Here is a 112,894-nt window from a genome sequence, read left to right as displayed (position 1 = left end):
TGATTTTATAGAATTATAAAAGTTTGCATCAGGCATTAGTTTTACCGCTTGGTCTTACTCTCCATGAATCTAAACCTCTTTTAAAGCGGGGCTGGCCCACCCATGGGACGAAGTGAGGTGACCACCTCAGGTGGCAGCATCCATGGTCAGCAAAGGAATGTATTGTCCACTGCTGCAGCCAAGGTGGCATCGATGGCTGCAGCTCGCTCCTTAGAGGCGCTTCCCTGGCAGCCCCTCCCATGCCACCTCTATTGCAGCCCCTCAGTGAATAGGAGACACTGCTGGTCTCCTCCCACACTTAAGAGAGGAAATAGTGGGGGCTGCTCTGTGGGGTCTCCTGGGCTCTGCACCCACCCAGTGTTCTTCAGAGCAGGTCCCTCTCCCCCCACCTGACAGTCTGATTCCCCACTTCATTTGTCTGGTAAGGATAATAATAATAATAATAATAATAATAATAATAATAATAATATACCCCTCCCATCTGGCTGGGCTTCCCCAGCCACTCTGGGCGGCTTCCAAAAAAATATTAAAATACTGTAATGCATTAAACATTAAAAGCTTCCCTAAACAGGGCTGCCTTCAGATGTCTTCTAAAAGTCTGGTAGTTGTTGTTCTCTTTGACATCTGGTGGGAGGGCATTCCACAGGGCAGGCACCACTACCGAGAAGGCCCTCTGCCTGGTTCCCTGTAACTTGGCTTCTCACAGCAAGGGAACCGCCAGAAGGCCCTCGGCGCTGGACCTCAGCGTCCGGGCAGAATGATGGGGGTGGAGACGCTCCTTCATGTATACTGGGCCAAGGCCATTTAGGACTTTAAAGGTCAACACCAACACTTTGAATTGTGCTCGGAAACGTACTGGGAGCCAGTGTAGGTCTTTCAAGACCGGTGTTATGTGGTCTCAGCGGCTGCTCCCAGTCACCAGTCTAGCTGCCGCGTTCTGGATTAGTTGTAGTTTCCGGGTCACCTTCAAAGGTAGCCCCACGTAGAGCACATTGCAGTAGTCCAAGCGGGATGATTTTATTCCCCCTCCCTTGCTCCTGATAAAGATCTTTATCCTCCCACACACAGCTTGTTCCTGATGTAGAGCTTCACCCACTTCTTCTAGCGTAGCAGGAGGGGGTGCCATTTTGTGGTTCTCCTCAGGTGCCAAAATGTCTTGGGCCAGCCATGTTTTAAAGCCATCCAAGATGGCGGCCATCACTGGCTCCAGTGGGAGTGAGTTCCATTGTTTAACTATGTGCTGCATAGTACTTTGTTTTGTCTGCCCTGAATCTCTCAACATATGTTATTTCAAAAGAAGCTCCCCTTAGTGTTAGACAGTTGTCTTTGTAAAATGGAAGATGTATTGCCGTTCAGTTGCATATTTATGCTCAGTGTTATAATTGCACAAGTGAAATGGACATGTTGTGTATGTCCTCATACAGATACAAGTCCAAAATTGCACTACTGTAACAAGTTACAATCTTTAATAATGCAATTTTCCTCTAAGTGAGAAGCATGACTAAGTGTTTCTTCTCAGAACTGTACACTTGGGATAGACTAAACACCATTTAGTCTATCCCTCCTGCCCCAGAGCAGAGCCATCGAGCCACCAGCTTCTAGAGAACAACCTACGTAATCCAGTGTAATTCACACAGAGAGCAACCGCATTAAAGTAAGTTGCCTGCAGAGCAAATAGCTCCAGATGTCTCAAGTAAAAGATCTTTTGCAACACAATCCCTTTAAAGAACAGAAATTTAGTCTTACTGCTCACCTATAAAAACAAAACAAAACACTGAATGCGAGGAAACAGGCTGATGATTCAAAACAGCTGCACTATATTGGGATGACGAGTATTCTGGACATGGTCAGGACGACTGAAACAGTGAGGATAATACACAAATCAGCTTATATACTTTCCATGCAGATTAAGCATTTGCAGCAGGCATTGCTCTTCTACCTGGACAAAAGGGGAAACAAATGAGGCTGACCACCTGAGTCAAGAAAGATGAGAGTAGAGCAACAAAAGAACCCTGATGGGTGAGGCCAATAGGCCATTTAGTCTAGCATCCTTTCCCCCCAAAGTGACCAAGCAGATGCTTCCAGGAATTCAAGACAAGAGCATCCTCTGCCTCTCCTGGTAACTGCTATGCTGCATCTGAACCTGGAGGTTCTATTTAGCACTTCTGGCTAATTTCCATTAAATTTGCCCAATCACATTTTAAAGCCTTCTATAAGCCAGTGCCCATTGCTAACTCCAACGGCAGTGAATTCCATACACTGTATTGGACAGCTCAGTTGGGAGAGCAGGAGACTCTTACCTGCAGGGTTGTGTGTTTGAGCCCCATGCTGGACAGAAAGATTCCTGCTTTGCAGGGGGTAGGACTTAGATGGCCCTTGTGGTCCCTTCCAACATTATAGTTCTATGATTCTATGTTTTATTTTGTCTATCCTAAATATATTCCATTGCCTGTCCTAAATCTAATTTTTACTGAGATGCAGTAAGATTTCATTGATATAGCAGAGAGACGAAGAAATAAATTAACTTTCTCCATATGATGTGTAATAAATCTGTGTTAGATACTCCCTCAGATACTCCCCCATCCCTGCCAAGCCAAACAGGCCCAGACACTTAACCTTGCATCACATGAAAGAGGCTGCAACCCTTTGATCATTGGGGATTCCCTTTTCTGCACATTTCACAACCCTGTGATGTGCATTTTGAGACGGAATGATCAGAGTTGCACATAGTATTTCAGTGTGGTAACTGTGCCCCTGAAGGACCAGGTGCACAGCCTGGGAGTCATTTTGGACTCACAGCTGTCCATGGAGGTGCAGGTTAACTCTGTGCCCAGGGCAGCTGTCTACCAGCTCCACCTGGTACGCAGGCTAAGACCCTACCTCCCCGCGGACTGTCTCGCCAGAGTGGTGCATGCTCTAGTTATCTCACGCTTGGACTACTGCAACGCGCTCTACGTGGGGCTACCTTTGAAGGTGACCCGGAAACTGCAATTAATCCAGAATGCGGCAGCTAGACTGGTGACTGGGAGTGGCCGCCGGGACCACATAACACCGGTTCTGAGAGATCTGCATTGGCTCCCAGTACGTTTCCGAGCACGATTCAAAGTGTTGGTGCTGACCTTTAAAGCCCTAAACGGCCTTGGTCCTGTATACCTGAAGGAGCGTCTCCACCCCCATCGTTCAGCCCGGACACTGAGATCCAGCGCCGAGGGCCTTCTGGCGGTTCCCTCATTGCGAGAAGTGAGGCTACAGGGAACCAGACAGCGGGCCTTCTCGGTAGTGGCGCCCGCCCTGTGGAACGCCCTCCCATCAGATGTCAAAGAGATAAAGAATTACCTGACGTTCAGAAGACATCTTAAGGCAGCCCTGTTCAGGGAAGTTTTTAATATGTAATGCTGTACTGTTTTTAACACTGATTGGGAGCCGCCAAGAGTGGCTGGGGAAACTCAGCCAGATGGGCAGGGTATAAATAATAAATTATTATTATTATTATTATTATTATTATTATTATTATTATTATTATTATTACTATGATTATAAGCATGCATAGGGGTACTGTTGTGCTTGCTGTTTTGCCGTACAGTTTATCAATGTCTACTCAGAAGTAAGTCCTGTTAGATTCCCTAGGACCCACTCCCAAGTGTGTACAGTTTAGCGGCTGTATTTTCAGTCCCTTGCCTTTTTTCAAGATCAGCAAGGAGTCTGTCTTATGTGACACTGCTACCCATTGGGTCACGGGGTTTCATCTACCACAATCCCAATTTCCTGCAGCCACCCACTTGGCCCTTCCAGAGCTCTACACAGCTGACTGGTTTCCGTCATCCTCAATCATTTGATGTCATTCACAGACATCACAGGCCACCGCAATGCTTATCCCTGACCCTTATAAATTAAATAACACGGGTCTCACCACAGATCCTTGGGGTTACTGCTGCATGCCCTCATTTACATGTGCTGGGGTAATGTGTATGTATGAGAGAAACATATGCTGGGTCTTCAGCTCAAAGTCATGGGGTAAATTACACATACCAGTAACTGGACAACAGGCCAAACCTTAAAAGACAAAGATTGAATAACATGCAGGTTCTTACTGAAATAAAAGACGGACCATATAGGCACTATAATTTAGGATGGACTGGCAACTCATTGGTTAAAACTAATAAGAAATAGAGAGGCAGGAAGACCCTAGTGGCAAATATGGAGAAGAAAAAGTGGCAGGTGCCAGAAGGACATGTGGGGAACTGAACTGGCATGAAGAGGCAAGTTAGAACACAAATACATCTTGCTGCAATGCAGCTTGGGCACTTGCAAGAGAGCTGGAGAGAGGGAGGCAGGGAAAGAGAGAGAAACTGGAGGGCAAATATTATTAATTCCAAGGCGGGAGGCATAGGGAGAAGCTCTTCAGGATGTTGCAGTAAATCAGGAGGCTGTCCTCAGCACCAGGACACTGAGAATTATTTGAGGAGTTCTTTATTAATTCCGATTTCTGGGCAGGGGGTTGTAAGGCACCCTGGTTATTAGATAATAACACACCTCTTACTATTTATTAACATTCAGAGACGACAAGCCAGTGACTGGAGATGAAGGGTGAATTAAGCACTTCCCAGTTTCCTTTAGCAGTTTCCTGTATTGCACAGCACTGTTCTTGTGATGATGGGAGATGCAACACATGCCTTTCTCCAGAACCTTATCCATGTGCATTACAAAACTAATAAAGACAGAAAGAAGGTAGGGAACCAACAAGCGTGGTTTTTGATCTTTTTAATGTTTTAATTGTTAAAAATCTTAACAATACTTAATAAGCTCCCCCCTACTTTATGGGATGTGATGTATTCATTACACCCCATAAACAGATTTTAATGACAAATTTTATTTTCAAAAATCCACTATTTCAATGTGATCTCTTTTGAAACTCTTGTGTACTATCTAGACCTGGTGACTTCTTAATTTTTTAATTAATTTTCGCAACTTTCAATTGGCTTAAGACTTCCTGCACTTTTCAAGAAAAAAGCAGTACAAGATACGCAGCAAAAGGGCAATTAAGATTTTTCTTGCAACAATCGTGTTTCATAATTTGGAACAGTGGGAGTAATATAACACCACTTGAACAAAGCTGAATAGCCAACTTAAAACTGATTGCTGTGTGGCTGTTAGATACCAAAGTATATCACACACTACTTCCAAGATTTTCAATACCTGGAAACCTGCAAATTTCTGAGTAACAACTGGTTCACGGCAACATATGAGAATACTGCATCTGCACTGCAACGGCCAAGCTGATAGTTAGCGCTACTTTGTCATAGGAGCTCCTGTAATAAATAGTGATGGGGAGAACTGAGCTGGAGTTGTTGCTCAATGGAAGTACGTAGACAGCCATTGTATGAGTTGTTTAGCAGGGAAAAAATACTGTTCATAAGAACTAATGCATTTGGAATGTGACCCTGCGAAATAAAATGTTTCTTGGCCATGTTGCACTGTTGGCAATACTCAAATCATTCAATTACGTATATGCATTTGCTGGGGCAAAGATGATCTACTCTGAAATGTTGACTGTTGTCCGACAGAAAAGGTTGGAAAGAGAGGACTGGGCTAGATATCCACATATTTTATGCATTATCTTTTCAAATGGCATCCTTTCTGCACTTGAAATTAATGATTGCAAAAATGACGAGTGCTATCTAGAGAAATGAGTTATCTGGCAAAAATAACATGTTTCCTAGAAATAAGTGGAACAGCTGGGTTAAGAGTACATACCCTTTCTTCTCTAACTATCCTCGGCTAAGTCCCATGCGCTGCTGAGAGAATTTATTGAATCTTATGAAGTGATATCTTCTGTAAGCTACATGAAGGTAGCTTGCATAGGGTTTATATTTGGTGCTGTAAACGCTGACGACGCTAACTGAGTGGTTGCCTGTTTGCAGTTTTAGTGCCCCTAGTATGGGAGGAGTGGTAAGGAAAAGTTGACTTTCTGGAGATGCCATCTGCTGGATAAGATGTAAAGGAGAGATGATAATTACTTCAGTTAATTAAAGACCCCAGGCCATATTTTCTCCATGTAGGTACTTAATCCAAATGTTCTGGCAGAGTTCCAGCTCCAGTTATTACATACTGATGGCCTACATTCGCTTTCAAGAGCAATATGGAATGTGTCCTTCCTTGCCATAATGCAGATTCTGCATTAGAGAAGCTAGAAGAAACAGCACAGTTAATATTAGATCTTAAACACAATCTGCTGCTCAATGGACAGCAAGAACAGTAGATAGAGGGTTCATAACATCATAGAAGGATACAATTTTAGAGTTGGAAGGGATACAATGCCCTGCAATGCAGGAATCTCCACTAAAGCATCCATGACAGAGCATGATGTACAGGTGTACCTACTCAGAAAGAGGAAGAGGATATAACTGGCCAGTCAGCAGCACTTCTGAAAATATAAACTTTGTATTGTAAAGGTTACTGTACTTAACTTACTACTGGCAAACTGACCAGGAGGTGGGAAATAGGTATGTCTTGCCCATTTGATTGCTTCATTTGCATCCCCAGAAGAGCATGGGAACACCCGTTATTACTCATGGGGTTGCTGGATGGGCAAGTGTGGCCCACACTATTGCCAGTGTACATGAAAATCTCAAATGAGAATCATTTATGTGAGGGGAAAGCACAACATCTAAAGAAGCCAGGGCTATTGTTATCCATAAGAGTTTATTTTAAATGTTTTATTCCCGATACGGAAGTCACTCAAAAGCCTATCCTGTGACACCACAGTACATAAATGAACATTTCAAAGTTCTTTACCACATGTGCCATCCCAATCAGATGCAGCTATCTGCATGCTAGCACTGCCTTCAGAACAGGGGTGCCAACCTGAATGAAATATTGTGGGGGCCCAGGTAAGCCCTGCCCCACATAATCGATCACATGACACAATGCGCACATATAAACTCTGCGGGGGCCCAGCTAGTCTCAAATATTTTATTGTGGGAGCTGAAGACCCCACGGCCCCTAGGAGTTGGCTCCTTTGCTTCAGAGGAATATGCAGTTCCGGTAGCCAAATACTAAACATGAGAGCGGAGGTGGGGGCAAGCTGCCCAAACGTCACTTGGAGTGCCATATTTATTACATTTGGCCTAAGAAAAATTTAGTATCAGAGACAATCTGGGCAAGTCCAAGGTTGTGTACAGATAACTTTTAAGAAATGTGGAAGTGGCACTGTAGAGCTATTACTGCCTGTAGCACACATACCTGTATTTCTCTCAAGTCATGGTGTTTGTCATGTCACATCAGTACTACAGTTGTCTAAAAATATTCAAAAGGTGCCTGGAGAAAATGGAAGATGGCTCACAGCAGCCCAAGCCAGTGCGGTGTTACAAATAAGTATGAATGCTGCCGGCACTTGTTCAATAGTGTCTATGAGATTACTTGTGATGAGCAATCCCTACCCCAGGCTTATTTAGTAAAATAAAGGATGCATGTGTATCTACTATTTAGCATTTAGTCCTAGAAAGAAAAAACAATGAACCAGGTTACATTCTTCCAACTTAGAAGTGTTCCGCCATGTCAAGAATGCTTCCTTGCTTTAATTTTTAAAAAACAACACATACATTTTTAAAGGGTCCACTTGAAAGAAGATTCTGTCTAAACACCAGGAAGAACTTTCTGACAGTAAGCGCTGCTTGTTGTAGACTCTCCTTTCTTGTATATTTTCAAGCAGAGGTTGGATGGCCATCAGTCATTCATGCTATAGCTGAGATTCCTGCATTTCAGGGGTTTGAACTACAAGACCTCAATGCCCCTTCCAACTCTACAATTCTATGATTTTCATATTCAACAACATTTTCTTCAAAGGCTTCTGTGGAAGTGAACTTGACTAGGCCAGAAGCCTTTTGAGGGAGAAATTTTTCTCCTGGAGATGAAAACTGTTTGAAGGAGGGATCACTCACTGCCTGTAGAGTTTTTGTCTTGGAGAAACAACCTTTGCAGTATTTTATTTAGTTCCCCAAACCCTGAAAGTCCTGTGTGGTATACATGCAAACCGTGAGAAGCAAAACCATTCTCAAACCAGTTTCAACTCTGTTAGAAATGCCACCTTCCTTAATTTCACACCACTGCAGTTAGAAATTAAGAACAAGCGTCTCCCTCTGCAGCAAGATTCTTGCTGCCCTTGATAGTGATCAAGCTGTCAGCTCAGGGTTAGCATCACCACCACAGCTGAGAGAGATGATTCAATTAAAAAATAAATAAATTTATTATTAATTTCCCAATATTACTGTAGTTTTGCCAATTATACAGATTGGAGACATGCTTCCATTGGTTGGCTAGAATTGTTGTCTGTATATAGCCTTTGGTGATATTTGAATAGCGCTCCTCTTTTTTTATATAACCCATTCGCTGTTTATATAAATGCTTACTTCCTTTCCCCTCAAAGCAACTCTTTCTGCTTGTATTCCTGGATATGTGCTTTCTAATTGCCACTGCTTCACTTTACAGCTTTTGTTCTTTTAGATTGCAGCATTTGCACATCACATCTAATTTAGATTGCCTAGAATGACAACCAATTGTTTAAATGTATTCTGCACTTCACACTCTTGTTACAGATCTCATGTAGTATGTGCATTCTTCTGAAAGAAAAACTTCCAGAAGTACATTCCATATAATTAAGGAAGGATGGGATTTACGCACAGAGAACAAAATGATCCTTAAAAAAATTATGCTAGCTAAGATCAGGCTTGTAAATAGGCCTACGGCAAGTAAGTTTTGCCTCCGGGTACCAAAACACACAGATTTTTTATTCTTTTAAAAATAAATAAATGAAAGAATATGTTCATCCTTCTTCCAGGTTATTTATGTGCCAAAAAATGCATGGGCAGGTGTACCAATACAAAGATTAGTGGCATAATATTTTTGAAGACTGATTTGTTTACCATGTCTACACCACCAAAATGAATTCAATATGGGACATGAAAATAACTGGGCGGTGGGGGGGGGAAGGCCAGTGGAAATTTTGGCAGTAACGGTGTTATATCACAGGAAAGCAATTTGCAGTTCAAAGGCCTCATATACTCCTCAGCACCTCTTGAAATTTCCATCTTCTTTTCCATTCAAGTTCTTTCTTTCCCCATGTGTCCCCCACCCTCTGGTTTTGAAGTGTCCCCCCTCTTTCTATGTAATCTCAGAACAACTGGAAGAGGCAGTATTAAGTTAAAAAATAAATTTATTTGTTTATTTTAATTTTTCTGGGTTTCATGGTTTGGGGTAGCTTCTGTCTAGCTTCTGCCATGTGTGTGCATAGCACACTGAAGCCAGAGACATTATAGTTCACTACCCAAAGTTGGGCATCAGATGGAACTGTGGTTAAAGAAGGAAACTTTTGAGCTCTTCTTTGGCATGAAAGAAAGAAGGGGAGGGGAAGGAGGCAAGCCATAGGCTCACCATGACAATTTCTTGTAGCAAGAATTTCTTGTATCATGGTTTCTCAGCTGAATTGAACCATGGTGCTAAAGTAACATGTGCAGCCCAGTTCCACACATTCTTAGTCAAAAGTCCCGTTGAGTTTTGTGGGGAATTCTGCTTTAAAAAAAGTGTGGATAACATTGCTGCCTTAATTATGAATCCATCTTAATATTAGATAATGATCCACATTTTGAGCAATGATTTCAAGAACTGCTACTAGAATTATCACTTGTGTCAACATCCATCTAAATGGTCAGACCACAATACATTTAGCTCAACAACAGTGACATTGAAAAAGATTCATACTGGACAATAAATTAGGTAAACGAATGAAAAGGAGTATTAAAAATAGAGAACAGTTTATTTATAGAAAATGCTGATTATTCAACTGAAAGTACAGTAACAGCAAAAGGGAAAAGTTATATAGGAGAAGCAGTAAGAATGCATTAAATCAACAGCAGGAATCAGTTACGAGATCCATGCTTTCTAAAGGATATCAAAGTGTTAAAAGGAGAGTTCCTTACATTTCCATTCTAAGCATCATCAGAAAAAAGTACATTAACTGGACATTGATGTTTCAGGTCAACCAAGTTAATTCAGGAAAGATTCTGGTCCACTCATGGATATTTTATGGACTTAAAGGCTGTTGGTGACTTGGTCATAACTTCAGTGTTTTAATTTCCAGGTACTTTACAGTTCAAATTACATATTGTAAATGTGCAGCATACCATTTTGCAGAATAGTATCCTCTTTTTAACCCCTATTCTGTTAACACAATTTTTCATTAAAGATTCCTAAACAAGTTGCAGTGATAGTAGAAAAACAGAAGATGAAAACAAAAGCTTAGTATTAAAAAAATTAACATTTTCCAGTGAACATTTTTTTAATTTAAAGAAATAAAACAAAATGTAGAGCTGTTCTAAAGAAACATTATTATCCATAAGATATGTACAGTAAATAAAATATCAATTCTTCACTGTAAATGTAAACAGTGCTCAATCCAGTCCTCTGTAGGCACAGCAACTATGAATAGAGAGATTCTCATAAAGTATGTAGTCCTGGCTGAATCTCTCTGCTCCTCATTTTTCCAGTCTTAAGTCCAGTTCTCCACATCATCTAATTGGTTTTTTTAAGTCCCCATCATCATTTTAGTGTGAATATCTCCTAATATGCATATGTTTGCAAACAATTTTCCACAATGTACATATGTTTGCAAGCAATTTCCCCAATATAATATTTGCGTATACATTATTTTCATGAATATATGCATTTTTATGCACACATTACTCAAGTAAATTTCTAAAACATTTTGTGACCTTGCAAAATTCAGAGCTGTGTGTGAATTGTGAAGGATGGCTGCTTTTGGGATGTATGAAATTAGGCAGAAGAACAAAAATGGGAGGTCTGTGAAAAAGGCCATTTATATTTTCAACCAGTTCATCTGGTTAAGAACCATATGGAGGGCATCTTTGTATGGAGAATGGGGGTAGGGGCCGCTGAATGGCAGTATGGCGATACACAGGTCTTTAATTCCCTGTGATGACCTTGCATGCAGAGGGGATAGGTGCAAGCGAGTGGAGTCTCTCTTCTTCTATGCATGTCCTCTCTCATGGTGATCTGGATAGCTCAGGCATAGGCAAACTCAGTCCTCCAGATGTTTTAGGACTACAACTCCCATCATCCCTGACCACTGGTCCTGTTAGCTAGGGATGATGGGAGTTGTAGTCCTAAAACATCTGGAGGGCCGAGTTTGCCTATGCCTGGGATAGCTCATGCAGATAAATCAGTACACACTAATAAGCTTCTAACAGTAATAAATTTGTGTAGTTCTAACATATGAATGAATAAGGAATAAAATGTAAAGCAGATTTCACTTTTCATTTAGATTTTTGTCTTGTGGGCAGATCTGACCAATGAAATCTAAAAAAGTAACATTCTTGCTCTTAACATAGTATTGTGCAACTTGTTAAGATACTTTCCAACATACTTCAACATGTCAAGTTCATATTTGTAAAATCTGATCACATGGAAACAACATTGCCTTTCCATAAAAATGAGAAATGGGGCTTGTTCTTTGGCTCCCATCATGTGACAATCATAAATAGGCAAAATACAACCAATCTGGAAAGCAATCTGGACAACTCTACTGGAAAGCAAGCCAGCAAAAAAGAGGCCTTCCAACAAAATTGCCCTTTATATTATGTGAAAAAGAACACAATGTGTAAAACCTGTGGCCAGAATAATCACAATTACAGTGACACTAAGGAGGAGGATAGCATCAATTGTCCTCCATATTACTTTTCTACAAAGAAACAAGGCACCGAGTGTATCGGTGGTATGTAAGCAGTAGAAAATTATGTGAATAATATGTAATATAGTAAGTCTTTAATACGCACATTTAAAAATCTGGTGGACATGTGCTTTCTTCACATAACCTACAGCATCACAGGGCCAGGTTTATCTCTCAATACAATAAAAATTTGCAACCAAGTGAAAGGAACACATAAACACACTTTGTTTATAATGCCACAACAGCTTACGTGAATGCTCTAAGATCACTTATTAGTTTATCATCACCAATAAATATGTTTGAAATAGTTCAAGGATCATAAATCTAAGAGCTAATGTAGGAATTCAGAAAAAGCACATTATACAGATCTCCTGAATGTGCTGTTTTCCAATGAAAGCAGAGAAAATTCACATTCAGCCATCCAAGTCCCTATATATAGAAAACTTGCACATCAGAAATATGGCTAGATGAAAATCCTGTCTGATGTACAATGTTTCTATAGGCAGAAAGTTTTGGGCATTTAGATGAACCCTCTTCTGAATTCTAACGTTTCTGAATTCTAACCATGTACCACATGGTTTTTCTGAATGTATAGATATGTGCCTTCTTGGTCATATTAATACTACATTTTGAGATCCCTTTGACTTGAAGTGGAAAATGGATTTGGTCCTGAGTGGTGCAGTTCTACCACTGTTTTTGCGTGGTAGTATATATTCTGTGAATGGGTTCTCATTGAAATCAGCTGAATCACATAATGTATAGGGCGTGGTTCAGCATGAAGAAACCCTGCAGAATCAGTCTCTGAGTAAGGACAATGGGTCAGGACCATTATGATACAGTATTGCTCATGGAGCATCTAACCTTATATTATTTGATCCAAGTTATAAAAATAGTTAAGAAAGCTCTGTAGGAAAGTTCATAAATTCAGTAAGGGGGAATCTTGCCTTAATTTTTAAAAAAGGAAAGGAAATAACATTTCATTTATCACACATTGTTATTAAAATGATATTTTTAAAGCATTATTGGATGTCGCCTTCAGAAGCGTCCTTGTAGCCTGTGACTTGCATTGTTAATAAATATTTTCTTAAATGTCCAAAATTACAAGATAGTTGCTTAAAATGTTACAAAGACGTACCAAGTACATTAACCCGGGCTGCCTGAACCTGATGTCTGCATTTATCAACTGGGTGAGGCGAGACAAGGCAGGAAGAGCAAGTTGCCCATGGCACTGATGCTGGGGGCACATGCTGTGGTGCTATGTGAGTGGGACTGGAAACATAAGCTGCTTTGTAGCCATGGAGGTTGTCAGGCCATGGATATAAGTGGGGTAAGGATTGGGCTGCACAGCATACAGAAGAACAAAGGGGGGAGGCATCAGGTACTCAGTGCAAGTTTAGGGCAGTGGTTCCCAACCTGTGGCCTGTAGATCACCAGCAGTTTTTTATTGCTTCTTTTATTTCTTATGGAATTCAAATTCAAACACAATGTAATATATGTACAACATTTAAGAAATAAAACAAGCAATAAAATACAACTGAAAAAATACAGCCTCTAGCACAGTGCGTTACAATTGCTGAAACAGGCAGACAAATAATTGCATGGTCTGTCAATTTTGGGAACCACTGCATTAGGGGACTAGGACCTTGGGTAGGACGTTGGCAGCTACAGCCTAAGAACAAAGTTGTTCTGCATTGTGGTACAATCTGCCACAGTATCCAAAAGAATTCGATTGTGCCATTTCTAAATGTGGAGTTATACAAACTCTGATTTTACATCAAAGGGGAGGTTTTGATACTATTTGCTTAGAGCCCCTGCATTACAGAGAAATTGACCGGATTTGCTGATCGAAACAATGTTCATGCAAACTGAAAAGTTGCAGCTTACTTTTTCTTCACTAGTTTTTTTTTTTAAAAAAAAACTGCAGCTAAAACTGCAAACAATACATTTCATATAAAAACTTCACAAATAACAACAACTCCCAGCTCCTTTCACCCCTCTGATGAATGTTAAAACTTAAACACGAGCGTTAAAGAGATACATGCCAAATCTTGTTGCTGCTACAGGGAATTTCAGGGTTGTTGTTGTTGTTTTTTAAAAAAGAATCTTCATACAAGTAAATATGCATGGGTAATACTGAGTAATGTTTTCTTAAATATTAAGATACAACTTTAAAATATAGGGAAATTTGAAAAGGCAAATACTAGAGTTCAACCAAATTTTTGCAAGCATAAATTTTTGTGTTTAAATGTGCCTACTTGATAGGGGAGATTTTAAAATCTGTGGAACAGGTATGCAAATCATGAAAAAGAATGAAAAACTCTGCACTGCTCAGAGAAAGCTGTACAGAAAACATTGTGTTGTTTTTCTTTTCTTTTTTTAAGCTCTAGGAAGTTGTGCATTTCCTGCGCTAGTCCACAGGACTATCCAACCTACCAATTCTATTACTGTGGGGAAGCAGAGGGATGCTATTCTCATGCTGATGTGTGAGAAATGTTGTGCTCAGGAGAAGTATGTCTAGCAGTTACTGGGGTAACAAGGCTTGCAATTGACAAGATTAAATCTTTAGGCAGGACATAAAGCTCCAGGATCGACTCAGACAATAATCTGTTCACTCCATGGTGAGTGTTCACAATCACCCTGTGGTGAATCCCTTGTGCAGCACCATGGTAGATAAGGATTCTAGCATTACACTGAGTCTCCAGCCACCACGTTTTGTTTTTTTTAATCGCTATTTGATTTTAATAAGAGTCTGGTGGCCATGGAGGTGGTCTCATGCCAGAGCCTTTCATGTAGCTCATTTCCCAAGGGTTCCCATAGTAAGGGAGGCCAAATAAATACATAAATCACCACAGTATCAAATTAATCCACACCTAGAATTTCTGTCTGTGGTTGAAAATCCTCTTGCAATTAATAAGAGTTCTCTACATGGTTTAAAATAGCAGCAGGCCAAAAGATAAGAAGTGATGCCAGCGTCAAACAGAGAAATTATCTTAATGCAACAGGTCCCAGCCCAGTTCTAGTCTTAAGCAACTAGGTGTGCACAACATCCAGAGTCCTGAAGGGATGTTCCCAAACCTATCAGAAGGTGAGTTTTAAATTTGTCATTCAGAAATATGAACTCTGCTAAAGATCAGATAAAACACTTTCCCTCCCACGTGCGTTCTCTATTGCAGCAGGAAAATGAAAGGACTGCCACATGGCACATGGAAATCATAACAAGTGGGAGAACAACACACAGTCAACATAGAACCAAAAGCAAGTGCTCTCAGTGGTTTGTTCAGGAGTTAAGGCTGCCACCCTAACCTCACAATGTTGTTGGCAGGGGGAGAGGCTAGGATGGCACATACCGTATTTTTCGCTCTGTAAGACGCACCAGACCACAAGACGCACCTAGTTTTTGGAGGAAGAAAACAAGAAAAAAAATATTCTGAATCTCAGAAGCCAGAACAGCAAGAGGGATCGCTGCGCAGTGAAAGCAGCAATCCCTCTTGCTGTTCTGGCTTCTGGGATAGCTGTGCAGCCTGCATTCGCTCCATAAGACGCACACACGTTTCCCCTTACTTTTTAGGAGGGAAAAAGTGAGTCTTATAGAGCAAAAAATACGGTACTTGTGTCTGCTGGTTGGGAGGGTCTACCACGAAGATGCCTGGGCAAGAGGTTATGGGGCATTTCGGGGCACCACAGATTATGGACTGATGGAATCCAAATCCCCATGGATCCCCCCAAGGGGCCCAATCCTGTGCCAGCCCTGGAGCTGAAGCAGCAGTAAGCCGGAGGAGGAAATACTCTTTCTTTCCCTGTGTCCAGCAGCAGCAGGTAAGGCTGAGGATGCAGCAGTGAATCTGCGGCTTCCTACCTTCCCAGTCCTGGTAAGTGCCTTACAGACTTTGAACAGAGCAATTTGCCAAAAAGAGAATCTATAATTAATCTCTCTTTTCACGAGGACAGATATTCTATAACTGCTATTTGAATGAAGTGTTCCTCAAACGATTCCCTTTCTTTTTAGCTTTAAAGTAGACAAATTCCAAGCTGCTAAAGGATGAACAGGATATTAAAATGAAGACAGGGGATTTTTAATCATACTCATCCATGTTAAAAGGGGTACTATACTTTACATGTCATTCACATAGCATCCGTGGTTGCCTAATGTCACTTGCCTTTAGTGGCATCATTTATTCATTTATTTTAAAAACTAATATCCTGTCCAGGTTTTTTGTGTGTAAAACACCCAGGACGGCTGAGCATAACAAAAATGAAAAATCATCACGATTTAAAACAATGTAAGAGAATCCAAACATGAACAGTGAGTCCAAACATGAACAGCAGAAAAAGAACCAGGCACCACACTATTTCCCCCCGCCCATAGGCTGCAATTTCTGTTCTTCTAAAATCAAGAGCAAAAACAATGAGTTTGATCACATGAGGCTGATTCCCACTTCTGAGTCAAACCACTGGCCTGCCTATCCCAGTACTTCAGTGGCATTCAAGGTTTTGGACAAGAGACCCTCACCAACGTTGCTACCCGAGTTCCTTTCAACTACATATGCCACTGATTGAACCGGGGATCTTCTCCAGGCAAGATCCTGCCATAAAAGCCATAGCCCTCCCATAAAAGGCTTGCTGGCATTCAGCAATAATCCACAGATTAGCAAGAAAGCAGTTGGAACAGTTGGAAACGATACAGAGAATATGCCAAGTCAGAGTTTGAAAAGCATGACGGCCCCTTTGCCAACAGCAATTAAGCAAGAATATTTCCAAGACACCAAAAATGAGTACATTAAAATGCCTCTCTCTCAAGCGGTGCAGAGCTCTGCTAATCACTGGACGACTTGCTAGACAGGAACTTGAAGCAACACAGTCCCTTGCGAGAGTCCTCAACACCACAAGGCCCTTTCCCTAAACATACAAATCAAGATATAATTTCTGCACTCAAAGAAAAAGAGGGTTGTAGCCAATTAAGTTCTACTCAGGGTAGACCCATTACATTAATGAAAGTAAGTCAGCCATGTCTATTAACTTCAATGGGTTAGTTCTGTGTAGGACCAGACTGGGATACAACCCACAGTACTTCCACGTGAAAAATTGCATATGGTATTTTGGGTGCAGCTGCTGTCACAAAGTTGCTTGTGTCTGCCCCAGATAATATTTTGTATTTATATCCTGTTGTTAGGGCAGACTAGCCTTTGCCAAGCTGCTGCCCTCCAGAAATTTTGGACTACAGCTCTTATCATCGCTAGCCAGCACAAAACATCTGGAAAGTATCAGGCTGGTGAAGGCTGGATCAGACCATGTAGATACTTCCCACACTAAAGTTAGGTAGCATGGGAAATGCCCCTGTGATCTAGTACAACATGGGAACTAGCTTTAGAGAGGCAGTGTTATGGCAGCAACTACACCGAAACAGCTATACATCTGTTGGCCCTAGCTCACACTATATTCTGGTATCATGGTGGTGGAAAAGCTAACCACATACTGCTTTCCTAAGCATGTTACTCCACCATATAGGAAGAAACTGTTAACTCACATGTACTAGCCTCTATTTTGTTGTGTGTACAAAACTGGAAACTGCACATACACTGTCTTTTAAAACCTGTAACTGTGTTACTACATGTACATGCCATTTCCAATTTGTGTACACATTATGCAGTTATTGCACGTGACAATTCACACAGACTTTATATGATTTTTCCCGACATCAAATTGCTATGCATTTAGGACATTTCTTGCACTAAAAGGAGTCACTGAACATATTAATTATTAACCCTAGGGCACCATTTATGCAAAGTGTTCTACTATGGAGATATGACCCCACTCAGTTGAAAATGACATTAATCTGTTGCCTTGAGCTAGTTAGAGAAGGGGGGGGGGGAAATCTAGTAACTAATACAGTAATGATAATCCCAAACAACAAAATAAAAATAAGAACCACCAAAAGGAGTGTTCTATTAATAGGAGCTTATGTTAACGTGACTTGCTGAATTCCCTTTAGGCCTTTCTAAATACATACCCAAATATGTTTGTTGTTGTTTTTAAAAAGTCTTATGGTACAAAAGTTGAATTTTCAGTTAATACCTGTACAATAATCCCGTAGAAAGATGGAAGAAGATTTTAATGTTTCTTACCCATCAAATGCTTTAGGTAATTTCCAAACAAGGCAACCAATGTGAAAATTAGGGCAAAGGTGTTAATATGACAAACAACGTTCATAAAAAAATAATACTCTGCTCACGTCTATCTTGTCTTTTAGCAGAATTACTCAAAAGCTGTATCTATACTGCACTTTAAAAATCAAAGAATATGCAGAGGTACAATCCTGATTAGACAACTTTGTGAATTAGGAATCTCTTAGGTCGTAGTCACCAACCAAGTAATACATTTTTAAAATTAGGAATATTGTTATGAAGCCACAGTTTATTCGTCTGTTCCTTCTCTGTATGAATGCATAATCCAATCTTCAAGGCACTATGACAGTGCAAGTCTTACAAAGCAATCCTAAATATGCTTACTCAGAAGTTTAAATGAGTTCAACAGTACTTATTTTCTGGTACGCCTTATTGGAACTGGAGGCTTAGATCTACAAGTAGATCCCAAGTGTCTCCTTTTTAACAAAAAGGTTGTAAAGTGAGGACTTCTGAAACAAAAAATCTTGTAATAAGGCTTGTATAAGGATGCACTGCGAAATCAATAAGAAACAAAACTGGAAAGATTATACTATACTGAACAACTATTAACATTATTTATGTTTGCAAAAGTTCCTGAATGGAACTTATATTTTGTGTGCCATACTCTTCATGCAACACAGGAAGGAAAATTCATTTGGTAAATCTTTAAATCAATCAAGACTTAAATCATCCAGTTCAGCATCGCATTACAGTTACAAATTTAAGTGGTGAAACATGAAAGGCACTGAATAACAATTTCAAGACAACAGCTGGGAATTTTTAAGGAGGTTCTTAAGAATTTTGAGACTGGGAACATTGCACATATTTTATATGATGCACTTGTATCCATTCATGCAAAAACTGGATCTCAAACTTAGCGGCATTCGAAAATATTGTGAAGAAAACGGTGATAAATATGCACTTTCTCAATCAGCTCACTCTAAATAAATAAAGGAAACATGAATCTTTTTTCACAGACTCACCTCATCAAGAAATCTTAACTGAATCTGGCACTTAACTAGGAATTCATGAGCTCTGACAACACTTGCAACAGATAAAGATTCCATCCTCAGATATGCATAATAGAAGTTCTAGGTGCTTATTTAAACTGTACTAATTCTTAATCATGATGCCAACCTCATCCTCAAGGAAAGCTTCAGTATCACACAGAATCCCTGAAATTTACCAGTAGTTGAAACAGAAAGTGGTGAAACAATTTATTGCAAGAACTTTAAAACTAGCAGACTCTAGTCATACTTTCCTTTGTGCTTCAAATCTCTTAATTCATGAAGCTGCCTTTCCAAGATTTATATTATGATTAACACATTGCTGAGGTTAAATAAATTGACAGATGTCATAGAAGTTTATTTCCCTTATTTATTATCTAAGATTACCCAAGTCCTTATTCCCAGCTGTTTTAATCCTTAGATTTTATCACCTTTGAATTTTCAAAGGTTTGTAATACAAGGTTCATATAAAGACCAACTGATTTAATGACAAAGAAATTTTAGTAAAGTGATTAGCTGTAGTCCTGCAGTCTGCTACCTAAACAAAAATACCGCTGGTATCAGTGAGACTTGCCAGAAACTGCATACAGGATTTCAACCATGCTCTACTACTGGGGGAAATAGGGTGACTTTAGTTGTGTCCTGGTGCTTCTGTTCATGCAGCGAAACTTTTTTTTTTTTAAACTCGACCTCCATACTGTGAAAATTCCTCTCAGTTTCAAAGCATGGAGGGCTGCTATTTGAGAAACACACGTCTAAAGCTCCCTTAGGCGCATTGAATTGGTTGTGCAGCTCTTTAGATCCTGTGTTTCAAACTGTCTAAATAGGCCTGTGAGGGATCCGTAAAACAAAAAAATGATCGCTGCTTGACATAAAGTGGAGATTATTCCTGAGGTGGACTCAAAGACAATTTGATCAATGCCAAAAATATTGAGACCTGATTTGACAGATTCAAGGAAACGACACGCAAGAGGATCCTGCATGGTAAATTGGCACTCTCACAATAGTTCAAGAGAGCAGAAAGTTTTTTGAGAGAGGCTTCCCTTCCCATGGTGTACACACACATTTTTCTTTTCTCTCACTGCTGCCACCAGTCAAACAAGTCTGTAAGCTCCTGAAACAACACAAAAAGGTGTTTGCCAGGGATGAATTGTGATGGGTTTATGCACACCGTTAGCAGTGATTCATCATTCTAACAACTTCCGCTCTTGGTAGCGAATCTGGAGTTACAACCCCCAGCCTAAAGCAGGCACCACAGAGGAGCTGTTTGTGTATCTGATAAGCAGTCAACATGCAGGAGTGCTCTGATGGTGTTTCCTGCTTGGCAGGGGGTTGGACTCGATGGCCCTTGTGGTCTCTTCCAACTCTATGATTCTATGCTCTTGCATGTTGTTCTTCAAAATTAAACTCCGTTAAGGAAATGTTAAGTTCCTAAGGGGGTGGGAAAGCATTGGTGTGTGCCAACATTCTAATTTTTGTGTTCCACTATTTAACTACTCCCCCAGCTCTCTAAATCTGCTTCTTGACAAGTCATATATAACACAGCATAGCACCTCTAAGAAAACAAACACAATCAGAGAATTTTGCAATAGTAGATGATTTACACAAAGTACCTATTCGTTAAATGGAAAACTGAGATGTGAACCAAAACAATCCTGAAGGCGTCAAAATAAGGACTTGGGATTGCTCTTTCTTCTGCGTCCAGTGCATGTCACCTGAACTCAGTGGTGTCAACTGAAGATGCAAAAGTAAATTCTGCTCCACGGCATTTTGTGCATCTGTAAAAGTGGAATGTTGAATTGTAACTTCTGCAACACTTTCTCTTGGTTGCACCTGCGGGGCAGCCTCGTGGAATCCTGACATTATGTGGAGCCGCAACTACTCATTAAGATTCTAACAACGAGTGCCACCTACATACTTGTTGTCCTTTGGATTCCTTCATCTCAGTCCAGTGATTTAGTTCCTCTTCGCCAGAACTGTTCAAACCTAAAGAAATCCAGCCTATCATTTCCTTTCGTTTCATGCTGCGTTTATTGTACACAGACAATATGAGTGTAACGTCAGAAAGCTGAAACAGTGCCACCTGGAAAATAAAGGTCTCTTTGTAGACTGGATTCGGTTGCCCTCTTCGGATAGATGTCTTGCATTTGGACATCTCTTGGCCCATAGAATTCAGCAATGTCAGCTTAACAAACGTATCTACAAAATAAACAATGTCATGCATAAGATGCTTTAGACAAAGGATTTCTCCTACGAAAATACACCAGTCTATCTTTAAGGTTATGGCGTATACCATGTTGGATTTTGAGTAGTTGACTAAACTTAAGCCATGTTTAAAAAAGGAAGTAAACATTGACGTTCAACTTTTACTTAATTGCATTATCCTTACATAACAAGTTTACTTAAAGGTATACCTCATAATCCTTCTATCCATTCACCCCCTGCTCACTTGCATAAAGCAGACATGTGTAGCATTAACACTCAGCAAGCTACAACTGGCCACAACACTGTAAAGCATTTCAGAGTTTTCAGATAATGTAAACAGGTGGATAAAAAGAGAAATGAAATAAACAAATAATTTACAAGTAAAAATATATGTATGAGGTGGAGTGCAGTGATGACGTCATGGGTGCTCAGAATGAAATGTTTACTAGGGAAAAATTCTCTGCATGGATGTGGTTCAAGGGTTGTCAGTTTTTTCTTTCATTTGTGAATATTTAAAATGCCAAAAAACAAAATGCATTGACAAGCTGATGTTTACTCATCTGAGTAATGCTCTCTCTTCATGTCTAATTTTTAATATTCAATGTGTTGTTTTGTTAAATTATTTGGGCACAGTTGCTTTATAGTGCTTTTAAGAAGTACTATGCTATAACAATAGCTCAGATATTCAGGCCACGATCCAAAATCCTATCTGCACAGGGTGATATATTCCAATGTTGATAGAATAGAACAGGAAAGCCTCTATCTGTGCACCGGAGCTACTGAATCGTGGACATGAATTCATTAATACAACATTTGACACCAAAAACTATCAGTTTCATTATACTGTTTTCCACTTTGTCTGGGAAAATACACTCACGGCTACTGAATGCAGCATGCTGCATCCCTATCTGTATTTCACAGTATTTAGAAACAGACAGTTTTTGTGTCTTCTTTTTTGGCTTACCCGTTAGACTTCACATTTTAATTTTCAGATCTTTGAAATACCATCATCCAGTCAGAGATTTGGTCTATCTCCATTATAAGAGTGAAATAGTTAATTAAGGTAAATTGTCAGAAACCAACATGGTGGCGAGTGGTGGAGAGCTTTGCTGCTGGCAACTTTCTTTTGCATGAAAAAGACAACATCCAATTAGTCTCTACAGGAACTCACCTCGTATTATATAAACCTGTCCACCTATCAAGTGTTTTAGACAACAGAACAGTCCGTCTGACAACAGGGGGTGGAAAGCAGTAAAAGAAATAATGACCAGATGTCAATAGTTGGGTGAGAGAGGATCAAAGGTTAAAGTTTAAGAGGAAACACTATTCACTAGAGTGGAAGAAAATGAAACCTTAACAAATCCGTTTAGAGAGAGGGACCAAACAAAAGGATTGGCAGGTACAATTGAATGAAATGAATTCTGTAAGGTCACTGTGTAATCTTTAACAGGGGAAAAAATTACACCGTTTCAAGTAATGGGATATTTTAGTATTAATTTCTATTGTGTTTCTAACACAGAACATACAGATTCATGCAAAAGATTACGCTACAAAACTACAGAAATCATAGTGTCACCTTTACCGGACCATCCTCTTTTTCATGCAAACTCCAGCTTTTTGAGTAAGGGTCAGTTGAATGACCTCAAACTAGTGGAGCCTCATTTGAGGTCAATGGGATTACAAAAGGGTAAGTGGTCACTGAATTGAATCCTGTATATATTACAAACAATAAGGTGAACGCTAATTGGATTAAACATTAGTTTGATCAATACACTGGTTGTTGGGTGTTCTGTTTTTTTTAAAAAAAAAAAAACAACCACAACACTAATTTGTACATTTAATGCTACTTTACATCATCATTCATCTGAAATAAATTATTACACCAAAGTGCAAAATCATGTGATCACAGACCATCTAAAGCTTAATGGCTGCTTCAATGCACCCATAAAGCTCTCCTGTAAGCATAGGCTTTCTACTTAAACTACAGTGTCAGGGAAGCCTGAGTGAAAAACACAGTGGAGATTAGTGCCTAGATCTGTTCCCAACACTGCATGAACAGACAGAAAAATTTGGTGTGTGGATCACAACACCTGCATGTGCAAGGAGATTCTGGATCAGGGCACCAGATTCCTAAACTCATGACTGTAATATGGGTCCATTTCAAACAAAATGGAAGAAGATACAGTGGTACCTCGGGTTAAGAACTTAATTTGTTCTAGAGGTCTTTTCTTAACCTGAAACTGTTCTTAACCTGAGGTACCACTTTAGCTAATGGGGCCTCCTGCTGCTACCACACGATTTCTGTTCTCATCCTGAAGCAAAGTTCTTAACCCGAGGTACTATTTCTGGGTTAGTGGAGTCTGTAACCTGAAGCGTCTGTAACCCGAGGTACCACTGTATAGGGCAGAACACGTATAACTTTTTTCTTGTCTTGGATGTTCAAGACTGTTAAAAATGTTTTTTTTAAAAAAAAAAAATAATGCTTGCAGCAACCCAAACGGATAGATAGAAGTGTATACAATTATGAATGGCATGGAAGAAGTGGATAGAGAAAAGTTTTTCTCCCTCTCATAACACTAGAACTCAAGGACATTAAGCCAAATGCTGGAAGATTCAGGACAGATAAAAGAAAGTATTTCTTCACACAGCACATAGTTAAACTACGGAACTCACTCCCCCAGCAGCAGAGATAGCCACCAACCTAGATAGCTTTAAAAGTGGATTAGACAAATTCATGGAGGAGAGGGCAATTGATGGCTATTAGCCACAACGACTATCTCCATGGCAGTAATACTTCTGAGTACCAGTTGCTGGAAACAGCAGGAGGGGAGATTGCTGTTGCACTCAGGTCCTGCTCGCAGGCTTCCAACAGACATCTGACTGGCCACTGTGTGAACAGGATGCTGGACTAGATGGGCTTTTGGCCTGATCCAGCAAGCTCTTCTTATGTTCTTACGACTTAACATCTTGGTAGCAATGGTTGTTGAGTATCGTACCTAGTTTGTCTTTTCTCCTCCCTAGGTTCCGACTACCACTGTGGTTTTCTACCGCTTACTTTTTTCTTTACTGATTTATATATGCGTGGCTCCCAGGGGCTAAATTTGGGTGCTAGCACAATGTACATCTGATTCCTGGGCCCGCTTGCACATTCTGGTTCCGACAAGTGAACAAAAGGAACTCAATTATGCCCAGTTCAAACACATTCCTAGCTCCATCTGAGGCTACAGGGTGGAGCAGTCTAGTGGGGCAGGAAAGGAAGAATTCACAGTGGAAGAACAGAGCCTTGACAGTCTTGTGATGACTAGGGTAGTAGGTGGGTGCCAGGCCACTGCAGGGAAGATATGTGGAAGTTCCAATACATCCTTTTCATCTATTGTTGGGGGCATGCCAGGGGCATGGGAGATCATGTGGATCCAATGTCTTTCATTCTTCCCTGACATGCCCCCTTTCCCTTACCAACACAGCAGAAACACTGGATGCAGAAGAGACTTCCAGTTACAGAAGTTCCCTCTGGGGTAGATCTCCTCTGCCTGCAGATCTCCCTCTCCACCCATGGAGGTGGAGGTCTGCAATTTCGTAGGAGGTCTGCAATTTCGTAGGATTGCACCCTTATTTGCCCAGTTTATCCATAACAGCAAGCCAAACCATGGCTCAGCATGACTGTTCAAGTGCACAGGTACTCACAGCAGAAATCACAGCCACTTTGCTCCTTCCGTCTTGCTACTGCTGTCCAACCCAATGCTACCCCATGGTTTGGCTTAGCATTATGTCTGAACTCAGGTTTGTTGTTTGAGTACCGCATACAAAGAAGAAGCAGGAAGCCAAGAACAAACCGTATGACTGTCTTCCTATCTGTCTATCTCTAGAGTGTGCAACATTTCTTCATATCTGGTATCAGGAATAAATATAATATAAATCATATTATACTATGAGAATATAAAATCTAAATTATACATGTCGGTATCAGTTAAACTCTCACAGACTGATAAACTCTTACAAGAGGATCCTTAACCGCAGTAGCATCAACACATTTACATAAACATTCATTGGCACACACTTTTAAAATACATTATAACTTTTTATATTGGCTCTGTGATGTGAGGCATTAATAGTTTAGCAATTAATCATTATGATAAAGGCAATTTATTAGTCAGCCAGTCATGAAAAATTAAAAGGATCTTGTCAAATCACAACTAATATTTTGAATTTTAGATTTCTGCCATTTCCCCAATGACTGGAAATATAAAACATGAAACAGATTAACTGATGATTGCAGTATTTCAGTTTGACTGGATAAAGCTAAATGATAGGATTGAAGTCCCCACCAGTGAAATCCCCCCAAGTGCAGAAGTATTAGGATAAAAAAAATATATTCCACTCACTGGGTGGTCTGTTTGCTGCCAGGTTTTTGAAGTGGCTGCCTTTTATCACTTCTGCTGCTAGTCTTCCAGTTGTGGCATTATAAAGCAGTCCAATGAGGATTTCTGGAGCTGAGCCATGTGCCAGAGACTGACAGGAGGAGGTACTTTCACTGCAGGACATTTCTGACATGCTCATTTGGGAGTCGCAGCCCTAGAAGCAAAAGCAAAGCGTTTGCAAGCATTTTATGCAGCCAAGATACTGAAGAACCTATTCCCAGTATTTATATCTCCCTAGATTTTGACTCTAACTTGATCTTAACAGCACATGACAGCTTAATGAAAATAAAAAATGGGGTGTGTGGATCTGAAAGAACAATACATATAAGAGTGAAATATAACCTTCCTCAAAATATAAAGAAGGCCACCTTCTATGCCAACAGAACCAGTATCACAAATAGGAATAACAAGTTCTCAAGTGCTGGAAAATGCTCAGTTTTGCACTTCGAACAGAGCTACATGTGATAAACTATGGGTCAGGAGGGAAAATCCATGCACAGAAAGGTTTTCACTACCCTCTTGGTCTAAGAATGAATTCCCATGCTCAACGCCTGCAGAGAGACACACAGTGTCCCTGCACCATTCATACAACATTAATCCAAGGACCAGCCCCGATCACTTTCTACCAGAGAGATCAATGTCAGGAAGCTGTTTCCTCTATCTTTCTATAACAGCTGTAGGAGAATGCAGCAAGGCAAGATTCCAGGGGGCCCCAATGTTCAGAGCAAAGCCGAGGCAAAATATCAAGCTGTGAAATTCGATGCTCAATTCACCCACCCCAGAAAACAATTAAATCTCATCACATACATTCTAAGCCAGGATTACATTACCATCCCAGCCCAAAGAACCGGAATTACCTTGCCTTAAGTCAGAAACGCAGTATGATAAATCTGGCTGCTGGAAATCAAAGGTATGTTTCTGCAGGTTTCCCATAACTGCAGGCAAGGGTCTATCACCGACACTCAGTGTGGTGCAAAGCCAAGTGCAAACTTCTACAAATCAGTTGGGTGCAACAAAGCAGCAAGCAATTCAAATGACTCGGCAAGATACCGACAAATGTTCTCCAATAACCCCACATTGTGTAAACGAAATATTGCTGCAAGCACAAATCTAACACTCAAGGAAGCAAGCACAGACACAAATGTAAAATTATGCTTTTGAAATGTGTATGTAGGTGTATTGCATCTCAACTGAAGAGACAACTCTCTACCAGGGACCTGCCTTTTCAAAACCCTGGTTCGTGTTCTTATAAATTAGGAATCTTTTCCAGAAAGCAATTGCAAGCATGTGTTTGCTGCTAAGAAGAAGAAGAAGAAGAAGAAGAAGAAGAGGAGGAGGAGTAGTAGTTTGGATTTAATATCCCACTTTATCACTACCCGAAGGATTCTCAAAGCGGCTAACATTCTCCTTTCCCTTCCTCCCCCACAACAAACACTGTGAGGTGAGTGGGGCTGAGAGACTTCAAAGAAGTGTGACTAGCCCAAGGTCACCCAGCAGCTGCATGTGGAGGGGCCGAGACGCGAACCTGGTTCACCAGATTACGAATCTACTGCTCTTAACCACACCACCACACTGGCTACTCAAAATGGCTGCCCTGTATTTGCCTTTGTTTGGGACAGTAAATAATGTAGTGGACAGTAAACAATGTAGCCAGGATGTAAGATATCAGATGTCGGTCCATCTTTGCTATGTGGTAGACATTTGTAGGCACCTCTTCTGGCAGCAACCACATCCCATGCATGAAAACTAGGGAATCTGAGACCTCTCTTCCCACTTAGATTTCTCTCCTAACAAACACCTCTGCTTTTGAGGAAAGTTCACTAAACAACTCTTTTTCAATCAATAGTAAGGGCCCTGGAGACCTGCAACCCCTGTTAAGCTGGACCTCTGACAAGAAGGGTAAGGTAGTTATAGCCTGACCTCTATCTCCTTGTGCCTTCTCTTGGCTACCAAGAAACACACCTGTGTCCCATGTAAATATAATTTCTTATTTCTCACTTCATTCCAGATGCCACTTTTGTCTTCTACACTCTGTCACCTCTACTTCAGGTGCAACTGGGTATCAGAGGATGTGTGAAGCAGATGCTCTCTTCCAGGGTTAATACCAAGGTGAGGGTAACTACCCAAGATAGCAAGAATCTATTTGGACCAGATTGTTCAAGGATCTTTTCTACTTTTTGGAAACATCAGCATGGGGCTTCTTGGTGACTCAGGATATCCTCTTTTCAACACTGGTGCGAGGCTTTAATGGGGTGGAGAAGTGCTACAATGAGGTGTCCTCCTGCCTTCTCAGGAATCAGGTATCAAGTGAATGTGCCTCAAGCTAGGATTGTCTTATATGCAACTATCATCTCTGGCACACATTTAGAACATCTCCATTTTTTCCAGTGGAAGAAGTAGGCATGCACAATATGTTAAAGAATCTACTAGCCATTCTTTCTTGGTAGGGGTTGTATTTTCTTTCCACCTCTGACCTAACAAAGTCCGGGCGGCTGTAGTCACATACATAAATAGTCTCTTCTGGTCATTTGGAATCTTTGCACCTAGGATTCCTAAAAGAAAAGCTTCTGGCTTCTTAGAAAAGGTTATCTTGAATAGGAATGTTCCTGTTTTTGCACTGAAAGGGTAACTTACTTTATTTCTACAATTCTACATGCTTCCCAGGTTGACTCATGGTTAGAGACAGAAAAGCAAGCTGCTAAATTAAGATTAAAGGTCTCCTGTCTCATACCGGAGCAAGAGCCAGATACCAAGTCAAACTAAGAGTGAAGCCCATTCCCCCTGTCCCTGGAGGGAATTTGCAAGGGTGATTAACCCTCTGTTATCCTTGTTTTTCATTTGCTGGCGATCCCCCGCTGTCATGGGGGCTGCGTCCATTAAGGCAGATGGGACCGAAAGCCCCATTGGACCATATTTGTAATCAGAATATTTGTGATTATTATTTTAATCACAGTATAGCTTCTATTTAAGATGAGGGGGTGAGATCTAGTTTGAATAAAATTTGGAGCCAAGCTCTTTTATTGATTTATGAAAAATCTTGCCATTCTAGTGGTACAGTAAAAAGCACATGCCATTCTAGTGGTACAGTAAAAAATGATAAAAGAGACTGCTGTTTTATTAAGGGAACAATCCAAACTCCTGGAGGGTACAACTGGAAATCATGACAATCAGAGCAGAAGGTGGGTGGCATGAAAATACCATTCTGGACCAGCTCCAGGTTGACACAGCAGAGAGACCTGGATTGGGCCTGTCAATGGACTGGCTTAGGATCAGTGGTTCCTTTGCCAACCCAAAACTCTCCACTCTTCACCCCTAAAAAGCCTTGTTTGTGAGGCACACACAAGCTGCAGCTGACAATGACACTGCCAGTGTTGGTTCCACATGTCTATAGTTCAGTCACATGCAGTTGGAAGCCTCGTCTGAATTCACTCCAGTGCAGAGGATTGCTCTGCTCATCTACAATCCTATATCCATATATCTAGGAGAAAGCCACACAGAACTCATTGGTTCTTAATTCTGCATAGACCATGGATAGGTAAACTAAGGCCTCGGGGCTGGATCCGGCCCAATTGCCTTCTCAATCCGGCCTGTGGTCCAGGAATCAGCATGTTTTTACATGAGTAGAATGTGTCCTTTTATTTAAAATGCATCTCTGGGTTATTTGTGGGGCATAGGAATTTGTTCATTCCCCCCCCCCATATAGTCCGGCCCCTCACAAGGTCTGCTGAAAACGTTTGCTGACCCCTGGCATAGACTATATAGAATTGCATGAAGCACCTAATCAGAGTTTTAGAAGAATTGGTTAAAAGACAACTTCTCAAAGGCCTTTGCTTCTAATTTGTTTTTTTCAATCTCAAGAGGGCAAACTGGTAGATGCACTATTAAAAATCTCCTTCTGTCTTGGGCAAAAAACACTGATTAAAGTAAAATCAAATGAAAAACATAATTCCTTCACTGGGTATAATCAAGAGACTCAAATCTTTAAAAATTATTACATACAGCTGTAATTTATTACTACAGAGTCTATAAAGTTATATCAAATTTCCTTCTGCAAATCATAAATAACATGTGGAATATATGCATAGGCAAATTATTCTGAGAACAAAAGTATCACACTATTCACAGATCAGCTTTGTTCCCAAACTTAAGCTACTGTGAATAATATACTCTCAAAATGAAATGACAAAACAGAATTTATATGTTTTGGCAAATCAGTGTTCCAACTTCCTCAACAGACATTTGGCAAGGTAAGAATGGCACCCTTGTGCCACTTTTCTCATTTGATGCACAATGCAGTGTCTTTATAAGTTTTCTAATAAAAATTATGCAGTACATCTTAGTGGGTAAAAATGAGAAGATAGATTATTTAATTTGTTTGGAATGTGCTGTGACAGAGCATTAAAATTATTGCCTAGATACCCTTTTTATAGTCTACATTAGGGTCTAATAGTCTCATATGCAAGGCATCTTTCACTGACAAACATACTTCACAGCTATGTAAGAATGTAGCCATAAAAACTTTTCAAACATTTGATTAAAGGGTAAGCAGGCACATATCAGTCTATTTCTGGTTTATGCCTCTTTCAAGCAATGTTCTTTCATAAATCCATTTAATTGTGTTCCTGCATTAGTCTACAAGATTTTAAAAAACTCACAAAAGTCAAATTTAAATAAATACTTTTTGAACATATTTTATCTCTAAATATGCATTTATAAATGTATTTCACCTCAGATATTTTGGAGTGAAAAACTGCAGCAGAAAATTCAGAGGAGTGCTAAATCTAAAGAATAACTAGGTTCCAATCTGCATAATAGCTTGGGAGGTGTGTGGGGGTCAGCTCAGTTTCTATCAGAATTCACAGAGAGCAACTTCCTCAGGCATCCCCGATAAAGGGATCCCAAGTCAAAAATCACAACCTAGCATAGAGTTAACCACACATAAGGTCAGTAGTAGCATGACACTGGCATCACTGTTGCTTACTTGGACAGGGGTGGGAACAGGCCACAGTCCCACCAATGCAACCATGTAGCCCTAACCTCACTGTTGCCCTGCCTTGTCCAGGTAAGCCGCAGAAATGCCAGTCACAGGAGGCCACAACACACACTGCTACTGATTAAACCCACTAAAATTCATGGTCTTAAATGTTAATTCATGGCTGTGAGTACTCTGAAAGAACAGCCCATTAGCAAAATAATGGCAGCCACCTCATGATTATTTTTTTTTGCAAGCTTTATAAAAAACCCCTCAGAGAATATTGCATGTGTGGGTATGTGTCTCTGTGTGTGTAGATCCACTATTTTTTGAGGAATCCATTCTGTAAAGAATGCATATGACCTGTAAAGGTAAAGGGACCCCTGACCATTAGCTCCAGTTGTGGCCGACTCTGGGGTTGCGGCGCTCATCTCGCTTTATTGGCTGAGGGAGCCGGCATACAGCTTCCAGGTCATGTGGCCAGCATGACTAAGCCGCTTCTGGCGAACCAGAGCAGCGCATAGAAACACCGTTTACCTTCCCGCCGGAATGGTACCTATTTATCTACTTGTACTTTGACGTGCTTTCGAACTGCTAGGTTGGCAGGAGCAGGGACCGAGCAACGAGAGCTCACCCCGCCGCAGGGATTCAAACCGCGACTTTCTGATCAGTAAGTCCTAGGCTCTGTGGTTTAACCCACAGCGCCACCCGCGTCCCTATATGACCTGTAAGCGATAGATAGCTCCATTGTCCTTCAAGTCTCTTGACGGCAGACAGATGTTTCTTGAATGTAGCATATGATGTTCCCCTGTCTCACTGCAAATTCAGTTGGGAAAGATTTGGTTTAGTGCTGCCTACAACTGACGCAAGGTGATTCAAGCCATTTGGCAGAATCCTGCCATACTTCTCACAAGGTGATACAATAAACACATATCTGAGGAACCGAGAGGAAACTGTGTAGTAAATGCAGGGAAAACTAACTGGAGCTTAGGAAGCCGAATCATTCTGTTTCTTCTTTTTTCACCCCTCTGTCCTCCTACCCATGTTTATCTCTAGTACCACCAGATTTTCAAACCTAGACTTGAGCAACAGTTGTTCATTGTGGACCTGTTCAGACAGGCCACTTACATTATTTCAGAGAGCTCACACATTCCCCAACTTAGTAATACTCATCTTGTATTACACAAATGAGAGCCATGTTGTTTATGTTACATTGTAGGATAAAATGATGCGCACACATTGAGCTGGATTAATTACCTCAGATTTAACGTTTCCTGAAAACACCCCCTCAGATGATAATTATTACAGAAACAACTATCAGAGATCTCACATTTCTTTCTGTCTTGGTCTCCAATGGAGTAAACTTTCCAGTATTTCTGCTAGCATCCTGTTAGAGAGGAATCTTGGCTGACACGCAACAGCAAAAGCAATACAGTTCAAAACACAATTAATAGCATCCATCTTTTTTAAAAAAAATAATTAATTTACTATTTTCAGGTAGTTTACACACACACACACACACACACACACCTCAAAGGCCAAGATAAAGAGGTGTGTCTTTAGCATATGACAAAAACTGAATAATGGCAATGCTACATGGACCTTTGCTGGGAGGGTATTACAAAGTTTTAGGGCTACTACCAGGGCCAGTCCAAGACATTTCAGCTCCTGAGGTGAACTCCAAAATGGATGCTTTCCTTCTCCACCAGAAAAGAAGGGGTGAGTGAATTTCATTAAATAAACCAACTACTCATCGCCCCGCTGTAACGATTTTCCTGCTGTAGAGAAGTATATTTCTTTGTGGCACAAATAGCTGTTCTAATCAGAATCCTTGGTTGCATGATTTAATACTCACGGAAATAGGGTACGCTGGCTCCAATGTCACTGGTACCGACATCTTCCCTTGAAGATTTAATTTGGTTAAGTAAAATATCTTTTCTCCCAAAATCCTCTCTCTTTTTACACGGCGTATACTGTACAGTCTAAAGCGCACTGCATAATTCCCAATCATCTCAGACTCAATATGATTAAATTTAAATGTCTCAGTGAAGACCGGGCATGGACCCCGCTGGATGCTGGTCTTTGCTCTCTGCTTCTTGATAGGAAGAAGAACCAGGTGTACTTGCCATAAACTTCCACTTGTCCTGCTATAATTTGGAATGTCTGTGACAGCTGTCACTGTTATCAGAAGCCTCTGTTCCTGCGAGTCGTAGTCAAAAGTCACATCCAGGGTGCCATACTTAGCTTCTGGTTCAGGATCAAAAGATTTAGGGAGCTGTGATGATGATCCTCGAGCTGACAGATCCTAAATGAAACGGAGCAGAGGTTTTACATACATTCACGCCCATTTAGACATCTATAACTGTATCGATACACTCTGTGATACACTTTGTTAAAAGTGATTTAGCGAGTATGTGTTTTACATAAATTGTTAAAATTGAAATCCTTGTCCTCAGTGACTAAGTATGATGTTTTCGTTCATTTCACACACAAGGTATTTGAAAATTCAAGGAAGGACAGCATGCTGTCAGGCAGTCAAACAAAAAATGAGAGGGCTTCTTTTACTGCTTGTGAAAAGAGCCAATCAGAAGAAAGAAAAGCAAGAATAAAAGGTTCATAGCAAGAAGGTCAAAGTGTTTGGAAACAGCTGGGAGAACTGGCTAGGACAATGTTGAAGGGGTCGGGAGGAGCTGGAGAATTAAATGATGATTTAATTCATCAATGACATAATAAACCATTTTGAAATGTTTGCATAAAAATGAATAAAACAGAAATAAAACATAGAAATAAGTGACAATTTTTGGATTGTGCAGCCTGATACATAGAAGCAGGGGCTGTAGAAATTGTGCTTTTAAAGGTAAGACTAGGAGATGCCGTTCATGACATTATCAATTGCGGGCGTGGCATTTTAAAAGTTAAAAGCATGTGCAGGTCTGATCTGGATCAAGGTGGGTAAGCTAACTCCTTTCCCCCTACTATAGTCACTTTCAGGATTAGGACTTCTGCACCTGCTATGTCTACTGGGGGAAAGAACTTCCATTGGTGATTAATAATAATAATAATAATAATAATAATAATAGCTGTTTCAAAACACCTGGTGATTCTTCAAAGTGCCAGATTTATTTTAAGGAAGGGGCAAATAAGTAATCCCTGCATGAGGGTGCTAATATGCTGACACCACAGCCTTTTCCCACCTATTTCACCCTGTGCTTTACTAAAAAGAAAACCAAAACCCTGCAACCAGACTGGTCAAATGACCAGTCAAAGTGACATTTGGTATGTGAGAAGACTCAATTAAAAATAAAACACCATCCTAATTGCATTTTGTACATTTAAACTATCCAAGCACATTATTGATTATAAGTAAGAATGAGATTCACATGTGTAGCCAAATCTGCTAATAATTATGCTTGTGGTGGATGACGGTGGTGTTATCTGTGTACGAAACATTAAGATTCCAGTCAAAGAATTCCACTGAAAAGTTAGCAAGTCTAACTATAATAGACTTACATTTATATATTCATTTGTTGCAATTACTTCTTTCCCACCTTTCAGGATACAAATCCTTCCATGGAGGCTTATTAGTGACATTAAATTACTTTTTTAAAGTACGTAATATTTTACTGAGGATAGTAAAAAGTCATGGCTATTCTTCCCACAGGGTACTTGGTGGAAGAACGGCTCAGGGGCAGGGATGGGGAAGGAGAAGTTAACTTCAGGCCCTGAGGTAGTCTTCTCATATATCAGAATTGTTTTTCAGCCTGGGGGCCACCTTTTCTTCTGGGCAAGTTTCCAGGGGCCACAGGGAAGTGATGAGTGGGACCAGAGGGAAAGGTGGTTTTTACCTTCTTACAGTAGGCTAGTTTCCACATACTCTCTCACACACACTCCTTGATCCTCTGTCCAAGCAAACAAGAAGCATTACCACATCGTCTCAGTTTTCATGCTCAGTAAGTAAAAGGTAAAGGGACCCCTGACCGTTAGGCTCTGCCGTGGCCAACTCTGGGGTTGCAGCACTCATCTCGCTTTATTGGCCGAAGGAGCTACCGTACAGCTTCTGGGTCATGTGGCCAGCATGACTAAACCGCTTCTGGTGAACCAGAGCAGCACATGGAAACAGCGTTTACCTTCCCGCCGGAGTGGTACCTATTTATCTACTTGCACTTTGATGTGCTTTCGAACTGCTAGGTTGGCAGGAGAAGGGACCGAGCAACGGAAGCTCACCCCCGTCGTGGGGATTCAAACCTCCGACATTCTGATCGGCAAGTCCTAGGCTCTGTGGTTTAACCCACAGCGCCACCTGGAGGAGCTTAAAGAGTTCTCTGCCTGTGTCTCAGGTGGTGCATGTATGGGTCAATGGCGAAAGCCATCTTTCAAGGCCCGACTGATCTGTAATGTACCGGACCAATGCTGCTTCATTATATCCTCAATAATTTTAGTACAATTGGGAGAGCGTGTGTTTACCTCTGGGCTAAGGACTGCAGTGCTGTCACTGGGTACATCTTCTTCATATCCTTTGTTATGGAAGCTTTCTATTTCATGCCCAGTGCTCCCTTCGCTTGGGCATTTATATGAGCATCTCGGACTGTTGCTACACTGAGAGAATTCACATTTGCTGTCACCAACTTCGGAGGGCGTGCATGAGAGATGCGGGGAGCCGCTATCATCTTGGTACGGTGGGGGCTGCAATTCATCAAGAGGAGGTGTTTGTCTCATTCTCTGAATGCAGTTTGCTAGGAATAAATAACAGTTATCATAGGCTTTCATTCTGTAAGAAATGTGGCTGGAAGAGAAAAACATCATTTGTTTAGCAAGGTGGTGCTCTACGAGGAATTCAAACATGGTGGCCCAGATCCAAAGAGTTATGTGCTGAGCTTGGTGCATTTAGAAGGGACTGCATCCCTCATCTCTAGGTATGCTCCCTTACCACTCCTGCCCCACGGCAGGATCCAGATATTCTTTTGCCCTGCCCTGGTTATCCTGAACTTCCAAAACTACCCAACTTCAATATCCTCACAGTTTTTGCCTCATCTGCTATCCAACAATGTAGCACTGGGTTGCACCGGGTTGAATTCTAACTCAAATTGCCACCTGTGCCTTCTCATAAAAAGTACTTCCTAGGTGTGATCTTCTGTCCTTGATAAGATTCTGACAATTCTTGCGGCTTCTTTCCTTGCCTAACTTTCCTAGCTTGATACTTGAATCATAACCATGAGTCTGTCACTATGAGGCATGTGATTGCTTGACTGCTATAGCTGAGTTCATCTCCTGGTTCTGAGTCTAAGAGCTCACCTACAGTTCTGATTCTGTATTCAGTCCCAGTCCAGATCCTGCAAAGACCATCAAGAGTGTCAAATGCTGCGGCTACGTTTTCCAAAACATATAGCCAAATTCTTTTAAATGGATCTTTATTTTAACTTTGCAAGTGCTGTAGTATATTTTAAATATTATTAGGGGGCTGCACCATTTAGCTGATTAAACAGTTATCACTTTAAAAGCTTTTTAATTGATCAAAAGGCACCTCCAATTAATAGGGAAATACATTGTGTTAAATATTAACACATATAAAAAGGGCACAGGGTCAACAGCATCTTAGAATTTAAAAAGTGAAAGTCCAGACACAACAGTTGGCAAAGTTGTTGAGTTCTTTAAAAGAAAATTTGCCATAATCTACCCTTCTGGACGTGTGGCACCTCTTAAAAGAAGATTCCAACTTCTTTTTCTATGACACAGGATCCCCCCACATCTAAGACTGTGTGTTCTGTGGCACATACATGCCTTGTCTGAAAACTAGGAGGCACTCCCCACCCCCCCAAAAAACAAGTGTATTATTCATATGCAACTTTAAAATTGATTAATTACTTAATGAAGGCTGCAATCTTATACCCACTTACCTGGTAGTAAGTCCCATTGAAGTCAGTAGGGATTACTTCTGAACAGATACGTATAAGATTGCACTGTAAACCTCAAACAATTAATTAAATAACTTTAAGAAATGAAGAAGAATGACAGCCCTAATATATTTCAAGACAGATGGAAAGTACATACAGAAGAAATAGTCAAGTAGAACCTATGAACACACTGCGTTTGCATAAGACAAAACAGAAACAAATTAGTGTTTTCCATTAACAAGGATTTATATGAAGTAAAGTGTATGAGTATATGGGATGCTTCTAAAAGCTGGATAAGATAATGAAGAAAAGAAAGGTGCATTTTGGAGTCAGGAAAGAAGCAGAGAAGTGATTAATGCTACTAACCAATTTAAGTGGGTTGCAAATTTCCTGTAGAAGGAAACAAATTGAATCCATATTAACTGCAACCATTACTGTTTCAGCTGTAAGCTCCATCTTATTCCTTCTTTTTTCCTCTCCTTTGAAATGTTCAACTTTTTCGTTTCAGTTGCAAGTTTGGTCCCTTGCCTTACATGCTACTTACTCACAAAAATACAGCATTTGCTAGTAAAGTTCTTTTGCATTGCGTGCCTTGCAGTTTCCCACAGGTCTTCATCATCTCAACTCTTCTTGTTCTATATTTGGTTTCCCCAAACCATGCCTACACTGTCTGCCTCATTAACATCTGGAAACTGCTGCCTTATCTCTGAGGTTCAAAATCCCTAGCCAGAGAACTGCTCTACCAAAATCTGGTTTTGCACATTAGCTTTGAGCTTCTCATGAGCTCCTTTAAATATTCATAATATTCAGAAAAAGGCCTATTGTTATCAATGAGCAACCCAATTCCGGCTTCCTTGTATAGCTTGATAATTTTTGCAAGTAATGCTTTGTAATCATCATGGCTGGTTTCTTTCTCAGCAGCATACTTGCATCTCTCTCTCTCTCTCTCTCTCTCTCTCTCTCTCTCTCCCTTCCTCTCTCCTGTCATTCCTCCACATGCAAGATTATTCATGTTTATTTTTAAGCTAACCTAAGTTTCAAAAGTTTTAGTACTTCAGGGGCTTCTCGGCAAATGTTAAAACAATTTAAATAAAACATAAAATGAAATACATGTTTAAAAATTAAAGAAAACCCTTTATTTTGAATGATTAAATACCCACAGAGGTTTCTGCTATGCTACTCTGATGAGCGCAAATGGAATTTTCATGTTTTAATATTTTTGAGCTGGGAAAAGTTCATCTCGCCAAATAACCCTGCACCGCAAAGAGAGTATAGAAGATAAATAATAAATGTTTAATGAAGACCTGGGGCGCTTTCCCCCCCTTTTAAAACAGAAAGATTACACGAGCGTACGCAAACATTGTTATTTCACAATGAAGTGGGTTGTCTCAGCATCCTGCTACAGAGGAATCTCGGCTTATACCACCTGCCTACCAAAATGGAAACAACATATATTAAACATGAAGGGTAACTTGTGCAGCGAGAAAATAAATATACCTTACGAGTAGATTACTGGGTTGTTTGGAAGACAAATCATTTTGATTTCATTTCCAAATAAATTGCTACTTTGGACATTCCTAAATTCTGAAAGCAAGCTGAACTCGGGGAACACGCATTCAAACGCATTATAATGCAGTGAAAATTCACAGTTGCCATTCGCATCCTCCTCTCCCTTGGGTTTTCATCTACTGCTGAAACCCTTTGGTGCTACTAAGATGAAACCCTTTGGTGCTACTAAGGTTGAGAAAGGAGAGGTTCACCCCATCAGCTCATCTGAGAAATGAACTTCTCTTAGGCTCAGGCTTCCTCAACCTCAGCCCTCCAGATGTTTTGAGACTACAACTCCCATCATCCCTGACCACTGGTCCTGCTAGCTAGGGATCATGGGAGTTGTAGGCCAAAAATATCTGGAGGGCCGAGGTTGAGGAAGCCTGCTTTGGCTCCTCCTCTCCCTGGACTGTCTCCATTCTAGCTGGTCATCGTAAGAAAAATTAAGTAACTCCAAAAACTAGGGCCCAAGTGGGCTTGCTTCCCTCTTTTCTCCCCAATCTTATTTCCTTTTGCATCACATTGATTAGACAATACATTTGCACGCAGGAACTCTGGTTGTTGTTGTTGTTTTTAAAAAAACTTTTGAGAGTGGTTAAAAAGCTGCAGGTGCTTTATAAATTATTATTACTGTTGTCAGCAATGGCAACAATAGTAAATTTGTTAATCATGTTATGTACGTGTAGTTAGTGCTGGGTGACAAAATGGAGGAAAGGAGATAGCACTTGTGGGTTGCTCCGCTAGATGTGTAGGAAAAACATGGGGTGGTTTCATCAGACCATAAAATCACAGAATTGTAGAGTTGGAAGAAATCCCAAAGGTCATCTGGTCCAACCTACTGCAATGCAGGAATCCCAACTAAAGCATCCATGACAGATGGCCACCCAACCTCTGCATGAACACTGCAGTCATGGCACCAGGCAGCTTTGATGAGAGCAGGGAGCAGTAAAACAAGCACTAACCCTGAGCTGGCTGGGTCCAGGCGTTATGCTGAATGCAAGCATAACGCACACCCATGCTGGGCACCATTGACTATTTGGCTAGCACATACCTGCAGTGTGCCCTTTTGGCCGGCCCCTGCCTCCACTAAGTTAGTATATTTTGTCACCATACCACACAAATGCCACCATATTTTGGTGAACCATGCTGACATTGGAGCCCAAAAGCAATAAATAGCACAGCAAGTTTTGTTTCTTTTGTGCTTAACGAAATAAACTAAAGTTCAGTTTAGAAAATAACACCCCCAGAATCCCACTGAAAAGCGAGAAACTCCTATTAAAGAACCTATTAAAGAAATGTGTCATAACAAGATTTTCGATCGGTAATCAGCTCTGTACTAGAAAGGAGCAGAAGAAAAAGGCAGCCTGACAGAATGAATGAACAAGGAGGGAAGAAAAAAGGAGTGGGGAGTGGCACTTACATTCACTTGAAGACAGCTCAGCTGTCTTGCTCAAAAGCTGAAATAAGCATCAATCAGACAACCCAGTTCTCGTTTGCTACCTACACAACCTATTCCCTTTAACTGATTGCTGGGCAGAACAATCCAAAAGGAAAGGAGAATCGAGGGCGAGCAAACCACCTAATCCAAAGCCCCATTGGGCTTGTGTCAGTACGGCATAAAGCAGTGGTTTGGGTTCTTCCTCCTTTTCATTGGTTCCTTGCTACATTTTTAAAAATTAAATCCATGCCATTGCTTCCATGCAGCACACCTGGGTTATCTGTTCCCCCTGTTCTAGGATTGGAGACACAGGAGTGCCTAGACCCAATGTTTCCAAAGCCTCCTTTAACATGCCTGTCCCCCCCCCACCGAACACCCCCCCCATTGTTTTCTCTGCTGTCACTCCATGGCAAGCAACATGTTACAACCAATCCCATGATTCTTTTCTCTCTTTCTAAGAAATGTGGGGAGGCGGGAGAAGTAGTGAAATGGGGAGAAGGGAAATTTCCTAGTACCAGCTCTCTTCCCTGCGACTACCATTTTATTTCCCCAGAATCTCTCCTTGGAACAACACAATTTAATCATTATGTGAGAGGCTTCTGTCAAAACAAAAAGGCGTCAAACATCGCTGAAGCTAACTTTCAGCTGAGCACTATTTATTTTAACCCAATGTAGCCTGGGCAGGCTGTGCGTCTAAGTCAGGGTTTGGGAACGAGTGGACCTCCAGACATTGCTGGACTACAACTCCCATGATCCTGATCTTTGGCCATGCTGGTTGGGGCTGATGGGGGTTGGGAATTCCACAACAACTGGAAGGCCATAGGTTCCTCACTGCTTGTGGATGAAGGAGATGTGGGCAGAGATTTAACCTTCTCCCGATCCTGCAGGAAGACGCTTCCACTCAGAATTGCTCGACCCGAATTGCTCGACCCAAACTGCTTTATCACCAACATGGGAAAACATACAAGGTTATTATGCCAATTCAAGAACCAGAATGAGTTCCTTCCTAATGGAAAGCTAATCATCAGAAGACAATCTGACTGTGAGGAGACACAAGTACTGAACAATCTACTCTCAAGTGCTGGTTTTACCACCTTATAGTCAATAGTGTCACAATGGAAGTTGTAAAAACATATTTCAAAAGAATGCTGATGTATTTACTATTTACAGTTATTAGTTTACACACTCAACATTTTCATGGGCATAAAATGTAACATTTTAGATACCTAATTTGAAATTACTGTTTTATACAGCTTGTTAAACAACCCATTTGAAGGTAGCAGATAAGTAGCTAATTACTAACAAATCTGACAGCTACAGCTGCAAAATGTTTGTATGATAATTCCAAAACTGAAAATGGTTTATTGAAGATCCATTCAGAAGCTAAATGACTTATCTGGAAAAAAACACACGATTAAAACATTCCAATGTTTTCTTACAGGGTTACAAACAAAGACCACTTTGATTTCTTCTACGCGGGAAAAATCGTTGCATGTTGGGACGGCTTAGTCAATAAAAAGCAAGTAAGAAAATAATAATTCTAGCCCTCGATGCCAGCACAGTAGAATAGGGGAAAAAGTGTACAGCCAATCCTTTAAAACCATGTATTAACTGGGCACTGTTTTGAAGGTGTGGAAATTATTTAATAGCAAATCAGAAAAAAAAGATATTAGGGGGTTTATATATTACAACACCTATGTATCAGTGCTTTTAAGTGTAGGATTTTAAAACATATAAATAGGGAGATTTGCATTTAACTCCTTCACTTTGGTCCCGATTCAGATTTACGATTTGCACAGCAGAGGGCTGGAGGACTGTCATTTGCTTTTCTACGAGTGGGGGCATAGTGGAGACAAATGGTTAAGCCCCTTCTCCCAAGCTACACTTTATTTATTTGTTACATTTATATCTGATATTTCCTGCAAGGAGCTCAAGGTGACATACAAAGCTCTCCCGCTGCCCATCATTCATTCATTCATTCATTCATTCAGTTAACTCATATCCCACTCTTCCTCCTGAAGTAGACCAAGCTGGCAAAGATGTCAATAATAGTAGTAATAGTAGTAGTAGTAGTAAAAGCATTCTTAAAATAGTAAAAAGCATTATAGAAACTGTGAAAAGCGTTCTCTCAGCTAGTGATCTGAGAGTTATATCAGACCCTCCAACTTTCCCTATTTTCCAGGGATGTAGATGATTTAGAAAAGCCACCCTGGTTTCTATTTTCACTGGAGAAATGTTGGCAGGTATGGAATTATTCGACACACACACCCCCCCCATCTGTCTGAAGGCAATCCTGTTCAGGGAAGTTTTTTTTTTTTTTTAAAAAATGTTTTTATATATGTTGGAAGCTGCCCAGAGTGGCTAGGGCAGCAGAGTAAGATGTGTGGTGTATAAATAGTAAAATTATCATTATGGAATGGGGTGTCCCTATTTTCACTGGAGAAATGTTGAAGCGTATGCTATTTCCTCACATCAACCCTGTGCGAGAGCCAAGAGATTATGACCAGCCCAAAATTACACAGCCTCATGGCTGAACAGGGATTTGAACCCCAGTCTCCAAGATGGAAAACAAGGTACTTAAATGCAAAGATATGTAGCTAACATCTTCTTATTATTATAATAGTATATTTATTTATACCCCGCCTTTTTTCCTGACGGGACTCAAGGCAGTTTACGGTTAAGAACAAGAAATGTAGCATCTAGTCCATGGGTAGGCAAGCTAAGGCCTGGGGGCCGGATCCAGTCCAATCGCCTTCTAAATCCAGCCCGCGGATGGTCCAGGAATCAGCGTGTTTTTATGTGAGTAGAATGTGTGCTTTTATTTAAAATGCATCTCTGGGTTATTTGTGGGGCACAGGAATTCGTTCATTCCCCCCAAAAAAATATATATTCCAGCCACCCACAAGGTCTGAGGGACAGTGGACTGGCCCCCTGCTGAAAAAGTTTGCTGACCCCTGATCTAGTCTCTGAGCCGTTTCATCTCAGCAAAACTGTTTTGTTTCACACCCAACCTCCCACGTATGCCCACCTTAAGATTATGGGGAACAAATTGCTATGCATGCCTCCCATATCTCCATCCAGTGTTTTATCATGGCTGTATGCAACCTGCACATGTCTCATAGACGAAAAAACTCACACAAGGGAAGACTGAATGGGGATAAGGGAGGAAAGGCCCCCTAATATTCCCATGCACTGCCTAGAGGAGGAGAAATGGAGCTTGACTGAGCCCTGTGGGGACTGCTCCATGAACAGATGCTGCACCTGCACCAGAAAAGAATTATCATTTAGTTTCCTTTTTCATCTCTTTCCCCTACCCAATCAAAACATTAGTAATATGGATTTTGCATGAATTAAGCATGAATTGGCTAGGTACCAGTGGGAGTTTTTCCCTATTGTGAATCACAGTGCTTGGGAGGGGATTTTTTTTTACCAAGATCACAGCTGGCGAGGGAAGGTTTGAAACCTTCCCTACCCACTTGGAATGTTATGATCAACAGTTGATAACAACAATGATATGGAAGGGGGTAAAAATAGAATGGATAAATTAATGGATATGTAGCTAAATCAGATGCATCTGAACTGCCACGGAAACCTGGGTGGGGAACTCTATGAGAATTATTGAATAAGGATGAAAATATGATCTGTAAATATAAAACTTGGGGGGGGGGGACCATTAACCTTTTTTTTAAAAAAAAACAACCCTTCCCTACCCACATGCTGACCACCACCTCTCTGTGCCCGGTAGGATATGTTTAAAAAAACTCACAATATGATGGCTAGTAACATTTTAAATGCAATATGCAGTTAGCCCTTAAGCACATGCAACTGAAATAATCGCTTATTCTTTTCCTATTTGCCCATGCTTCCCTTCCTTCTCCTTCCTATCATCATAAGATAGGTTGCATCAGAAGGTAAATAACTTCTTGCAAATCTCATTAGACTTCCATGAATTCAACAGCCAACCCTGCTATAAAGTTCCCTTGCCTGGAATTATTTTTTTATTAAGGTTTCAATAACAGGAATAAAAAATTTTCATGGCTCTATGCAAAATCCACTTATCTTAAAATGCTTATCAGAGGACGTCGGTAGGGACTGCTGACTGCACCCTACCTTAAAAGCAGTGATTCCTGCAATGCAGGGGGTTGGACCAGATGAGCTTTGGTGTATCTTCCAACTCTCCAGCTCTAAGATTCTAAAAGAAAATGGTTTGAATATAATGCTCACAGTAAGATTATTTTGTTTCAAGTTTTCATAGCATGTATACCACTGTTATGGTACTTGGCCACTTCACCAAAGCAGATGTTTTAAACTGTTATCATAGAAGACTGGTTTGTTTATAGAATTATAAACCAGAAGAGAAGTCGCAGCATAATCAAATACTTTCAAATTAACTCCTATTAGAAACAATTGTGGCTGAACAATGTATGACCATGAAATGAAACAAAGATTGGGCTCGCAAAGTGTCATGTGCTTCCCCGAGCTGCCTGAATTTCAGTTAAAAACAACCATAAGTAAGCACTCTTGTTTTCTTGTACAAAGTTGCAAAAAAAAGTAGGCAGGGACAGTTTTCAGAAACATAATTGCATTATCATTTTGGCCATTCAACAATTCTTGAATGATGAAGTACATGGTTTAACCAGACACCATATTGCAATTTACTTTGAAGTAAGAAATGTGTATTGTAACATAGGGTAATGTTAGAATTTTGATAGGCGATCACAGCTGCACCAGAATTAGTTTCTATAGCAACCAAGAAGAAATAATGTGGTGAATTGCATTGTAATACACAAAGATGGGTTCCTTGCAAACAGGATTATTTTGCTAAAAGTTTAGCCTCCCCCCCTTTCGAATTAAAACATTTTCTCTAAATAATTATTCTGTTTTTCCTATCTAAAAATGTTGCGTGTTGAATCCCCCTGCACCCTCGCGCTTGGACAAATATTACATTGCAATTGCTGTTCCTATAAATAAATTCAAGACATGTCCTTAAAAAAAAAGGATTTCTAGTCTAACCTGAATTATCATTTTCAACAATGTCTGTTACATCATTCCCTTGAAAAGAAAGGCATATATTAAACATACCTTTGAGTAATTCCTTACACAATGCACCATATGGGCAATGCTTTACAGTCCAAAGTCATCGTAAGGAATTGCATGATGGACTGGGGAATTAAAACTGAAATGCACCATCTAAAACCTTTGGACATATGAGATTTATAGAAGCTTTTATCAGCATGTACTCTCTCATGGCTGGCACATGATTTCACAAATATATTAGTATTCAAGGTACCATGCACTTTTTAAGGACAACAAGGTTTTTTTTTTATTTAAAAAAATCAGTTCAAACATATCTTTAAAATCTCAAAGGTTAGTGATTTCTACCAGCAAAACAAACCATTACGTTTTGTTTTAAGCTATTTATGGCAATTAATTACAAGCATATGTCTGAGCCTTTTATGCATTTTGCCCTCATAATGCGACCCATTACTGTGGCACAGTCTATCCCCCAGAGTTCCAAAGTATCTTTGGCGTTGCCATGGATACCAACGACATGCTTTCTCTTGCAACTGCTTTGTGTGTCTTATCAAACACCAGAAAACTGACACAGTAGGAATCTGAGCCATCTATATAGGATGAATTTCTAATCTCTTGGTACTGTTCCTTGAGGTTCCCACCCCCCACCCTTAGAAACAAGCTGCACAATACTGTATACACTTGAGTTCTAAATGAAATGACTTCGTAGATTAATTTTCGGGGGGGGGAGGAGTTATTTAACCCAGCTGACTGCATTCCAAGAAAAAGAAAAAAGTGTCCAAAAAAAAGGTTAGGGTTTCAGTTTCTAACGCTGCTGCAATGAGTAGCGATGATATGAGAGTTTCAGAAATAACACAAGTTCTCAAGCAAAGAACAGCTGACATTCAGCTTTGGCCCTGAGCTCATGTGGCATTGTGAGACATTTCGAAAATTATTCAGTGGACCAAATTTAGGGACTCATTTCTTATATTTATAACTATAACCTGCCTTTCTTTTAACTTAAGGGAGCATATTCGAGGTTCCTGGGCAATCTTAGAGCCTGGGGATTGGTGGTGGGACAACAATGAGTGGTCGGAGGGAGAAGAGGGAGCCGAATGAGAGGAGGTGGTGCTGGAAGCTGAAGAGGTAACAGGATTTAGTGAGCAGGAAGAGACAGTGGCAGAGAGCCGTGCAGATTCAGAGGCAGGAGAGGAGGGGGGTAGGGTTGGGCGATATCTAATTTTCAACATCACGATATCACCAGCTGAATATCATGATATCTTGATATAACACAATATATACCTACGGCAGCCGAGAGCCTTGCCAGGCCTCCCTGCGGTGGCAAAGGGTCCCGCCATAACTCCCCACAGCAGCAGAGGGCCTTGAAGACCCCCTCATGACAGCAGAGGATCCCGCCGTACCACCCCACAGTGCCAGTGGGTGTGCCACACTTCCCCACAGCAACTGAAGGCCTTGACAAGGCTCTGTATGTTTTTTGTTGTCAGCCTTTCTTTTCTCCTGTCATCCCGCTAACTTGGGTAAATTCAGACATCAGATAATGAAATCCAGATTCAAGGCAAAAGTATGGCAAATTATACTTCAGTGAAAGCTCTAAGTTTATATTAATCCAGCTCATAAAAAATCAGTACTAGAAAAAATTATAGACTACCAAAAAAATTCTAAATTCACATTTGAAGTGTGGCCTGCTAATCAAAATAAATTTGTAGGCGTGTCCTTAGCACCTGAGTAAAGGTAAAGGGACCCCTTACTGTTAAGTCCAGTTGCGGATGACTTTGGGGTTGCGGTGCTCATCTCGCTTTACTGGCCGAGGGAGCCTGTGTACAGCTTCCAGTATGGCTAAGCCGCTTTCTGGCGAACCAGAGCAGCGCACGGAAACACTGTTTACCTTCCCGCCAGAGTGGTACCTATTTATCTACTTGCACTTTGGCATGCTTTCAAACTGCTAGGTTGGCAGGAGCAGGGACCGAGCAACAGGAGCTCACCCCGTTGCAAGGATTTGAACCACCGACCTTCTGATCAGCAAGCCCTAGGCTCTGTGGTTTAACCCACAGCACCACCCGCGTCCCACCCACTACCTGAGTAGCAAGTCCAATTGGCTTAATCCCAGGTGAGTATAGAATTGCCATGTATGGTTGCAACACTAACTCTTAACAAGACTTCAATAGATATAGCTATGGTTGCACTATAAAGTATTTGTGACAAATTTCAGCACATAAATCACCCTCCCCACCTATGTACATGGATACACATTCTCTCCATCTGAGGCCTTGGGTAGTAAGTCTATCCTCACTATAATGGCTATTCATCAGCAACAGATCAATTATTGAATCCCCTTGGCCTTTTGACTTCATTATTTACAAATATAATTGTCCAATGGGGCTGTAGACAACTGATTAAATGTTGGGAGATAGTCCACTTAAAAGTTGTAGGTAGTAAGTGGTGTTCTCTCACTTTCACTTCCTGTTCTCCGGCCCAGAACCATGACTACCTGTAGTCTCAAACTATGTGAGTAAGTTTAGCTTTACATACCTCTGGCAGTATTAACAAGCTCCATCAGCGTATTTCCAGTAGTGATTACCACATGGCAAAAGGCCACAGATGGTCATCTCCCCTTCCTGTTAGCATCACCATGCTGCAGGTCATGTGTTTCCATCCTAATTCAAGTTGCTGGGAGTGATCAGCCTTCTGTTCTGAGATTCACATCTTCCAAATATGTACTCTTATTAGCTCTATTTTTAACCTGCCACTCATATAGTATACTTAAAATTCAGAGCATGTTTACATTATCCAAACAGCAGGCTAATGGAACTGCAAACCAGACAGTCATGCATAATTCAAATCAGTATCCTAAGGCTTGCAACTTCTAGTCAAAGATGCCTCTAAATTAGATAGGGTGTGACTTTTAACATGAAGAAAGTGTAGCTAATTTCTTCCTTTATCTGACAAATTGATGTATTTTGCAAAGGAATGCTATTAATGTGTGGCATCCATATAATAGTGCATTTGTAAACTACTGGTAGAAGGATGAACTACTACAAAATAAAATTAACCTGAAGACTGTAAAACCAAGTCAATAAACTCTAAATACTAAAAATATAAACTAGCTCACAAATTGGAAATGGCAAACAGGTTTTAGAAGGTTTCTGAAAACATTTCTACAGTGGTGCGCCGCAAGCCGAACACCTCGCAAGACGGAAAACCCGCTAGACGAAAGGGTTTTCCGTTTTGGAGGCGCTTCGCAAAACGAATTTCCCTATGGGGTTGCTTCGCAAGACGAAAAAATCTTGCGAGTTCCCGCGGGTTTTTTCGCTTTCCCCCCCTTTTCCTAAGCCGCTAAGCCGCTTAACAGCTGATCCGCTGATAAGCCGCTTAACAGCTGATCGCTAAAAGCTGCTAGACCGCTAATAGTGCTAATCCGCTAAGCTGTCAATGGGCTTGCTTCGCAAGACGAAAAAACCGCTAGACGAAGGGAATCGCGGAACGGATTCTTTTCGTCTTACGAGGCACCACTGTATACAATCCATGGAAAAAGGCAACATGCTGGAACAGCTGAGAAAGGCCTTTGCAAAGACAAGAGGAAGGTGGCCCAGAAACTATTGTACCAATCTCAGCAAGCTATTCCTGTGTCGCTGAGGGTAAATTAGACAAGATGCCATTAGCAACTGTGTCAGTGTTGCTGTTTTAAATAGTTAGCACAAGAGGGGTCTGATTTGGACCAGGACCCTGGCTAGCAAGGGGATAGGACGGAGGGCTTTAGCACTTGCTGTGATCCCAGTCTTGATCATGCCTGTTACTTCTATTGGATTTCTATTTGTGGGGGGAAAGGTTAAAGGCTCAAAGGCTGCCTTTCCCCATATGGACTGACCCAAATCCCATATTCATCCTCTGAGGCCCTTCTTCATATGCCTCCTCCATGAGAGGTCTGGAGGGTGGCAACACAAGAACAGGCCTTTTCTGGAGTGGCTCCCCTTTTGCAGAATACTCTCCACAGGGAAGTTCAGCTGTTGTCTTCATTGTACACATGATAGTGGTACCTTGGGTTACAGACGCTTTGGGTTATGCGTTTTAAGGTTACGGACACGCCAAAACCTGGAAGTACCAGAACGGGTTACTTCCGCGTTTTGGCACTCACACATGCACAGAGCTGCTAGATCACGCTTTGCGCATGCACAGAAGCGCCGAATCGCATCACGTGCGTGCACAGACGCGGCACTGCGAGTTGCGAATGTGTCTCGCGCACGGAAAATGTTCGCAACCCAAGGTTCCAAGGTTCTGTATACATCTTTAGGCACCAGACGAAAATGTTCCCTTCAACCTTTTGGCTGAAATGTATATGTGGAAGGGGGAGGGGGTTATTGGTTTGTTTGTTTTTGTTATGCATTTTGTGTTTTTTATATTGTAATTTTATGTTGTGAATAGCCCTGAATCTACAGGTGAAGGGCAGTATACAAATTTAATACAACAACATCCACACATTTGTTAATTCCACAAATGGCATGTCACTTAGTTGAACCCTGAGTCTGAACATCTGTGAGGAAACAGGATATAAATGCCAAACATGGTGTGTAAAGCCATGACACTAAGTAAATTTAGAATTAAAGTCTCAGTACTGTGAATTATTTCTAAATATGTATCTGATCATGTAACAATAAAGCAAATGCTTCCAGATAATACTTTCTGTTCTGTTAGCAGAAAACAACCTGTTGGTTTTCAAAGCAGATGAGCAAGCTAGCTAAAGACAAAAATCAAATAACTTTGAGCTGAAGGAAGAAGGTACTGATCCACGTAAAAAAAAACTGTTCTGAGAATGTACAATTCTAATGCTTCATCTACAAGTAAAATCAGGTCAAAGTAGTAGACGACAATATATATGAGCACAAACTCACAGACCAAATGTAAAGTGAGAATCCACAATTCTGAAAATATGTAAACCAGATACGTGAGAAAAAAATATTTACATAATTACTTTGATATAGAATGAGAAAGGTCATGTGTTGAATCTAAAACAGCCATGTAAGTCTATTGGGGTGGGGGGAGTTAATCCAAGAGCAACAGTAGTATAATACCTTCTATTACAACAAAATTTAGTGAGCAAGATTTTAAGTTCCTCAGAAATTATTTTTCATACTGAATTCTCTTTCCAGCAAAGAAGGGAGGAATAAGAAAAATGAATTGTTTTAGGGTCTGAACTTTTGGGAACCAATCTTTGGATAGGGCTAATTACATGATTCCTCCCTAGGCCAATGTTGCTCTCCCCAGGTAATGTATGCAAGCCAGACACACTTATTTACTCTTTAATGAGCAGAGAGTAATTGCAACTTTAAGTGCTCAGTACCCGTGGGTACGAAACACATGAAGGGACCAGCAGGAACATAACTCAAAGATGGCACATGCACCAGTCAGACTTTTCCATCCAAAGTGTGATTGGCATCAGTTTAAAGGAGTCCCTTTCTACATGAATAAGGTTTCCATCGTGTGGATGAGAACTCAGATTAAGCAGGTGGGTTAGCCTTGTGTGATCAGTTCCAATTGGCACTGAATGTCTAAATAAGGCTTTCAGAAATCCTCCCGGTTTTGATCCCCAAGTGGCAGAAAAAACTACACTCATTTATCTTCTCATACAAAAAGCCACGAACAAACTCCAAGTTTCTGCATCTCCCCTCCTCAGAAGGAGTTCTCAATACATTGCCAACCATGTGCGCCACATAATCCCATACATCTTAGAAGACGAAACAAAACAATGGGTGCAAGTGGAGATAGAGATAATTGGAAACATCCCACCTCAGTGTACCCATTAAACCCCGGCAATCACTTTGGAAGCAGACATGACATGGAGGGAAGGTTTGGTAACCTACTCCCACATAATCATCTTTGTGTTAGTTCAATTCCTGCTAAGCCAAAACCCTTTCACAGGCCCCAAGGGTAGCACCTGCAAGCCATCTTCTGCTGCTGCTGGGGATATATGAGTGAAATGCACATGGGTAACAGCTGTTGAGATTTGAAAGACTGAATGGGTGTTATTCTGGTTCCCTGGCTTTTTAAGGGTTGGATATCTCTACCATTACTACCAATATAGTGGTATATCTCCTCTATAGAAATAGATATAAAGACAGATGAAGGATCAGACAGTTTCCTACTTATTGAATATCACTCATTGGAAATGTTTGTGTCTTTGATATTTTCCAAGGTCATCTTAAGGACTTTATTTTCCTTTCCTTCTTAGACTTCAAGCCACAGACTGGTGGGTTGGCAGGGTAGGGGGATTGAATGAAGCAGTCCTAGCTACATACAAGCTTTGCTCTGTTCTCCCAATACTGTCTTCATGCTTTCTACAATATGGCTCTTTATACCAGGAAGAGTTCCTACCCATTTTGCATCCTGCAAACTGCCTTTTCCTTCAAATCACCCTCAAAAGACTTCTATACCTACAATACGTCTTTTTCACCACAACAAACTCCACACCTCTTTATTATTGATTGATTGATTTTAGGGATTTATAACCCACTCTTTAACAGTTCCCAGGGCAGCTTACATAAGTTTGTGACAACAAAACAAATTAAAACAAAAACCAAACCCATTATATGCTCATCACATGTATCATAAAGGTAAAGGGACCCCTGACCATTAGGTCCAGTCGTGGACGACTCTGTGGTTACGACGCTCATCTTGCTTTATTGGCCGAGGGAGCCAGCGTACATCTTCCGGGTCATGTGGCCAGAATCTGGCGAACCAGAGCAGCACACGGAAACGTCGCTTACCTTCCCACTGGAGCGGTACCAATTTATCTACTTGCACTTTGATGTGCTTTCGAACTGCTAGGTTGGCAGGAGCACACGTATCAAACCAAAATCCTATTTTTTGATAATTCTGTGCAAGGCAAAAAGTGTATCAAGTTAGTTATAAGGATAAACTTGGGTAAAAAAGATTTTTTTATGACGGGGTAGGAAATCTGTAATCTTGGGTTGGAGCTCCCACCATCTCTGGCCAAGGATCATGTTGGCTGGGGCTGATGGAAGTTGGTTTCTATCTTTATCTGGAAGGTACCAGGTCCCCATCACTACTTGGTGCATCATGCCTTGAGTATTTTAGAATTATATTTTATGTAAATGCGCTGACAATTCTGTTCTTCTTTATGATAATTATATCAAAACAGCAATGTTCTTTTATTATGCTTATGTATGCCCATTGATATGCAAGTTTGTTGTGCTAAATGTTTATTCTTTGTATTTTCTTATTTTTAATATGTGCATATTTTTCAACAATGCAATTTTTAAAATTTCTTCTTATTTGAGATGTTTTGTTTGTAGCTCACACTTGTTAACCCCAAAGGGTTCTGGAGCAGAGAACAATTAAAACAATAAATTAAAACAACTGTGCATCAAAACCAAAACATTAAAACAGTAGAACATTCTTCAAAATCGCATAATAGCAGAACTAGATGCTTGGAGGCTGTGGCTGGATGGTTACGTGGGAGCCGGTTGAAGTTAAATCCTTCAAAGACAGAGGTCCTCTGGCTGGGACGGGACGACATGGGACTGAGGGGGCAACTCCCATCTCTTGCGGGGGTGCAATTAGTGCCAGCACCGTCCGTTAAGAGTTTGGGTGTAATCTTCGATACCTCCCTCTCCATGGAGGCGCAGATTGCAGCTATAACAAAGGCGGCATTTTTTCATCTCCGCCAAGCTAAGCAGTTGGCTCCTTACCTCTCTCGCCCTGACCTAGCCACTGTGATCCACGCGACGGTCACCTCCAGACTGGATTATTGTAACTCGCTCTACGTGGGGCTGCCCTTGAGACTGACCCAGAAACTCCAGCGGGTGCAGAATGCCGCAGCGAGACTCCTTACGGGGTCTTCGCTTAGAGATCACATTCATCCGGTGCTATACCAGCTGCACTGGCTCCCGGTGGAGTACAGGATCAGGTTTAAGGTGCTGGTTTTAACCTTCAAAGCCCTATACGGCCTAGGGCCCTCGTACCTACGGGACCGCCTCTCCTGGTATGCCCCACAGAGGAACTTACGGTCTTCAAATAAAAAAACCTTGAAGGTCCCAAGCCACAGAGAGGTTAGGCTGGCCTCAACTAGAGCCAGGGCCTTTTCGGCTGCGGCTCCAACCTGGTGGAACGCTCTGTCACAAGAGACAAGGGCCCTCCAGGACTTGACATCTTTCCGCAGGGCCTGCAAGACAGAGCTGTTCCACCCGGCCTTTGGTCAGGGCGCAGCCTGACTCCCTCCTTTGGCAATCTTTACAAAACTTTAGTTTATGGTTGCCATCAATTTTGATTTTAATTCATTTTTATAATGTTTTATAATGTTGTACTGTTTTAGTGTTGTTAGCCGCCCTGAGCCCGGCTTCGGCTGGGGAGGGCGGGATATAAATAAAATTTATTATTATTATTATTATTATTATTATTATTATTAACTAGTAAAATTAATTTCTCTACCTATGAGGGGGAATCCTGCCCTTGGAAACCTTCTCCCAACCTCCATAAAAAAGGTTCACCATCAATACCTCCTTAGAAGACCAGGCAAAAAATGTGGCATTCTGTTGTTGCATCTTGATCAGATGTCATTTCAACACATTCTGGAATGTGGGTAGTATGCCAATCTGGGGTGGGATACTTGTTTTCTATTACACTGAAACATTTTTTAAAGGCCACATACAGGGAAAAGATAAGGGGAGGACACTCCTTCTGCTCCAACAGTGCCCTGGATCTGGCAGTTGCTGAACCTCAAATTCTCCCTTCCTCAACCCTGTTTTTCTCTGCTTGATAAAAACTGGCTACAGCAAAGCCTCTCTGGGAGGCTGCATATGCTCTACTACTGGGCTACAGTCCTTCCTTTAAATAGGTACCACAACCATGGATCTTACGGTTATGGAGGAGTACTGTGCCTCACAAGGCCAGCATCCATGACAAATCCAGTAAAAGTTGTGGGTGTGAAATCAGGTTTTCTAGATGTTTGGCAGCCATTCCTCCTTTAGAAGAATGTTCTTTGAGCAATTGTACTCGATAAACTACACAGACACACACCATGTTTTACTTGCAAATCCTTGCCAATAAACAACTGGGACCATGCCTCATCGCTAGGGTACACCTGATCCTGTGAACAGTTAAATCACTGCAAAACACTACAACACTAGCCGATAAACCTAAAATTATTTCTGGTATCTTAAGGATTTAACGGGCACGTGTCCTCTTCTCCTTGAATAAGTAGTATTAGGCAGCAACATGCAGAGTTAAACAGAAGTATTAACTCCAGTCGTGTTGTTCACTTAATAGTAAAAGAGAAAGGAGGGGAAATGATTTCAGACATAACCATCCTTCACCACAGAATGCATGCAAGCTGATGCAGTCTTTAATCTCCCCACAACAGCATACATTATGACAAACCGCTTGGACGCAGCACAATTCAACATGTAACCCTATCTTCAAAACCTTCAGATCAATTACAATCAATGGGATTTTTGCCAGTGACTTGGATAGAAGGTGGGTTTGCACCCACAGTGTGGTAGGAAAATTTTAATGTTCACTAACTATAAACACATTACAAACACCAGCCTTTTCCAGGAGCCTACAGTCTGTTATTGCTTTTAACTTGGCAGCTTGTAGCTGGAAGAATCTGATGCTGAATTGTTTGGAGGGAGAAAGGCATCTGGAAAGAAACAAGACACTAGGTTATCAAAAATGCTTCAGTTTGTTCCTTTTTGTCAGCCTGCTTTAAAAAAATAAAATAAAACTGTCATGAAAGCAGCTTTAAAAAGCATTTCACATCTTCCCCTGCACTCTTTTATTTTCACTATTAAAAATAAAATCTTTTCTAAGCAGGCCCACTTCTATGTTAGACGCTATGTAATACTGATACGGCTGAAAGGGCTGTTGCTGAAAAGGCAAAGATGTTATTTAATTGCCATTAATGTTGTTGTTGTTGTTATTTCTACCACCCTCAAAAAACTAATTCAAAAAAGGCTATACTAAGGGCTAATCCAGCCTTCCTTTTGTGCCATATTTCTAGGAACAGGTCTGGGCTTTAAAGCTCTGTGTCACAGCAGGGTGGAATTTTTTGTCCCAGTGCATTCCCTGAGAAAACCTGTATTTTACTGCTGAACTGGAGCAAACAGCAAACAGGTTTTCCATGCAAAGCATGGTGCAGAAGGAAGTGTGGATGAGCACTAATGTACCCTTTGAGAAAGGCTATAGAAGATATGTACTAATGATTTCCCTTAAGAGTTCCAAAGAAAACTAACCAAAACATCATGTGCAAATTCACCTAAATAGTAAATTTGCTAATTTGCTTGTAAATTAGCTTGTTGAACACTTAGCTAGATCCACAGCAGCAAGCTATAGTCAAGCCATGATTATGTCTGGAACAGTTATGCTTATGTGAACTTAAATGAGAATTGTATTTAGACTACCTACACCCATATGAATCTGCATGGGTCCTGCTCTCTGGCCTACAATGAAAGTTAATTAGATTAGGAGATATCAGAGAAAGTGATGGCTCTACATTTTTGGAAGTCTCTCCCTAAAATACATATGGCTTTGTCTGTCTACCTATCAAAATATTATCATTCTTGTTTTAATTGTTTGAAAACTACCTTAGGAGCATTTTTGCCCTAAAAGGTGAGTCATAAAATTATTAAATAAATAAATGAACTCAAAATGAAAACTCGAGAATCTAATTATCTAGATTACTGGTTGATGAGATAGCCTCTTGGGATGGTAGGGACAACACAGATTGCAAGACAAGAGCAGTGAATTGCAAACTGTGTTCTAGTGGCCCGTGATACTCCTCAGAAGCTTATTAAGAGGATGTCAATGAGAACATTAGTAGCAGAAGAAAAAATTCCTGAAATATAGCTTTCCCGCATTACTACTGATCTTCCAACACACCATGGGTCATAGATTTTTAAGTTCCAGGATGCACCATCAGGTTACACAAGCAGTGCTGGATTTATGTATAGGCCAAGTAGGCTGAAACCTAGGGCCTCTAAATCTAGAGGGGCTCCCCAGCCCCCCCCCCCCAGGGGCAGACTCCCCTCTCCCAAAATTGCAAACTCAAGACTTCATGCGAGGGCAGGGTAACTCGGGCCCAGCAACTATGAGACTCGGGGCCAGCCAGTGGGTCCCAATTTGAAACTCTAGGGACCAACTTGGAAAATATTTGTGGGGCCCTAGTTCACAGCCAAATTCTGCAGAATCTTAGAGATATAAATCCATGTGCTAGGTCATTTTCACAAGGTCAGCAAAGCCCTTCAGAAATCAGACCTGTTATTGAGTTCTTGTGCAAGTTTGTGCAGTTCACTTCTGGATTTTTTAAAGAGATTTTGAAGAGCTTGAGAAACAAACAAAAGCCACCTTGCCAAATGTTAACTACAAAACAAGAAGACAAAGAGTGAGGGGACAGCAAAGAAATGGCAGAGGTGAACCTGATGCCTTAAGATGCACTTTCTTCAAGAGATAAGTTTAGGATAAAATCCCTTATGCATTTGAAGCCAATTTTAAAAGAAGTACTGTATACAGTGATGTTGCACAATTGTTTTCCCATTCTTGCTCTTCTGATAGCATCTAAGCAAGAAATTCAGCAAGGTGTTGAACTGTTAATGGAAGCATACCCAGAAGATAGAGACCTGAAAACTTACTGATGAACTTCTGCACTTTCACCTGTGAGACATAGCTATAGGCTTACGGCAGAGGACTCTGTCTCATACAGACCTTTATCAAATTATATACAAGGAAAAAATTCAGCTGCGACTATTTCTTAGCTTTATGGTCACTAACTGCTCGGGAGAGAGGAGTTTTTCAAGACTCAAAAGAACTGAAAATGAATTAAGGTCCTCGATGTCTCAAGAGAGATTGTCCACACTGAGCATTCTGTACAATGAAAGTGACAAACTTAGAAAAACAAATTTTGATGAAGTTCTCTGATGTACTTTAGAGAAGAAATTGTGAATTGCAGAATTGTAAATACCCATCATCATCCTTGGCTTCAATTTTCTTTATAACACTCTTCCATTTTCTTGTAGTTGTGAGGGTGGAGGATTGGTGGGGGATTGCAAAGGGCCTCACAAGTGGAGTACCCTAGGGCCTCTCTTCATCTAAATCTGGCCCTGGAAGGGGGCGGGGGCAGGAGAGTGGGACTGGGGTGGCAAAGCTGAAGTTCTTATATTTACTGTATGCTTGGGGGTTTTCTGTCAGTGTCACTTGGGGAAGTTCACTTTCTATTTGCTTGTTATATGTGGTGGATCATCTTTGGCTGGCTGCAGTGGGATTTGCTTGTGTGTGGGTAAGGGGGTTGTCGGATTAAGTTAGCCATATTGAATCATATGCTGTCGGTGGGTTATGAGCTCTTTCTATTGTGAGTGGGCATTGTTATCTTGGAAGGTGTTCAGTAGGGCCAGTTCTGGGGTAACTTCTAGTACCTGTTTAGGTATTTTGATTATTTCTGGTATGACTGTGCACACTCCTTTTCTGACTGGGTCCTTGATTACTTGGTTTGGTGGGATCTGCTGGTTCAGACACAGCATATGTCTGAGAATGCCCCACATGGGATCATGGGGAGGAGGTGCGAGGAAAAAACTGTTGTGACATTGATTTCTTTGGCAACTTGGAAGGGCTGCGGTGGGATCCAGAAACGGCAACCTGGAGCCCCACTGAACACTTAACTGCTCTCTTCTCCATCAGCTTGGGAGCTTTTTCTGAGACGCTTGAGGGGTATGATAGCATCCTTTGTCGTCTGAACATCTTTATCAAGATGCTAACAGATCTGCCTGCCTTTGATCAGTTGTGCTTCAAGGGAAGCTCACCAGACCTCTGATTCTTTAATATTTTCCAGCCCAGATAGATGTTAACCAAAGGATTTCATAATAGTCATCTCCTTGCAGGAGGAAGGAAGCATAGGAGAATCAGACGCACCACAAGAGCATCTTGGATGGGATGGCTTTCAAAGAAGGCTAGACAATTGCATGGAGGAGAGCCTATAAAAGGCAACTAGCCATGATGGTTATGCTCAGCCTCACCTGTTGGAGAGAGCAATGCTTCTGAAAAGCACTTGCTGGAAGCAACAGACTCTCCAAATGTGTTCCACAAGGACCCCTTCCTTCCCTCTGCCCCAGTACCTGAGGGTCATCACGTCTCTCCAGGGATTTGGCCAGAACAAAGTATATGTTGGGGAAAGGCTCCCTCCCTGCAAAGAAAATGGAGGAATCAGCAGTGCCTGGCTCCCAGCCATGCTAGCACCAGTCTGGTGCCATGAGGGTGGGGGACACAGGAAGGATGCATTCCTATAGTATAGGGCACTCAATTGGCATTTCCACCTACCTGAACTCTGAGCCTTTCCCACCTTGTTCTGGACTGCCTCTCTCCTAAGAAAGATCCAAGCTCTTGCTGGAAGCCACTGGTGGGGAGAGTGTCCTATGATTCCTTAATGTTTCAGAAGCATCTTTTTGTTCCTTTAGCTGCTTGATATAATCATAGCATGGCAGGGTTGGAAGAGATCCCAAGGGTCATCTAGTCCAACCCCCGGCAATGCAAGGATCCTGCCCACAGCCAGCCCTGGCTGGGCTGCAAACTCCAGCCTTCTGGTTACCATTGCAATTCTGCATGATGTGGGGATAGGGGAGAGAGAAATGTGTTGCTTACACTCTTGTAATACTGACATGAAATCCACACCACGCAGCCCTTTCAATAAAAGTCTAAAGGGCTGTCACATGGAGGATGGAACAAGTTTATTTTCACCTGCTCCAGAGGTCCTTAGGACCTGAAGCAGTGACTCCCCTTCCTTGGACATTTTTAAGCAATGCTTGGGTGGCCATCGGCCATGGATCATCTAGTTGAGATTCCTTCATTGTAGGGGGTTGGACCCTCGGGGTCCCTTTCAACTCTACAATTCTATGATGCTATGTTTTAAAGAGCATCCAATGTGCCTTTAAAGTACTTGACGTCACCAGAAAGGATTCCTGCCTTTGTGGCTTCCTTCTCACAGACCTACAATCCCCATAACCCCTAACAAAGTACAATTCCCAGGATCATTTGAGGGAAGACATCTGCTTTTTAGAACAGGGATGAAGAACCTGCATTTTGCTCACCCCCATTTCCTAGGAACCAGGAATGGGAAGCTCAAGTGCTTCTAACAGTATGGTTATAGGGAACAGTGTGGATAAAATATTGAGTGCAATAGGGTTATTAAGGTAATTGTATCAGAATTATTATGGGAAGGCTGAGGAGGGAGGGAGGGGGAAAGAGAGATTGTGGAATTCTGGTGGTGAGTGATGACTGGATGAGGATCTGAAAGGAGTTTGAATGCAAGGCAGTTGAGAGTCAGTTGAGAGCGGTGGGTTCTGGAGGGGGTGGTTGGGCAACTAACTATTCAGTTTAGGATGAGTAGTCTAGTCATCATTTTTGTAATAAAGCAGCATATAAAGGGACGTGGGTGGCACTGTGGGTAAAACCTCAGTGCCTAGGGCTTGCCGATCGTATGGTCGGCGGTTCGAATCCCCGCGGCGGGGTGAGCTCCCGTCTTTCGGTCCCAGCTCCTGCTCACCTAGCAGTTCGAAAGCACCCCTAAGTGCAAGTAGATAAATAGGTACCGCTTTATAGCGGGAAGGTAAACAGCGTTTCCGTGTGCTGCGCTGGTGCTGGCTCGCTGGAGCAGCTTCGTCACGCTGGCCATGTGACCCGGAAGTGTCTCCGGACAGCGCTGGCCCCCGGCCTCTTAACTGAGATGGGCACACAACCCTAGAGTCGGACACGACTGGCCCGTACGGGCAGGGGTACCTTTACCTTTACCTTTAGCATATAAGATAAAGAGAATTTGAGGCTGTAAGCTCAGGTACACACATCATCCTACAATCATTTAGTGAATCATCCATACAGTCTAATTTAATGAGGATGCAGTACCTAGAATCTGGACCAAACACTGATATTTTTTGCTCTTTTCTAGTTTCATAGTTCCAGTTACAGATAGGTAGCCGTGTTGGTCTGCCATAGTCAAAACAAAAAAAATTCCTTCCAGTAGCACCTTAAAGACCAACTTAGTTAGTTCTTGGTATGAGCTTTCGTGTGCAGGCTGTGTATCTGAAGAAGTGTGCATGCACACGAAAGCTCATACCAAGAACTAACTTAGTTGGTCTTTAAGGTGCTACTGGAAGGAAAAAATTTTTGTTTTGACTAGTTTCAAAGGTTAATGATGTAAAAGGGGTGGGGCTCTTTAAATACTGGGAGCTGCTACACACTTCTTTTCTTCTTTAAAAAACTAATAATTTCCCTTCATTTTCAAAAGCACACACATGGTTTCTTTCTTCAGTTTCTTCAGTTACATTTGTTGTGAGACATTGGTGTTATATGCAGTAGAGGGTTGGGGGGGGGGAGAACACAAGGCATTTAAATGCTATGACCGAACACTTCTGATTTATGTACAGTATATCCTAGAATAAAACCCAGAATCCTCTGCAGTGCACCAGATCCCTCAACAGACAAACTGACATACCCTGAAAGCATAACATCTGAAAACCACTAGCTCATGAAAACTGAAAGACAAAGCATTAGAACAACGAAGGGAATTTCTTCCAGACGATTCAGCAGGCATTCGCGCTTTTGACTTTCAGGTGTCTCTTGAAGACTGGTTTTATGCCAACAAGCCTATGCAGTTGTTTTAATTTTTCTTGAGTAGCCAGTAGGGATGCACAAATATGTCCATTTCTGTTTCTTTCAGTTATTCCAACCTTAAACTCAGTTCTTCACATATGCACATCTGTTTGCAAATTATTTTTTTAAAATCCTCATTAAAATTCATCAGCATTTGAGTGCGAATTTCTCCTAATATACATGTTTGTATGAAATTTGCCTGAACAACATGCATTTTTGTATTTGTTTTCAATAATATATACATTTATATGCATATCTTACACTAGTTCATGTATTTTTCTACATGTTACTTGGCTGGAGAACTGCATTGCATAGGAGTGCAAATTTATTAGATTCAGAGCTATTTATTCTAAAAGGAGAATAATAGTATCTTGAAGTGCCATATCTGCTTGTCATTCTTATAATATTTTAAGTTTTATATATGTACTTCATTATTTATATAAAATGTAAAATGAGAAATAAGAGAAAAATTATAGGAAATATTGCATGTCGAAACATGTTTAATTATAGCTTGATCTTCCCATATTGGTAAGTCATCATGCTAAAAAAAGAAAAGAAAAAAGATTAATATGGCCACCTAGAGGTGAAAAGAATAATCCTAAAGCAGCCCATATTTGTTTCTGGGTATTTTAAACTAATAATCATGAAACAAGTGTATCTTGAGCTGGTATGCCTGCCAGGGAACACCAGAAAAATATCAGTACAATGCACTGGTACGTAGTACTTTGTTTTACTAGCATAACTATTACTATAGTTCAACCTAGTATAATGACGCAAGCTTTCTGAACTTGTAGTCTTTTTTTTCAGACTATGGTGAAACATGACTTTACAAAACTGTGCTTTTTACAGTATTTAATGAGGTAGGAAAATACCAGTCTGCTCTTCAATACAAAGATTCCCATAATTTTAATTTAAATCAGCAGCAATGAAGTTAAAAAAATTAATATAATTCCTCAAAAGTACTGCATATTATTTTGGGAAGTGTGAATTAGATAACTTGCATTCTATGTGCTGTAAGTAGGTAGTTAAATTCATTCAATCAATCAATCAATCAATCAATCATATCAATCAATAATCGGAGAGAGGGTACAAACCCATGATATGCATCTAGTTACCACACAGACCATTAAGGCATGATATTACACACCCACACCCTTATCTATCTATCCATATACACACAGCCATTTGTGTGTATCATATCCATCTTGTACTATAATATATCTTTTTTGTATTATGCACACATCTGTTCCTAATGAAATTATCCTAGGAGTGGTAACTCTGTTTCTATCAAAGGAATCTTTTTTTCTCCACACGGTATATGTATGTGCCAAATGTTAAGGCACTGAATGGCAGTGATTGATGTGTAAAATTCAATTCAGATGGAAAGTGCTCCATAAAATTTCATTCCTTAAAATCCATTATTTAGCAGATATCCTAAGGAAAGGACAAAGCTCAGTGGCAGAGCACACACTTTGCATGCAAAAAAAAAAAAAAATGAAAACGAAAACAATAACCCTATGTGCCCCAATATAAAATCCAGAAAGGTTCAATCCCTGAGGTTTAGAGAAAATCCTGGTGAGCTTGCTGTAGCAGCAGTGAGGTTAGGCTACCCAGCTTGTAGAAGATAAGCTCAATAATATAGTGAAACAATCCAGATCTGTGTTCAGGGTAGGTAGGCATTCATTGCAAAGCAGCGAATCTTTATCTTTAGCTGGGGTTTGCTGGGCACTTTTCTTCCTGCACCAATTTTCCAAAGCATGCATGTTACCCCAGCAGAGACAGATCAAGCCCAACTTAACTATTTTCTATAATAAAATTTAAATAGGTTGCATTCACAGTTGAATATATAAAATTGAGCATTTGCGGTATTGAAATCTCATCATACTTTCTAAAACAGTAATCTTTGCAGGTCCCTCTGAATCCTGCCACTAGAGTAACAAAAATTATACAGATTTCAAATCTGTAGGTCGTGTGCCCTTTAAAAAAAAGCTGCAAGTAGAAAACACAAAAAAACCTTTATGCACTACTACATATCAGTTATGCTTATACTGACCTTGCATGGGAGTAGCTATAGATAGCAGTGTATCCTAAAGAGGTCATCTCTAGGCTGTATGACAGAGCAGTGGAGTCTGTCTAGGCTCCACTCCACTGCTCTAGGCTGTATGACAGAGCAGTGGAGTGGAGGGTGGGAACAGAAAACCTCTGGCATTCTAGATGTTGGACTCCACTTGCCATTGTCAGGGATGAAGGAAGGTATAGTAGAATCTGGTGACTGAAGTTGAGTGTGTTTCTCCCTATCTCAGAGGCAATGAGTACCATGCAGGGTCTAGTGTACTCCTTCCTCCAAAGCTGTGATTCTGCCAGTGGGTCAGATCCTATCAATCATGTTAATACTGGTGCAGTTAAGAAAATATTCCTTTCATTCCTCAAGGTGACTTCAAACAATTCAGTGTGGTTTAGGTAGAATTCTCATAGGTATAAAACTATATATATAAACTCACAATGAATAATAATCTTCCTAATTCTTTCTATTAGCTAAAAATACTATTTACTATTAAGTACTATTTTGGGATATGAGAATCTACCACAGTGGTACCTTGGGTTAAGACCTTAATTTGTTCTGGAGGTCCATTCTTAACCTGAAACTGTTCTTAATCTGAGGTACCACTTTAGCTAATGGGGCCTCCCGCTGCCGGCACCACGCAATTTTTGTTCTCATCCTGAAGCAAAGTTCTTAACCCGTGGTACTATTTCTGGGTTAGCGGAGTCTGTAACCTGAAGCATCTGTAATCTGAAGCGTCTGTAACCCAAGGTACCACTGTATATATTTTGAAAGACGGCTTTTCCATTTCTTTGGCCACCTCGTGAGATACTGTTGTCAAACTTGGAACAAGGGTTTCTGAGACTAGGGCACTGGTTTTCATTGGTGTTGGGCATCCAGCCACCATTTTGAATCAAGATGTTGGTCTGAAATGTGACTTTGGTGTGACTTCATCTGGTTTTTGGTACGATGGGTACAACTGTGCTGATTTCAAACTCAGCACAAGGGTTTCCAAGGTGGGAACTGCAGTTTTCATCAACACTGGGATACTGGCTACCAATAGGACATTGTGCATATGGGCAAATCAATCATTTCACAAACGTAGTATTGATTGGTGGGGAAAGACACACACAGTCTATACAACATTGTATCCTTTTAAATACTTTTAAGACAATCAAATCTGCTTTTCACCCTCCATTGACTCATGGAACCTTATGGAGAGACACTTTAATTTGATTGCCTTTCTTGGAACATCTAAAACGACAACCAGCATCCACTATTTTTTTTCCTTTTCTGTACAAATACTATGCTCTGTTTTCTTTGTATGGGTATGTTTGCTACTTGAAATTAAAAAACAAATTTAAAAATAATAAACTGATACAAAAAAGTAGAAGTCTGATGCTCCTGACAGGAAATAGTATGAAATGACACAATAGGAGCAGGGTTGTGAACTGCTGCTGCCCCATGCACTATAGCAGATGTGAATGCAATTCACCACATCTTGTCTTATTTTCACAATGCAAGCATATCTCCTTTATTATTTCTGTTTTTCTTTTTACATTCTGGAGAATTCTTTGAGGAGATCCTTTACTTAGCTTTAGAGTTTCAGGCTCAATGATCCAAATCAATATCCTTGCCCAAGGGAGTAATTTATTTATTTCTCATCCAGCACCAGTACATTTCTTGGTAAACAAGAAAAATAGTTCTCTATTATTTTACATATGTGTTTTATATAAAGTTACACAGATTGTTATCTATTTAAAACTTCAGTATTAAGGTTGCAGTGATATGTTTCTAAAACCTAAATATGTTTCAATATAATTTATGTTGAACGTTTAAAATGTCCCTTGAGGTCCATCACTTCTAATCTGAGATAGAAACTTTTTAAAAAAGTTCTTTAAAAGTTATACAGGCCGGTAACGCTTGTTAGCCTTCTTTATGGCCTGCTGGTTCCTGCTTTCTCAGCCACTATAGTCCTATGCCACGCAGATTTTTCTCCATCACGAATCTGATGCAACTGTGAACGTCATTCATTATGTTTTCCTGCATTCAAAGTAAATTTATTTGTGATATTGTAGTAATATTTCAAAAGTTTCTTAAACGGAAATAATTTAGAAATAGCCTAAATATGTTCATACATTTTAGGAGAATATGTACTGATGCTTCTAGTATAAGAGTCAGTTCTAACAATACCCTGACAGACAACTTGTGTTTAAATGGTCCATGTACTTCAGCACTGTTAACATTAAAGCTGCAAAGTCATGTAAGATCATGACTCCTTTTTTGTTTTGACTGAAATGCTGAGATCGTAGGTGAGTTCAGATACCTGAAGTGACATTGCACAAGCAATAGACTGATAGTGTGAGCCAATTTTTAGTGAGAGTTCCAGAAAAACATCTACTTCTGCTTCATTGACTATGCAAAAGCCTTTGACTGTGTTGACCACAGCAAACTATGGCAAGTTCTTAAAGAAATGGGAGTGCCTGATCACCTCATCTGTCTCCTGAGAAATCTCTATGTGGGACAAGAAGCTACAGTTAGAACTGGATATGGAACAACTGATTGGTTCAAAATTGGGAAAGGAGTACGGCAAGGAATTAAGATTGCCAGAAGAAATATCAACAACCTCAGATATGTAGATGACACAACCTTGATGGCAGAAAGTGAGGAGGAATTAAAGAACCTTTTAATGAGGGTGAAAGAGGAGAGCGCAAAATATGGTCTGAAGCTCAACATCAAAAAAACGAAGATCATGGCCACTGGTTCCATTAACTCCTGGCAAATAGAAGGGGAAGAAATGGACGCAGTGAGAGATTTTACTTTCTTGGGCTCCATGATCACTGCAGATGGTGACAGCAGTCACGAAATTAAAAGATGCCTGCTTCTTGGGAGAAAAGCAATGACAAACCTAGACAGCATCTTAAAAAGCAGAGACATCACCTTGCCAACAAAGGTCCGCATAGTTAAAGCTATTGCTTTCCCAGTAGTGATGTATGGAAGTGAGAGCTGGACCATAAAGAAGGCTGATCGCCAAAGAATTGATGCTTTTGAATTAAGGTGCTGAAGGAGACTCTTGAGAGATTCATGGACTGCAAGAAGATCAAACCTATCCATTCTTAAGGAAATCAGCCCTGAGTGCTCACTGGAAGGACAGATCCTGAAGCTGAGGCTCCAATACTTTGGGCACCTCATGAGAAGAGAAGACTCCCTGGAAGAGACCCTGATGTTGGGAAAGATTGAGGGCACGAGGAGAAGGGGACAAGAGAGGACGAGATGGTTGGACAGTGTTCTCGAAGCTACGAACGTGAGTTTGACCAAGCTATGGGAGGCAGTGGAAGACAGGAATGCCTGGCATGCTCTGGTCCATGGGGTCATGAAGAGTCGGACACAACTAAACAACAACAATCAAGAGGTATGTTGCTAGAACCATAAAGAGTAGGGAAGATAACAGGGATGAGAAATTCCTGGCCCTCCAGATGTTATGCTATGTTGCAACTCTCATCACCCCTGTCATTTGGCTATGCTGGCTAGGACTGGTGGGAGTTGGAGTACACAAAATATCTGGAGGCCACAGGTTCCCCTTCCCTGTCCTAGAGAGCCAGCTCCATTTCTATTAGCAAAAGTTGTCCTACTTGGTCACCTAGAGCAGGTGTCTTCAAACCTTTCAGACTAAGGATCGACATGCATTTAAGGACCCATTTCTTAACATTTTCTTAATCTTTTACCATATATTTGTATGGTGGCAGTACTCCTGTTGCAACCTTTGAATCAGGCTGCAACCCATTAGGCTGCACCCTAACGGATGAAGACCTAAGGCAATTCTGACTCACTCCTATTGAGAAAGTGACTGGCTATTTACAAGCCTAGTGCTGTGTTGCTTCCAGTAACACAAATATAAATCTTAATTTACTCTACCTGACTAACTAATACTCAGAGTAAACCTACTGAAATGAATGACACGTTAGTCATTATGAAATCAGTACATTGGTTTCAGTGTCTACTTGGAATATGACTTAGACGGATACAATCGTATGACTTCAGTTTGATTTATGCATGAATAACTACATAGAGTTGAATCAGAAATGTTTTCATTCAGTACATTGGATACTACAGAAGAAAGATCAGAGTGGTGGATTGTCAGAAGAAGGGCATGGCAGGTTGTATTGTCCCTCTGAGCCAACACTTTGATTATTATTTTAGATAGTTTCCTGGTTTCTCACCAGTATTCCTGCACTATGCCTTACACAATCTAATGTGCAAATATACCAACAGATCTAGAAAGAAGTACAAATCCCTCCCACTCACATTTACTAGACACAAAGCCTTGCTGATCACAATTCCATCAGTCTTGGATGGTTCACGTCCAGTTTTTGCAATAGTCAAGCATCCAGTAAGCAAAGAATCTTACACAGATGAGAAGGATAGGTGATAGTTATTTGCATATCAATTACTTCTAACTGCAAATTGCCATTTATTTCAATATAGCCTCTATATCATGGGTAGGCAAACGAGTAGAATGTGTCCTTTTATTTAAAATGCATCCCTGGGATATTTGTGGTGCCTGCCTGGTATTTTGACATAAGTAGAATGTGTGCTTTTATTTAAAATGCATCGCTGGGTTATTTGTGGGGCATAAGAATTCGTTCATTTTCCCTCCCCAAAATATAGTCCGGCCCTCACAAGGTCTGAGGGACAGTGGACCAGCCCCCTGCTGAAAAAGTTTGCTGACCCCGGCTCTATATAGTGAATAGGCAAGTGTGAGGGGAAGAGGAAATACTATGAAACCTTAGAGAACTTCACATGAAGCCAGAGAGGTAATGAGTAGGCATTCATCCTTGCTCTTCCAGGAATGAGCAGATCAACTCAGCAATGTCCTATTTCACTGTCTTATGAAAAATCATAAGGATTCCAGCCATAGCACCAACACTGCATCATGTCAAAATCTGCTAAAGTTGTAATAGGATCAATGATAGTCGTAACATCATTAAAGCATGCTAGGAACTTGACTGAACATAAGACAATGATCTACCTAAAAGTGAGGCTACATCAAAGGGAGATGAGGGAAGCAGTGTCTCACCATCAATCTGTAGAGAAATAACCAGGCTCTTCCCCCAATCAACTGTCAATGGGCAGCAGCCATTACATCAAGTGACAGCAGAAAGAAGCAAGTCACTCTATTGACTTGGCTGAGAGACCAGCAATTTTGGATCCCTCTTTTCCTTGAACTCTTTGTAATTAAACATCAGTGCCTGGGTTTGCTTTCCCCCCCTCTTCTATCTCAATCTATTTTTTTTATTTTTTATTGTATCTTTTAGACTGGAAGCCTGAGGACAAGGACTGTATTGTTACCTATAAGAACGTAAGACTAGGATGCTGATCATTTCCCAAAGACTCCTTTCAAGCTGACTAAAGACTTGCCACTATTCTACTATGATGAAAAATGAGCTTAAACTTATTTGCCACTTTAGAAAGGGAAGAAGTAATGCCTGCCCCCAAAGGGTCACAAAACACTTAAGTTACCTTAAGAAAAAGCAGAAGGAACTATCTCAAAGGTGGAAAGAAAAAGCATTTCGTTAACACCACCCAAACATTTTCTAATTTTTGGCAAGGCCAAAGTTGGTAAGACTCTTTGTTAGAGAAATGTGGATTTACAAAAAAATATCTTATGAAAACGCTTCATTAATTAGTAGTTGACACAATATGCCCTAACGAAGCAGGAAATATTAATTAATATAAGAAAAAGCCTTTTGGATCAGCCAGTGACCCATCTGTTCCATCCTGTTCTCACAGTGGCCAACCAAATGCCTATGGGAAGCCTGCAAGAAACACCTGAGGACAACCGCACTATCCCTGCTAGTGATTCTCAGCAACTGGCAGTCAAATACATATTTCATCCAACAGTGGATGTACAACATTATTGGTTGAGAAGCTGAGACTTTCAGATGAAAGACAAAACAAAAGACTATTCAAATAAACTTATGCCCTACTTTTATTATCTCAGAGACAGAGTATATCTCCCTTTTAACTAGTCCCCAATCCAAAATTATATGTCCATTGTTGATGATGAATCACCTGATGATGATTTCCTGACCCAAACTCTGAGCACACACCAGAATTCCACTACCTTATTAGAAGTCATCTAAGACAGAAAAGATAAGCGTCACACATGGTATGGTACCTTAGACACTCTGGGCATTCCGTTGGACATTACAGTATGGTAATGATGATGAATACATTTATGAATCATCTTCCAAGGTGATTTACAGACATTATGTGCCAACAGGTCATCAGTATTATGTGTTTCTTCCTAATTTACCCAACTAACTTTTTTCTGTCTCAGAATAGGTCCTTAAATAAACTGACACATATATGTAAAACTCTGTAAATAAATTCTGCTATGGTTACACAACTGAACCAGATCATCACCAGAGTTCTCAAAATGTGAGTCTAGCTGGTATAGAAGTCTCAGAGGATGTCTTATCTAGTATCCCAGTAAGAATGGGGCTAGAACATGTACGAATAGCTCACAACAACAGTGAGTTCTTAACAATCTCATTTATGAACAGAGTCAGTACAAACCAGGGTGACCAGATGAAAAAGAGGAGCGCACCTTTAAGACCTGCACAGAGGAGGTAAATTTGGGATGGTGTTGCTTGTATGACAAGTAACACATGCTGAAAACTCCTCCTTTACATAGCTATTAAAGGCACAGAGTCCTGTCCTTTTCATCTAGTCACCCTAAAACCACCATATACCAAAGGCAATTTATTATCAGGAAATGTTTACAAACTTTTCCATACATAACAATAAATTGTAAACTGCTATGCTTAAACGTTTCCCGTATGAATATAGGGGAAACGCTTGGAAAGCACTAAGCACTCAGAAGGTAAAAGATCAATAAAAGAAATCCAGTCTTTCCCCCTAAATCCCTAACTATTTCAGTCAGGGTTTTAGATTTTACTGGCACGTTTACAGATAATATCTTGCAACTGCTGTATCTTTATCCTATGGTGTTTTTTGATGAATGTGAAATAAGATGAAGTAAAAACTATTGTAAATAATGTCATACCTTCATCTATTGAGGCTTCACTACTGTACCCATCATACTCTGCAGACAGAGGGCTATATTTTTGTCTGGTTTCCCAAATATAGTTTTTCTGTTGTCTGTTATCGCCTGCTGGTGGCCTTGAACTTTGTGTTCTGGATAAGGCTTCGTGATATTTACCCAGTGCCTCATCTTCACTTTCAGATGATGAACCATGCTGATCTTTATTTATGTATGAGTTGTCTATTTTGGAAAAAAAGGAGGGGGGAATGATAACAGATGGCACCATAAAGGAGAGTGCTAAAATTATAATGGGTAAACATTTAACTGTTAATACATTTTTTTCCTAAACAGAAGGTAATATAGTTCACATTTTAACCCAGTTTAGGCAAGAGCTCAAACTTCACAATAAATGTACTATCCCTAACATGATTATTTTTTGTTTCTGATATTCCTGGAAATATTTATTTTAGCCTGAAATAAGCAGGCTTTTAAAGGGATGAACCAAGGTTGTTTCCTAAATACATGCCTTTTACTGCAGCCCATGGGGAAGATTTCCCCCCCCCCCCCAAGCATTTCATTTTGTTTTGTCTTCCCTCTTTGCCCTATCACCCTTAGTGGATTCAGAAAGCTCTTCTGTAACTTGATATAGGGGGTTTATCCTTCTTGTTAGATACATTTATGTCAGCATTTGTTTTCGTGTATAACTGCAAAGTTTGGGATACCTTCATGGTTTCGCTAGCAGTAGCTTTAGGTGTTCGTTTTCCTTCAATTATTAGAGATGTGAAATAGCCTATTTTATCATTTATTTATTGACTGATTTTAGAGAAAATATATTTTCAATTATATTTCAATTATATTTATTTATTTTAGATATATATATTTTAGACTTGTTGCATTACCACTTCATGATTTGTATGTTAGTTTTCTCTCTTTTAGTATTATTCCTCATGAAAAGCTATATGTAGCTTATAATATGTTAGGTTCCCAGATATTATTTCTTATAATAAAACAACATCTGCACACTATGTCCTGAAGCACCAAGTAAACAAACGCATATAAATATAGAATTCAAGAATCATGTACAAAATATTCTTGTTATCCAGTGCAATCCATTGAAAGATGTAGCAAAATTTAAGGGAACAGAAAGATTTTTTTTTTAAAAAAAAGTTGATTAATCACTATTCAAAAGTTAGTAGCATTAATCAGGAAATAAAATATGTAACCAGTTTTCAAGGAGTATGAATAAAATTAGATAAAGCAAACTTCAGAGAAAATAATATACATATCACAAAGAGTTTCTACTAAGGAGACTGTTTTAAAGATCATTATGAATGAAATCTAAAAAACAGTTGGGAAAAGAAGTATGTAGTAAAAGATCCAGGAAAGGCCACATGGATAAAGTATGATATAAGACACCTCACCTTTTTCTGGTGTCTTCTTACTACTCACTTCTTTTGAAAAACATTCTGATTGCTTAGCCTTTTCCTTTTTACTTTCTTTTGAAAGAATAGATGGTGGATTTTCTTCCTGCTTTGTTACAGACTGTCTGTGGCCATCCGAAAATGGTTTGCATTTCTTTTCTTTTACTTCATGAACCCCATGAGCTTTTTTAGACTTTAACTTCTGCAATTTTGGAGTTTGCTCTTCATTTTTTTCTGAATTCCTGGACTCAAAACTGTGCACTTCTTTGGTGTTTTTGAAGTCAAGTCCTGGTGATCTTTGTTTTGCTTTTTTATGCAAAGGGCCCTCATTTTGTTCTACTACAGCATGCAATTCTTGATTTAGTTCTTTATTAAGGGACTCATCTGTTCTGTACGTATTGCAGTTCTGCCTACTATTTTTTGGAAAGGTAACATTTTTCAAGTCTTCTTTCTCTTTATTTTCCTCTTTATCTACTATAGATTTATCTTCTTGGGCGGTAGCAGTATCATCTGTCCGAAGGCTGTTGATCATACTTGTTACCTGTTCTGTAACTGAGTCAGCTACTGTATAGCTGACATCTCCAACAGCACTGGTTAGATCATCTACAGCATTACTGAGTGTGTCAACCAGAGAAGACATAGAAGGAAGGCTCAGATTTTGTTGAAAATTTTTGAAAAATGCCATGTTTTGATTGTTAGTACATTATTGCTTTGAAAATATGTTATTCCTCAAATGCATTGCTACTGTATTTTTTCAAGTATCCTAAACACCTATCCTTTAAATTGTGGACTCTGCAGATTAGTCATTCTCTGAATTCTGTTACCTTAAAAGCAATAAATAGGAGCAAGTGTTTTCTACTACACGAAGCCAAAATCAACTGACAAAAATCTATTCTGTTTTTTATGTTGTGTTGCATGTTGTATTGAATAACATAACCAGACATTCTAAATATTATATGTAAATTGTTGAATTTACTCTACACCTGCAAAGAAAAAGTTTAAACGTATTTAAATAATATATTATAAAGACAGATATACTACATTGTTTCAAAACACTAGCATATACCCCACATTGTATCGGTTATTAAGAAACCATAAAACATAATTCTTAACATTGGACTACATTATTAACATTGTATTCACCCAGACCACAATAATTCTGTACCCATGGCCAACAGTCTGTACAAATTCTGTACAAATATAAGCATACAATCCCAGTAAAATCAACAAGTTTATGCAGTCTAAGTTCTATGTTGAACTGCGGTCATGGAATATAATTCAGTTCAAATATGATTATTGTGTGTCCCTCTAACTTTTAATGAATTATACACTGCAAATAAAACAGGTTCGTCCTACCACTTTTGAGATTCAGAAATATCTAAGATTTTGTCCCTCATAATTGAGAAAATATGGTTTCCTGGTATATAAAAGCTGTGATCTAATTATTCTTATTAAGCATATTTGGGAAATATAAAACCATTTGTTTCTTTCCACTATCTAAAATGTCAACCCCTTACACAACGTTCAACAGACCCCAAAGCTATTAAATTCTGACTAAGCACTACAGATGGATTAGTAAAAGTATTTTGGACTATATAAGATATTTATTTTATTCAAGTCAAACTTTTATGCCTACATAACATTATTCATATGATATTACACCAGGGGTTTGCTGTCTTTCAAAGCCATAGACCATAGAATTTGATACTTACAAAGTTTGTCCTGTGAATTCTTTCTGGCATTGTATCGTGAATTGAGGTCTGGAAAACCTCCAACATTCTCAAAACACATCTTCTTGTTAATATATAGAAAAAGAATCAACAACAGGATAATAAACAGTCCAACTGCTGACAGAAATCCAACTGCCTCAGGAGATACTAGAAAAAACACAAACAATGACCAGAATGGAAAGCCAACACATTTCATTAAACTAGATTGTTAGTAAATCACACCCAGACCCAAGCTTCCATGCAAGTACATAATAGGGAGAAGATGAAACAAGAGGCCTAGTTTCATATTCCCCTTCATTCAAGTGGTTGCATGGGCACACTGCCTTTTCAGTGGTGGTAACAAGTCTGTAGAACTCCATACCCAGGGAAGTTGCTTTGCTTTTTTTGTTAGTTTTTAGGCATCAGGCCAAGATGGTTTTATTTTAGGCTCAACATAGTTCATAGAATAGAATTCAACTGCTGGCGCTTTGAATGTTTTATTTAACTCTTTTACCTTGTTTCATTTATTTGCCATTTAAGTTATATACTAACATTTATTATATTATCATATTGTTTATATATTTTCCTTGTAGAGTTAAAAGAATAAAATAAAAACCCTTAATAAATAAATATTAATTGCCATCATTTTCATTACAATATAATTTTTCAGGCTACTTTCAATCAAGTCATCAGTCACAGATCTACTGTCAAGACCAATGTGTGTATATGGTCTTTAAGCAGAGGCTTGACAACCATATGTCAGGAGTGCTCTGATGGTGTTTCCTGCTTGGCAGGGGGTTGGATTCGATGGCCCTTGTGGTCTCTTCCAACTCTATGATTCTATGATTCTATATCCCTGTCCTGCCAACTGTGAATTCTACATGGCTTTGCTGAATATGACAGAAATTTTATGTCTACTTTTATGAATTGTGTTTACTTTTGTATTTCATAAAAGCAATGTGGCCCATTAATGAACATAAATCAAAGTTTAAAATCACATCCTTTTGGAGTATAACCAGGATTTTATTTTATTTTTTGGCTGCAAATAAACAGTTACCACACATGGAGATCTATGTGGAACCTGTCATTGTGAATGAATTCAACACATGCTTTCTCATGTCCACTACAGATATATAGTAAAATCTTTGACTTGGTCAGGTAACAAATTGACAGCCATGTTTAATGTGTTGATTGGATCCCACACCTGTCAGTAATCTGGACCTGGTTTTGAAGCCACTGCTTTCTCACTCTAGCTTCCTGTTCTCTTTGCTTGCCTCCAGATTGACTAGTGGCCATCCAACACCCTCTGAAGATCTAACATTTAGTCTTCCAAGGGTCTAGAAACACAATTCTAATTTTACCGTATGAAGTTTCATTAAGGATTAGTGCTTGTAGTACAGAGCAACCACTGTAGAGGGATTTGCATGCATTTTTGTATGTCTGCAAGTCTGTGACTGCAAGAGACGGCGAATCTGGGGTGGCCACACCGACTTGAGTACTTCCACATTCACTTTAGCTATGCCTGCCACTGGCATGCAGCCCTGTTTTCATCTCTAAATTGTTAACAATGCCTTGCTTTAAGTGCTGCATCAAATTTATGAAAAATACTTGCTGTTTCAATAGACTTTTTATCAACTTGTGGCCAATGCCTTCAAGCATGCAGTGTTTCATTTGCCCCCATTTACTTTGACGGACTATAATGCCACAGCACAGAAATAATCAATTAAAACAACAACATCATCATGTGAACAGCACTGAAAGATCACAGAACAATTGAAATCAAACCCTTTTATTGCAAAAGGGTACATATTTCATAATCTTTGGAGTCTGTTAGAACCCAAATGCATAAAATAGTTATTAGGGTTTTTAAAAAATAAAAGTCAAAATGTAAGCGATTAACTACATATTCTTGTATTTGTGACTAGCCCCATTTTATTGCAGAAGTTACTCCTGCCTGTATAGTTCTTCTGCAAGGGCACTGTCCCAATAGGACAGTTTTTTCGGCCACAAAGCATAGCTGGTTTGCTTATTCGCTTAATGTTAAATTTAGTGTTTAATATGATAATATCAATTATAGATCTAAGGTCATTTTCTGAGGTTAAGAGAATACAGCAATTAATACCTTACGAAAGAATGATACCTTAGCTTCAGCTAGACTAATTAATTATTTATTCATCTACCTTAACACCAAATGCAAGTATTTGGAATTATCTATCTTGTATCAATTTGCATACATGAACCCATCTTTAGGACTATAAGCAGCCTGATTTTATCACATGTGAAAGACATGACTATTCTGATAGTTTTCTTAAACCTGTAACCAGTATTTCTTTAACCCCATGAGGGATTATGTACAGTACAGTATACTATGCTGTTTGCATTCCACTGTTTAACATTAAGCATTTAATTCTCTTAAATTAATTATTAAGCACAATTATTTTATGGACAGATAGTAATAGTAACTCTCATAAAATCAAATATAAGGAATGTAACACAATTATGCAGAGAATGCACTCCATTAAAAATATTGCTAAAGTTATATCCTAATTAATGACCCACAATAATATTAATTGCTTCTTGAAAAGTATTACAACTTTCAAAGTACAACAGATTTTGTAAAGACTATCCTAGAACTGTTTTTATGAGGCTGAACAGTTTTATTCAACATAGCAGATGCACAATGACAAAAAGAATGTAAGTTCTATCTAATGAACTAAAGTAGTTCAAGGAGCATTATTATATTTCAATACCAGGTGAAAGAAATTCACTGAAATTAATATTGTAATGTACTGTAAATACTAGCAATGAATTCAAAGGTTATAAATTACACTAACAAAATTAGTATTTGGCAGCTTACCATAAATTAAATGTCATTATATTAGGACTTTTGTTTTCTATGTCACAAAAATCAACATATGTTGTATATTTAAATTTGTTTTTATCTCTTTCCAAAAGTAATTTCAAACATACTGGAAAAGTATTTTTGAAGAGTAGCAGTATCACAAGCATTAAACCAAAACAAATAACTTTAATTTTAAGGAAGGGTAATTGCTTTTTAAAAGCATTTATAAACTTATTTTTTTACTTACATAAAGCGTTGACTGTTCAATTGCTCCAATAGTGTATGAAACTATATATTTATCTTACTGCATGTCAAGACAGTTTAATTATTAATGTGGTCAATGGAATAGTATCTGCCTTGTGTACAAGCCAAACTGGTACTTGATCTGAAACCCCATGATGGTCAATGAACATACTCTTATTTTTAAAAACACAATTCAATGGGTTGTATTCAAAGTAGCGCTAAGGGGAGTGTTCCATTAGAGCAAGGATTTCTCCTTGCACAAGGGAATGTTCACCCTCTCACCTGCGTGTTCCCTAAATCTGTTTTGGGGGTTACCCCAGAACTCGAGAGCAGATTTGGGAATGGCATGGGATGTAAGGAGGAGTTAAGTCCCTTTGCACAAATGGAACTCATTCTGCTTGTGGAATTATTTAGTTGAATACTGCTTAGTATTAAACGTTATGCTGTTTTTACAGTGTTAAGGTATCAAATACAGTACTGGTATTTAATTTGTATAATAATTAATTCACTATAACTACTGTAAATACATTTCTTTCACAATAGTATAGAATTAAAAAAGTTTAAAATAGGCATATAACAAAGGAGTACTAAAAAGTTCTTATCTTAGCTGCTTCTAAAGATCCTCATTAAACAAAGGGTATTTAACCAACCTTTGCTCCATTTACCCACTGGATACATGCCGCAATAAAAAAACAAAGTCACTATTGGCAATACAGTGGTACCTCTGGTTAAGTACTTAATTCGTTCCAGAGATCCGTTCTTAACCTGAAACTGTTCTTAACCTGAAGCACCACTTTAGCTAATGGGGCCTCCTGCTGCCGCCGGGCCGCCGGAGCACGATTTCTGTTCTTATCCTGAAGCACTATTTTTGGGTTAGCGAAGTGTATAACCTGAAGCATATGTAACCTGAAGCGCATGTAACTTGACACTGTAAAACGTATGTAAAACGCACTGTATGTAAAACGTACACTGTATGTGTACCTCTTTATTTGCTTTCTTGGCTTAATAGGCTAGTGACCATTTAAGACAGAGGCAGAATCATTATCTGCCATAATGTTATCCCAGAGACCAGCCCCAGTGTTAAAGGGGTAGCACTGATATCACTGAAACTATGGCACAAGAAAGCAGTCCGTTTCAATGGAAGAGGCATATTCCTAGAAGCTAATGTTACTTGCTCACAGCAAGCAGACAAACAGAAGTCCACAGCAGAGATGTGCAAGTGGGCCACTGCCTTAACTGATTCAGAAATAAACCAAGGCTCAGAAAATATTCCTCCTTCTAGTCTGCCCTCTTTGGTCCCCAAAGAACCCTCCCCATCAACTCCCCACTTCAGCTCCTTTCTCTTCTTTTTATGAAGTCCTTAACTGACCAGGCAGTGGTGACAGCAGGTGAAGGCAAATAAGCCAGCTATCCTAGTATGCTGGCTTACTGACACACTGTATATCAGCCCACACCTCAACCTGTGAGAGATGAGTATGGGGCTACTACAATTTCTGCAGCCTTCTGAGCTCGTGGGTAATCTGGGCTTCTACATTTAAAACACATGTTTAAAAACACATGTTTAAAAACATGGCAAGGAGATCTTCTTTATGACAACCATAGTTTAGTAGTTCACATTAGCAGTGACATCCACTGTCCCATATAAAAAATAAAGTTTTTAATAATTAAAAACTTCAGATTATTGTCAATTAATACTGCTCACTTTAAAAAGACTATTCCCAAATTCTTACAAGTATTAGTTCTGAGACAGCAGGTGAAAACTCCAAACATTACACTGCAATTGTAATTTCAGTGTACACAGAGCCAAAAGTATTTTTCACTTCTGTGCTCACACAGGCTCAGGGAACCAGATGCGAAAATCTATTAAATATAATTTGCAATGAAAAATAGGCTTTATCTGGTTAACTCATCCTCAGAACAGCCATCCCAGAATCAACAGAAATAAGCTTGTCTTTACTAACTTAAGTTCACTGATCTAAATGGTTTCTATGATGGCCAAAAACAACCCATATAGAGTACAGTGGTACCTCAGGTTAAGTACTTAATTCGTTCCAGAGGTCTGTTCTTAACCTGAAACTGTTCTTAACCTGAGGTACCACTTTAGCTAATGGGGCCTCCCGCTGCTGCCACCACGCAATTTCTGTTCTCATCCTGAAGCAAAGTTCTTAACCCGAGATAATATTTCTGGGTTAGCGGAGTCTGTAACCTGAAGCATATGTAACCTGAAGCGTATGTAACCCGAGGTACCACTGTGTTATTTTGAACAGTATTCATTAGACCATGGTTTTCATGGGAATTTTTTAAACGTATTTCATAAATTAGCCATTAGATGGCACTATAGGTCAACTAGATTACAAAGTGCAAAACCTACACTTTGAATGTTCTGTTCCCACTAAATAAATACCACAGATAGTAACTTTGATTGCTTACTCAAATATTGGGTAGAATCCAGATACAGCTCAACATATTTAAATCCTATTAATTTCAAAGGGAGGGAACTGAACAAGTGCTTAACTCCAACTGAAATGAACAGGCCTTCAAAGTGCTTCATTTAAGATGGATCATACTTTCCTGTTTTATGAAGATAAACATAATTTTAGATTTATAAAAAGTAATGAGCACTGACCCATGCAACAAGCTCATCTAATGGCTCATCATTTCTAAATTTAGAATTTGTCCTTTTTTGTTATTATTATCCTTATTTATGATCAATGGATTACAATAAATAGTAAATTATCTCTCTAGAAATCAGCAAGCTGATGCAATTACATGAATTTATTGTATTTATTTTAGTGAGATGCAAGTGCACATAATTGCATCACATAAATTAAGTAAAATAACTTTAATGACAGATTGATTACGTCCAACCTAAATCTCTAGCTAAACAAATAAACTGTGACCACAAGACAATGAAAATTTTTAAAGAAACATTTAATTGCTACTGCTTAACCACAGAACCCTGGGGAATGGAATACCTGCATTGAGCAGGATCAGCCATGCTCTACATTATTCAACATCTCTAAGGTATTCGTCTGATGCATTCTAGATTACATTCAGCCTCATTCATAACTCAGGACCAATTTATATGTAACCAACCACTGAAATGTGAGAGAGGTTCTGCATAGATGACTCACATGCCACACCAGTAGTGTCTATTTCTAGGAACCACATGGGACAGTTTGATTATATGATTACACCTACATCAACACCACAATACTAGTGCTAGAGTGAGAAGTAACCACATTATCCACTGATTTCAGAAGACTCCTGTAAACAAATTTTACTTGTATTCAATGTGACCCAATGAAGCAATTCCCTTACCACATTAGCAGGACAAATTACAGGTTTTATGAAAATAGCCGCAAAATGGAAGCAAATAAGCCACACCACAAATTATGACAGGCTTAAAGGGATCCTCCAAGTTGAAATGCTGTTACAGTGGTACCTTGGTTGTCAAACGGCTTGGTTGTCAAACATATCAGCTCCCGAATACCGCAAACCCGGAAGTGAGTATTCCAGTTTGCAAACATTTTTTGCAAGCTGAACATCCAACGCAGCTTCCGTAGCTTCCAGTTGGGTGCAGGAAGCTCCTGCAGCCAATCGGAAGCCGCACCTTGGTTTTCAATCCGTTTCGGGAGTCAAATGGACTCCCAGAACGGATTAAGTTCAACAACCAAGGTACTACTGTACTAAAGTGTCTCTGACATATTCCTTAACCTTCAAGAAAGGAGCAAGCTTTTTTTCCACTGTTGAACTTTTTATATATTGAGCTCCGTGTAGTTCAATGCTTTCAAAAACATTACCCTCAAATTTTGCTGAAGCACTAAATATTGTAATTATTCATTATATTTCCAAAAACAGAATTTTTATATTATAGTTATACACACATTGGTCCTCTTTGCACATAAGACACAGATCATTCCAAATCTGATCCTGCTCTAGTACAAACAAAAGCAATAAACCGTTATCCCTGGCTTAGCATTACATCCAACCCAAAGACTGCGGTTTGTTTTTCTTGAACAAGTCATGTTCAGAAAGCCAAAAAAATTTTGGTTTTAGATTGTAATTCATGTGAAGCAAATCAAACCACAGTTGCTAGCTCAGACATAACTCTAATCCAGGGACTGTGGTTTGTTGCTCCTATTTGTACTAGGGAAACAGCAGGTTTACTGCAATATTCCGATACAGTCAATATCTAACTTACTTTACGCTATATAATTTTGTTTTCACAGAAAAGATTTTATCCATAGTTTAAAACTAAGAAATCCTAGTCATCTTTACTCTTTTAATATATCTGAACCACAAATTCAATGGGAAATGTTGATTACTTTGCTTTTTTTCTTTTGAGACATGTTACCTATGTCAAAGCTGCTTGTCTCGTTCTCTACCATCCTTCGCACTTTCATGTGCTCTAACTACACCCAGCAGATGGTCTATAAACTAGATGAAAAGGGGGAGGGGAAGAAATTAAATTACTTTTTTGCTTCAAAGTCCATAAGTTTAACAAAGATTTAGACAAAAATTAGCCCTTTTTGTAATATAAAATTTGAGTCCACCAAGCAATTAAGACTTAATATACATTTTGAAATATGTATTATAAAGTATATGATATAGTGATGGGATAAAAACTAAAAATATAATTCAATGAAAATAAATTAGGAGTTCATATTATTTTTTAAAATTAATAAGGTTACTGTTAAATAAACACAAAACAAGCGGAAGTCTGAATTTACAGCACAATCTTATGCATTTTTACCTCAAAGTAAGTTTTATTGTATTCATTGAGGCTTACTTCGGCTAAGTGTGCACCGCCTTCACGCAGCACAATTCTCTACATGTCTACTCAGTTCTGAGTAAACCCACTGATTTCCTTGGTATTGGCTTACTGGTGAGAGTTACAGGATTGTGGTTATAATCATTTTCTCTAGTCCATATAAAATTCATTTGATGTACACAAACTATAAAGTAAGGCTTTTTAGGCTTGGAGAAGGGGGAGAGGAAGGGAACACTGAGAGGGTGTAAGCGCCAATTTAAAGAATGGTCTATTTCAGGAAGGAACTGTGCCAGTGGTGCAGCTAGGTAATTTTAGACCCTGAACTTAGTGGTCTTATTGGGAGGAAGGGCATTATGCACTCATATATGTTACTTCAGTTATGATGTCATCGAGTTCGGTGGGACTTACTCCCAGGTAAGTTGGTCTAAGACCCAAGTGGACCCACAATAATTTGCCAGAGGTGGCATGTATATTTAGCTCTTCCGCACGTACAAGGAGGAAACACATGGGGAGCGGTCACTGCATGAGCCTTACCAAATTTTCTCCCACTTCTGAATCACCACCTCAGAAGGAACAGCAGCTATTCCAGCCCTAACTAGCACATAGTCATGGCAATAACTAGTACACAAATCTGACCTCTTTTAACCCCTTAATTATAGCTGCCTCCAAGCCGTATTCCAGGTGCACTGATCCCCATTTTTTTTAATTCTGTAACCTCAAACTTTCTATGGGCATGGCTGATCTGCTGAAGAGTTTAGATCAAGGACAGCTAGCCATTATGATTACACTGGACCTTACAGCTGCATCCCATCAGAAATGACTGAACATGAACTGTCTCTTCAAGATGAGCCAACTTGAATAAAATATACCTACAAAATTTATATCCACAAGATGAGATTGAATCACTAATGAAGAACAATTATGTGTTGTTCCAAAGAGATTTAAATGTGCTCCTCTATGTGCTGTTCTACACCCATGTGATTCAGTAGCAGACACTTAAGAGTGCCATAGGTAAACATAATGTATCTCTTACCTATGGCACTTAAGAGTGCCATAGGTAAACATAATGTATCTCTTACCCCTTTGCATCATAGTACTTTTTTCTCTGACCTGGAGAAATCCTGAATATGGCCTGCTGGGAAGACTGGTGGGGAATGTATGAAGGGTGAAATATGAGGGTCTGAAGGGCACAATATTAATGTCCTCAATTTCTTTTGCATCGACAAGTTCAGATCAAGGAATTTAGGGTCAAGGGTCAAGGATCAAGGAAGTGGGTCGTCATCATCTTCAAAATTTGAATACTGAGTTTCAGATTGATGTGCTAATTGTGATTTTATTTGTCCTGTGGTGGTTTTGCCCCAATGGTCCCTAGTGGTCACAAAGCTCAGTTTCTGCCATTTCCTCCTATATGGGCCTCCAGTAATGCCGCTTTGTCACTAAATTGTTCATAACAGAATAGCATAGTTACTTACTGCTCTAAGCAACTGTGATCAGATTGTATCTGTCCTACATTCCTTACATTTAGTGCCTTTAGATTGGAAGGTAATTTAAAATTGTATTGCTAGTTTTCAAAGCCTTGGCAACTTAAAAATTAGCAGATTCTAATGGTATCCCATCCACGAGTTCTTTAAAAAGACAAATGTGAAATTGCTGATCTTGAAATAAAATCAGTCTCCATACTTGAGAACTGGAAAGCGCCCAGTATAATAACTTTTTTTTAAAGGATGTGGGGGTGCCAAAAAATTACACACTTGTTAGCTTAAAGTATATTCTAAATACACTGAAAGTATTCCTAAAGATAAAATTACCAAGTGCTGAGAGGAACAAGTTTTGCTGGAAAAATCTCATGTGCTTTCTGCAGAAATAAGTCTGCCTCACTATTCTGTTCAGAGTTCCTTGACAGTGACAACAAGCACATTTTATCCTTCTGCTTTCGAAAAGTGTTTGACTAATTCCTTCACCAAAGTAAACTTAGAAGCTAGTGGATAAGAGGTCAGAGCACAAATGGATAGTTTTCACAATGAGGGAGGTAAGGAACTGTATTGGAACAAGAACTTTTTAAATTATTCATTAATTATCTGGTGCTAGGCATAAGCAATAAGATGGTAGTTTGCTGATGACACCAAATTATTCAGAATTGTAAAAAAAAGCAAAAAAAAACTCCAAAAAGAGCTCTCCTAACTGGTTGAACAGGCAATAAAAAGGCAAAATTATCTTACCCACTCAAATGCTTCAACAAGTGCCATCTAATGATGAAAACCTCACTGTAGTTTCTGGTAACTGCTAAAAACATTTTTGCTTAGGTAAACCTACTAGACATATTACATCTAGTTATTACATCTAGTTGTTGTAAAACTACAGACTTTTACTTATATTTTGATACATCTTACTCTGCCTACTGTTTTTATTGGTGTTTTAATGAATTTTTGTATTGCTTTATGTAAAACTTAAAAACAAAAGAGGTTTTTGTTGTTTAAATGGGAGGGAAACTTGTTAAATAAATAACATAAAGTGTGTTTCAGTGTAAGTAACAGCAAAGTGATACATTTCATTGTAAAAAAGTCCTAACTTTACAAGGCAACTTTGGAGTCTGAGCTGGGACTGACCAACAAATAACTCGAGGTTGTGGTGGATAGCTCAATGAAAACAACTGACCAGGATGCTGCAGCTGTGAAAAAAGTAAATCCCATGATAGCTATTATTAGGGAAGGAATCAAAAATAAAACTTCCAGCAACACATAATTAAAATACAAATATATGGTGTGTCCAAGCTTTGAAGTACAGTACAATGTACAGTGGTACCTTGGTTCTCAAATGCCTTGGTTCCCCAATGCCGAAAACCCAGAAGCAAGTGTTCTGGTTTTCTAACGTTTTTCAGAAGCAAAACATCCAATGTGGCTGTTGGCTATTTTTTCCGAGGGGTCTGCACCAATCAGAAGCTGTGCCTTGGTTTTCAAACATTTTGGAAGTCAAACAGACTTCCGGAGCAGATTAAGTTTGGAGCTTTTGTTTTTGCTATTCATTTTGTGTTTTTTGTTTTTGAGGCTTATTCAGTTAATTTGTTTTTGTGACTGTGTGGAACCCAATTCAGCTACTTATTGGTTGATTGTTTGACTGTGGAAATGGATAAAAGTACCCCATCCAAACAATGACTATCATCAGTGCAGGTAAGGAGAAAAAATAATTTTAATTTTTATCATCTACAATACTGTCTTATTTATTTTATAGTACAGTACATTGATACTGTGTGCTGCTCTGGTTTGCCAGAAGCGGCTTAGTCATGCTGGCCACATGACCCGGAAGCTGTACGCCGCTCCCTCAGCCAATAAAGTGAAATGAGCACCACAACCCCAGAGTCATCCGCGACTGTACCTAATGGTCAGGGGTCCCTTTACCTTTACCTTACAATGATCATTGCTTTCATTTTATGAACCAATAGTCTCATTAGATAGTAAAATTCATGTTAAATTGCTGTTTGAGGGGTTGTTTTTAAAAGTCTGGAACAGGTGAATCCGTTTTGCATTACTTTCTATGGGAAAGCGAGCCTTGGTTTTGGAAGACTTTGGTTTTGGAACAGACTTCTGGAATGGATTAAATTTGAGAACCAAGGTACCACTGTAGTGTTCTGGGCATACCATCTCAAAAAGTTATGTAGGACTAGGGGCGGGCGAGGAGAGATTAAAAAGGGGGTAACCAAAATTTTCAAGTGGGTAGAGCAATTCCCAGTTTATGCCATAAGGTTACAACTGTGTTTTGGGGTTGGTTTGTTTGTTTGTTTGTTTGTTTGTTTGTTTTAAGAGCATTTTAGCAGGGACATGACAGACATGAAAGGTTAGAAGTGTGACCCTACTTTCATTTGTTAAGATACTTTGGAGGATATGGCATTTTTGCGATTAATACATAACAAAATTAGTTCTGTATTTATGTATAGTTGTGTTTTTATTCTATGTTGGAAGCTGTCCAGAGTGGTTGGGGCAACTCAGTCAGATGGGCAGGATAGAAATATTATTATTATTATTATTATTATTATTATTATTATTATTATTATTATTATTACTACTACTACTTCTTCTTCTTTAAGAGTTGTCTAATAAACAATATGTCATATGGAAATGAGTGGACAAAGCTACACTATGCAACATTTTTAAGCTGGAAATCACCAGACAATATTTCAGTTGATTGTTACCAATGGAAATTCAATCTACCATAGCCAAGTACCTATCTAGTTTCATTGGGTTATATAATCTTGATTTATTAAAGAGCTAGTAAATGGCTTTCCAAACACAAGCATTATGATAATAACAGACTAAAGGAAAAAAACGTATCTAGTTTCATACCTTCTAAAAAACAAACTGGTGATGACAAAGTTATTTTGCTAATGCTTAAAATATTTATTTAACCATTTTACTTCCTATTCTCAATGCTCAAGGCAACTTACAACAATGATAAAAATATGTTTCCTCACATCCATTCACTCTTAATTATTTAAACAGGGGCAGGAGTGCCTGGAATAGTTTCAAAATTCTCTCTATATCCCACAGGTTTTTGAAATTTAGGCCTCTTTGCAGATTAGCTTTACCCCTTTCAAGTGTCAAGGTGGAGATAGACCAACAAAAGGAACAATGTTTCCAGTGCAGTGGAGCATTTGGTTATCTCTACAAAACATTTTGCAAAACAGCCCCCAAAAGCACACTTCCGTTGCTAAGAAAAACAGAAAACTACAAGGCCTGAACCTGAGATAGACATAAGATACCATCTGAATGCTTGTGGCCCACATATAGTATCATGGTGTAAATTAATTAGCAGCCAAGGTGTATAAGGAAGGGTTCACTCCTAATAAATTCCTCTTTGCAAAGTTTTGTGATGATTCCATGTTTGTCTGATACTACTCTGACATAGCACTTTGGTGCTGAGATAAACCTATATTTATTCAGGCATTTATGGGATGTTACTATGCTGCTCTTACTGATATGCCAGACTTATATTCAAATTGTTAGCTGTAAAATGTATTACACCAAAATCAATCATGTATTTTGAATAGGTTATATTTTCCAAGTACTTTAATTTAAACTTGAAAGGAGAATGGGCTTACTGAATACGTATGTACTTGGACTTTTTAAATGTAAACCACTTTGAGATCTATTGACAGTAAGCGGTCTATAAATGGCTTAAATAAGTAAAATAAATAACTTTCAGTACAATTAAGATTTGACACATATAGCCTATAGCCTGGATCCAAAGAACCACACAACTATGGCTGTGCATTAAAATAAACTTTTGACTTGCGTTTCTGGAACGGCAATTTTCCATGCTGCATTGCAAGCCTCTTTTGAAACTGAAAATTTCAAATGCAGATTGTGATACTGAATGGGAGTTTGGCATGCAAGAAGAAGAAGAAAAGAATAAAATAATTTCCACTGGACAACTTTAGTGCTTTGGCATGCTTAAAAGAGCTTAATTAAGGTTCCATTTATTCATTGAGATTCCTGCATTGCAGAAGGTTGGACTAGATTACCCTACAATTCATAATATTATTTTATTATTCTATCACATTTGTATTATGTCCTTCCTTAAAGAGAGGTGTGACAAACAGTCCATCTCTGGACGAGGTCTTGCCTTTCAATTCTTTTGAAATGGCCCACCAGTCATCTTTCACCCAAATTTTTGCCAGCAGCACTTCACACTGAAGGAGATTTGAACCAAGGTCTTCCCAGGCCAAATCTAAGATTCTGTCCACTATACTACAGTGGCTATACAAATTGCTGTGTAGCAAGCATTTCTCACATGAAGACAGCAGGAGATAAGTCGGCCTGAAATAGGCTTTACTACATGCAAAAATATAGAAATGATTCTTAAGCACAACTAGATCGAATTTGAATCAACTTCCTGGAAATCTGATTGCAGAGTAAAGGAACAACCACTGCATCCATAGTCCTAACACTCATGGCAGTAACAAAAGAGTAAGAGACAGGACAATTGGGCCCAATTCAGACCTGATTGCTATGCCACCTACCAGCTAGCCCAACAGCTATGTCCAATGCTGACATACAACAGTTGTGAGGCAGCAGATCTTGGGCCAGCTCAGCATCAGCCTCTTCACAACCTTGGAATGCCCCATTCCAGGGCTGTGTGCTGCCCCCGCTGGTGGGGACATTCAGCAGCCAGTGGGAGACCAGCTGAGCTGAGGAGAGCTGAACATAAAGGTCTGGATGCTCTTTCCTTAACTCTTCTAGGCTGTTCCCCTATTTTAAAAAATGTTTACTTAATTAAAAGTATTCAAAGAAGTTGCTTACCTTTTCTAATGCAAATTAGTTCATGTACGCCACAGGGTCTTTCACCACCTGTCCATAGAAAGAGAGTTAAGTGGGGAAACGATACAATATATTTCAGTATTCATAAACTTATCTTAGGCCGGCTTAATAATCATCCAATGGTATTTTTAATTATTTGAAAGACCTTCAAACTTACTTACAGTATCAAATGGGGGTTATTAGTTTCTTATTCTATCCTCTATAGACAACAGTAGATTCAAAATATCCAAATTATAATTATAACTCATATTGGAGCAATTTACCTTGGTACTTAAGTATGTAAGCTTTGAAGTTATACAGAGTACTTTACTGGACAGAATGAAACTTCAAGCTAATGAAAATAAGTTGTTCCCCAGAGCAAGTAACCCAATCAAAAGCCATCTGTACATTTACAATACTTAAGTGTCCAAAAATGTTGGCTTGGCTTACTAGCCAGGCTTACTAGTGCCTGTCACCAGTCACTTCCCATTTCTTGAGATGCAGGGTCATCTCACATTTTGGCAGCATATGGGTAAGATAAGAAACAGCAGCAGTCTTTCTTATGCTGATGGGAAGGGACTCCTGCTATTTCTTACCTGCTTAAAAATTGCAATGGAAAATGAGCCTTTGGGCTGCTGTGTGTCCCTGGCAAGTAGATTTGTGGATACCTGTAATACCTATGCAAGACTATATTGCTAGGAGTTTGTGGTGTTGAGATATGTGCCAGAACCTTCTAATCCCTGGATCCACCAAGTGTTAAAAACTAACCAAGCCAAGTTAGATGTCTGATGAGGTGATTAAGGAGCTTGGTGTGAGATAGCAAATGGGTGGGGGGCCCTCACTCAAGAGACAAGCCAGAGTTTGGAAGAGAGTTGAGAGGGCAGGGATGTGATCTAGAAATAAAGCAACAAGCTGGAGAGATAGGCAGAGATACATTTGAGAGCAATGTTTGATTTCTATTTGAATCTAAGGCTTCGGCTATGGGAGAAACAAGATCCTTTGGGGGTATTAATGCTGGGAACCCCTACATTGTAGGCTCGGGTTGTATATACAGTGGTACCTTGGTTTACAACCATAATCTGTGCCAGAGGTCCGTTTGTAAACCAAAACAGGTTGTAACCCAATGCGTGCTTTCGCCAATGGGGCCTCCAAAATTTGTTCGTAATCCAAAAAGATGGGTTGTAATCCAAAAAAAAGGTTGCAAACTGGGACACGCACTTACGGATTTGACATGTTTGTACTGTAATCCAAAACGTATGCAAACCAAGGTACCACTGTATGTGCCAATGAACCATATATCATAAAGACACCACAGTCTCCACTGTGCCTCATTTCCAAAAGGAAACATAAACCCTGGGAAAGTGCCCAGAACCCCTGGAATATTGCACAGCTTGGAGACTGGGGTGGCATGCAACAATATTATACTATCCTCAGTCCCACCAGTCAGGTTTATTCATTAAGTCTTTAGCAGCCAGAGATTCAACAATATTTCAAGAAATTGTGTAAGAAAGTTTTTTCACTGTATGTAAAGTAAATCCCTTCATCCATGTATGGTGAAAGAACCTACAGCATATACTTCTGAATTTCTGAATTTCAGAGACTGGGGTAGTTATATTTACAGTATCTCACTATTTCCACTACTATTCAATCAAATTTGCACCAAGGACCTTTTTTTTTTATTGCTCTGGATTATGACAAGCATAATTACAAAACCACACCAAGGTTAAGCAGCAATATTATGCTGCTAAAAGCAGTACTGACCCAGGCAATTATGCTGGGTTATAGAGGGTGTGGGACTTGCTCTCACTGGACCAACTGCATCCTTTTGGATTGTAAGGGAGATAGCACAAGAGCCACAAACAAAATGCCTTTCCAATAACTTTGGAAGGAAGACCTGCAAAAGCTCTGTGCCTGAAGGCACTCACATCACAGCGATTGCTTGGCAGATAACAGCAACCCCAGGGCTAACAAAACATATCCCTCAATGAAAACTATGTGTAACTCGCCCTCCAAAGATGGGGGGGGGGGAATGAAGTGAAAAACAAGAAAAAATGAGATTTCAACCAGCAAACACTGACAATAAAACAGAAAGCAACATGGAGACAGAACACCAGAGAAAAAGATTTAGAAGCAACAGAAGGTGAAAGGAAAGACAAACCCCAAAACACCCATAGCAACTCGAAAGTATTTCTGACAGAACTCTTCAGAGCTTAGGCCAGACCCAACCTAATCAAAGCTCTGGTCTGGAGGGCAGGATGGCTCCTCCCTACAAGGGAGAGGCAGAAGACTTACAAGGACCCAGCCTATTCCACAATGAAGGAGTTACCATCCCATGTGTTAGGAATGTATCCCAGCATCATCTGGCAAACAATGCTTTAAAAAGCTTAACTATAGTTTGACATGATGTCCAAAATGATGAACCATATTTTGTAAAGCAGAATCGCAATCCATGTTTTGAATTGACGGACCATAGTAACAACCACTGCTCCACCTGCAGAGGCTACTGTACCATGAAAACAGGAGTAAAAGTGCCAAGAGGAACTCTTAAGTCTCAGTTCAGGCATAGAATGGTTGGGCTCAGGGACTCAGAAGGGCCCATCACTGATATTTCTCTTATATTCTACATAACAAAATTAACATCTAGAACCATTCACTACCATTACAGGATCTTCTCAACACTTTAAGAATGCATTTTCCATTTAGGAGTTTTAACAAATATCCTATCTCTAGTAACTGGCTCTGAAAAGTGCACTTTTATGAAGGCAAGATGTATATCAATAAAAAGCAACAACAAAACACCCAATAATATTAAGTGTTAGGCACCTCTGGAAGAAGATGCAGGATATAAATTTAACAGATAATATATGTGTTCTCTTGTTATTAAATGTGGTGAACTGGAAAAAATAATTAAAAAGTTTCAGATATAAGACATATTCAGATATTTGCATGATAATCTCCCTCATTTTTTCTTAAAAAAAGAAAATCAATGTCTACAAGATAAACAAACAAGGATAATAAATATGGCAATGACTACTAATTAATTTGATCAAGACAAATAAATGTCTTCTAAGACAGGCCAAAACACCAGACAGCATAGTTGGAAATGAACAACAAAGATTGCACTACTCTATTAATGTCATGTGTTGTTACACACTTTTCAAAACTATAAAACAGACACAAGCTAGTTGGCTAGGTAGAAAATTACTCTGTCCATTCAGATGCAAATAAAATGTTTTAAATGAAGTATAAGGTACAATATACAAATGTAATACTAGATGATGACACTGAGCTATGCAAAATTCAATGTATTTTTCAAAACGTTTTTTAAAACAGCATTTTCACAGCTTTTTATATTTGTGTAGATTCCACCTTAGTATGTAATTCAACTGAGTAACTGTGAAATATTGTTTCCCAATGTGCACTTCCAAGAACATAATCACACCTTCTATGCCCACTTGCAATGCTTAAAGCTTAAAGTGAACAAATCTTGCCATAAAGGATGACTTATGGATTATTTTACTGCCATAATTGTCTGCATTTATATACCTTACATGGGAAAGGACTGATTCAGACTAAGATCCTATGCATAATGACAGTGTTCTCGAAGCTACCAGCATGAGTTTGGCCAAACTGCGGGAGGCAGTGAAAGACAGGAGTGCCTGGCGTGCTCTGGTCCATGGGGTCACGAAGAGTCGGACACGACTAAACTACTAAACAACAACAACAAAACTTGCTGAAGCAACTGTGACTTTTCAAGGAAGCATGCATTGGATCAGACTGCCAATACACAAACTAGATAAATGTGCATGTCAAATGCATGAAACCAACTATTCTCAAAGAATAGAAGTAAGGAAAACGGGAAAAGAAGACAAGATTTTCAGACAAACTTTAGTTTTATGTAGAGAGTACAAGTAAACGGACATTAGCAGTGTTAAATCCGTACCTCTCTATAAGAATTGAACATGATATTAATAAGAACATTTTCCATCTCATCAGCGGCAATGAATTCTCCCCCCCCCAAAACTTCCTGCAGTGTCAACCAAATGCACTGAATACTCCCACACTCTACAAAATTTAAAAGGTATATTTGAAAAGAATGGAGTTCAGAAAGACCAATGACTGCCTTCCTTGGGAAGTGGGGAAAGAGAAGCTCCTCTCTCCCTCTCTCTTTTTTGTTTGCAGACTTTTAGTTGTGAAGCAGCTGATTAAAAAGTCCGCCTGAAGTCTACCCAAGTCTGCTGCTCTTTCTGCATCGTGTGTGTGTGTGTGTGTGTGTGTGTGTGTGTGTGTGTGTGTCCCCTCCTCTTATTCAAATGATGCAGAAAGCGCAACAGACTTGGAAACACTCCACGCAACCAGCTGTATCCAAGGCTGAGGGCAGCATCTCTAGGAGATGGGTCAGGCGGCGGGAAAGGGGGGGCCTTGAACCCTGCTTGTTTGCAGCCCCCCTGAAACCCAGCTGCGTGACGGCAGCCTTTGCGAGGTTGGATTTATTTCTCTCAGGCACTTATTAAAGGCTTGCCAGAAGGCGTTTGGCGAAGTGAGAAAAAGAAAGCGGGTTTCTTCCGCCCCACTTCTTCTTGAGGCACCTTTTCGCCTTCCAGGAGCTGCTGCTGCCTGTGGCACAGGGCGGCGGGGGGGGGGGGGGGGCTAAAACAGACAGAACTTCTAAGTAAAACGGGTCAATAACGGTGTGGTAACTACTATTCCTGAGGGGGACAATTTTTACACGTCAGCGAAGAGAGTCAGCCACCTACACCATGTAAACAGACTATTCAGGACCCCCACCATTATATCGGCGTGGGTTTGCGGAGGCGGCTGCCTCTCGTCTTCGGCGCCCACAAAAAATGCCTCGACTCCACGGGGAGCAAACGGCCGCCGCTGCCGGGGGTCGAGCTGAGGCAGCGCCTGGCACCACAGGGCGGGGGGAGAGCCGCCCCGAGCGCCCCTTCGCCCCCGCCGCTCACTTTGGGGAAAAGACCACTCATCATCATTCCCCCGCGCCCGCCACCCTGGTTTGGGTTTTGTTTTTTTTTATTCTCATTCTTTTAATTTATGCGCTTGTTTATTCCGCCGCCTCTCCTCAGGGGCAGGCAGCCCGCGCGCGCCCCCCCCCGACCACCACCCACCGGCACCACAGCGCCGTTGCTCGCCCCTCCCCCTCGCTCCCCGCGCCCGCTGCCCAGGTAGGGGGAAGGAGGGGGGGTTATTCGAGAGGAGAGGAGCCCGTTATTGGCCTACTTACCATCAATCGCCATGATCTTCCAGGTGGGCCGTACCAAGTGGAACGCACGTAGGAGGCACACGCTGTCGGGTAAGAGCCGGGAAGGAACAGCGGCGATGGGGAAGGGAAGCGCCCGAAGGTGGGAGGGGGGAGGAGGAGGCAGCGGCAGGAGGAGGAGGGAGGGGGGGCTGTTAAACAGAGCGGAGCGTGCCAGGGCTGTGGACCTGCGCGTGACTCCTCCTCCCCCCCTCCAACTCCTCCTCCCTCCCTGCTCCGCGCGCCCAGATTCGAAAGTGCGGCGGTGGCTTTTTCTTCGTCTTCTGTTTCTGCCGGCGCGCGGCGCGGCAGTTGACACCATCTCGCGGACCAACGGTCGTCCCACATTCTCCCGCTGTCAGTCAAACCGCGCGGCGAGGCTGCCCGCCGCCGCTGCTGCAGCCTCCCAACGCGAGCCAAGCCTCGCTGTTCAGCCTCTCGGAGGCCGGGCGTGGGTGTGAAGGAGGAGGTGGGGTGCTTGGGTGTTGTTTCCCTGCCTCACCCGCCGCGGGCGTCGCCGGATAAAAAGGCCTTATGTGAAAAGAGACGCGCTTGAGGCAGCCTATCTAAGGAGAGTCGCGCGCATCCAGCTTCCTGAGGGGGTTGCTGCATTAGTTCAGCGTCGCAAGCGGAGCCAGGGCCGGCAAGGTGAGGCGACTGCCTCAGGTAGCGGGATCCACCCGAGCAGCAGATCCCCATGTCGATCTGTCTCCCTCCACTACCACCCTGCCTTGTTTCTGATGTAGATATTCCCGTACTCCAGAGCATGTGCGTAACTGGGGGGGGTGCAAGTGCCCCCCAAAGCAATACAAATCTGAGGTTCTGACCCCCATAAAAAAGCCTCCCCCAAAAAAAATCCTGGCTGCACCCATCAGTGGCGTAGTGTGGGGGGTGCAGGGGGGGCTGGCCGCACCGGGCGCAACATCTGGGGGTTAGGGTTAGGGGGCGCAAATCCATGGGTTAGGGGGCGCAAATTACTTGCCTTGCCCCGGGTGCTGACAACCCACGCTATGCCACTGGCACCCATGGGCTCCACCGGGTAGCACAACCAGTTTGGCTGTACTGGGTGCCAGAGAGGGTCTACAACAATGATGTAGAACAGAGCGCCAGAGGTGGGTGGGTGGGTGCCAAATTTTAGTGCCACACAGGGTGCTGTTGAAATTTGAGAGCCCAAAGTTTTCTACTGCTCAGTCTTCCTGGGTGGGGAGAAGAACGCCATTTCAAGGTCTGCCTCAGGTGCCAAAATGTCTTGGGCCGACCCTGAGCGGAGCAAGGGCACTTGTGGCAACCGCAAAGCAGTGGCGGGTCTTGATGTGTTAGATTTCAGTGGCACCCTATGCCTCTCATGCTCCATTGTAAATCATAGCCCACAATGCTTTGCACCCAGTGCAACCAAACCAGTCACAGCCCCCTAAATTTGCCTCTACATGAAGACTTAACAGATTTCTTACACCATAGGTTTTCGTGGTGTAGTACTTAGAGTGTCACATTAGGACCTGGGAGATACTGGACTTCATATCGCCACTCAGCTTTGAAGCTCACTGGGTGACGTTGGGCCAGCCACTGCCTTCCAGCCTCACCTACCTCACAGGGTTGTTGTGGGGGTTACGTTAAAATTTGGGAGAACCATGTATGTGAGCTGCCTGGAGAAAAGGTCAGGATATAAATGCAATAAATACGGTAATTAAGTCTTCAAGTGTATGAAATATTATCCTGAGCTACAGGAACATATACAGGGGTACAGAAATTGTACATTCAAATACATATATGCCTTCATATTACTTTCAAATACAGTGGACGTTTGGGTTGCGAACGTGGTCCATGCGGGATGCACATTTGCAACCCGCAGCGTTCACAACCCATGTCTGCGCACATGCGGGTTGCGATTCGGCAGTTCTGCACATGCGCAAAGCGCGATTTAGCTTTTCTGCGCATGCGCGACCACCGAAACCCAGAAGTAACCCGTTCTGGTACTTCCGGGTTTTGGTGGTCCATAACCTGAAAAAATGCAACCTGAAGCGTCTGTAACCCAAGGTATGACTGTATAGAATTACACCATGGCTTATTCAGAAGTAAGTCCTATGGAACTCAATGGCACTAACTCCCAGATAAGTAGGGTTAGGGTTGCAGCCCAAGAAATTCAATAGGACTAAAGTCAGTCATGATGTAAATTTGTTACAACTAACTTTAATCCCATTTAAGATCTGGGTTACAAGCCAGTCTTTATTTAGGGCAGAGCCATTGCTGCTTCATCCCAGAATCCTTGCTGTGTAAAATGAAAAATTGATGACCAATTTAAATCCCATCTTAATTCAATGTAAGCTTCTATAACATGAGAGAAATGTGCCAGAGGCTATACAAAGATGATGGGTTGGTGTTTGTCCTCTGTGGTCTTTTGTTAGTGTCATTAATCTGCATGGCACTTTACAAGTATGGGTGCATTTCCTGGGATTGACAACCTTATTTTATTAAATTCAATGCAGAACTGAATACCTAAGCAAGAGTGGGTGTTTACAATTAAGGCAAAGTTAATCTATGTTATATGATACAAGTAGGCAGTACTTATATTAAGGGGGGGAAGTGCCAGATTTACTCCACCGTTATTTGGAAGAATCCCAACAACCAGCAGGTGCTAGGGGTCTATCAGAAACTAACAACAAGCTATCTTCTGCCAACGTTTGGTTGCTGCTGAACCTATTTTTTGCCCACCTTGTCATGAGAATGTATGACTGATACCTGGAGGGTTTAAAATGAATTTATGTTAGCTCAACAAAATTGATGGAGGGGATTTCAATCATATATATAAGAATTGTTGAGAATACTTATTTTTCTTTTTAGAGGCTGGTGTGCCTTTTAATGTTATGCTATTTGTGTGTTTTGCATGTTTTAGATTTGTTCTATGGCTCATAGAGACTGTCAGTATTAGACAACTAACAAATTAATAAATAATAATAATAATGAGCCACCCTAGAGGTAGATAAGTTAACATATCTATGACTTGTAAGACAAATGGGAGACTGAAAATGTTATCCCTGTGCCCATTTTCCTGTGCCACTTAATTCCAATTAGCAGGCTGCTTAGTCACGAAAGTGTTCCAGTGTTAGAATTAGAGGGGTGGCTTCAGGTCAAGAAGAGTGTAAGTTGGCAGAGATATTCAGATGAAGCAGGTACTCAGTGTGCCAGTACTATGGCTGGCTGTAGTTAATGCTTCCTATCAGCTCCTTTCATCTATACCTTTTTAAAAATCCAGATTCTCTTTAATCTGTTTTTTTCCTTATTTTGAATTTGTCTGGTTTTCTATGTCTTTTCCTCTGTCTTCTGAAAACTCATTTCTGGACCAGTTTTCATTAGTATATATATATATATTTGTACTAAACATTTATAGGCCATTATAAAAGAACAGTGAGGCGTACAACAATTAATACACATAAAAAGATTGAAGACAATGCATAATAAAATGAAATTCACAATTTATTATGTCAAGGTCAAATAACATTTTACTTCATCAGGATATTAAAAATGTTTTAGCTCGACTCCAAAAAGCAAGCAATGGAAGCTTCTATAACAAGAGAGCTCCGCAGAACTTGAACTGCATTGTCTACACTTCATTTACGTTGTCTTTCACCTTTAGAAAGCCCAAAAGAGCAAAGGGTTTTAGGATAAATATGTAATGGCATTACCATGACAGTGGCAGGGCTATCAGAAGGAGCCATAGCACCATTATAAGAATATATAGGAATGAAGGTGCTGAGCTAAAACTCAAGTACAGTTCTGTACAGTGGTACCTCAGGTTACATACGCTTCAGGTTACAGACACCGTTAACCCAGAAATATTGCTTCAGGTTAAGAACTTTGCTTCAGGATGAGAGCAGAAATTGTGCTCCGGCAGCGCAGCAGCAGGAGGAGGCCCCATTAGCTAAAGTGGTGCTTCAGGTTAAGAACAGTCTCAGGTTAAGTACGGACCTCTGGAACGAATTAAGTACTTAACCCGAGGTACCACTGTATTCACTTATTAAAGCTCAGGATGTTGACTGATTCCCGCCCCCCCCCCCCCCATGCTTACTCATAGCTTGTTTTGCATCAAATGCCCTCCAGCAACATTCTTCTTCAAGTCTCTTATTAGATTTCCTTACCATCCCTTCCCTTTTCCTGCTCCCTTTCATTTTGTCATTTCTTTATTCTTTCTGCTCTTTTACTCCTATGTACACCAAACATTTGAAAGTGAAAGTGGTCCCAACGCGCATTCTCTGCATTTTAGTGATTTGTGTTCAAACCTCTCTTCCAACATTTAAAATCATATGTTTGTCTTCACCTGTATTTTATATTCACCTGACAGACACAACAAAATAATAAAGCAGAAAAAGACAGTAATAATAAACCAAATTTTGGAGCTAATTTGTTGGTCCTTGTGCTCTCTCTCTCACACACACACATTCACAGCTGGATTAAAAATCAAGGGTAAAGGGACCCCTGACCGTTAGGTCCAGTCGTGGAAGACTGGGGTTGCAGCGCTCATCTTGCTTTACTGACCGAGAGAGCCGGTGTACAGCTTCCAGGTCATTTGGCCAGCATGACAAAGCCACTTCTGGCAAACCAGAGCAGCGCACGGAAACACTGTTTACCTTCCCGCCAGAGTGGTACCTATTTATCTACTTGCACTTTGACATGCTTTCGAACTGCTAGGTTGACAGGAGCTGGGACCGAGCAACGGGAGCTCACCATGTCGCAGGGATTCGAACCACCGACCTGATCAGCAAGCCCTAGGCTCTGGTTTACACCACAGTGCCAAATTGATATAAAATACTGGTTAATGGGAATGTTAACAATCCCATTCATTATATAGTTATTTCATAAATTTTATACATTGCTTAGTTGTAAAACAAAAAACAAAACCCACAAAAAACACCCTCAATGCAGTTTACAAAAAAGATTCATTAGTAATAGTAGCAAATACTGATAAAGATACTCAGAGGGTGTTCAAGCAAAAGTCTGTGATTTTCTTCTCAGGGATTTTCTTAATCCAGCAGATGAAGGGCAAGTTGAGATAATTATAAAGCAGTACGATGACCTTCATTGATTTGAGAACTATGTTTACATCTTTGCAAAATTTTGGCACCAATACCATATGCTTTCTGTTCCAATGAAGGTAATGTCCACCTTAATTAATATATCATGCAAAATGTTTCTCATTTGATGGATTTGCATCTTTTGTTGACACAAAAGGAACTTATCACTACCTGAAGGCCAACTACATTTTAAATGGCATATGTCTCTGCTAGGTTTACACAGACATGGCATATGTGTCTGCTAGGTTGACACTTCTAGTCTACATAGCAATTGGCATTTCCGTGCACTCTGATGTCCGTCACAGTGTTCGGCTGCGCCAGAAGCGGTTTAGTCATGCTGGCCACATGACCCGGAAAGCTGTCTGTGGACAAACACCAGATCCCTTGGCCTGAAGTGTGATAAGCACCGCACCCCATAGTCAGTCTTTGACTGGATTTAACTGTCCAGGGATCCTTTTCCTTTACCTTTACCTTACAAAGCAATAAATATGAACTTGATATTTTCAGTTAGAAAAGTAAGAACTGGCCAGAAATATAGATGCTAGACATAATCCTGACTTGGATTAGCTAGACTGAGAGCCTGTGGAGCAGCTCTTGCTGGAGCATGAATCATCTCACTCCAGAGACCTGGTAGAAAGCAACAGATGTAAGATCCCAGAAGTCAGAATTCAAACAGCAGGTTGAGGTTGAGTCTTTCAGGACCTGGGAGAGCTCCCAGCAAATTTAGCAACCAAGACAGGTTGCTTAGACAATAATCTGAATTTAGCTGAGAGCAAAGGCTACTGAGGCAGATGTCAGGCCTGCAGGATCCATTTTGTTTTTTTTACTAGATCCTAAGGACCACCAACCAGAGCCAGGTGCAAAATCATGGCTCAGGATGTAGATATACACAGAAGTTAGGAACGGGCTGCTTCTGAGCACATGCTTAGCCTAGTAATTTGCTTTCAGTCCCAGGTTTGAGCTCAGTTCTCTCATGTTCACTCCTGACTCATACCTACTAGCTTTCTTTATTTTAGCAGTCTTATTTTGGAGAGTAAGAGCCTTTTGCTAAACAATTGGTACTTCAAGACCCTTTCTGCTGTACTGCAAATCACTCTGAGATCTACCAATTCCTAATGTACCTTCAGGCTACGCCTGCCTCTGGAGAAAGCTGGTAAGAATGCTAAAGGTGAGAACCCTACTTTAGAGACGTGCCTGCTGTGCTTGGCTTAGAGTGTTTATGGCTCCCCATATTGGCCATTGGACTGATCAAGCAAGCTCTTCTTATGCACTGTCTCCCTTTGTGGCCTCTAGGTGTTTTTCACCCTCTGCTCTGAATTTATATGGGAGTGAAGGCCACTGGGCACTTACTGTGGTTGTGGGACTCCTTAAGGTTATACTTAACTTTAGTAATTTGAACCCCTGGCCTCAAAGGCACACACTGATATCAAATCCTCTTCTGTGTGGTGTGTGCTGTCCCTCAGACTGTCATATGTGATCCCCAAGTCAGAGCCCTGTTGACCTGCATTTGGAGCGGACACCTTCGTGTTCCAAGGGGACCGGGCACTGGGATATTAAAAGTATCATTGGAAATTACATAATTCCAATGAGCTGAAAATACCATCTGATTTTGATGGAGAAGGGGCTAGGATCATTTCTTTGTACATAAATCACAGAAAGAGGGGAGTTATTATTGATTGTTCCCACTCCTATAAAGGTAAACTGAAAAAATATTTTTAATACATTAATTTTTTATTCAAGAATCCTCTTTTAAACAACTGGACGTACTAGCTTGTTCAATAAAAATCTGGATACCATTTAAGATTCAAAAGTTGTTTTAACAAGCTCAAAATCAGCACATCATGGCTATTCATTACTATTCCAAAATGGTCCTCACTGAAACTCAGCACAGAATTCAGTTACATTGAACACACACTTCATTCGTCTGGTTCCATTTTATAAACTGAGAAACTTTATCCACATGTTGAATTTATTGTATCCACCATAACAAAACAGTGCAGTATCATAATGCTGAGTGCAAAAATGAAATGAGTGGATGGATGAGTCTATAGGATTCAGTTACGTAAGTTTAAAAGGGAAAGCAGTAAAAAAAAGAGGGCTGGTGAGTGGTACTCTTGAGAGAGACTTTGTGTCCCCCACCCCCATGAACAGAATATCTTGTAATGTATGAGTCGTGTTGTGAGTATTGTCCTAATATTGTAGAAAAGATATAAAGAAAGCCAAAAAGAAAGAACCTCATACCACCAATGAAAAGGGAACAGTAGCAGTCATGTACACACTTCCATAGAAGTCAGCTGCAGTGGCAGTTAAATAAGCAAAGGGAAAGGGCACAAGCCTCTCACAACATCTGTCCTTCTGTTTTTCATAAGTATTATTGCAGCCTTCTGCTTTGTTTCAGAAGTGAATAAGGAACGCTAACTGAAATTAAAAATCAATAAAGATATTTTTCTAAAAGAAAGAAATAGTGTCTGCTATTTGCCTCTCTTCAGTCTTACAAAAGTCCCCATAATTGATATGGGGTTAAATGAGCAGAACTTGCTAAAGCACTACCCTTTATTCCTGAATACATCTATAGCACCTTGGATTCAGGGTATGCTTTGCTATGTTCATCCCTAAGCCAAAGACCAGCTACATTATGGTCTCAGGGCTGAAGGAGGGGAAGAAAGCACCCACACCCTCAAATCATTGCTGAGGCCCCGTGTTCCCTTACCCAATGGGTGAGAAATACATGAAGGAAAGGGAGGGGGGAAATATAAACTGTCTGAACTCCCTCACCCCTATGGATTTCTCAGAACACCTTCTTTGTAGGGCTAAATGAATTGCTTTCTTAATCCCATTATCCTTATCTTTGTGCACAATTCTTTATACATGATTTTTTTAAAATAAATATTTTAGCCTCATTTCTTTCATACCATTAGATATATGTGGCAGAACCTTGAATCTGTACCCATTGTACCCAAAACTGCCTCCGCAATATTGTTAAACTCATTTAGTTAACACTACCTATATTGTAAGTTGGATCCATCTTTAAATAGTTTCAACAAAAGAAATATTAAGTTTAATAAACAAATAAATGCTTGTGTCTTCATTTTGTGCTTTTGTGTTGTAAACCGCCCTGTGATGATGTAATTAAGGGCTGTATATAAATTTAATAAATACATAATATAAAAACAAACAAATAAAGATAGTTTCACTGAGAAATGTTTTATCAAAGGTCAACAGGTGTGAAATGAATCTGCTGTTAACAGTTGTGGCAAAACTTGCTTTTAAGATGTGATTATTTACCCTTCCAAAAACTCACAGAGGAGTCATCAGTCTAATGGTACATGGGCATAATTTAGGCATTAAGATTTATGACAGAATTGGATTAACAAATGTGTATTGATTTCTTTAAGGAAGTTTTATTTCCATAGCTCTTTGAAACCCCTGATGTTTGAGAGCTTGCCCTTTTATACAAAAAGGTTTTAAAAACTAATTTCATCTGCTGAATTCCTGATAAGGAACTCCTACACTACAATAGTTGCCCGGAAACAGAAAAATCATTTCCACTCTTTCTGTTCCTTTCTGTTCTGTGTTATTTTCAAGGATGCAACTAGAGTGGCATTAACAATTGTGTTCACAAATGAGAACAGATTATTTTCAGTGAGTACTGTTTTCTGTCACTTCAAAAGTGCTCATGTTTGGGAGCTTGCCCTTTTAAAATATATTTCTTCATACTTAAAAAAAAATCCATAAGATGATCCTTTTCACTAAATAACATTTCCTATGTTTTATTATTGAGCACAGCTGAAACCAAAGCTTTCCCAATATTTAAGTTATATTTATATACAGTTCCCAAAAGTTCATTGTGTACACTTGAAACTGAGAAATTCTCACGACTGTTGAACGCAGTACAGATGTTGTAGGAGGAAGGATATTGTAGTAGCTCTATAGGAGAGTAAATGGTGCTTAAAAGTAAAGGCTTCCCATTGGGCTCCATTTCCATCTCATTTCAACTCTATTTCAGCATGAAAAGGAAAAATATCAAAACCTTGGATGGTGGGAATACTGTGGGTGAGTGTCCCACCGAGCATATAACAGAGATGCAGAAACTTTGCATGTTTTCTAGAGGCATTTTTCCATTAACAAGCACATTCCATCTCCCCCCCTCCCGAACAGTGGTGGCCAAAACAGCAATCAAGTAATTATTACACCTGCAGAATTTTTGGTAAGAAACACCTTAGCCACACAATTTTCCAGAAAACAGTTCTGTTCATTGATGTTCTTGTGCTTGCTTTGTTTTATTTCAAGCATCCTGTTCTTAAGGGTGAAGTTAGCAGTAATTAGTTTAAAACCACTGAGTCACGAGTTTAAAACCACTCACACGATCATATCAAACATTATTATTTGTAAAATCACCACATCTTTTTAATTGATTTGAAGATGTAACTGGAAATCACATTAAGTATCTAGACTGTACTTTGGATAATGAGAATGCCTACATCATAATTTCATCAAACTAAATATATTTTGGGAGCTGTTGTTATATCAACAACTTTGTAAGAATATTGACAGTGAGTCTTTTGTTGGTCATTCTACCTCATTGATCTATAAAAGTGTGGAAGGAAACCAAATGACCTGGATTATTTCAAGGTCCACCAATCCAGCACCCTATTTCCAACCATGGCAAAGACTCTGGAACACCCAGCGAGATAGCATGCTGAGAAAACCCTCTCCTGACGTTTGCCTGTTTGTGACGACTATTCAGAGATACACTGTTTTAAAACATGAGGTTTCCATTTAGGCACCATTATTAATACATGCTGTTAGAAGTATCCCTTTGGATTTTTTCTTACGTTTTTCAAAAACCATCTCAGGTGGTTACCATCACCTCATTTTGTGGTAGCAAATTCCAGAAGTGAATTATGTATAGTATAAAGAACTGCCATCTATTGACAATCAGTTTGGGGTAGTGTATGATCCTGGTTCTAGTATTATAAGAAGATGGACGAAATTATGCCATTTTCACATATCTTTCATCTACCCTATATTTTGGGGAATGGTTTGTCCATTTGTCTGCTCGTACTCTATGTGTAAGAGAGGGAGCAGGGTGGAAGAAGAGGGGCAGTGGTGTTGCTGTTATAAAGAGGAGAATTGGCAGGGTTTGGATGTGACAGGGGCATCCGTCAGACTGTGCCACGGGCTGCCTGAAGTCAGCCCCCAGCCCCAGAGAGAGAGCAAAAGGCAGCTGGTGTCTCGACAGAGCCTGTAGAATATCTTTGCTTCCCTTCTATGTAGATCAACACACACACTTCCCTTTCAATATATTTCATATCCAAGGCTCACCATAGACTCCTTGGGGAGAAAGGGTGGGGTATCAGTTCAATAAATAAATGTCCCACCATTTATATCCATCCCACCAAGATTCTGATATTCCCATTATATCTACATTCACTTTGAGTACCAAGCACTCCAAGATCCCACATCTTGGCTTTTGAGACTTCTGGCATTAGGGCATAAACGCCTAAACATTGTGTCCTTTCCCTTCCTTCTTTTTCTTTTTGCATGACATATGGAATGCCAGCAAAGTCATTAGATAGATTAACGTTTTTGTAGGGGGAACACAGAACAGACCTTCTCATTTTTTATATATATACAAGAGGCAAACCTGGCGTAAACAGAAAACAAGTGGGACTTGCAACGAAACACAGGGCTCCTGCTCTTCAGGGTTCCAGCCAACCAACCATACCTTCTTCCAGAATATTTCGTTTTATGCCCTCCCTTCCTGGCATATCCCCCCCCCCTGATCTGAAATATTCATGCAAACCCTGGGGCTCCCTTGAGCCTACTGTTTCCTCCCTGTTAATGTAAGAACATAAGAATAGCTTGCTGGGTCAGGCCAATGGCCCATCTAGTCCAGTATCCTGTTCTCACAGTGACCAACCAGGTGCCTGTGGGAAACCAGGGGACAGAGCATGTGCTCAAGAGCACTCTTCCCTCCCATTATTCCCAAAAACCACTGCTTCCAATTGTTGAGGTAGAGCATAGCCGTCATAGCTAGCAGCCTTGATAGCCCTCTGCTCCATGAGTGTTGCAGCTTGTGCCATTGGGCTGACACTGGGAGAACTGAAATCATTACAGGGTTTAGTTTTTCATGCATATAGCAGGACTTAGAGAGACAAGCAACACATTCCTTAATAGACTTGCAACCAAGTGTACTAAATGGAGCTGATTCCCAGGTAAGTAGTTATTGCTAATCTGTAAGAAAGAAAAAGTACCATGGCTTGTTTTTTGCTTTGTGAACAATTGCCAGAAAACCAAAGAACAAGGATTTTGTTCTTTTCATCTGTGTGTGTACTGTTGTGCCAGCAGCAGACTACCTCTGATGGAACCCTTTATGCCAGTGTGACTTGCCAGTACTGTACAAGAGAACTGAGTGAAGCTGGGGAACAGCTCCAGGAAGGATGTAGTGATAAATTTGCAAAATAAGTGGTGTAAGTGAAAACAGTCCCATTTCAGTCAATGGAACAGGTATTTATTTAAGTTTTTTTTAAAAAGACACCAAAAACTTAAACTGTTATTTAAAACACACATACACATATATTCAACAATAAAGAAAGAAAAGAAAGAAAAAGAAAAGAGAGAGAGAAGGATAAACTTACATCGAAAGATAATACAAATTCCACATGTTGAGATCACTCTGAATCTCCTAACTAATGTCACCTAAGAACGGTAATGTGGTTTTGTGAGGGTATTATCAATAATCAGAGTAGGATGATACAGTGGGCAAAAGATGTTGGGCATAATATACAAATGACGGCTTGGGAGAGGCTATGAAAAACAGATCTGAAATTTATGGTATGTTCTTCATTGAAAGAAAACTATATATGAAAATGATGTATTGGTGGTACTTAACCCCAGTAAAATTAGCAAAAATGTATAGAACAAGTACCAATATATGCTGGAAATGCAAAGGAAAAAAAGGGTACCTTTTATCATAAGTGGTGGAATTGTAATGTCATAAAAAAAGGGAAATGATATATAATGAAATGGAAAAAAATGTTTAAATTAACCTTTCCTTAAAAACCAGAAGCATTTTTATTAGGAATTATAGGTACCAAGATCCCAAAAGATCAGAAGAAACCTGTTCATGTATGCTACAATGGCCGCTTGGATGCTGCTAGCCCAGAGATGGAAGAAACAACCCCGACCAAAGAAGAATGGCAAACCAAGTTGATAGACTATGCCGAAATGGCAAAATTAACTGGGAAGCTCAGGGACGAAGAAGACAACTAATACATTTTGTGTGTATATACCAATATGTGTGTGTCTGTGTGTGCTACAATCAATATTGATTAATAAAGCAAGTGATTGGAAGTGCAACCTATAGAACTATGACCAAACCCTCTTCCATTTACATGGAGAAATTCACTCCTTTTCATGTAGGCTAACTTTATCTTATTTTGTATAAACTTCACTGTCCTGCATCTTTCCTTCTTTGTTCATGGGAAAGCAAGAGCCAAAAGTGTAATAAAATTTACTAACCTAACTGTAGATGATGGGACATTCCAACATTTTCTTACTGTTTGCTGTCTGTGGTTACCTTTCCTTCACCTTGTTGTCAGTTTACTAGGTCTAGCTGCTGGTTCACAACTAGAAACTATGGTTTCTCAATGTGCAAAAAGCTGGACAATCCAAGGCTTATGCCACACATTCCAAAGTATTTTCCCTGTACAAAAAAATAATCTTTTTGTGCATTTCCAATCCACACTTCAGACTTAAAGAAGCTTGCCTCGCCTCTGGTAACCATGGTTTCTCTCCTTCAAGATTATTCACCTGATGCTAAATCTCTATCAGATGCCCCACAATCCATATTCAATTCTGTTACATATCTTTAAAATATTCTGTTGGGTATCTGATCTTTTAAAGTACCAGACAACTTTATGTATTTGCAATTTTTCCAACTGTGGTTTAAAATACTTAATCCTAAAATGGTTCTGTTTTAATATTGCTCATAGTTTCAGCTTTCAACCATTCTGCATGAATTTTCCACGTCTTTAAAGATTCATACACATCTGAAATAATTGAGCCATTGTACTTTAGTACTTATGTATGTACTAAACAGATCTTACTCTTTCCACCACTTAACTGCCCACTCTTTTCCTATCCAACTCAGTTCGAAAATTGCCCAAACTGCTTTCTTGAATCCTTTTCTCTGAAACTTGAGCCCACTTACCAAAATTATAACTCAGAAATGTTCCCAAACATTTCAGCCCCAAAGCTGGAAAATCCAAGTCTCCTTTTGCTTATTTTTTCCCCTAAAAGCTACTGCTCTTACCAATGGAAAATGACAAGTATATCTTGGCAACTGTGATTCATGAGTCCATAATCTCACAAATGGACAGCAGTAATGCACTATCATGGTGGTTCCCTTGAGATTGATCCAGAAATTATTGATGGTACAGAACACTGCAACCAGGTTGCTGAGTGCACTACCTGGGTGTGCACATATTACACCTGTGTTGAGGGAACTGTGCTGGCTGCCGATTGGCTACTTATTTCTAATATATAAAGCTCTGAAAACTCAGGACTAGGTTATCTGAAATACCACCTGTCCCCGTATAGATCTGTAAGATGATGATGGTGATGATGATGATGATGATGATGATAATAATAATAATAATAATAATAATAATAATAATAATAATAATAATTTTATTTATACCCGCCCTCCCCGGCCAAGACCGGGCTCAGGGCGGCTAACACCAAATATATAAAATACATTAAAAACACAAAATCAAACAATTAGTTTAAAATACAATTCCAATCACATTTAAAATCAAATCAAGTTCACATAGGGACCCTCCAAACATTCTTTTTATTGTGCATTAATAATGATTTGTGTTCATGACGCTATCTCGGCATTTACATGCAATCCCACTTTCAATACTGTTTGCACCTATAAAAGATTTTGGGGTGGTTACACGGCTGTATTTCCAATGAGTGCATATCTCATAGCTTCTTGCTGAAATCCCACAACTTTCTATTTTTGTTCTACTTCCATTGCTCTATGGCTCCTATTATTGTGAAGAATATTTTGCAGAATACACCTTAAATAAAACACCAGTCACAAGAGGCCCTTGGATCATCTGGGGACATTTTACTCATGGCATCACACCTATGAGAATCTGGGGGGAAACTAGCATTTGCAGTTGGGAAAAGTCAATGAAAAAATAGTAATGAGACAGAAAAGAAACTTACTATGTACCAAAAAGCAGTATTTCTTAATACGTATCTCATGCCAGTAGCAAAAGCTGCAGAGTTTCCGCCCCTAGGAACTATTATAAAGGTAGTAGATCAAATGCTTTTTTGTGCAAGGAATCGTAATTTTATTTGTTTATTATTATTTTTAACTTATCTAAGTGATATACAACATAAAATAATTACACAATATCATAAAAAGAGATGCAAGCATAAGAATATTAAAACAATCTTATCAAAACAGATAAGATCAGTAATAACAGGGTCCAATCTTATAAGTCAAGAAAAACCTGGGCAAAAAGACATGTTTTTACAAGATGTCTGAAGCAACTGATGGTTGATGCTTCATGTATGGCAGAGGGAAGGGTAAAGGGGCAATGATGAAAACTTTGGAGGCAGAGCATAGCCACCATGGCTTGTAGACTTCAATAGCCTTATCCTCCACCAACTTCTCCAATCCTCTTTTAAAGCCATCCAAGTTGGTGCCCATCACTGCCTCTGGGGGAGGGGGTGGGTTGGGGTCAGGTTCCATAGTTCAACTATGCATTGCATGAAGCAAGTCTTTCTTTTATCTGTCCTGAATTTTCCAGCATTCGGTTTCATTGGATATGCATGAGTTTTAGTGTTATGCAAAGGGGAGAAACACTTGTCTCTACCCAATTTCTCCGTGTTATGTGTTGTTGTTGTTTAGTCGTTTAGTCGTGTCCGACTCTTCATCACCCCATGAGCACACCAGGCACTCCTGTCTTCCACTGCCTCCCGCAGCTTGGTCAAACTCATGCTGGTAGCTTCGAGAACACTATCCAGCCATCTCGTCCTCTATCGTCCCCTTCTCCTCGTGCCCTCCATCTTTCCCAACATCAGGGTCTTTTCCAGGGAGTCTTCTCTTCTCATGAGGTGGCCAAAGTATTGGAGCCTCAGCTTCAGGATCTGTCCTTCCAGTGAGCACTCAGGACTGATTTCCTTAAGAATGGATAGGTTTGATCTTCTTGCAGTCCATGGGACTCTCAAGAGTCTCCTCCAGCACCATAATTCAAAAGCATCAATTCTTCAACGATCAGCCTTCTTTATGGTTCAGTTCTCACTTCCCATACACCACTACTGGGAAAACCATAGCTTTGACTATACGGACCTCTGTTGGTAGAGTTCTGTAAACTTCTACCATATCACCCCTTACTCACCTTTTCTGTATAACAGAGTCCCAAATGCACTCACACTCATTAGCCCAGGCTCTTTATGAACGAACAGTGTTACATTTCATGAAAAACTGAAAGACCAAGAAACAGAAATTCTATTTGGTTCATCACAATCAGTGATGAAAACAATACCAGTTTTGAGATTTGTTGACAATATCTCCCATGGTTCTGTTTAGTCTGTTCGAGTATAAGGCATATTTTCATTTTCTCACATTCATTTTTTTTTTTTGCTGCCATCTCCAGCTGGAATATTTCTAGCCCTGATATCATTCTGCATGGCTGCTCTGGCTTGACAGTCACCATCTGTCTCCTTTACTTACGATTATAAATCTAAGAAATGGCCCAGGTAAAATGGCATGCCAGCCAGTCAACATGCCCTACAGAGAAATCTTATCATGCACAATCACAGCAATGTATTCTCCTTCTGCATTTTTGTTAGTTTAAGAATTTAATTTCCGTTAATTTTGTGGTCTACTTTATATGCATGGGAAACAAATTTTGCACTAGAAAGATAATTGAAAGCAACAATGAACTTGTCCTACTTTAAATTTTTTGAAGTTGATTCAGGGAGAGGAGAAAGAGAGAGGGAATTGGCTAAAAACATGGAGCATGGGAAGGGAACAGAACACAAGTCAACAGTGTGACAAGCTGGATAGTGTCCATATCATATCTTGCATTAACTGAAAGATCAGAACAGAACCAACAGATGTACAAATCAACATGAATACAATCCATTATTCAGGGAACCTGCATGTTGCAGAGTTCACTTCCCAGCCACACAGAGGGCTGATGTGTATACATATTCGTACACACACTAACTCTCTTCTGACCTTTAGGTGAGCAGGTGAAGGTGATTTCTCTCCATAGGTATGATTGTTTGAATGGGGTTTAGTTTGGCCTTCACATCAATATGTTTCAAGAGATCACTTACACCCTAAGACTGAAATTACTTACTTACTTAGGAGGAAGCCCCATTGAACATAGTGGAACTTATGACCAAGAAAACATGCATAATATTGCAGAGTTAGATTCAGGAAGAGTACTGTATCAACTGTATATTGGCATCCAATATTAAAATAATATGAAATCGTGCAGTTACAGGCTCTGTTCTCTGTCCTGCTTATTTGTGCTGAACAAGTTACACAGCTCTGCCCTAAGGTTTCTAAGCAGATCTCATCTTCGATTGTATTTCTTTGGTTAATTAAGCTTTGAAGTTACAATATTTCCTAATTTTGGTATAACAGCTGATTTGCTTCAGCTGCAGGAACACAATTTCTAAAACAAAGAGGATGTAGAGTACAAATGGAATAAGTTAGATATCTGTGGCAGTTTTAAATAAAAGAAACATATTGGATTCAAGCCATGGATGGCCATATTAATAGCAAAGTTTCTGGAGGAATTATAATATATTGAAACTATTTGTTTTGTGCACACATTCTATTATCCAGCTACACTGCAGCAATTTTTTTGAGGGGGAGCCACAATTTACAAATAAACAACCCAGTAGGATTCATAACAGCTCACTGTTCTCTTTGACACAGACAGAAAACTATTCCCTTAGATGAGGCTAATATGGGAAAGTCTAGACAGAAAGCATTAAAACTGAACTTTTCATTGGAGTTACATTATTCTATAGCAAGGTCATAGCTTGCATTCTGGCAAAATGATAGAAGACAACACAGTAGATGCAATATTTTTCAGAAGTAGTGCACACACTCTCTTCCTATACATCTGCATATTTCTTTTTTTAAAAGATGTTTATTCAGACTCCCTGAACAATTATGATATAACTAATTAGCTACTAAAAATTCAAAAATTCACAGTGGTCCTGGAGCAGAGGATAGGTATTGCCTTTTATAAAATCTACTTCTCCTAGTCTAATGACTATTGACTTTTATGGAGTTATTCTCTTGTTTTGGTGATCTGAACAATTTTTGCAAATGAAAAGTTGTATAGAGATATTTTAAATGAACAAAAATAGTGTGGGGTGTGCAGGTTTTAGATCTGCTCAGATCTGTCCATGGGGCAAAATGGAGTGCTAGCTAATCCTTCCTGCCCAGAGAAGCAGCCCACCCCATCCTAGACCCCCTTAGCCACGAGGGGTCAATGTCGGAGTGAAATTCCCAGCCATGCTGCTTGCCTTGGCTGTTGGATGCCAGTCAAGCAGAATGTTTTAATGGTTTATGAGCAAGTGTTTCACACTGCTTGGTACATTCTGCCTCAGTTACAGCCAGGCAACTTGGCAATGTCAGGATACAGGCAGAATGTAGTAGGTGGTGCATCTTGCTACACTTCTCTGAAAGAGGAAGGAAGGAAAAGAAGCACAGACAAGTTTTAGGCAAGAAGGAAGAAGCAGGTTTATGCTCCAAAAATGGAGCGGCTGTGTTCAAAGGCTCCAGTAAACAGACATTATTCAGCAAATAACTGGGGTAATGGTGTGTCAGGGACTGTGCTGAGGAGGGCTGCACTGAGGAGGAATGTGGGAGCCTCCCCCTCCCCCTGCTCCTGATCTGGACCCTGAATCTTCCCAGGAGGAGGAGGACATAGATTTGGAACAGTGGTTTGCAGCGGGACATAGTTCAGAAGGCAGAAGCTGGGAAACCCTGGATGGGGAACAGCTAGGAGAAGAAACACTGGAAGAGAGAGGGTTAACAGATTCACAGTCTCTGGACAGCATCCATCCCCCCTTCTCCAAAGGCATGGAGAGCTCAGAAAGTGGCAGAACAGAAAGCACAGCGGGTACAAACTCAGATTACAAGATGTAGAAGTGACGTAGATTAATAGGGACGTAAGAGGGTGGGATCCTTAACTGGGAGCACAGGCCATTTCTAGGAGGTGGGTTCTTTGTTCTCTCGCTGTGATTAATAAAGTGTCTAACTAGTAAGAAGACTCCTTTTCCTTTGTTCTGCTTATCTACTGCCACGGGGGAGGAAACCGATTCCCCGAGGCCTGACATGGTGCATCCTCAAGGTCTGATACTTCTCCAGAACATGACAGATCTAAAACAGCTTGGTAGTTAATTCTAAACCTGGAATTTCTAAATTCTAAACTGGGGTTTCTTTGGCTACCCTGAGATAAGGTCTCCCAGTCATTCCTGCAAAAGCAGAAAGTCTGTCTGAACTAACTTAAAACCAGCATTTGCTGAAAAGCAGCCCTGTCTAAATCCCATAATGTATGGCGTAATGTATGACCTTGAAGGATTGCAGCATTTATGAAGAAGACTTGTGTTGATTGGTCAGTCAGTTTCTCAGGATTCCTGTCTCTGATATACTACTATATAGCTTTGTTTACAGCATGGGTTTGTGGCTATGGGATGGATGTAGGGACACTAGGTGCCATTCTTAGTCAATATGGCAATATGGCCTTTGCATGACTTCACCCTGTTATTGGCATGATATGTCCAAACTGCACTGGTATGGATGCCTCTGAAGATCTCATCACCCCCATTTGGTGGGACTTTACTCAATTTGGCATCATAAATTCAATCTGCACCAATTTTGATGGCTCTGATGGTAAGGTCACCCAATTTGGCATGTTGGGTTGCAACTGTATCAGTTTGGATGTCTCTTAATATATTGTCACTGAACTTGGTACAAGGGTTCCTGAGGGGTAGGCAGAGATCTTCCTCTGTGTTTGGATGCCAGGAGCCATTTTGAATTAAGATGGCAGACCAAAACATGAATTTGGCATGAGGTCATCCAGTTTGGCATGATGGTTACAAATGAGGTTTCCCAAGGTGGAGGAGGTGGTTTTCGTCTACATTTCGATGCCAAGAGATGCACTGAATAATGTGTGTGTGTGTGCAGTCCAAAAACACACAAGACCTTTTGGTTCATAATATCTTCTGAGCAGTGCTGAACACTTTCTGCTAGTAAATACATGGAGGAGAATTTCAAGAGGCTGTTGGCACATAGAACTAGTGCAATTCCACATTTCTGTCACAATTTTCAGACTTCCAGCCTCCGCATAAAGTAATCCTAGAGCAAATGTGGCTTGGTAACCCTTGGAAGCTCAGACAGCAGAGCATGAAACTCTTACTCTTAGGGTCATGGGTTCGAGTCCAATTTGGGGCAAAAGATTCCTGCATTGCAGTGGGTTGGAATGGATGACTCTTGTGGTCTCTTCCAACTCTACAATTTTATGATTCTATGAAAATGGCCAGCATATTGCAATCAGATTATTAGGCTTTTATGGTATACTTTTATGTCACTGTCCCAGGGCCCCAGACCCCTCCGAACTTAGATAGCAGTCCTTTCTTCTTTGAGGCACAGATCTCCCTATCTTCTCTCAGCCTTCTTGTCAGACCATTGAAGCCCTGCTGGTGAGGTGCTAAACAAGCCCACTTAACACACAAACTCCATTATAGATTACATCATTCTCCCAGTGTCTCCCTTACTCAGCTCTGAACTATCCTGGCTGATTGCTAGTCGGGCTACTTGTGAGAAAAGAGCCAGTTTAATTGCTTCTTCCTCACATCTTAAAAAACAATCAAACTGTAGATATTGGCTATTTCAGATTGTACTGGTAGCGGGATTGGGAGCTGGAGGAAAGCACTTAAATCTGTGAACTAGCAATAAAACCAACAGCAGCAGTTGAGGCAGTGAGACCACATCATATTACAATCCCACTGGGTACACCTTCTTTTCTAAATGATTAAATTGCTAGGAGTTGTAACAAGTTTAAGGTTATAACATTGTGTTATAGGAAGGAAAGGAAACAGGGTGTACTGCTGCATGAAATAATCATGAGTACGATGGACATTTCAAAAACAGCAATGCATACTATGACTGGAGGTGAGGGGCCTGTATCCTGGTTTAATGCAACACTATGAAAGCGGTAGGGACGTGGGTGGTGCTGTGGGTAAAACCTCAGTGCCGAGGACTTGCTGGTCGTAAGGTCGGCGGTTCGAATCCCCGCGGCGGGGTGAGCTCCCGTCGTTCGGTCCCAGCTCCTGCCCACCTAGCAGTTCGAAAGCACCCCTAAGTGCAAGTAGATAAATAGGTACCGCTTTATAGCGGGAAGGTAAACGGCGTTTCCGTGTGCGGCACTGGTGCTGGCTCGCCAGTGCAGCTTCGTCACGCTGGCCACGTGACCCGGAAGTGTCTTCGGACGGCACCGGCTCCCGGCCTCTTGAGCGAGATGAGCGCGCAACCCTAGAGTCGGTCATGACTGGCCCGTACGGGCAGGGGTACCTTTACCTTTACTTATGAAAGCGGTATCTTTCTAGCACTGCCCTATAGTCTAGTATCATAGCAAGTGTGCCGATATCAGCTGCTGTACATTGTAAAGACATATCTGTGAGGTGTTACAGATCAGTGGTTCAACAGAGCAGAAAGGCAATTTCAGAATCGAAACAAGACAGAGCCTCAAAACCATTTATCACAATGCTAGCTACCCTTTCATTCAAAATCTAGCAAAACTGAAACTGTGCAAGGGAAGGGCTCCATAGGAGAAAGGATCTCCCTATGATCGTTCAAGTGGAGCTGGGCATCTCACAGCTCAAGACCATAGATCTATATTGATTTTCCCTGTTGGTTGTTTGGCAAGGAGTGGGAGGTGGGAATAAGCTGCTAAGAAAGGTAGATTAAATTCTATGTAAATTGAAACATTTTGATAAAAAATTTAAAGCATTTTTCAAAATTGTAGGCATTAACACTAATTTCCTTAATATTATTTATGCAGGTATGAGGCTGCCATATTCTGAGAGA

At 40.2% G+C, this 112,894-nt stretch overlaps 1 protein-coding gene and 1 long non-coding RNA gene across 7 annotated transcripts; one reads left to right on the top strand and one right to left on the bottom strand.

Annotated features, from left to right (window-relative positions):
• Nucleotides 1-20,291: 20,291 nt before the first annotated feature.
• SYT14 (synaptotagmin 14) lies at nt 20,292-92,006 on the bottom strand (the record flags this gene model as incomplete). 6 transcript variants are annotated; one of them, XM_081903966.1, is made up of 10 exons in its annotated part: nt 20,292-21,107; nt 22,285-22,341; nt 25,496-25,685; nt 32,359-32,808; nt 34,968-35,236; nt 69,167-69,385; nt 72,279-72,443; nt 79,718-79,800; nt 86,428-86,475; nt 91,670-91,921. In XM_081903966.1, the coding sequence occupies 8 exons, from the start codon at nt 79,764-79,766 to the stop codon at nt 20,794-20,796; spliced, it is 1,713 nt and encodes a 570-aa protein (XP_081760092.1). In that variant the 3' UTR covers nt 20,292-20,793. The 6 variants fall into 6 exon arrangements, with proteins under 6 accessions (XP_081760092.1, XP_081760088.1, XP_081760089.1 ...); XM_081903962.1 differs by lacking the exon at nt 22,285-22,341 and adding an exon at nt 70,567-71,390 and having other exon boundaries at nt 91,670-91,796; XM_081903963.1 differs by lacking the exon at nt 79,718-79,800 and having other exon boundaries at nt 91,670-92,006.
• Nucleotides 92,007-92,194: 188 nt separating this feature from the next.
• On the top strand, nt 92,195-104,412 carry LOC309365980. Its single transcript, XR_014166345.1, has 3 exons — nt 92,195-92,332; nt 97,767-97,903; nt 103,835-104,412. It is a non-coding gene; the product is annotated as an uncharacterized lncRNA (long non-coding RNA).
• Nucleotides 104,413-112,894: the final 8,482 nt, after the last annotated feature.

This window comes from Podarcis melisellensis (genome assembly GCF_964234715.1).
Source record: "Podarcis melisellensis genome assembly, chromosome: 3".
Taxonomy (NCBI): domain Eukaryota; kingdom Metazoa; phylum Chordata; class Lepidosauria; order Squamata; family Lacertidae; genus Podarcis; species Podarcis melisellensis.
This window is presented reverse-complemented; position numbering and strand designations above follow the sequence as displayed.